The 120666-nt window shown below is 49.0% G+C and overlaps 6 protein-coding genes across 25 annotated transcripts in view; 5 read left to right on the top strand and 1 right to left on the bottom strand.

Moving 5' to 3' along the window:
* Window positions 1-283: 283 nt before the first annotated feature.
* Cops7a (COP9 signalosome subunit 7A) lies at window positions 284-8406 on the bottom strand. The gene is made up of 7 exons (XM_045139629.1): window positions 8198-8406; window positions 4747-4822; window positions 4471-4559; window positions 2880-3082; window positions 1492-1597; window positions 1201-1352; window positions 284-1086 (listed from the first exon to the last, which is right to left on the bottom strand). Exons 1-7 carry the CDS (start codon window positions 8357-8359, stop codon window positions 1047-1049), a joined length of 828 nt encoding a protein of 275 aa, XP_044995564.1. The 5' UTR covers window positions 8360-8406; the 3' UTR covers window positions 284-1046.
* A 26435-nt stretch (window positions 8407-34841) lies between these two features.
* LOC101604308 (PILR alpha associated neural protein) lies at window positions 34842-42050 on the top strand. Of its 5 annotated transcripts, XM_045139614.1 has the most exons (7): window positions 34848-34907; window positions 36327-36463; window positions 36804-36863; window positions 37116-37627; window positions 38300-38381; window positions 40251-40472; window positions 40787-42050. In XM_045139614.1, the coding sequence occupies exons 3-7, from the start codon at window positions 36847-36849 to the stop codon at window positions 40806-40808; spliced, it is 855 nt and encodes a 284-aa protein (XP_044995549.1). In that variant the 5' UTR covers window positions 34848-34907; window positions 36327-36463; window positions 36804-36846; the 3' UTR covers window positions 40809-42050. The 5 variants fall into 5 exon arrangements, with proteins under 5 accessions (XP_044995548.1, XP_044995549.1, XP_044995547.1 ...); XM_045139613.1 differs by lacking the exon at window positions 36327-36463 and having other exon boundaries at window positions 34842-34907; XM_045139612.1 differs by lacking the exon at window positions 34848-34907 and having other exon boundaries at window positions 36100-36463.
* A 6777-nt stretch (window positions 42051-48827) lies between these two features.
* Window positions 48828-81218, top strand: Znf384 (zinc finger protein 384). Of its 12 annotated transcripts, none has more exons than XM_045139665.1 (13): window positions 49164-49367; window positions 49870-49929; window positions 50690-50794; window positions 61652-61722; window positions 62484-62721; window positions 62956-63003; window positions 63197-63533; window positions 64327-64419; window positions 74327-74551; window positions 75248-75430; window positions 76793-76871; window positions 78831-78989; window positions 79894-81218. In XM_045139665.1, exons 4-13 carry the CDS (start codon window positions 61657-61659, stop codon window positions 80227-80229), a joined length of 1764 nt encoding a protein of 587 aa, XP_044995600.1. In that variant the 5' UTR covers window positions 49164-49367; window positions 49870-49929; window positions 50690-50794; window positions 61652-61656; the 3' UTR covers window positions 80230-81218. The 12 variants fall into 12 exon arrangements, with proteins under 12 accessions (XP_044995598.1, XP_044995606.1, XP_044995601.1 ...); XM_045139672.1 differs by having other exon boundaries at window positions 49201-49278; XM_045139663.1 differs by lacking the exons at window positions 49164-49367; window positions 50690-50794 and adding an exon at window positions 48828-48861.
* Window positions 81219-83892: 2674 nt separating this feature from the next.
* On the top strand, window positions 83893-101365 carry Ing4 (inhibitor of growth family member 4). Of its 5 annotated transcripts, none has more exons than XM_045139761.1 (8): window positions 83893-84020; window positions 95047-95118; window positions 98917-99083; window positions 99230-99335; window positions 99502-99607; window positions 99822-99969; window positions 100211-100272; window positions 100376-101365. In XM_045139761.1, the coding sequence occupies exons 1-8, from the start codon at window positions 83984-83986 to the stop codon at window positions 100413-100415; spliced, it is 738 nt and encodes a 245-aa protein (XP_044995696.1). In that variant the 5' UTR covers window positions 83893-83983; the 3' UTR covers window positions 100416-101365. The 5 variants fall into 5 exon arrangements, with proteins under 5 accessions (XP_044995696.1, XP_044995695.1, XP_044995694.1 ...); XM_045139760.1 differs by having other exon boundaries at window positions 99499-99607; XM_045139759.1 differs by having other exon boundaries at window positions 99230-99344.
* A 1194-nt stretch (window positions 101366-102559) lies between these two features.
* Window positions 102560-111240, top strand: LOC101605748 (acrosin binding protein). Its single transcript, XM_004668678.2, has 10 exons — window positions 102560-102618; window positions 103292-103510; window positions 103712-103806; window positions 104079-104196; window positions 105438-105888; window positions 106418-106550; window positions 108497-108676; window positions 108761-108928; window positions 110315-110398; window positions 110893-111240. The coding sequence occupies exons 1-10, from the start codon at window positions 102570-102572 to the stop codon at window positions 111013-111015; spliced, it is 1620 nt and encodes a 539-aa protein (XP_004668735.2). The 5' UTR covers window positions 102560-102569; the 3' UTR covers window positions 111016-111240.
* A 7700-nt stretch (window positions 111241-118940) lies between these two features.
* Lpar5 (lysophosphatidic acid receptor 5) overlaps window positions 118941-120666 on the top strand; it is a 9311-nt gene continuing 7585 nt past the window's right edge. The window contains exon 1 of the mRNA XM_045139803.1: window positions 118941-119086. The gene's annotated coding sequence lies outside the window, so the exon portion shown is untranslated. The remainder of the gene's footprint in view (window positions 119087-120666) is intronic.

Genomic DNA, 120666 nt, shown 5'->3' with positions numbered 1-120666 from the left:
GTCCGTGCCCATTCTCTCTCTCTCTCTCTGCCTCTTTCTCTCTTTGTTGCTCTCAAATAAATAAAAGTAAGCAAAAAATTTTTTTTCTTAAATTTGGAAAAAAAAAAATCTGGGGCTGGAAAGATGGCTTAGCAGTTAAAGTGCTTGCCTGCAAAGTGTAAGGATGCAAGTTCAATTCCCCAGTACCACAGAAGCACTTTGTAGAGTGGACTGAGAATGAGTAATGTCTTCACCCTGTTCACAAACATCAAAGACAGAAGAGGCCCAGTTCTGGGCGTTGTTGTACAGAGATTTCTTATAGATTTATTTGTGTGTCATGTTATATAGAGATCTATTCATATATACCTTTTTTAATACAATCTATATTCCTTTCCCCTCCCCACCAAATCACAACAGGAGATACACATCCGCCCAGGACTGGCACTCGGCCGGAGCCGTGACGGAGCCGCTTCTAAAGCAGCAGCTGCTCTTGGGCTCCTCCGTCACTGGGCGGGCAGCACTCGTCCCGGAACCGAGGGGAGACAGCCGCAGTGGGATGGGATGAAAGCGTCCCGCAGTTCCCAGGACGGCAGATGCCCCAGAACTCTCAGGCTGGGAATGAAGTGGGGACCCCCCCATGGCTCTTCAGATGCCGCCTAGGAGGTGTGGACGGGAGGGGGAATGGGGGACCAGGCATGCAGGGGTGAGGGTGGCGGTGAAGGGATCCCTGCGAGTTGTGCTGGAGACAGAGCACCCCCCCACCAGAACTTTCCAGACAGAAGTAACGGGCAGGAGCAGAGCTGAGCGCTCAAGAAAGAAGACAGCAAGCGGGGGTGGGGGGAGCAGTTGAACACTTGGGAAAAAGCCCCACAGACAAAAAGTGCCAACAGAGCGTGCCCTGAACTGGCCTCCTTCACACAGGTGTGGCCTAGGCTGGGGTGGAGGAGTCAAACGCCAGGAGCTAGGGTTATCAGTTGACCAGGGGCACAGGAGGGCTCTCTGAGGACAGTGAGGGGCAGCCGGGCAGGCACCTGGGGCCCCACATGCCCAGGGAAAAACGAGGCCTTTCAGTTCGACTTGGACCAGATCTTGGCGCTCCCTCGGAGCCTGGAGAGAGAGAGGATGCAAGGTTCCCCGACTCCTGGAGATTTCCCCCACTCCCTACCCCATGCAAATGGGGTTCCTGTCATAAAAGCCAGCAGCTCCCCAACATGGGCTCACCCTTTGCCCTTCGAAGCTTTCTTGCTGGGCTGGCGCTGGTTGGTGCCAGAGGCTGGTTCTCTCAGTTCAGTCAGGTGTTGCTCGGGGTCCTGCGACGTGGCTGCAGCCGCCGCCGCCGTGGTAACTTTAATGGTTTTCTTAAGGTTAGCAACCTACCAGGACAAAGAACCAGCGGATGGCAGGAGAGCTTCCAGGGCCTGGCAGGTCCAGCTCCCGTCCGCCGTGCGCCTCGGGCCCACCTCCAGCCTGCGCCCAGGCTGGGAAGCTCCACCTAGCCTGCCCCGGCCTCACCTCACTCTCGATCTGCTGCTTCAGGCCCAGCTGTTGCTCCTTGTGCTGGTTGGCGCGGCTCACTTGCTCCTCAATGCCCGACAGCACCACCTCACAGCCCACACACCTGCCAGGGCCCGGGGACATGAACAGCGTCAGCAAGGGAGGGCTGTAAGCACAGCCCAAAAAGCAAAGCCGGGCGTGGTGGCGCACACCTTGAATCCCAGCACTTGGGAGGCAGAGGCAGGAGGATCGCCGTGAGTTTGAGGCCACCCTGAGACTCCATAGTGAATTCCAGGTCAGCCTGGGCCAGAGGGAGACCCTACCTCAAAAAAGCAAAAACCCACAAAAAAAAAAAAAGAAAGAAAGAAAGAAAGAAAGAAAGAAAGAAAGAAAGAAAGAAAGAAAAAAGCCACTCTGAAACAACCCTAGGTGGCAGGCGTGGTGGTTCACAAATTTAACCTCAGCACTCAGGAGGCTGAGCTAGGAGGAGGATCGGAGTTCAAGACCATACAGGGCTACAGAGTGAGTTCCAGGTCATCCCAGGCTGCAGTGAAACCAGACCTCAAAAACTAACCGGGCGTGATGGTGCACACCCTTAATCCCAGCACCCGGGAAGCAGAGGTAGGAGGATCGCCGTGAGTTCAAGACCACCCTGAGACTACAGAGTGAACTCCAGGTCAGCCTGGGCCAGAGTGAGACCCTGGCCTGAGAACATCAGTACTACCTCAAGGAGAGCCTGTGGCGAGTCGGGGGGGCCTGGGAGCAGGAATGGAGCTAAAGCAGCTGTGGTGGCAGCCGTGGTGTCTCCCACTCTCCCCTCCTGCTACTCTGGCCCCGCACAGATATTCCCAGATACACCCCACTTCTGTTGCTCGGCACAGCTGGGCCTCCACCAGGGGTCTCCCATGCCTCGCCAGCTGGCCACATTAGCCCTGCAGACTGTTCCTCTAGGGGACGTGCTCCTGTCCTGTCCTGCTTGTCCATGCCCTGGCTCACCCCAACAACTCACCTCTTTTCTTCTCACATCAGCTGACTCGAATTACCTCAGGGAAGCCACTCTTCTCCTTTCCCTCTGCCGCCACCCCCCCCCCCCCCATTTTCCTGTTCAAGACCAGCCACGGCTTCACAGGGAGACCATAGTGGAGTCAGCCACAGATACAGAGTGAAAAAGAGGAAGAGGCCCAGGGCCTGTATTCACCACTGGTGCGTCCAGCCCATGACGGTGACCAGCCTCCGGGCGGAGTCCTACGAGAGCACCAGTCGCACTTTCTTCAGGGACCCTGCCTCTTTCTCTCCCACCTCATGGCTCAACCTGGCAACCCAGCTGCTGGCCTTTCCCACCTGGAAGCAAGGCTCCTGCTGCTGGTGAAGGAAGGGAAGGGTGAGGGATGAGACCCAGCTCTCACCACTCCTGCAGGGTTCGGGAAATGGCACTAAGGTCTTGGCGCTGGATGTCCCGCCCAATGCTGTAGTCAACCTCCAGCCGCTGATTACGCTGGTCCAGGGAGCCTCGGAGCACATCCGCATACACGGCCTCGATGACGAGGTCTTCCAGTTGCCGCACATTACGCAGGGCCAGGGCCTCCAGCAACACTGCATATGGAATGCACTGAGGCCCAGGGAACAGACCAAGATTTGTGAGGTTCAGCAGCAGGGAAGGGATTCACAGAATTGTCCCTCTTTTTCCACCATTGCCCAGGGCCACATGCCCTCCACCTCTATTCCTAAACCACTTCCTCTAAAACACTGGTTCTAAAAAAAACATAGTATTTCCACCTCAAAAACAAAACCATAAAAGGACGATCACTTATTTATTTATTTATTTGCAAGCAGAGAGAGAAAGAAAGAGAAACACAGAGAGAGAGAGACAGAGAGAGAGAGAGAGAGAGAGCGTGCACACGTAAGCTAGGGTCTGGTCATTTTATGAACGAACTCCAGACACATGTGCCACCTTGTGCATCTGGCTTTATGTGGGTACTAGGGAATCAAACCCAGGTTGTTAGGCTTTGTAGGCAAGTGCCTTAGCTTTTGAGACATTCCTTGAACTTACGGTGATCCTCCTACCTCTGCCTCCCGAGTGCTGGGATTCAAGGTGTGCACTACCACACCTGGCTTCAGCCCCCCCGCCCTTTTTAAAGTACTTTTTAATTTATTTACATGCAGAGAAACAAGAGAGAAAAGGCATACCAGGGCCTCTAGCCACTGCAAATAAACTCCAGATGCATGTGTCACTTTGTGCAGCTGGCTTTACATGGGCACTGGGGAATCGAACTCAGGTCTTAAGGTTTTACAGGCAAGCACCTTAACCACTTAGCCACCCTTTTTTTTTTTTTGAGGTAGGTCCCTAGCCCAGGCTGAACTGGAATTCACTACGCAGGCTCAGGATGGCCTCAAACTCAAGACAATTCTCCTACCTCTTAAAGGCACGTGCCACCATGGCTGGCTCCTGCTTTTTTTTTTTTTTTTTCCCCGAGGTAGGGTCTCACTCTAGCCCAGGCTGACCTGGAATTCACTATGTAGGCTCAGGGTGGCCTTGAACTCTCGGTGATCCTCCTACCTCTGCCTCTGGAGTGCTGGGACTAAAGGTGAGCGCCACCATGCCCGGCTCCCTGCTTTTGTTTTCACTGTTTGTTTGTTTGTCCATTTTGGTGTGGGTGTTGGAGGCGGATGCATGAACCCGGTAGAAGCTGAGCAAGGGGCCCCAGCGATCCCCCCCCCACCGTGGGCTGGGGTCACGGGCACTCACAGACATGTGAGCCTTTCACGTGGGTGCTGGGAGTGCGCAGCAAGACTCCCGAACCACTGAACCGTCTCCCCAGGCCCTAGGCATTCCTTTTGAGGTCTCTACAGTCAAAAGCCTGATTCTGGCATGATCACCAGGACTCCACGCTAACAACAGATTGAGGGCACAGGGCGGCATGCGACAGACAACTGAGCTCACGGGGGCGCGAGGAGCTCTGGGTGCTCCGGACTGACGACGGCAGGGCTGTCGCTCACCTTCACCTTGGCAGCCAGAGTGACGACTGAGAGGTGTCGAAGCTTGTTCCTCTGCGCCTCAGTGAGTGGGGGCAGGTCCCCGGCTTCAGCTGGCGGAGAAGAGCAAGCGTCAGTAACCTCGCTTTCAGTTCTATGGGAAGCCCTAACTTTCTGCAAGTTTCTCCATGTCAACAAAGGACTTGACACTGACCATGTTATGCCTATGGCATCCCAAGAACAACGTCCAAGTCTGCAGAAATTCTTTTTTCCATTTCCACAGCTCCAGCCCCTATTTACCTAGGTAGTCAGCATAGGTCCCATAAGCAAACACCGTGAGCAGCCGGAACGTGGAAGCAAAGTCGCTCTCTGCCAGCTGGAAGAATGTAAGGGAAGAAGTGACAGGAAGGACCTCTGTTGGCACTCGGTCTTTTCTCTCTTATTTATTTATTTTTGTATTTTCAGGTAGGGTCTTGCCTCAAATTCACTGGCAATCCTATCTCTGCCTCCCAAGTGCTGGGATGAAAGTTGGGCACCGCCATGCCCAGCTCTTGTCCTATTTTGAACTCAGCTTTCTGGCCCCATCTTTCCAAGATAATGTTTCCTCTCCTGGCTCATCAAGAGACTTTCTCTACCTCTCTAAACATGCTGTATTTAACAACAGACAGTTTTTACCGCCTGCTTCTTATTATGCTAGCCTCCCAATCCACATGCCCTCTTCCTCCATCCAGTTCCTGGTCTCCATCAGAGTTGGAAACATTCAGGGCTCAGAATATAACACACAGACATGTCAGATACTGCAAATTATATTGTTTGTTCTTCAGAATGTATACACTGTTCTTTTTATAAAATGATCCTATTTATTTGTTTGCAAGGAGAGAACGAGAGAGGAAATGGACACACCAGGGCCTCTTAACACAGCAAACGAGCTCCAGATGCAGGCCACGCTTTGTGCACTTGGTCTGAGTGGGCACTGGAGAATCTGGGCCAGCAGACTTTGCTAGCAAGTGCCTTTAATTGCTGAGCCATCTCGTCAGTCCCTGTATATGCCTTTTTATTTTTTTTTTAATTTTTAAAAATTTTTATTTATTCATTCGACAGACAGGAAGAAGAAGAGGGGGAAGAGAGAGAATGAATGAACAAATGAATTGACTCTCCAGGCCTCCAGCCACTGCCAACGAACTCCAGGCACATGTGCCACTTTGAACATCTGGCTAACATGGGTCTTGGGGAATAAAACTTAGGTCCTTTGGCTTTGCAGGCAAATGCCTTCACCACTAAGCCGTCTCTCCTACCCTATACCTTTTTATTTTACTTATTTATTTACTTATTCTTTTGATTTTTCAAGGTAGAGTCTCACTCTAGCCTAGGCTGAACTGGAATTCACTATGTAGTCTCAGGGTGGTTTTGAATTTATGGCGATCCTTCTACCTCTGCCTCCTGAGTGCTGGGATTAAAGGCGTGCGCCACCACAGCTGCCCTGTATAGACTATTTTTAAATTTTTCTGCAGGCATCTGGATTTGAGAGGTCTGTGCTTCAGACCCAACTCAGAGGAAGGCTGTCTTACATCACCCATCAGCATACCCTCTCCTACCGTGGTCCAATGACAATGACACTCAATGCCCCCATGAGGTCTTCACCTAGGAGTCTCCGCAAGGCTTCAGACCTGCTCTTACTCCACAGGGATCTAAGAGCTACAGTTACAGTGACTCTAAAAGACAAGCTAATAAATACGTGACTTCAGCACCTATAGGGCGCTCATCTGATCTTTCCACTGGGACGCAAGCTTTAGCAGGACAGATTCCTGGTACAAACCAGACCACAGGTACAGTACTCGATCAGGAAGTGCTGTTTTGTTTCATCTTGAGTTCTTTATGGCCACTGCAGAGAAACTTAGGGACAGAATATAGCCAGAGGGTGTTTTCTAAGGAGCCTGTGACCCAACAAAGTTTATACCCCTTAATTCAACTAGACTTTCTAAAGCTTGCCTCAGTTTACTCACAACCCAGAGTCACTGTCTCAGGACACAGGCTGGTGTCACAAGTCTTGGCAACCCATTTGCTCTATATTTTAAATGCTTTTTGTAGATTTTTATTAATTTTTTAAAAAAATTTATTTTTATTTATTTATATGAGAGAGAAAGAAGCAGAAAGAGAGGGACAGAATTGGCACTCCAGGTCCTCCAGCCACTGAAAACATAACTCCAGAGGTATGCGCCACCTTGTGCATCTGGCTTACATGGGTCCTGGGGAATCGAACCAGGGTCCTTTGGCTTTGCAAGCAAATGCCTTAACCACTAAGCCATCTCTCCAGCCCTTTAAAAGCATTTAATTCTGCCACGTTTGCATGAATGACTCTCTTTGCTGTGTTTCTAGAAGCTGGACACATGCTTTGGAAAAAGAAACAAAAAACACCACCTGTTCCCTTACTTATACTGACTATGTATAATCAGTATGTGCCACTCTGTGAAGGAATGGGCGTGGCAATTTAACATGCTCATCCCCTCCATTTGTACCAGACTTCCCACAACCTTACTGGATTCCTACAAGAGTGAAGTTTTCAGTTAGTAGTTCTTTTTGTTTTTCTGAGGCAGGGTCTCGCTCTACCCAGGCTGGCCTGGACTCACAGCGCTCCTCCTCCCACCATGGCCTCCAGGGTGCGCCACCGCCCAGGCACACTGCAGTCAAGCTCTTCCACTGAGCTATGTCCCTCCTCCTCTTATTTTATTTTATTTATTTATTTGAGAGCAACAGAGAGAGAGAAAGAGAGAGAGAGAGAGAATGGGCGCACCAGGGCTTCCAGCCACTGCAAACAAACTCAAGATGCAAGCGCCCCCTTGTGCATCTGGCTAATGTGGGTCCTGGGGAACCGACCCTTAAATCGGGGTCCTTAGGCTTCACAGGCAAGTGCTTAACCGCTAAGCCATCTCTCCAGCCCATGTCCCTCCTCAGCACCCAGAAAGTGGAGGTAGGAGGGTTGCTGTGAGTTCAAGGCCATCCTGAGGCTACATAGTGAATTCCAGGTCAGTCTGGACTAGAGTGAAACCCTGCCTCGGAAAAACAAAACAAAACAAACAAACAAAAAAATTGTAAGATGGAGAGGAATTGAGAAAGACACTTGATGTTGACCTGATCTTGACATGCATATACCCCACCCACAAAAATAAAATAGATATATATAAAAATTCTGCACTCAGGAGACAGAGGCAGGAGGATTGCCACAAGGTCAAGGCCAGCCTGCATTGTTACACAGTGAGACAGGCCTGCCAGGGTTACACAGTGAGAACCTGTCTAAAAAGGAATACACACACACATACACACACACACACACACACACACACACACACATATATACATATATATATATACACACACAGACACACATATACACGCTAATCTTTAAGATTATATGTATATATGTTTAATATGATACATATGTATCTTTAAGATACATATCTATATCTATATAAGTATCTATGTATGTATGGGTATGTGTGTATATATATATACACACATACATACATATATGTAAACACACACATACCCATACATACATACATACATACACTAATCTTTAAGATTCCTCATCTGCTAAGGAAATGAAGATGTTTCCCTGACTCCTTACATTGTCAAGCTGACAGCTGACCATCACACCATTCGGGGACAGCAGGGGCCGCCAGTTGCAGCAGGCGCGCACCGTCCCCGGCCTTTCCGACCCCGGGGGTCCCGGGGCTCGCCCCCTGCTACCCACCTCTCTGACATTGGGCATATCCAGCAGCTCCCCGAACACGTAGACGCCGGGGGCCTCCAGCACCTGGTGGATGAGCGTGGCCAGCGCCGCCCCCTTGGCCGACTTGGCCAGCAGCAGGAACTGCTCCTGGTTCTGGCCGGTCAGCTTCACCTCCGCGCTCATGGCTGCGGGGAAGGAGGGCGCGGGGCCGCGGCTCCCGGGCCGGCACGCTCCGGGCCGCCGATGGGCTCTGCGGGGAGAAGTCGGAGAGAACCGTCCGGAACCGGAGCCGGAGCCCGCCGCTCGGCCACGCCCCCGGGCGCCGCGTCCCGGGCCCGCCGCGGGCGCCCCATGCAGCCGCAAGCTTGCGGGGGGACGCGCACCCCAACGACCACCCGCGCCCGGCTCCGACCCCGCGGCGCGCGGATCCCCCACCCCCGCGCGTACCGGGACCGCCGCGCCGCCGCCCCGCTCTCGCCCGCGGGCTGCTGCCCACCTCACTTCCGCTTCCTCCGCCGCCGGGTTCCGGGGGACAGACCCCGCTTCCGCTCCCCCGCCGCTTTTTTTTTTTTTCCTTTTTTAAATAGTGTGTCATGCGAGCTGGAGGGATGGCTCAGCGGTTAAGGCGTTTGCCTGCAAAGCCAAAGGAACCAGGTTCGATTCCCCGGGAAGCACGTTAGCCAGCTGCACAAGGGGGCGCACGCGTCTGCAGTTTGTTTGCAGCGGCTGGAGGCTCTGGTGCGCCCGTTCTCTCTCTCTCTGCCTCTTTCTCTCAAATAAAAATAAAATACTTAAAAAACATTTTAACTTTATTTCTTTGAGAGAGAACTAGGCAGAGGGAGAGAGAGACAAAGAGAATGGGCGTGCCAGGGCCTCCAGCCACTGCAAACGACCTCCAGACGCATGTGCCCCCTTGTGCATCTGGCTTACCTGGGTCCTGGGGAATCGAACCTGGGTCCTTTGGCTTTGCAGGCAAACGCCTTAACCGTTAAGCCATCTCTCCAGCCCTCATTCTACTTTTTGTTTTGTTTTGAATTTTTGCTATTTTGTTTTTTTCGACGTAGGGTCTCGCTGTAACTCACGCTGAACTGGAATTCACTATATAGTGTCAGGGTGGTGTGGAACTCGGAGAGATCCTCCCACCTCTAGCTCCCCAGTACACCACCAGGTCTGACCATTCTACTTCTTGGTTGCTAGTTGAGGGAATAACAAGCACCCATTTTCTGTTTTGTGACGAGCCTTATTGATGAGAGCGGTAGATGCTGTGTGCAGAGGAAACTACGGGTCCCAGGCGGTCCTGGGGGCTTGCTGTGGTGCTAGGAGCCGCTGGGGACATTGACCTGCAGAAGGGGCCGAGGTCTTGGGACTAGACATGCAATGGACAGAGGACCAGAAAAAAACTAGCAGTGGCGGGGCTTGGTGGTGCATGCCTTTACTCCCAGAACTCGGGAGGCTGAGGCAGGAGGATCATTGTGAGTTTGAGACCAGCCTGAGGCGACAGAGTGAATTTCAGGTCAGCCTGGGCTACAGTGAAACCCTACCAAGAAAAATAACAAAACAAAACAACAACAACAAAACCAGAAGGAGCGAAGAGAAGCGAGAAAGGAAAATTAATAGACAGACGTTAATAGCTTCAACTACTCACTTAAAAAAAATAGTAATCCCAGCACTCGCGAAGCAGAGGTAGGAGAATCACCGTGAGTTTGAGGCCACCCTGAGACTATGTGGTGAATTCCAGGTCAGCCTGGGCTAGAGCAAGGCCTTACCTCAAAAAATCAAACAAACAAAAGGATTTAAAAAATAAAGTTATTTATTTCCCACCAGGAATAGATGGTAAGACCCTATTGCTGAAGACTCCACATACTTGGGCTGAAAGGGCAGAGAAATCCTGCTGGAACTGAGCTGAAAACCTCCTCCATGTAGACCAGCTGGCAGAAAGCTGGAAGAAGCCATTCTGCATGTAGTTCAATGGGAGAAAGAAAAATCACCAGTGAAGATACTCAACAGTGGACACTGCAAGCCTTATAATTGGCCAGCCAGGCCAAATGAGCCAACGGGTGCAATAGTGGCCCATCTTTTATGTGGAAAGCCAACTGCCCTCTAATTTGACTGGGGGCCCACTCCATACATCCTGATACTGCAAACCTACAACAGGGGTAGTCATGCGCCCAAGGGGTGTAACGTCTGCTGCTGTCTGGCTAAATGTATATACTGTGCTCATCAAACTGCCCAGTAACCACTTTTCTTAATGTTCATACCCATGTATTAATGCTACTCTCACTTTTGGTTAGAGAACCTTCTCTTATCAGATGGTAGTGACCTTGGAATGACTCAGAAGGCATCATGGTGCTGAGAAGAAGTGACAGAGGAGTGCTCAGCCCTGAAATATCTCTATCACGCCTTCCAAGGCTCAGGGTCCATTGAGAAGAGGTGGCAGAAAGAATGTCAGAGCCAAAGGAAGGGTAGGACTCCACACAACACGCTCCTCCAGACACAAAATGGCCTGGATATCCATGACCTCACAGCACCTGACACTACCTACACAAGACCATCATTATAAGGAGGAAAAGATGATGCCGTGAAGATAAAAGAAAGACTGATTGAGAGGGGGAGGGGCTATGATGGAGAGTGGAGTTTCAAATGGGGAAGGTGGGGGAGGGAGAGGATTGCCATGAGATATTGTTTACAATCATGGAAGTTGTCAATAAAATAATAAAAAATGAAAAAAGAAAAGAAATTAAAAAAAAAAAAGTTGTGTGACGGCCGGCAGCACGAAGGTCGAGAGGGGCCTTGAAAGAGGGAGTGGGGATGAATCTGAGGCAAGAACACAAGGAATGGAGCCAAGACAAGTTCTGGTCAAGGCCCCTGTTTATTCAGGCAGATGCAAGCTTATATACGGAAGATAAAAATTTCTCGATACTGGAGAGATGGCTTAGCGGTTAAGCGCTTGCCTGTGAAGCCTAAGGACCCCGATTGGAGGATCATTTCCCCAGGACTCACGTTAGCCAGATGCACAAGGGGGTGCACGCTTCTGGAGTTTGTTTGCAGAGGCTGGAAGCCCTGGCGCGCCCATTCCCTCTCTATCCGTCTTTCTCTCCCTCTCTCTCTGTCACTTTCAAATAAATAAATAAAAATGAACAACAACAACAAAATCTCAATAATGCCTACGTGCCTCAGGTCAGCTTCACCAGGGCCGTATGTTAATGCCTCTGTGTCTGACACCCACTCCACCTAGGCTGTATGTTAAACAATGCCTTTGTATCAGCCTCCTTATCGCTATGGCCTTGGTGTTAAGAGATTAGAGACCATCCTTGGCTCCCAAGGTCAAAGAGCAGCTGCAGATCCCGACATCTCCTTTGTGTTAAGAGATTAGAGACCATCCTTGGCTCCCAAGGTCAAAGAGCAGCTACAGCTCCCGGCAAAGTTGTTATTTATTTACTTTAGAGACACAGAGAGTTGGCGCACCAGGGCCTCAGCCATTGCAATCAAACTCCAGAGTCTGGTACCACCTAGTGGCCATGTGCAACCTTACACCTAAGTGGGATCTGGAGAGTCGAACATGGGTCCTGGTTGGGATGCAAGGGCCTTAACTGTTAGACCATTTTTCTAGCCCAAGTATATTTTTCTTTTATTTATTTATTTGCATATAGGACACCCCAGGGCCTCTAGCCACAGCTAAGGAATTGTATACACATTCACCACCATGGGAATTTGTGGTGGCACACACTTTTCACTTATTTACAAAAATATATATATATATATTTTTATTTTAGTCTCAGGTTACCCTCAAACTCACAGTGCTCCTCCTACCTCTGCCTCCCAAGTGCGGGGATTAAAGTTGTGCACCACCACACCTGGTCTGATTTTTGTTGTTTGTTTTGTTTTTCAAGGTAGGGTTTCACTCTAACTCAGGCTGACCTGGAATTCACTATGGAGTCTCAGGGTGGCCTCGAATTCATGGTGCTGTTCCTACCTCCGCTTCCCAAGTGCTGGGATTAAAGGTGTGTGCTACCATGCCCTGTTAATTTTTTTTTTTTTTTTAATCAGCATTTAAGAGTTGGGAAGGTGGTTCAACAGTTAAAGGCAGTTGTAGACAAAGCCTGATGCCTGGGTTCAATTCCTGAGTATTCACAAAAAGCCAGATGCACGAAGAGGCACATGTGTCTGGAGCTCACTTGCAAAGGGAGGAGGCCCTGGTTCTCTCATGAACACTGTATACTTTCTCTCTTAAATAAAATATTAAAAAAAAAAAAAACTATGGGTGCACACCTTTAATCCCAGCACTCCAGAGGCAGAGGTAGGAGGATCACCATGAATTCGAGGCCACCCTGAGACTCCATAGTGAATTCCAGGTCAGCCTGGCCTAGAGTGAGACCCTACCTCGAAAAATTGAAAAACCAATAAATAAAGAACAATGGAATAGATCCTTATCTCTCTCCATGCACAAGAATTAAGTCCAAATGGATCAAAGACCTTAATATCAGACCTGAAACTCTGAAACTGCTAGAGGAAAAAGTAGGGGAAACCCTTCAACATATTGGCACAGGTAATGACTTTCTGAATATAACCCCAGTGTCTCAGGAATCAAAACCACTAATCAACCACTGGGACCTCGAAATTACAAAGCTTTTGTACAGCAAAGGACACTCTGAATAGAGAAAAGAGACAACATACAGAATGGGAGAAAATCATGGCCAACTATATATCTGACAGAGGATTAATATCCAGAGTATACAAATAACTCAAGAAACTAAATAATAAGAAACCATGGCCAGGGAGGTCCCTGATGCCCCCAAATATAGGCCATTGCCGAGGCCCTTGGTTTCCCACCAGGAATAGATGGTAAGACCCTATTGCTGAAGACTCCACATACTTGAGCTACAAGGCCACTGAGAAATCCTGCTGGAACTAAGCTGAAAACCTCCTTCCTGTAGACCAGCTGACAGAAAGCTGGAAGAAGCCATTCTGCATGCAGTTGAATGGGGGAAAGAGAAATCACCAGTGAAGATACTCAACAGTGGACACTGTAAGCCTTATATTTGGCCAGCCAGGCCAAATGAGCCAATGGGTGCAATAGTGGCACGTCTGTCATGGTGGAAACCAACTGCCTTCTAATTGGGCTGGAGACCTGCTCCATGGGAGGAAATACATCCCTGATACTGAAAACCTACAACAGGGGTCGTCATGAACCCTAGGGGTGTAACATCTGCTGCTGTCTGGCTAAATGCATATATTATGTTCACCAAACTGCCCAATAAGCACTTCTCTTAATGTTCATATCTATATATTGCTACTCTCACTTTTCTTTGCCTTTTCAGAGGGCAATGACCTTGGGATGACTCAGAAGGCATCATGGTGCTAGAAAGAAGTGACAGGAGTGCTCAGCACTGCAATATCTCTATCACACCTTCCAAGGCTCAGGTGTAAGAGCCAAAGGAAGGGTAGGACTCCTTACAACATGCTCCTCCAGACACAAATGGCCTGGATATCCATGACCTCACAGTGCCTGACACTACCTACACAAGACCATCATAATAGGAGGAAAAGATCATGACATCAAAATAAAAGAAAGGCTGATTGAGAGGGAGGGGATATGATGGAGTTTTAAAGGGGAAAGTTGGGGGGGGAGCATTACCATGGGATAGTGTTGAAAATCATGGAAGTTGTTAATAAAAAATAATTAAAAAAAAGAAATCAAACAACCCAGTTAAAAATGGTCTATGCTGCGTGTGGTGGCACACACCTTCAATCCCTGCACTTGGGAGGTAGAGGTAGGAGGATTGCCATGAGTTTGAGGCCAGTCTGAAACTACATAGTGAATTCCAGGTCAGCCTGGACTAGAGTGAGACCCTACCTGGCAAAACCAAAAATAAAAAATAAAAAATAGGGCTGGAGGGATGGCTTAGTAGTTAAGGCATTTGCCTGTAAAGCCAAAGAACCCAGGTTTGACTCCTCAGGACCCACGTTAGCAAGATGCACAAGGGGGTGCATGCCCTGGTGCTTACATTCTCTCTCCCTCTTTCTCTGTCAAATAAATAAATAAAATAAAAAATATTTAAAATAAAAATCAGTGTTGGAGAGACGGCTTAGCAGTTAAGGCACATGCCTGCAAAACCTAAGAACCCGGGTTTAATTCTCCAGGTCCCGCATAAGCCGGATGCACATGGTGGCACATGCATCTAGAGTTTGTTTGCAGTGGCTAGATGCCCTGGCATGCCCATTCTCACTCTCTCTGTCCCTGTTACAAATAAATAAAAATAAAGTCTTTATTTTTTTTGGTTTTGTTTGTTTTTGACTTTTTGTTTTTTTGAGGTAGGGTCTCACACTAGTCCTGGCTGACCTGGAACTCACTATATAGTCTCAGGGTGGTCTTGAAATCACGGCAATCCACCTACCTCTGCTTCCCATGTGCTGGGATTAAAGGTGTGCGCCACCATGCCTGGCAAAAATAAAATGTTTTAAAAAATAACTAGAAAAATAAGGCTAGAGAGATGGCTTAGTGGTTAAGACACCTGCCTGCAAAGCCAGAGGATCCAGGTTCAACTCCCCAGGACCCATGTAAGCCAGTTGCACAAGGTAGCACATGTGTCTGGAGTTTATTTGCAGCAGCTGGAGGCCCTGGCATGCCCATTCTCTCTCTTTACCTCTTTCTCTCATTCTCAAATAAATAAATAAATAAAAATATTTTTAAAGTTACTCTAAAAATAAAAACTTCCTTTAAAAATAAATAAAGAATATAAATAAATAAAAATGGGCTATGGAACTAAATAGAGAGCTGTCAAAAGAAGAAATACAGATGGCATATAAACATGTAAAAAAATGTTCTACATCGTTAGCAGTCAGGGAAATGCAAATTAAACTACTTAGCCAGGCGTGGTGGCACATGCCTTTAATCCTAGCAATCTGGAAGCAAAAGCAGGTGGATCACTCTAAATTTGAGGCCACCCTGAGAATACATAATGATTTCCGGGTCAGCCTAGGCTAGAGCAAGATCCTACCTCAAAAAACAAAGAACAAAGAACAAAACAAAACAACAAAAATTAAATTAAACTACTTAATCCCAGGACTTGGGAGGCAGAGGCAGGAGGATGTCTGGGAGTTCAAGGCCACCCTGAGAATACATAGTGAATTCCAGGTCAGCCTGGACTAAAGTGAGACTCTACCTTGATACACCAAAAAAGAAAAAAATTAAATTTTGTTTTATTTTTATTTATTTGACACACACACACACAGAGAGAGAGAGAGAGAGAGAGAGAGAGAGAGAGAGAAAGATAGGAAGGAAGGGAGGGAAGGAGAGAATGTTCATGCCAGGGCCTCCAGCTGCTGCAAACGAACTCCAGATGCATGCACCACCTTGTGCATCTGGCTTACATGGGTCCTGGGAACGGAACCTGGGGTCCATGGGCTTGGCAGGCAAGCACCTTAATAGCTGAGCCATCCCTCCAGCCCTCCTTTCTTGTAATTTTTTAGTGGGGGTGTGGAGCATTAGTGCGCCAGGGCCTCCAGCCACTGCAATCAAACTCTAGACGTGTGTGCATGCGGGTCCTCGTACATTTGCGTTACCTTGCATGTCTGGTTTACGTGGGACCTGGAGAGTCGAATAAGGGTCCTTAGGCTTCACAGGCAAGTGCTTAACCACTAAGCAATCTCTCCAGCCCTCAAATATATATATTTTTTAAACCCAGAAGTTAATTTTTTTTTTTTTTTTTTTGTATATAGGAGCTGGAGAAATAGCTCAGCAGTTAAAGGAACTTGTTTGCAACACCTGATGACCTAGGTTCCACTTCCCAGTACCCAGATGCACAAAGTGGTGCTTGTCATGGAGTTGATTAGCAGTGGCGGGAGGCCCTGGCATACCCATACACACTCTTTCTGATAAATAAATAAAAATACTGGGCTGGAGAGATGGGTTAACAGTTAAGGAGCTTGCCTGCTAAGCCAAAGGACCTCAGTTCAATTTCCCAGTACCCATGTAAGCCTGATGCACAAGGAGGTGCATGCATCTGGAGTTTGCTTGCAGTGGCTGGAGGCCCTGGAGTGCCCATTTTCTCTCTCTCTCTCTCTGCCTCTTTCCCTCTCTCAAATAAATAAATAAAAATAAAAATACCTAAAAAAAATATTTAACTGACATAAAAACAAACAAATTGCAGGGCATGGTGGTGCATACCTTTAATCCCAGCACTCAGGGTGGCCTCGAACTCACACCGATCCTCCTACCTCTGCCTCCCGAGTGCTGGGATTACAGGCGTGCGCCACCACGCCCGGCTCACATCGAACTTTTGATCAAACAGACCTACGAGGTCCCCAAAACAAGACACACTCTGTCAAAGCACTTGATTACCCAGCTGAGGTAAAAGGTAGGATTCTATTGGGGAAGGCACCACATGTAACCAACACAGTCCACCGAGAGATCCAGCTGGAACCTAGAAGAAAGCCAGTTCCCAGTTTCCAGCCCGTATAGTGCTGCAAAGTGCTACCTGAGCTGCTGGTAGAAAGTGGCCAACAACGTTGTGCACAAGCAGGGGACACTGCTATACGAAAGCAACCAGCGTGACAGGACACTCACACATGGGCAGTGGTGGCAGCCAGCCTAGGTGGGCAACCAGTGGCTCTCTTTTCGAAGTTGTTGTTATTGAGGTCTCAGGGTGGCCTCTAACCCCAGCACTTGGGAGGCAGAGGTAGGAAGATCGCCATGAGTTTGAGGCCACCCTGAGACTGCATAGTGAGTTCCAGATCAGCTTGGGTTAGAGCGAGACCCTACCTCAATCCCCTCACCCCCCGCCCCCAAAAAAGGCAGGTGCCACTACACCCCGCCACCAATGGCTTCCTGATTGGCTCAGTGGAAATGAACCCATAGCTGGGAGTGGGAATGTCAGAACCCTATGGAGAACAAGATTATGTTTTTTGTTTTTTCTGAGGATAGGTCTCACTCTAGCCCAGGCTGACCTGGAATTCACTCTGTAGCCTCAGGCTGGCTGCGAACTCAAGGTTCTCCTACCTCTGCCTCCTCAGTGCTGGGATTCAAGGTGTGAACCATCATGCCTGGATTTTTTTTTTTTTTTTTTTTTTGAGGTAGGGTCTCACTAGCTCAGGCTGACCTGGAATTCACTATGTAGTCTCAGGCTGGCTGTGAACTCAAGGCTATTCTCTTATCTCTGCCTCCCAAATGCTGGGATTAAAGGCATGCACCACCATGCCCAGCATGAATGATTTTTAGGACACCACCAGGTCAGCCAGGATGAAGTTTTCCAGGACTGTGAGTAGCCTAGCTGGAAGGATGGAATTGGAACTCCAGAGACGTGTTGCTAGTTAGAATTACTGGAGTTGGAGACTTGTCACTGGCTAGAGTTGTTGGACTTGGAGCTACAGAGTTTGATGTTCACCCTGATTAAATCTTGTACTGGTTGAATGTTTCTTTGCTATGCCCAGTGTCGTCTTTTGCAGTGTGACTGTTTATTTTGTCCTATTATGGGTTTTTTTGGGGGGGATTTTTTGGTATTATGGCTGAGTTAAAAGACCTTGGCCTATGGGGATGTTTGAACATCATTAGCATTGATAAAAACTATGGGGACTTTTAAAGTTGAACTGAATGCATTGTATTTCATATCATGTATGGATAACAGTTTATGGGGGCCAGGGGCATAATATTGTGGTTTGATTCAGGTGTCCCCCATAAAATTAGGTGTTCTGAATGCTAGGTTCCCAGCTGATAGAGATTTGGGAAGTAACACCTCCAGGAGGCAGTGTATAGTTTGGGGTGGGCTTATGTGGATTATAGCCAGTTTCCCCATGCCAGTGTTTGGCACACTCTCCTCTTCCTGTTGTCCACTGTATGTGGGCCAGGGGATAATGTCCACCCTCTGCTCATGCCATCGTTTTCCCCTGCCATCATGGCGCTTCCCCTCGAGCCTGTAAGCCAAGATAAACCTCTTTTTCCCACAAGCTGCTTTTGGTTGGGTGATTTCTATCAGCAATGTGATCATGACTGCAATAGGTGCTTACCTGTAAAACCTAGCAATAGGTACTTACCTGCAAAACCTAAGGGGACTGGAGTTTGATTCCTCAGAACCCACATAAAGCCAGATGCATGAGGTAGAGTTCATTCGCAAGGACAGGATGCCCTGTTTTTCAAGGTAAAGTTTCACTACATGTCAGGCCAACTTGGAATTCACTATGTAGTCTCAGGGTGGCCTTGAACTCATGGTGATCCTCCTATCTCTACCTCCCAAGTGCTAGGATTAAAGGTGCGTGCTACCACACCCAGCTTCAGATAAAATATCTTAAAAATATATATGTGTCTGAACATTAAGAAAAGTGCTTACAGGGCAGTTTGGTGAGCATAATATATGCATTTAGCCAAACAAAACACCCCTAGGGTTATGACCTCCCCCACCATAGACATTTTTTGTTGTTGTTGTTGTTTTCAAGGTAGGATCTTAGTCTAGGCCAGGCTGACCTGGAATTCATTATTTATTTTCAGGCTGGCGTCGAACTCACAGCAATCCTCCAACCTCTGTCTTCCAACTGCTGGGATTAAAGGCAAGCGCCATCATACCTGGCGGTCACCATAGGCTTTTGATTCGGTTTTTAGTACCAGGCATGTATTCCCTCCCATGGAGCAGGCCTCCAGTCCAGTCAGAGAGCAGTTGGTTTCCCCCATAACAGACATGCCACTATTGCACCCGTTGGATCATTTGGCCTGGCTGGCCAAACTTACGGCTTCCAGTGTCCACTGTTGTTTATCTCCACTGATGACTTCTCTTTCCCATAGGGCTATGTGCCATGTAGCTTTTCCCAGCTTTCTGTGAGCTGGTCTACACGGAGGAGGTGTTCAGCTCAGCTCCAGTTTAATTTCTCAATGAATCTTCAGCCCAAGCTTATGGACTCTTACCTTCTACTTCTGGTGGGAAGCCAAGAGCCTTGGCAATAGTCTGTATTGTTTTGGGGGCATCAGGGAACTTTCTGGCCAAAAATTCCCTGGAAGGTATTCCATCCCTGGCACTAAAAAAATTTCTAGTGACAATATATGGCTTCTGGGTGTGCCATTATCCAAAAAAAGTAGGTTTCCATATGGCTTATTCATATCTTCAATTTTGATTGACCCTCCCCCACCCTTTCTTTACTCAATCCCTTCCCCTGACCTCACTTAGGCCTTTCCTCCCCCAGTCATGTGTTCTTCTATTTTCAGATATACAATGCTTTCCCCTTAACTCCTCCCTCCCTTACAGCCCCTCTCTAGCTTACTGGCCTCTGCTACTGATTTTTTTTTTAATTTTTTTTGTTCATTTTTTATTTATTTATTTGAGAGTGACAGACACAGAGAGAAAGACAGATAGAGGGAGAGAGAGAGAATGGGCGCGCCAGGGCTGCAGCCTCTGCAAACGAACTCCAGACGCGTGCGCCCCCTTGTGCATCTGGCTAACGTGGGACCTGAGGAACTGAGCCTCGAACCGGGGTCCTTAGGCTTCACAGGCAAGCACTTAACCACTAAGCCATCTCTCCAGCCCTTCTGCTACTGATTTTTACTCCAACTCACATACATGTCTAAACATTTGTTGCTAGGATTCACATATGAGAGAGAATATGTGACGTTTGGCTTTCTGGGCCTGGGTTACCTCACTTAGTATAATCCTTTCCAGATCCATCCATTTCCCTGAAAATTCCATTTTTCTTTACCACTAAATAGGACTCCATTGTATAAATGTATCACATCTGCATTATCCATTCATCAGTTGAGAGACATCGAGGCTGGTTCTGTTTCCTAGCTATAGTGAATAGATCAGGAATAAGCATGGATGTTCAAGTATCTCTAAGGTAGTGAGACGAGTCCTTGGGATATATGCCAAGAAGTGCTATACCTGGGTCATATGGAAGATCTACTTTTAGCTGTCTCAGGAACCTCCACACTGATTTCCACAATGACTGGACCAGTTTACATTCCCACCAACGGTACAGAAGCATTCCTGTTTTTCCAGATCCTCAAGCATTTGTTTTCTTTCTTTATTTTCTTTCTTTTTAATGTGAGGTAGGGTCTCACTCTAGCACAGGCTGATCTAGAATTCACTATGTAGTTTCAGGGTGGCCTTGAACTCATGGCAATCCTCCTACCTCTGTCGATCGAGGGCTGGGATTAAAGGAGTGCGCCACCACGCCCGACTCATTTGTTTTCTTGATGATCATCATTCTGACAGGAGTGAGATGGAATCTCAAAGCAGTTTTAATTTACATTTCTCTGATTGCTAAGGATGAAGAACCTTTTTTAAAAAATATTTTATTTGACTTCCAGTTAAGATGGCAGCGTAGGATCCATGCCAAAGCAGCCTAGGGGAGAAAAAGCCAAAGATAAACTCAGCAAAATACACTCTTCTACTAAAAAGTGAGGAGTATAACAGAGATCCAGAGTCTAGAGCCCACATAGGCAGGCAGAAGCGGCCCCAGCAGCCCTGACACAGGCACAAGGTCCGCGTGGCCACAGCCACCAGGCTCGGCCTGAGCCGCAGGGAAAGCCAGGTGAGAGGACTCTCCACTCACACTGACCTCCAGGCGAACTCAAGCAAAGTGAAGGGAGGATGGCAGGGGAGAACGGAGGAGTGGTTCCTGAGGAAGAGGACCAGGGGGAGAACTTCAGCCACCATCCACAGCCTACCCCCACCCCCACTGCCAGTGCAAGCGCCAGCAAGCACCAGAGACCTGGGGAAGGGAGCTCACCTACAGAGCACCCAGCACACAGGTGATCAGAGCAGCGATCCAGCGACCCAGCCAGCCAACCTGAGCCCACAGCACAGCAAAGAGGGACCCAAGCAGGAGCGCAGAACAACTGAGACCACAATCATCCCAAAAGGTAACTGGATTACACCAGGTCAGCACCCGCCAAATAAACCTGGTATATAGGCTTGAATCAGGAGCGCTAATTGCACCTTCCATGTCACGATGAATTATATGTTAAATCTGATGGATGGTTGGATTCACCATTCTTAAATAAGCTATATTTTGGGCTTGTCATTTGGTGGTTCCTGATTTATAGCTCCTTTGTTTCTTCTTCTGTCATCCGTTAGGGAAGGGTCTCACTTGGTCACAAGCTGACTTGGAACCCTCAAGAAACAAGAAATCTTAGCCTCTTAGCTGACAGGATTAAGGGTGTGGGGTAACACACATGCTAAGGGACTGTGACTTTGTTAGAGGATCTGGTTGTCATAATACCTACTCTTGCATAAATACTCTGTGCTGTCTTTCTGTTTATTTTTATTTATTTATTTGGGAGTGACAGACAGAGAGAAGGAGGGCGAGAAAAAGAAGAGAGAGAGAGAGGGAGGGAGAGAATGGGTGCGCCAGGGCTTCCAGCCACTGCAAACGAACTCCAGGCACCTGCGCCCCCTGTGTATCTGGCTAATGTGGGTCCTAGGGAATCGAGCCTCAAACCGGGGTCCTTAGGCTTCACAGGCAAGCAGTTAACCACTAAGCCATCTCTCCAGCCCCTTTGTGCTGTTCTTCACTGAATGTGTACGTTGTTAGTTAAATTTTAGAATCTGCCTGTATTTTGTTCCACTCAGTCTACTTGAATAGCAGGCAAACCCAATATCTAGAGTCATTTTTGTAGATAGTCTGAGAGTCTTTTTAAAATATATATATATTTTTTAGGGCTGGAGAGATGGCTTAGAGGTTAAGTGCTTGCCTGTGAAGCCTAAGGACCCCGGTTCGAGGCTCAATTCCCCAGGACCCACGTTAGCCAGATGCACAAGGGGGCACATGCGTCTGGAGTTCATTTGCAGTGGCTGGAGGCCCTGGAGCGCCTACTCTCTCTTTCTTTCTCTCTCTCTCTCTCTCTCTCTCTCTTTCTCTCTCTCTCTCTGCCTCTTTCTTGCTCTGTCTGTTGCTCTCAAATAAATAAATAAATAAATATTTTTAAATTTACAACTTCTATAATTGTAAACAATATCCCATGGTAACTCCCTCCCCCCACTTTCCCCTATGAAATTCCATTCTCCATCATATTCCCTCCTCCTCTCAATCAGTCTCTCTTTTATTTTGATGTCATGATCTCTTCTTTGTATTGTGATGGTCTTGTGTAGGTAGTGTCAGGCACTGTGAGGTCATGGATATCCAGACCATTTTGTGTCTGGAGGAGTACATTGTAAGGAGTCCTACCCTTCCTTTGTCTCTTACATTCTTTCTGCCACTTCTTCTGCAATAGACCCTGAGCCTTGGAAGGTGTGGTAGAGATACTGCAGTGCTGAGCATGCCTGTCATTTCTTTCTAGGACCGTGGTGCCTTCTGAGTCATCCCAAGGTCACTGCCATCTGAATAGAGAAGATTCTCTAGCCAAAAGTGAGAGTAGCATTAATATATGGGTAGGAATGTTAAGAGAAGTGCTTACTGGGCAGTTTGGTGAACATAGTATATACATTTAGCCAGACAGCAGCAGACATTACACCCCTAGGGTTCATGACAACTCCGTCATAGGTTTTCAGTATCAGGGATGTATTCCCTTCCCATGGAGCAGGTCTCCAGTCAAATTAGAGGGTGGTTGGTTTCCCCCATAACAGACATGCCATTGTTGCACCTGTTGGCTCATTTGGCCTGATGGCTAGATAGAAGGCTTGCAGTGTCCACTGTTGAGTATCTTCACTGGTGATTTCTCTCTTTCTCCCATTGAACTGCATGCAGTGTGGCTTTTTCCAGCTTTCTGTCAGCTGGTCTACTCTGAGGAGGTTTTCAGCTCGGTTCCAGCAGGATTTCTCAGTGGCCTTGCAGCCCAAGTATGTGGAGTCTTCAGCAATAGGGTCTTACCGTCTATTCCTGGTGGGGAACCAAGGGTCTTGGCAGTGGCCTGTAATGTTTTGGGGCATCCAGGACCTCCCTGGCCAACAACTCACTGGAAGGTATCCCATCCCTGGCACTGAAAAATTTCTAGTAATAATCTATGGCTGCTATGTGTTCCATTGTCCAAAAAAAGTAGGTTTCTGTATGACTTATCTATATCCTCTTAGGTTTTGGTTAGCTCTCCCTCTACCTTGCCTTACTTAGTCTCTTCCCCTGACCTCAGTTAGGCCTTTTCACCCTGTGTTTGGTGCAGATATGTTTAGGATTGTAATGTCCTCCTGTTGGAGTATGCCTTTAATCAATATAATGTGACTTTCCTTATCATTCCTAACTAGTTTCTAAAACACTGTTTTCCAACCTTTCACCCTAAGATAGTGTCCATCCTTTGTAGAAAGGTGAGTTTCTTTTTGGGAACAAACTGAAGGATCCTGCTGTTAAACCCAGTCTGCAAACCTATGTCTTTTGGTTGGGGCATTGCAGCCATTGATATTGAAAGGTATGCATTTATTTTTGCCGTTTTTCTTGTTTTGTAGTTCTTCTGGTTTTTCCTTTATTTCTTGTATTAACTAGTATTTGAGTATGGTTTGTTTTTTTCCAGGTCCCTTATATGTGTGCTTTTCTTTCTCTTCCACATGGAGGATCCTTTCAAGTATTTTCTTTAGAACTGGTTTTGGTCTTCAAATATTCCTTTAGCCTGCTTTTGTTGTGGAATGTCCTTATTTGTCTGTTAGAATGGATAGCTTTGTAGGATAAAGTAACCTTGGTTGACAGTTGTTATTTTTCAGTCTTCTGTCTTTTAAAGTTTGTGTTGAGTAATCTGTTGTGATCCTGATGGGCTTGCCTTTGTATGTGACTTGATTTTTCTAATTGCTTCCAATATATATATAAAGCATCTAGCCTCACGGGCTGAGAACCTACCATGGTCTCATCCTCTGTTGCCTGCAGACGACCATTAGTGGACTGCCTGGCCCATGCCCTGCTGGCCAGACAAATAAACCCCGTGTGTAATGTCTATTCTGCTCCATCCGTTCTGTTTCTCTAGAGAACTCTAAGTACTACAGGTGTCCTCTTGAACTGCTTTCCATCATTTTCCCATAAACTTACTTATTACTGAGCTCATTAATGACACAGAGTTCTTATACTGCCAAACCATGCCTGAGAATCCAGAGAAGTGGACAGACAGCCTTGTCCACCCATCATGAAGTATATTAAAACTTGATTCATGTGCATTTTGATAATTTCACAATCATTTCATCAAAATTATAATGAGTTGGAGCTTAAATCTGCTGCAAACCTTCAGATTTCCAGCACACCATTAAACAAATATCTTCACGTGTGTCTCCATTCTCTTCCTAGTAACAACCCCAAAGTTTGGGAGGGGGTTACTCCTGCTTTTCAAGACAAGTGTATGGCTCAGGTCTGGTTATTTATTAAGGTTTTGGTGTCCAGAACAGTCTTTGGTCTAATCAAGAATCTCTTATTTCTACCCACTCAAGCTCGCCCTGGTTGGCTCATAATAATGCAATTACGGTTCAGAGGTGGCTTGAGGTCCTGTCAGGAGACACTGTGGCCTCCTCCAGCACTCAGGAGGCAGAGGTAGAGGATTGCCGTGAGTTCAAGGTCACCCTGAGACTACAGAGTGAATTCCAGGTCAGCCTGGACTAGAGTGAAACCCTACAGAAATTTTATTTATGAGCTGGAGAGTTTTGGTTTAGCAGTTAAGATATTTGCCTGCAAAGACAAAGGACCTTGGTTCGATTCCCCAGAACACATGTAAGCCAGATGCATAAGGTGGCATATGTGACTGGAGTTCGTTTGCAGTGGCTGGAGGCCCTGACATACCCATTCTCTCCCTCTCATATACACACACACATACACACAGACAAATAAATAAATAATATTTTTGTTATATCCAGATCACGGAGTCCCCAAAGACCACCAAGAGTCTGACCTGTATGCAACGGCAAAGAACTTTATTTCGGGCTTAAGCTTGGACTCTCGACTTCACCAAGGCAGTGGATCCGTACAAGAGCCCTGAGCATCAGGGGGGCAGGGTTTTGATAGGGATTTAAACAAAGAAGTAGGGGAATGGTTACATGATTGGTTGATTTAAGCAGCAACTTGTATTTGCACTTGTATTTTTCTGATAGGATGCTGGTGGGCAAAGCTTGTGGTCAGGGGGCTAGGGGGATTCCAAGCAGATTAGGTAACCTTTATTGTGATTGGCTATGTATATTTGAGGAACTTTAAGCAGACTTATCTATGACCACAGGAACACATGGTGCAAACAGTCTATCCCCCCTTATCAGGAAACTGACCTTGCTAGGAAGCAGAAACTTAGGCCTATTGATGATTCTGAGGCTTATTATGGCTTCCTGAGTCCTTCAATTTTAAAAATACTTATTTAGTTATTTGAGAGAGAGGGTGAGAATGGGTGCATTAGGGCCTCTAACCACTACAAACTCCAGACACATGATTCACTTTGTGCATCTGGCTTTACATGGGTACTGGGGAATTGAACCTGGGTCCTTTGGCTTTGTGGGTAAGCCATCACTTCAGGGGGAGAGAGCGAGAGCGAGAGTAAGAGAGAATGGGCACACCAGGACTTTCAGCCACTGCAAATGAACTCTAGATGCATGTGCCACCTTGTGCAGCTGGCTTACATGGATCCTAGGGAGTCGAACTGAGGTCCTTTGGCTTCACAGGTGAACGCCGTAACTGCTAAGCCATCTCGCCAGCATCCCCCCTTTTTAATGTGTCTCTCTATCTGCCTAGTGGTTTATTTCACTGTATTCTATGCATATGTACACATATGAAAATGATTATGTCAAGATACACAGAATATAAAATTTAGCATCTTAACCAACTTTAAGTGTACAGTTTGAAACCAGCCTGTATTACATAACAAATTTCAGGCCAGCCAGGACTACATAGTAAGACTTTGTCTCAAACAACAATGAACTCGTGACTTAACTCTTGAGATTTGGGTTGGAGAGAGAGAAAGAATGGGAGAAGTGGAGCAGCTGGAGAGGAGGGACCATCTGAGGAGCCCTCCTGTGATGGGCAGCAGAAAAGAGCACATGAGGGATGGGAACATAAGAAGAATTTATTTTAAGCTTTGAGAAATTACAACATGCCTGCATGCTGCCAAGCACGGAAGGTGACAGTGATGTTCAGGAAATGTAGGGACAGTAGTGGGAGTGATGACTTTGGGTGGGTGACCTGATCTGGGTCCATCAAAGGAAGAGCATAGGACTGGAGAGATGGCTTAGCAGTTAAATGCTTGTCTGAGAAGCCTAAGGACCCCGGTTCGAGGCTCGATTCCCCAGGACCCATATTAGCCAGATGCACAAGGGGGTGCTCGCATCTGGAGTTCGTTTGCAGTGACTGGAGGCCCTGGTGCATCCATTATCTCTTTCTCTGCCTCTTTCTCTGTCTGTCTGTCGCTCTCAAATAAATAAAAATAAAAAATATTTTTTTTCTTTTTTAAAAAATTATTTATTTATTTATTTGAGAGCGACAGACACAGAGAGAAAGACAGATAGAGGGAGAGAGAGAGAATGGGCACGCCAGGGCTTCCAGCCTCTGCAAATGAACTCCAGACGCATGCGCCCCCTTGTGCATCTGGCTAACGTGGGACCTGGGGAACCGAGCCTCGAACTGGGGTCCTTAGGCTTCACAGGCAAGCGCTTAACCGCTAAGCCATCTCTCCAGCCCTAAAAAATATTTTTTAAAAAAGAGCACGGCCGGGCTTGGTGGCGCACGCCTTTAATCACAGCACTCGGGAGGCAGAGATTGGAGGATTGCTGTGAGTTTGAGGCCAGCCTGAGACTACACAGTGAGTTCCAGGTCAGCCTGGGCTAGAGCGAGACCCTACCTCAGAAAATGATAATTAATAAAGGAGGAGCAGTGGGGGGCAGAGAAGTGGAGGAGGTAGAATGATTTCCTTTACTTGCTTCTATTTTCTCAGCAAAGCAAGAGCATCAACTCAGAGAGAAACATACACTGAACCTTCTGTTCGTGGCTTTTTTGTTTTGTTTTTTCAAGGTAGGGTCTCGACCTAGCTTATGCTGAGCTGGAATTCACTTTGTAGTCTCAGGGTGGCCTCGAACTCATGGTGATCCTCCTACCTCTGCCTCCCGAGTGCTGAAACAAAAGGTGTGCACCACCACACCCCACCTTTTTTTTTCAAGGTAGAATCTCACACTAGGTCAGGTAAAACTTGAACTGACTTTAGTTTCAGGCTGGCCTTGAACCCATAGCAATTCTCTAACTTCTCCCAAGTGCTGGGATCAAAGGCATGTGCCTACCAAGCCCAGTTATGGACATTGGAGGAAAGAAAATAAGTAAATTTGCTGGGTCTATAACACCATTAGTTAGGAAGCTGGGGCAGGGCTGGAGAGATGGCTGAGCACTTAAGTTACTTGCTTGCAAAGCCTAAGGACCCAGGTTCAATTCCCCAGTACCCATGTAAGCCAAATGCACAAGGTGCCGCCTGCACGTAGAGTTCATTTGCAGTGGATGGAGACCCTAGTGCACCCGTTCTCTCCCTCCCTCCCCCTCCTTCTCTGCCTCTCTCTCTAATAAAAATAAATAAAATATATTTTTTAATGGCATTAGGAAGCTGGGGCAAAAGAATTGTAAATTCTCTAGATTAGGGAGATGGAGAGTGAGACCCTACCTTGAAAAACCAAAAATAAATAAATAAATAAAAATAAAAAGTCGAAAGGAGGGGCTGGAGAGACGGCTTAGTGGTACAGGTACTTGCTTGCAAAGCCAGAGAAGCCAGGTTCCATTCCCCAGGACCCACATAAGCCAGATGCACAAAGTGGCACAAGCGTCTGGGGTTCGTTTGCACTGATCGGAGGTCCTGGTGTGCCCATTCTCACTCTATCTGCCTCCCTCCCTCTCTCTCACAAATAAATAAATACTAATAGATTATTTTTTTAAAATCAAAAGAGAAATAGGAGCTAATGGCTCAGTGGATTAGGTGCTCCACATGTGAGCCACGACACATGCGCGTCCACATAAACTATATACACCCACCTGAGAAAGAAAAAGGCAGAAACTCACCTTGACACATACTAGGAACGCTGCCCACACGCAGGAACAGTAATCATGACACCAGAACCAGAACCAGGGGTGTTAGGAGGGAACCCAAGGCCTGGTGCATGCTAAGCATGTGCTCTATCACACAGTCACAACCCCAGCCTGTCTCTCTTACCAGATCGTAAATTCCATAAAGTCAGTGGTGACTTTGTTCCTGACCTTCAAGGTAGAGAAACCTACCCAGATTGTACGAAATGTTCAAAAATATTTATTTATTTGACAGAGAGAAAGAGAGAGAGAAAATGGGTATGCCAGGACCTCTTGCCACTGCAAACAGACTCCAGACGAAGGTAGCCCTTTGTGCAACTGGCCTCTCATGGACACTGGAGACTCAAACTTGAGTCCTTAGGCTTTGCAGGCAAGCGCTTTAACCACTGAACCACATCTCCAGTCCAAATCAATTATTATTATTATTATTATTATTTTTATTTTTTTTGGTTTTTCGAGGTAGGGTCTCACTGTAGCCCAGGCTGACCTGGAATTCACTATGGAGTCTCAGGGTGGCCTCGGACTCAAGGCAATCCTCCTACCTCTGCTTCCCGAGTGCTGGGATCAAAGGCATGCACCACCACGCCTGGCTTCATATTTTACTTATTTATTTCGAGAGAGAGAGAGAATGGGCACACCCAGGCCTCTAACCACCACAAATGAACTCCAGACGCACGCACCACCTTGTGCATCGAGCTTATGTGGGTACTGGGTATTGGACCTTTCTGTCTATCTACCTCTTTCTCTCACTCTCTCAGATAAGTTTAAAATAAATATTTTTACAGTGAAAAAAAAAGTGTACTTAGAATTAACCAGCTGGACCCAGTTGATCCCAATTCTGTTGGCCACATCCAAAGCTGGGTAATCGGGAGCCAGCTAGCCAAGTACACGTCTTCTCTCCCCCAGGCCTGGTCAGGGCAGTGCCCATGGCCACATCAGCCTGCTGACCTGGTGCTTGCTGGCCTTGACGCCCCCGGTGAGCGCAGGGTGGTGTTGTCGGTCTTCCTCCTGGCCGGCTGGGTGGAGGGGACCTGGGTGATGGCTCTGTGCTGGCGTCTGTTTCTCTGCAGGCAGGTGGGTGCTCTCTCGGGCATTCAAGCTGCCTCCCAAGGTTGGATCTTGGGTCTCTGGAAGGGGTGACGTGTGGATCTTTTTTTGCGGCTGTGGATGCCTTTCAGCATAGCTTTCTTAACCTTTGCTTTAGCTTCCCTTTTCCATCTTGGTGAAAAGTAAATTTTTTTTTTTTTTTGAGGTAGGGTCTCAGTCTAGCCCAGCCTACCTGGAACTCACTCTGTAGTCCCAATTTTGCCTGAAACTCAAAGTGGTTCTCCTACCTTTGCCTCCTGTTAAAGGCATGTGCCAGCATGCCTGGCTCAAAATATGTTTTAAAATAATTGATTATGGCCTGGAGAGATGGCTTAGCGGTTAAGTGCTTGCCTGTGAAGCCTAAGGACCCCGGTTCGAGGCTCGATTCCCCAGGACCCCCGTTAATCAGATGCACAAGGAGGTGCACACATCTGGAGTACGTTTGCAGCGGCTGGAGGCCCTGGAGCTCCCATTCTCTCTCTCTCTCTCCCTATGTGCCTCTTTCTCTCTCTGTCTGTTGCTCTCAAATAAATAAATAAAAATAAACAAAATAATTGTTGATTATAACACAAAGCCCTCCATACACAATCACTTACACTGAGTGCACATTTATTTGATAATGGTGAACTACATCAGGTGGCAAGGAGGCCATTAGTGTAAACTCATTAACTGCGCTCCCAGGGGGCCCAGAAGGTGGCAGAAATTGTGAGTTTTCTTTCATTCTACATGAGTCCTGTGCACGGCTGATTCGCATTGTCCTTCCCTTGCCACTGGGAGGCTGCTTAATCACTGCTGTGCTGACTGGGAATGAAAGGCCGTCCTCCAGGCCAGGAGGTGGGCGGCCACTGCAGATGCTGGCCCCAACAGCAGGCTTCCTTCTCGGAGGTGGGAATGCCAGGCTAATGACATTAAAAATGCCAGTTTCAATTCCCCAGGACCCATGTAAGCCAGAAGCACAAGGTGGCACCTGCATCTGGAGTTTGTATGCAGTTGCTGGAGGCCCTGGCATGCCCATTCTCTCTGTCTGCCTCTCTCTCTCTTATAGCTCCCTCTCTTTGTCAAATACATGAATAAATAAATAAAAATAAAAATAATTGATGGGGCTGGGCGCATTGGCATATACTTTAATCCCAGTACTCCAGAGGCAGAGGTAGGAGGATTGCTGTGAGTTCAAGTCCAGCCTGGGTCTACAGAGTGAATTCCAGGTCAGCCTGCACTAGAGTGAGACCCTATCTTTTTAATTTTTTTAAAACTTTTGTTATTTATTTATTTCAGAGAAAAAGAGGCATACAGAGAGAGTGAATGGGCACACTAGGGTCTCTAGCTGCTGCAAACGAATTCCAGACGCATGTGCCACCTTGTACATCTGGTATACGTGGGTCCTGGGGATTGAACCTGGGTCCTTTGGCTTTGCAGGTAAGCACATTAACTGCTATGTCATCTCTCCAGCGATCCAAACCCCCACCACCACCACCTTTTTTTTGTGTTCCAAGGTAGGATCTCACTCTTGCCCAGGCTCCAAGCTGACCTGGAATTCACTATGTAGTTTCAGGCTGGCCTTGAACTCATAGGGAGCAGACCTCCTACCTTGGCCTCCTGAATGCTAGGACTAAAGATGTGTGCCATCATGCCTGCCTTTTATATATGTATATATTTATTATTTTTTTATTGCTTATATGTGTTTTGTTTTGTTTGTTTGTTTGTTTTTGGTTTTTCGAGGTAAGTTTTTTTTTTTTTTTTTTTTTTTTTTTTGAGATAAGGTTTTTGAAGTAAGGTCTAGCTCTAGCCCAGGCTGGTTTGATATTCATTGATGGCCTCTGACTTCTGCCTCCCAAGTGCTGGGATTAAAAGCATGTGCCACTACCACCCAGCCTTGCTTACCTGTTTTTTGCTGCAAAGCCCTGTTACATTACTTAAACTGGTGTCCCTCAGTTCAAAGACCCTGTGTTTTATTCTGTCTGAAGAATAAGTTTTCATTTTTCATTCAAGGTATGTTCTCACTCTAGCCCAAGGTGCCTTGGAATCCACGCTGCAGTGAGTCTCAGGGTGGCCTTGAACTCCCAGTGATCCTCCTACCTCTGCCTCCCAAGTGCTGGGATTAAAGGTGTGCGCCACCATGCCCGGACCATTCCCCAACTTTTAAAATATGTTTATTAAAATTTTTAAATTTATTTTTATTTTCAGAGAGAGAAAGAATGGGCATGTCAGGACCTCCAGCAGCTGACTCCAGACACATGTGCCACTTTGTGCATTTGGTTTATGTGGGCCCTGAGGAATCGAACCTTGGTCCTTTGGCTTTGCAGGCAAGGGCTCTAACCACTAAGCAATCTCTCCAGCCCTCAAGCAGCTTTTTGTTTGTTTCAGGCAAGGTCTCATTTTGTAACCCAGGCTGGCCTCAAACTCACAGCAATCCTCCTAACTTAGCCTCCCAAGTGCTGAGAGCAGCCGCTGGAGGCCCTGGTGCACCCATTCTTTCTCTCTCTCTCTGCCTCTTTCAAATAAATAAATAAAAATAAAACTTTTTTTTAAAAAGCTACTTGAATATTTTATTTTTAAAAATATTTCTATTTATTTGCAAGCAGAGAGACAGAGAGAGAATGAGTGTGCCACAGCCCTAGCCACTGCATGTGCCCCATTTGTGCCCCTGGCTTTATGTGGGTACTGGGGAATTGAACTTAGGTGGTTAGGTTTTGCAGGCAAGTGCCATAACTGCTGAGCTATCTCTTCAGCCCTATACATTTTTATTGTGTGTGGGGGGTTAAGGTAGGGTTTCATTCTAGTCCAGGAATTTACTATGGAGTCTCAGGGTGGCCTTGAACTCATGGTGATACTCTTGCCTCGGCTTCCCGTGCTGGGATTAAAAAGTGTGTGCCAACGTGGCTGGTTTTTTTTTTTTTTTTTAGTCAGACCTATATATTTTTTTAAATTTTATACAATATATTTTATATTTAATTTATTGATTTTCAAGGAGAGAGAGAGAGAAGCATCCCAGGACTTCAAGCCATTGTGAACAAACTCCAGAGGCCACCTTGTGCATCTGGTTTTATGTAGGTACCGGGGAATGGAACCTGGGTCATTGGGCTTTGCAGGCAAGCACCTTAACTGCTAGAACATCTCTCCAGCCCCTGTTTTATTTTATTTTTATATAAATATTTTATTTTTCTTTATTTATTTGACAGAGAGGGAGAGAGAAATAGGCAGGGAGAGAGAGAGAAAGAATGGGCTAACCAGGGCCTCCAGCCACTGCAAACGAACTCCAGACGCATGCGTCCCCTTGTGCATCTGGCTAACGTGGGTCCTGGGGAATCAAACCTGGGTCTTTTGGCTTTGCAGGCAAGTGCCTTAACCACTAAGCCATGTGTCCATTCCCTATTTTATTTTTTTAGATACCAATAATTTATTTCAAAATATCATAGCACCTAAACAGAAAACTTGCTTGAGTGGGGTGTGGTGACACACGCCTTTAATCCTGGCACTTAGGAGGTCAAGGTAGGAGGCTTGCCTTGAGTTTGAGGTCACTCGGAGAGTACATAGTGAATTCCAGGTCAGTCTGGGCTAGAGGGAAACTACCTGAAAAACAAAACAACAAAAAGAGGAGTTCGGGGAGGATGGATTCAAGGCAAATGTTTTGCGGAAAGCCCACAGCACTTGCTGTGGTGGGTCAGATACAGGGACAGAATCAGGGAAAGGAGTTTTCTGAATAGTTTTACAAGTCCCAGGATGAGGAGGACTGGAGAAAAATGGACTGGGGGTGGGGCACTTCAAGACATCTATTTTAGTCATGTTAGCTTTGCATGGCTAATGTGTTATCAAGTAGGCTGCTGTGGATAAATGAGTCTGGTGCTCTGGAAATAAATTTAGGAGTCATTGACATTTACATAGTATTTAAGCCCTGAGACTGGATGAGATCACCGGGCAGAGAATGTCCAGAGCAGAGAAGATCCAGGACTAAGCCACAGGAGGCTCCAGCACCCAGAGGTCAGAACTCAGAAAGACAGTCAGGGAGATTGGAGGAGAGCTAGGAGATCGTGGTTCCCAGAAATTCAGGGAGAAAAACGAGAGTGTAGGAGGGGGTGAAGGGTGTAATTGGGTGGAAGCAGGGCCAGGGGAGTTTTCGGGGATTAGGGAAGGCCTCCTAGAAGACTTGTTTGTTTTTGAGGTAACGTCTTGTAGACCAGGCTGACCTGGAATTCACTATGTGGTCTCAGGGTGGCCTCGAACTCAATGGCGATCCTCCTACCTCTGCCTTCCCAGTGCTGGGATTAAAGGCGTGCGCCACCACGCCCGGCTTTTTTAAAAAAGACCTTTGTATTTATTTTTACTTATTTATTTTTATTAACAACTTCCATGATTGTAAACAATATCCCATGGTAATGCCCTCCTTCCCTCCACTTTCCCCTTTGAAACTTCATTCTCCAAGACCTTTTTATTTTTAATATTCTTATTTATTTATCGGAGGGAGGGAAGGAGGAGAGAGAGTATTGTGTGGGTGTTCCAGGGCCTCAGTATATCTTGGCTTTATACAAGGGTACTGGGGAATTGAACCATGCGCCAGTAAATCTTGCAAGCAAGCGCCTTTAGCTGCGGAGCCACCTCCCCAGCCCAAGACGAGTGGCACCGAAAGGGTGTCAACTGTGAAAACGCCAAGGAAAAGCATTCCGGAGGGAACAGCAGATGCAAAGCTGGGGGGCAGCCTCAACGGGTCTAAGAACGTAGATCGGGGCACTGTGGTTGAGGCAGAGACCTTCAGGAAAGGTCTCATGGAGTCTTATGAATCCCACTGTGGAGTCTGAATACTCCGCCTGACCCTTGCTCCCTTGAAACAGTGTTGAAGATGCTTATGGGGGGAGGGGGGATCCTGCAGAGGGTCGGTGTGTGAAGCAGGGGATCAAGCTGTTGGTATGTTGCAATAACAATATGGGGTGCTTCTCCCATCCCTGGGAGCCGCTCCCACCCATGTCCTTGAGCCCTCTCCCCACCGGGGGGGGGGCAGACAAAGTTGGACCCTCAAATGCATATTGTGTGACTCCAGATCTCGGAACGGCTTGGGGCAATCGTGGGTGTCCATGGGGCAGGGGGTCCCCTTCCCGCCGCCTCGCTCAACCTTCCATCTGGGACCAAGCTGGGCTCGGTCCCTGCTGCGCCGCGGCAGCCGCAGGGTTAAACGGTGCGCGGTCAACCGACGCTCGGGGGCGAGGCGGAGACACGGTGGTCCAGCGGCGCGCCGAGCCGAGCCGCGCCGAGCCGAGCCGAGCCGAGCCGAGCCGAGCCGAGCCGAGCCGAGCCGCGCCGCGCCGAGCCGAGCCGAGCCGCGCCGAGCCGAGCCGCGCCGAGCCGAGCCGCGCCGAGCCGAGCCGAGCCGAGCCGCGCCGAGCCGAGCCGAGCCGAGCCGAGCCGAGCCGAGCCGAGCCGAGCCGAGCCGCGCCGCGCCGAGCCGCGCCGCGCCGCGCCGCGCCGAGCCGAGCCGAGCCGAGCCGAGCCGAGCCGAGCCGAGCCGAGCCGAGCCGAGCCGCGCCGCGCCGAGCCGAAGCCAGCATCTCCCGCCGCCGCCGCCGCCCCGCGCCCCGGGCGCCCGCCCCCCTCCGGCTCCGGCTCCGGCTCCGGCTCGGGCGCCGCGCTCCAGCCCAGCCTCCCGACCATGCCCCGCGCCCCACCCGCGCCCGCGATCCCCCAGCCCCGCGCGGCCCCCAGCGCCTGCAGTCGTCGCGCCCCGGCGCCGGGCGTGCAGGTGAGCCACGGGGACCCCCGGTCCCTGCGCCCCGCGGCCGCGCGCCCTTCGCCCGCTCCGGCTGCAGCCGCCCGGCGCTCCTCTCCTCTCCTCTCCTCTCTGCTCGCCCCTCGTCCGCCTCGCCGCGGTCCCGATCGCATCCTGCCCTCCCGGTGCGGCAGCCCGCGGTTCCGGGCATCCTCCTGCCTCGGGGCCCCTTTTCGTCTCTGGACGCTCCCTCCTCCCTGCGAGCCCCACGGGCCGGCCTCTCCCCGATTTCTCCCTTTCGCGCCGCTCTCCAGCCCTGTCCGCGGAGCACGGGCCGGCGGGGTCGACGGGTTTGGGGGCTGCGGGAGGATGGGGCCCGGCTCCCTAGCCCCAAGGCTCTCGCCCTACCCCCAGCTTGTCTCCTGCGCACAACAGGTCGGTGTGGAGCCGGGAGGGGGAGGGGGTGACGCGCCAGCCTGGGGACTGCAGGCCTTCTGAAGGCGGCTGGCTAAAGGGGTTCGGGGTGCAAGGGGCTAGAGTTGACGTTGGTGTTGGGGGATGCACCAGGCGGGTCCCGGACTCTGATGCCCATGTGAGCCCTTCTACGCTCCATTGGTTCGCTCTACCGTTTCCTCCCTCCCTCCTCTGGCCTCCTCCCCACATGTCCCCAGCCCTCTCTCTTTCCTTCTCCATCTCTTGTCACCTGGCCTCCAGCGCTGTCTCCATACCCCTTTAAATTTCAAGAAAGAATTCCCAACTCCTCCATCTTTGCTGTTCCCGTTCTCTCTGTCACCTTCCTCCCCTCATTCTGTCTTCAGTGGCACGTCCCCTCCTCTCTCGGTTCCTCTCTCCCATCTTTGGTCTTCTCTACTCCCCTTTTCCCTTTCACCGCCCTGCCTGGAGCCTTCCATCCTCCTGTCTGTTCACCCCTCACAGGCATCTCCCAGGCTCTCTTCCTCTCACCTTTCCCTCCCTTCAGCACTCTCTGCAATTCTTCTTTTCTCCTTCCCCACCTCTTCCTTTTCAGTGGCTGCCAGCGTCCCCCTCACCCTGCACCGTGGGCAGCTCAGCCTTCACCCCTTTCCTGTCTCTCACTTCTGCCTACCCCTCCCCATTATTCCCTTGCCAATCCCTGAGAGTGTTCAGTGTGCAAATACACACTCTAAATCCAAAGGACGCAGGACGTCGTCATCTCATTCCCTGGGGGGGGGGGGGTCCTAGACCCTTGGGGTCCACTACACTGCTCAAAGCCAACCGTCCAGACTCAGGACTTTACCCAGTAGAGTCACATGGGACTGGATGTCTTCATCAGAGCTGGTCTTCTGAGGGCACCCGTGCATTTGGATGCTTGGACATTGAGAGCAGAAAAACCATATTCCGTGGCTTTCCTCCCACCTACCTCTTTCTCTCTGTCCTCCCATTCCTGCACCTCCTTCCCCCATTCTTCTGAAGATGGCAGACTCCTGGGTCCCATCACAAGAGAAATGGCTCTACAAGTCTGGGGGAGCTCTCTAGCCCCGCCCCCTGCTCTGCACACTCGCTCAGATTGGCTTCCCTCCTCCCCCGACGCTCAGTCTCCCTCCCTAGCGGTAGGTGCTCAAGGAATCACAAGGTTCTTGGCTCTAAATTAAGATCCAAGAAGCCTGGAGCTGTGGGCAGAGGAAGTGAGCAGGAAGCCGGAGAGGCAGGAGTAGACCGACCCTGGGGCTCGGAGGTAACGGGGACCAACCCGGAATGGGGTGGGTGCAACCAGGAGTTAGTTTAGTTTTCCCCTGCAAAGATGCTAAGGAGCAGTGGATTCTGGGAGGCAGCATCACGGCTGGCGCCTGGGCAGCCGTGGAGGGGGCACGGGTGGCAGAACTAGTGGATGAGTGAGCTGGGGAAGTACCCATGGCAGGTTGGGATGTGACGCCCCCATTTCTCCCTCAGTAAAGGCTGAAAATCTGGGTCACAGCTGTGGAAGACCTCAGATATGGAGTGCAGGATGTGGTGAGTTTGGCCCAGCAGGGGGAGCTTGAAGACCACTTTCCCTTGTGGAGGGTTGGCCCTTTCCTACCTGGGCCCACTCGGAGCATCCCGTCCATCGGAGGGCTAGACTCTGGGAAGAGAGGGAAGGGAGTCAGGGGCTTGCCATGACCCACCTGCTCGGACCTGCAGGGAGGCACCCAAGATTTCTGGCGTCCGCCTGCCCTGCCCACCCTGGGCCTGCGTCTCATCAGCTGTCTCCCTCGCTTCTTGCAGGCCTGCGCTGCTGCTGTCCCACCTGCTCCCTCTGTGGCCCCTGCTGTTGCTGCCCCTCCTACCGCCGGTCCAGAGCTCCTCTTCCTCCCCCCGAGCCCCCCCAGCCCCTGCCCGGCCCCCTTGTGCCCGAGGGGGCCCCTCAGCCCCACGCCACGTGTGTGTGTGGGAGCGAGCTCCTCCACCAAGCCGACCCCCACGGGTCCCAAGATCTCGACGGCAAATTCTGCCAGGCACAGCACCCCCTGCCACCCCATCAGGCTTTGAGGAGGGGCCGCCGTCATCCCAGTACCCCTGGGCTATTGTGTGGGGACCTACAGTGTCTCGAGAGGATGGAGGAGACCCCAACTCTGTCAACCCTGGATTTCTGCCCCTGGACTATGGTTTTGCAGCCCCCCATGGGCTGGCTACGCCACACCCTAACTCGGACTCTATGAGGGATGATGGAGATGGGCTCATCCTTGGAGAAACGCCTGCCACCCTGAGGCCTTTCCTGTTTGGGGGCCGTGGAGAAGGTGAGAGGAAGCCTGGTAGTTATGTCAGAGGAGGGGAGGGTGGTTGGACCCTTAGTCTGCAGACAGGGAGAACCTTGGTTAGATGTGCCAGGCTCAGGGCCTGCAGGGATGCAACCAGCGAGATGCTGCGTGAGCCCTCACGGAGCTCAGGTTTGCTGGGGAAGACAGGTGTGTAAACACTCAGGGTTGAGCCAACATAATAAATGCTCTAATAGAGGCATGGTTTAGGAAAACCGAGAAGCGAGAGGCTATTTCTGCCTGAGGGTCCAGATAGCTCAGAGAGTAGACATCTGAGCTGGACCTTGGAAAGCAGAGTTGGAGTACTCCAGGCAGAGGAACACCATGGACACAGGACTGTCAGGCAATGTCTTGGCTTAGCCATTGCAAATGGAGGGGTCAGGGTCAGGGTCAGTGCTTGGACACCTCCACCCCACCCAGTTTTATACAGGGGATGAATTCTCTCTGACCTTGGAGCCTCACCCTCACCACTGTACATGCGAGGTTTGGTGAGACGTTTGGGAAGTGGAAGAGCTGGGCAGACAGGGAAAGCTGGGGGATAATAAATAGGGAGATTTCAGAAAAGGACAGACAGGCAGGCACATGGCTACACTCAGACACACCCCACTTGGCCCACCTTAGGCCTCCTGACAACTTTCTGTGCTCCCTCATCAGGTGTGGACCCTCAGCTTTACGTTACAATCACCATTTCCATCATCATTGTGCTTGTGGCGACGGGTATCATCTTCAAGTTCTGGTAAGCTGGGGAGATGTCTGGGCAGGGGCTGAATGCTTGCAGAGTGAGGCCGACTGCGTGCAGGCAGGAGCAAGGGCAGACATCTTGCCGGGCTGGAGTAGGAAATAATGAAGGCAAGACTTTGGGAACAGGGGATTTGAGGTGGGTGGTGGGCAGAGAGAAATCAGAACAGATTCTTCCAGAAAAATCATACAAGGGTAGTAGGAGTGAAGGGGAATTATATATACTGGAGACTTAGATGGGCAACCCTCCAGTACACAGAAAATTCACCTGGGGGGCTTCAAAGCCTCTTCTTCATTCATTCATTCTTACATACATATATATAAACACACACATATGTTACATACATATACACACACATATTTTTTTGTGTGTATTATTTTTTTTTTCCGAGGTAGGGTCTTGCTCTGACCTGGAATTCACTATGTAGTCTCAGGCTGGTCTTGAACTCTTACCTCTTCCTCCCAAGTGCTGGAATTAAAGGTGTGTGCCACCACACAGAGTTCATTATTAATAATTTTTTTGTGTTTTGTTTTTTTGTTCAAGATAGGGTCTCACTCTAGCCCAGGCTGACCTGGCACTCATTCTGTAGTCCCAGGCTGGCCTCAACTCACAGCAATCCATCTATCTCAACCTCCTGGGTGTTGGGATTAGAGGCATGTGCCACCACACCCATCTTATTTTTTATTTTGATGAGTGTGTAGTATTCGGTGTGTGCAGATGCACACCCTCTGTGCGCCCATGTTCAGAGTCCATAGGAAGACATTATCTTTCTCGGTAGTTCTTCAGCCTCATTTCCTTAAGACAGTCTCTTACTGAACCTAGAGCTCTGCATTTTTTAATGAGATTGGCTGACAAGGGAGCTCCAGCAATCCATCCGTCTCTGCTCCCCTCAGCACTGGTGTTGCAGGAATATACAATCTTCCATGGCTTGCTTGCTTATTTATTTATTTAAGAGAGGCATATAGTGAGAGAATGGGCACACTGGGGTCTCCGGCCACTGCAGATGAACTCTAGATGCGTGTGCCACCTTGTGCATCTGGCTTTTATGTGGGTTCTGGGGAATCGAACCTAGGTCCTTAGGCTTCGCAGGCAAGTGTCTTACGCACTAAGCAGTCTCTCCAGCCCCCTCCATGGCTTCTTATGTGGATGATAAGGACTGGACTCAGGTCCTCGTGCTTGCACGGCAAGTGCTCTTACCTGCTGAGGCATCTTGCCAGTCCCTGGAGAGTCTTCCTTTAGGGCTACCATCCAGGAGGCAGAAAATCTAGAGCTTTCTTACACACATTTAATAATGGGTCACATAGTCCTTCACACTTTACTGCAAGAATCATTAGATCTAGGTGTCCACATCATTAGCTGACTTTGGGCTAGAACTAAATCTGCCAGGTGCCTGCTGAGGAGAGAAGTGGTGTGCCCGGATGAAGGGGCATAAAGGGGTTCTGCGCTGTGGGGCTGTGCATGCCTTTGACCCCAGCCCTTGGGAGGCTGAGGTGCTCACCTTGAGTTCAAGGCTAGCCCAGGGCTACAGAGGAGATCCAGGTCAACCTGTACCAGTGTGAAACTCTGCTTCAGATAAAGAACATTGAAAAGTGTGTGTGGGGGGGTTGGTGTTGGTGGGAAGGGAGGGTGTACTGATCCTGTGGCTGGCTGGTGGCATGGCTTAGAGGCCGGCCGGGTGGCTTTAAGGCCTCACAGCCACCAAGATGCAGGATAGGGACCCATCAGAGGCCAGTTGTCTTTGCTGCGGGATGTTGGGAAGTGGCAGGTGGCAGGGAGAGGGAGGAAAACTTGGGTGACCAGTGCTACCTGGTCCAAGTTAGGGCCTACTTGAGTGTCTGAGAGGACTTCTCCTTCCTGGTGCACAAGCTGGGACCGCAGCCAGAAGCGGCGCAGACCCTCGGGGCAGCAAGGTGCCATGAGGCAGGAGGAGAGCCAGCAGCCCCTGACAGACTTGTCTCCTGCTGGAGTCACTGTGCTGGGGGCCTTCGGGGACTCGCCTACTCCTACCCCTGACCACGAAGAGCCCCGAGGGGGACCCCGGCCTGGGATGCCCCAGCCCAAGGGGGCTCCTGCCTTCCAGTTGAACCGGTGAGGGCTGGGGCCAATAGGACGGGGGGGGGGGGGGAGGAGGGAAGGCAACTCAGGTATCCAGGTTCTGGTGGTCCGTGGGTCCGAGGTCTGTCTCCCCACAGCCCTTCACTCCTTTTTGGCCTGGTCCCAGGACTTCCCGAGGGGCTGAGCAGCTTCCCCTCCTCCTTCCATTCTCAGGCTCGGTCCTGTTCTGCTAAACTTTAATTCCAGCTCTGCCCTCTTAATCCCAAGTCCCCTCCTTAGTCCTCAACTTCCCCTTCAGCTTCGGCCTACGACAGGTTCCTGACTATACCCTTCCCTCTTCCTCTCAGGATTCCTCTGGTGAATCTGTGATGCTCCTCATGTTGGGGTGCTGCCAAGCAGGAGGCCAAGGGGCCGACAAAGCCACCACCCACTGAGGGTGGGGCCACTTTGGGGAACTGAGGCCATGGAGGGGGCTTCCAGCTCCTGCCCTCACATACCACCCTGGAACACGCATCAGCCCCACGGATGAGTCCACCTGCTTGCCCTCTTGTAGCTGGGGGCTTCCCACACTTGTGATTTGGGGTCCCTCATTCCCACCCTTGCACAGTCACATGAAAGCCTTGCACACTCACCTCCACCCTCAGAGGCCATGGCACACACGCATGTTCAAGCTGCTTTCTGTGCCCTGCCTCCACCAACATCTGTCCGCTCAGCGGGTCACCAGCACTGTCCCTCTTGTTGTACATTTTCTGCCTCCTTTGCACACCCCACGCCCAGCTCAGTTGCTGGGCGCAGTGTTCCGTGCATACCTCATCTCTTGCGTGCATTTCCAGCCCACCGTGGCACAGTGTGCCCACTCTGCCTCGTGTGTACCCTCTGGTCTAGTTTCTGCGGCCCCTGCATGCTGCCCCAGAGGTGGGTGGGAGGGGAGCTGGGGGTTCCCGTGCCCTCATCTGTCATGGCCTCACATCGCATTCCATGCTGGGTGTTTCACTCTCCCCCGCCCCCCCCCCCCCCAGTCCAAGGGCGCTGGCGATCCTCTGAGGGCTTCCCCACAGGAAGTGAGGCCCCATTGCTAAACTGTTGACTGCGAGATGGGGTTTGGGCGTTACCTGCTGCACTACATGAGAAAGGGACTCTCGTTTGTCCTCTCTTCCCTCCCACGTTCCTTTTGTCTTGTCTGTCCTGGCTGTCTGTGTGTGTGAGAGTGTCTCTCTCTCTCTCTCTCTCTCTCTCTCTCTCTGGAATTCAGAGCCCCTGAGCCAGTTCTACATTTCCCAGTCTCCCTAATGGCCTCCTTAACTGCACCGAGGCTGCCAGGGGTCGGAGCCAGCTAGTTCAAGGCCATCAGGAGCACCGCCTCATATTCACCCCTCTTCCTGGGTTCCCTCGAGTCCTTTCTTCCCGCTTTCTGTCTTCCTTCTAGCTCTTTTCCTCTCCTCAGGTTCTTCCGTTTTTCATTGTCTCCCCCACCCTCTCCCTTCCCCTGTTACCTAGCTCCTATGCTGTGATATATATTTTTGTATTATCTCTCTCTCTTCTTGTGGTGATAATCTTGAATTCTTGTGGGATGTAAGTTTCAAAATTTTCAAATAAAGCCTTTGCAAGATACTGGAGTCCTCTGCTTCTGCCCTATGTCCTTGGTAGACAGGAGGAGGGAGGCAAAAAGGAAGGGGGCAGGAAGGAGAAAAGGAAAGAGGACACGGTAAATTTCTCCAGGCTAGACATCACTTGGCCTGCCCTACCTGAAGCTAGGGACTGATGAATGTCTTAGCCTGGGGAAGAAGGGAAGATGGGAGGAGGAGGAACTGAGAGCAGGCTCCTAATGCGGACCGCTTCTGTAAAAGAGGAACTGGAATCAGAGGAGTGGAAGGATGAGAGACCCCGAGACAGACGCATGAAGGGAGAAAATTCTGTAAGACAGCAATGGAGCAAGCCAAAAGGGCAGTTTTTTTTTTCTTTGCTTGTTTTTTAATTTTTATCTTTATTTTTCCTTACTTATTTGCGAGCGTCACACAGAGAGAAAGGCAGAGAGAGAAAGAGAGAGAGAATGGGGCGGCAGGGCCTCCAGCAGCTACAAACTCCAGATGCGTGCGCCCCCTTGTGCATCTGGCTAACATGGGTCCTGGGGAATGGAGCCTGGAACCGGGGTCCTTAGGTGTCACAGGCAAGCGCTTGACTGCTAAGCCATCTCTCCAGCCCTCTTTGCTTGGGTTTTGTTGTTGTTGTTGAGACAAGGTTTTTCACTCTAGCCCAGGCTAGCCTGGCACTCATTCCATAGCCCAAACCCAGGTCATAGTGATCCTCCTGCCTCAGCCTCCTGAATGCTGTGACTACAGGCGTAAGTCACCACACCTGCCAAGAGGAGATGGAGGATAAATGGTGAAAGGAAAAGAGACGGAGCAGCGGGGCGTGGTGGCACATGCCTTTCATCCCAGCACTTGGGAGGCAGAGGTAGGAGGATCGTCGTGAGTTCGAGGCCACCCTGAGACTCCATAGTGAATTCCAGGTCAGCCTGGGCTAGAGTGAGACCCTACCTCGAGGGGGTAAAAAAAAAAGATGGAGCAAATGAGAAGGGGTAAGTGAGCCCTCAGAAAAGAGGCTGCGCTGCTCTTCATCTTTGCGCCTCACCCATAGGTGTCCCCAGACTGCAGCATTAGCCTTCCCTACTCTGCTGAGAAAGAGGCTCTGCTGGGGTGTGGAGGTGGAATCAGGCGTGTTTCTGGGGAGGGAACACGGGCTGCCCAGCAGGGATCAGTAACCTCTGAGGTCCCGACTCCAGGTTTAGCTTTGCCGCGGCCCTAGGAAAGCCCACACATCGGCTCCATCGCTGTTGCTAGGCTCTGTTGCTGTGGTAACCGCCCAGGTCCTATTCTCACCACGCCCATGCTCCCTGGAAAGGGGGTAGCCCCAGGAGGAAAGGAGACGGTGCAGTAAACAAATAACCTGTGGGCTGCCTGCAAGCCACCTGCCTTCAAGTTGACCCGTGGTGCCCGGACAGGCCTGGCAGGTGCGCAGGAGGCGCTGGGGAGAGGCTCTCCGTGCTGGGCGCGTCGGGGAAGGACTGCTTCTCGGGCCTGGCTAGCAGACGCCCTCTGAGGCCATGAAATAATGAACCCAACAGCAGACAGAGGTAAAAGGCAGCCAAGGCCTTCGGAGGAGGGCTCTGTGAACCTAGTGGTCCCAAAGAGATCCCAGAGATCGCTGGGGAAGAGGACTGGATAGGACCTTGCAAGGTGCTAATGGGCTGCAGTTGGGGCGGTGCGCAGGGCTGCGTGCAGGGTGGGCGAGGGAGCCCCTCGACCCTTCCAGCTTTGTCCGAGGGGAGGTGAGGAGGGAGGGGAGCACTTCAGTGCCCGGAGAGCTCCCTGGGCTCTTGCCCTCAGGTACACTCCTCAGAGGGACAGTGTGACCCTGTGGCTCATCCATAAGCAGAAGGCACACATGAAGGCTCCTAATGAAGAGCGAATTAATTACCAGCTGATTAGACTGCGGTTTCCCCAAATTTAAATAAATTAAAATACACCAGCAAGACACTGGAAATCATCACTTGCTCACGCGCCCTAAATGCCCTCTTCCCCGTGGAAAGGCAGATGGGTAGAGAGACGGAAGAGAAAGGGGACAGCTCTGGACTTCTAGGTTGCCCTAGGGGAATTAATGCCAGACTAAGTGACAGTGTCATGCTAACCATGAAAAGGCACGAGGCTCTGGGGATCAGACCCTAAGTTTTCTCTCTATGAAGTTGAAACAGAGACGGTGGGCATTACGAGGTCCTCAGAAGGCTAAACGTAAGTCATGAAGGAGAAACAAAACAATGGCCATACTGTGGAACTGTGAGGTTCTTGGAGACCACGCATCACCGGCCCCACTGCAAGCATGTCTCATTACCAGGCTTTCTTCATCAAGGCGGTGCATCAAATGACGGCTAGGGTTCTCCTAAGCATGTTTCTGAAATGCTTCTCATTGTAGCAGAGAGCAAACCAGAGGAAGCCCCCCAGGAGGCGGAGCCTCCAGGCTGAGCTGCTCAGGGTGTGGAGGTGATTTAAGAGGGAAACTGTGCCAGCTGGAGAACCCCAGGATGAAATTAACCTTCCTCCTTAAGCCCCGCATTTATTGTTTGAAAACTTTGCTCTAAGGAGTTCAACGCACTTAAGTTTGCTTCTTATTGCAAAGACACTAGGAAGCCTGACAGAGGCTCAGAAAGTAGTCAGTTAATGCGCGCAGGAGAGAAGTCTGGAGAACTAGGACTCTGGGTGAGTACTGCTATTTTGTCCTCACATTTCAGTTCTTCTTCCTCGTTACTACATAGCTCAGGCTACTTGACTGCAAGTCTTTTTTTTTTTTTTTTCCCCTTGGGGGAGGGTAAGGTCTTGCTATAGTCCAGGCTGACCTGGAATTCACTATGTAGTCAGTCTCAGGGAGGCCTCAAACTCATGACCATCCTCCTACCTCTGCCCCCTGAGTGGTGGGATTAAAGGCGTGTGCCACCTTGCATGGCTTATCCTGCCAATTTTTGCCACTCAGTCAACACCTACTGAGTGTAGGACCCAAACATGTGACAAGAGGAGGAGATTCTGTGTGGCAGCTCATGCTTGTAATCTCATCATTTGGGTGGCAGAGACCAGATGACCAGAAATTCCAAGCTTGGCTACGTACTTTGAGGCTATCCTGGGCTCCAGAGACACTGTGTCAACACACACACACACACAAAAAAAAAAAAAAAACAAAAAAAAAACACCCCCAAACAAACCAGGGGCTGGAGAGATGGCTTAAGGGTTAAGGCGTTTGCCTGCAAAGCCAAAGGACCTCGGTTCAATTCCCCAGGACCCACATAAGCCAGATGTACAGAGGAGCTCATGCATCTGGAGTTCGTTTGCAATGGCTTGAGGCCCTAAAGAGCCCATTCTCTCTCTCTCTGCCTTTCTCTCTGTTTCTCACAAATAAATAAAATATATTTAAAAATACAGGGTCATTATATCAGCTACACAGCAAGTTTGAGGCCATAATGAGTTACATGTGGCTCTGTTTCAAAAAAAGAAAACAGGGCTGGAGAAAATAAAAAGAAAAAAGAAAGAAGTAAAGAAAACAGGGAGGTGGAGAGATGGTTCAGTGGTTAAGGCGCTTGCCTGCAAAGCTTAAGGACCCTGGTTTGATCCTCCAATATCCATGTAAATCCAGATGTACAAAGTGGTGCACGCATATGGAGTTCATTTGCAGTGGCAAAAGGCCCTGGCATGCTCATTCTCTCTCTCTTTGCAAATAAATAAGTAAAAAGAAAACAAAAACAAAGCTTCATTTTTTTTTAAATTTTTATTAACATTTTCCATGATTATAAAATATATCCCATGGTAATTCCCTCCCTCCCCACCCCTACACTTTCCCATTTGAAATTCCATTCTCCATCATATTACCTCCCCATTACAATCATTGTAATTACATATATACAATATCAACCTATTAAGTATCCTCCTCCCTTCCTTTCTCTTCCCTTTATGTCTCCTTTTTAACTTACTGGCCTCTGCTACTAAGTATTTTCCTTCTCACGCAGAAGCCCAATCATCTGTAGCTAGGATCCACATCAAAGCTGCATTTAATCATAGTATGTTGTCTATATTTGTGGAAGTTGTCAATGAATAGTTTAAAAAGAAAGAAACTTGCATTTACAGACCAAAGATATATATATATCAAGTACTTCAACATTGCTGGGTATGGTGGATCACACCTGTAGTCCCATCACTTGGAGTCACAGATCAGGAGCTCAAGGCCATCATCAGCTACACAGTGACGTTGAGGCTGCCCCGGGCTATGAGAGACCCTTCCTAAAGATAAATAAATAAATAAATAAAAACATATTTTTTTGCTTATGTGTATGTATGCCATGTGGTATGTGTGGTATACATACCTGTGACCTTATAGCGCCCTGTGCATTCACCTGCAGGGGGCGGTACTTGGCCAAAGCAGAACATCACGTGTTCCACTCCATCACCCTTCTGCCTATTCTTTTTTGATTTTTTTCCTATTTATTTATTTGATAGAGGAGTGGGGCGGGGGGGGGGGGGCTACAGAATGGGTGTGCCAGGGCCTCTAACCACTGCAAAGTCCAAACACATGCACCACCTTGTGCTTATGCAGGTCCTGAGGAATCGAACCTGGTCCTTTGGCTTTGCAGGCAAACGCTTCAACCGCTAAACCATCTTTCCAGCCCTGCCTATTCTTTTTCTGGTTGTTGTTGTTGAGAAAATTGATTTGTAAGCAGAGAGAAAGAGAAGAGAGAGATCCCGGGCATGCCAGGACCTCCAGCCGCCACACACGAACTCCAGATGCATGTGCCTTTGTGTGCATCTGGCTTTATGTGGGTCCTGGAGAATGAAACCTCAACCTGGGTCGTAGCAGGCAGGTGCCCTAACGGCTGAGCCATTAATCCAGCCCCAGCTTACTGCCTTTCTAGAACCAGGGCTATTCCCTGTCCTCTACTCCTTGAGGACCAGGGTTAGAGGTGCGAGTGGCCAGGTCCAGCTGTTTACCTAGGTTCTGGAGATTTCAACTTGGGTGGTTTTGGGACTCCGTTGGCCCTTATGCTTGCACAGGAAACGCACTTAACCGCTGAGCCATCCCTCCAGCCTTTTAAAATAATCCAGGGGCTGGAGCGATGGCATAGCAGTTAAGGCATTTGCCTGCAAAGCCAAAAGGCCCAGGTTCAGTTCCTCACTACCCACATACAGCAGCGGCTGGAGGCCCTGGCACTCTCTTTCTGTCTCTCTTCTCTCTCTTCTTTTGCAAATAAATATGTTAATTAAAAAATATTTCAAAGGGTTGGTTACTGGTAATTACAAAATGATTTTGTAGAGTTTATACTTGTGCATTTCTTTTTACAGAAAATAAATGAAGTGTGGTGGCATATGCCTTTAATCCCAGCACTCAAGGAAGCAGTGGTAGGAGGATCACCATGAGTTCCAGGCCACCCTGAGACTACATAGTGAATTCCAGGTTAGCCTGGGATAGAGTGAGACCTTACCTCAAAAAAAAAAAAAAAATTAATCCAGTTTTCTTCGTTTTCCCCTCTACTCCTATAAGCTGCTGCATTGTCCCTTTCTGGCCTTTAGTTATTCCTTTATAAAGCCAAGTGGTTGTATTATACCACCTCCTCCCAAGAGCGTTTCTGGTGCTAACGTTTTCTAACACCTCAACTACTGGCAGGGGCCATCACAGGTCGTCATTTAGGCAATATATGTCCCTAAATTCCCAAAGACAGTACCATCCAGTGCAAATGATATTAAAACTAATCTGCTGTACTTATAATGAAAAAGAAAATTCAATGGCTAAGCTTGGTGACATATGCCCTTAATCCCAGCACTCAGGAGGTCGAAGTAGGGTTGCTATGAGTTCAAGACCGGCCTAAGTTCCAGAGTGAGTTCCAGGTCAGTCTGGGCTAGAGTGAGACTCTACCTCGAAATAAAAAATTAGAAATTAAATTTAAAAAGTAAAATAAAACTGGGACTGGAGAGGTAGCTCAACGGTTACAGGTTTTTGCTTGCAAACCCTGATGGCCCTGGTTCGATTCCCCAGTACCCCACGTAAAGCCAGCTGCAGAAAGTGAAGCAAGCATGTGTAGTCCGTTTGCGGTAGCTGGAAGCTCTGGTGCACCCATTCTCGGTCTGTCTCCCCCGTCTCTCTGCTTGCAAATGAGTAAATAAAAACACGTTTTTAATTTAAAAAAAAAAATAGGGCGTGCTCGTGCACACTAATGCCAGCACTCTGGAAGCAGAGGTAGGAGGATCGCTGTGAGCTCACGGCCACCCTGAGGCTGCACGGTGAATTCCAGGTCAGTCTGGGCCAGAGCAAAACCTACCTCCAAAACCCAAGGGGAAAAAAAACAAAAACAAAAGCAAAAGCGACTCAACTTGGGTATATTCCACGCCGCGGGAAAAGAAAAGCGACTCCCGCGCTGGAAGAACGCAGCGCCTCGCACCCCCGTACGCACACCTAACTCACGAACCTGCCACCTTCCCACCGCCCCAAGTCCCTCCCGGAAGCCGGGGACCTCCGTCCGAGTGCGCAGCCTCCGCCCGCCACAGGCCCCGCCCCCGCCGGGCGTCCCGGCCATCCGGGCTTCCGCCGGCGCCTGGGCAGAAGCCACTTCCGCCTGCGCTCGTCGCAACTTCCGCCCGGACTACCGCGGAGCGCCAACGGCGCCGGAAGTGCCCTGGCCGCTCCCGGAAGTGACTAGGCCTGGGCCGCCCCCCCCCCCACACACACACACACTCCGCTCCCGTCCCTCCTCCCTTGTCGTTTCCGGCGCTCCCGCCTTCCCTCCGTAGCGACTCCTCAGCGAGCCCGTGGGGGGGCGGGTGGGCGGGAGGGAGGGCGGCCGGGGCGGGGGGTGGCGTGGAGGCCTCGGGATTCCCGCGAGCACCACTTCCGGGTGAGTGTCGGCCGCCCGCGGCGTGTCGCGCGCGTCCCGTGCGTGTGCGGTGTGTGGCGCCCGCGCGCTCCGCTCCTCGCCCCGCGCCGTCCCTCCCGCTCGGCTCGGGCGCCGCCGCCGCCGGGTGAGCCCCGCGCCCCTCCCCCGCCGCCGGCCCCTCTTCCGGGCGGGCGGCGGGGGGCGCCGCGAGGGGGGTCCGCGGAGCGGCTCCGCGAGCCCGTCCCGGAACCGGAAGTGGCTGTGGAGGAGCGGGCGGCGGGGGGTGGGGGGGCGCGGGGGGCGGGAGCCTGTCTGCTGGGTGGCAGAGTTCAGCTCCCTGGAGGGGCGCCGGAGGGACGGCCCGCGGGAGGGTGCTCGAGGAGGGAGTGCTGGTTGACACCTGGAGGAAGGAGCCCCCCCCGCCGGGGGCTGTGTCAGGGGAGCCGAGGTTTTGGGGGGACAGCTGGGGTGGCTGGTAGGCAGACCCCTGAAGGCTGGAGGAGGTACTTCTTGGCACCAGGCCTTGGGTAGGCTGGGGGCGAAGTTCTCGCAGAAGTGGTGGTGGGGGGGAGGCCAGAGGAAGTGACTGGGCCTGAACTTGGCGCTGGGCCTGACCCGAGGGCTTGTGGCATCCCCCCTGCCCTCAGCTTGGCGGGCCCAAGCCCCTTCCAAGAGTAGGGGCCCTCCTCCTCGTCCATCTCGTGGGCCCTCCCATCCCCGGTTACCTGTAGCGCCCAGGCACGGAGAAAAGTCAGTCTCTGAGCCCAGGAGGAGTGGAGCCCAAGCACGGGCCATATAGAGTTCATCCCCTAGTTCCTGGGAACTAGTTTTATTTCCCTCCTGTCCACGCATGGGGTGGCACCAAACTCCGCCACTCTGCCCTTATGTCTCCCAGTTATTGGTTAGGGATCTGGGATCTGCCTACCTTCTAGACTGCTGCTTGACAGTCAGAAAATTCCTAAGGTTCTTCACAGTTCCCTGGTGGCTGCACCCTTACTGGCTCCTGTAACCTAGACAATTTGTTCACAGAAAGTTCAGGAGCCCTGGAAAGGAGGAGGAGTAAGACAGCAGGAGGAAGAGAGAGAGAGGGTAAGACAATTTTGGGTCAGTGGTTTTTCTGGTTTGGAAGGGAGGTGGGATATTAGTTGGTTGGTTGGTTGGTTGTTTCCTTCTTGACAAGTATTCTTTTTTATCTGACAATTATTCAAGTAATAACAATGGTAATATGGGTGTTTGTTATGGGAGAAAAATAAGCCTTTTCCTATGTTTTTCTTGAAGGGTACTCAGTTTTTTTTGTGTGTGTAAAAAGTTAGTGTACCTCTGTCACCTTCCATCACCTCATCAGAATTGAAATGCGAAGTGCTCAAGTAAAACCACTGAACAGGGTTGAATTGGTTCAGCGGAGAAATTTACTGTGCTGTGAGGACACAATCGCCCCAATTATAAATACAGTCCTTATGGCCTAACTTATGGAGTTATTTTCCTATGTTGGAAACAGAGCTGAGTTTAGAGTGGGTGTGGTGAGCATGCCTTTAATCCCAGACTTTGGGAGGCTGGGATAGGAGGATCACTGTGAGTTTGAGGTCAGTCTGAGACTACAGAGTTCCAGGTCAGCCTGGGCTAGAGTGAGACCCTAACTTCAAAAAAAGGGCGGTGAGAGAATCTGTGACATGGAGTTATTTGAATTTGATGTAACACAAAGTTTTTCAGGGGTGGAGGGACTGTTTCTTGCCTGATATGAAGTAAAGCAGATAAAATTGTATGGACTAGACCACTCCAGAAATAAGTTCTGGGAAAACTCAAATGTGAGGTCTGATGGTGATAAGAGACTTTCTTTTTTGTTTTTGAGATTCATGTTATGTAGCTTTGTCTGGCCCAGAATTCATTATATACACGGCTGTCTTAAACTGGAGATGGTCTTTCTGCTTCTGCTTCCTAAACGCTGGGATTACAGGTATGCCTCACCAGGTGTAGCAATAGTGAGAATTTAGGTAAACTGACAATGTAATGTATGAACCTAAAAGACATGAAGCTCAGAGCTTATAACCCTACAAGTCCACATCTTTTATCTCCTCAACCTCAGCCTCCAGAGTATTGACTTTTTTGTTTGTTTGTTTTTGTTTTTCGAGGTAGGGTCTCTCTCTAGCCCAGGCTGACCTGGAATTCACTATATAGTCTCAGGGTAGCCTTGAACTCACAGCGATCCTCTTACCTCTGCCTCCTGAGTGCTGGGATTAAAGGCGTGTGCCACCATGCTGGGCTCTGGGATTTATTTTTTCTTCTTGCTCTTGTGTGTTTACATTGTGTGGTCTGTTCGGGTGCATAGGCACATTTGTGCAGGGGGTCTTCCTGGGTTGCTGTCTGCGTTGAGACAAGCTTTCTGAATCCACAGCTCACCAATTTTGTGTATAAGCTAACCTGCCAGCCCCGGGGAACATCCTGCTTTCACTGAACTTCCCAGCAGTGAGATTGTAGACATGCACTACTACACCGTCATGCCTAGAGACAAGTAGATGCCTTTTAAAAATAACTCGGTGCATGTGAGTGCACACGTGTGGAGGACGCCCGCCTCACTTGAGGCAAGGTTTCCTGCTCTGGATTCTTGCTTTGCTGCGTTTGCAACGAGCTTCAGGGAAATTCTCTTGTCTGTCTCCCATCTTGATGGTGGCGTCTGTGTGCTGGGATGACAGAAGCCCGCCACTGCTTCCTGGGGTTTATATGGGGGTCTAGGACTCAAACTCTGGTACTCCATCCAGCTCAGCAAGCGCTTTTTCCACTGAGCATCTTCCTAGCCCACGAGATAACGTTTAAGAAGTTGAGTCAGGAGAGTCTTGTTCAAGGCCAGCTACATAGTAAAATTCTGTCTCAGAAGAGAAAAAAGAACTACCACAAACCAATTCCAGGCTGTTGAATATGAAGTTTATTCTCAGTAGATTTTGGGGATTTTTTTTTCCTGGTAGGGTCTAGTCTAGTCTTGCCTGATCCTGGAACTCAACTCTCTCTGTCCAAGGCTGGCCTTGAATTCATGGGTGCTGGGATTAAAAACATGAGCCACCATGCCCCGCCATCCTAGTAGGTTTTAGAGTTGAGTTAATGTTAAATATTGCATACATATTTCTCCTTCAGACTTCTATCTGCTGTGTGTGTGTGTGTGAATGCTGCAGATCAAACCCACACAATTGTACATGCTAAATGTATATCCTTTTTTTCCCTCATTTTTCTTTTTTAAATATTTTATTTTTATTTATTTATTTATTTGACAGAGAGACAGAGAGAGAATGGGTTCACCAGGGCCTCCAGCCATTGCAGACGAACTCCAGACGCATGCACCCATGTGCATCTGGCTAACGTGGGTCCTGGTGACTCGAACCTGGGTCCTTTGCCTTAGCAGGCAAATGCTTTAACTGCTAAGCCATCCCTCCACCCCTTTTTCTCATTTTTCGAAGTAGAGTCTCGCTCTAGCCCAGGCCGACCTGGAACTCACCATGCGGTTTCAGGATGACCTCGGACTCCCCGTGCTGCTCTATCTCTGCCACCCAAGCACTGGGGTTAAAGGCATGTGCCACCATGCCAGGCTGCCAAGTACATAGTCTGTGCTTCTGCTTTCTCAGACTTCCCAGATTCATCAGTTAGAAATAGGTAGAACAAGGAGAGTCCCAATGCTGCCCCCCGGGGTTTTAGTGATCTGTTGGTGCCAAGATAGAAGTTAGTGGTCCGCATTGCCAGTTGTGTGGTAGTAGGCCTTTTTTTCCCCCCCTTGGTAGGGGGATTCGAAGTAGGATCTAACTCTGGCTGACCAGGAATTCACTATGTAGTCTTAGGGTGGACTCCAACTCATAGCATTCCTCCTACCTCTGTCTCCTGGTGCTAGAATCAAAAGTGTGTGCCATCATGCCGTAAAACATTCTTCTTTCTTAGCACATTTTTGTTGCCACTGTTTTTTGTTTGTTTGTCTTTGGTTTTTCAAGGTAGGGTCTCACTTTAGCCCAGGCTGACCTGGATGGAACTCACGATGTAGTCTCAGGGTAGCCTCGAACTCATGGCAATCCTCCTACCTCTGCCTCCCAAGTGCTGGGATTAAAGGCACATTCCACCATGCCCAGCTTCAGTACATTTAAAAAAAATATTTATTGAACTGGAGAGATGGCTTAGTAGTTAAAGCATTTGCCTGCAAAGCCAAAGGACCCAGGTTAGATTTCCCAGGATCCACATAAGCCAGATGCACAAGGGGGTGCATGCATCTGCAGTTCGTTTGCAGTGGCTGGAGTCCATGGCATACCCATTCTCTGTATCTGCCTCTTTCTGCTTCTTTCTTTCCCTCTCAACTTAATAAATAAAAAAAAAATTATTTATTTTTTTGAAAGCAGGGGCAGAGAATGGGAGCTTCAGGGCCTCCAGCTGCTGCAGACAAACTTCAGATGCGTGTGCAATTTTGTGCATCTGCCTGTATGTGGTTAGTGCGTAATCAAACCCATGTTGTTAGGCTTTACAGCAAAGTGCCTTAACCACTGAGCCATCTCACCAGCTCTTGTAGTACATTTTTCTTTCTTTCTAAGTCTTGAATTTAGAATCTTTCTGTTCCGGCTTCCTGAGTGCTAGGATTACAGGTATGTACCATCACACTTGGCACTTTTTTTTTAATTTTTGGGGGGGGCTTTTTATTTTAAACATTATTTATTAGAGAGAAAGAAGCTCGGGAGGACAGGGCCTCCATCCATTTCAGACAAACTCCAGATGCATGTGCCACCTTGTGCATCTTGTGCTTATGTATGTCCTAGGCTCTTTGACTTTGCTCGCAAGTACTGTAGCCATTGAGCAATCTCTTCAACCCTTTTTTGTCTTTAAGAAAATTTTTTTTTTTTTTAGGGCTGGAGAGATTGCTTAGTGGTTAAGGCATTTGCTTGCAAAGACAAAGGACCCAGGTATTTCCCCAGGATCCATGTAAGCCTTATGCACAAGGTGGTTTATGCATCTAGAATTCGTTTGCATAGAGCCGGGCGTGGTGGCACACACCTTTAATCCCAGCACTCAGGAGGCAGAGGTAGGAGGATCACCTTGAGTTCAAGGCCACCTTGAGACTACAGAGTGAATTCCAGGTCAGCCTGGGCTAGAGTGAGACCCTACCTCAAAAAAAAAAAAAAAAACACCTTGGGTTTTTGAAAATGTTGATAGCTTTCTGAAAATATAGTTCATTCCTAGAAAGGTTTTAGATTTTAGTTCCTAGATGGGGCCACACCATCATGGTGTGGCTCACTTATATGTTGTACGGTTTTATTCCCTTATAGAAGCCATGCCCCCCCCACTTTTTTTTTGGCTTTTTTCCTTTCTTCCTCCCTCCTTCCCTTTCTTTTTTGAGGTAGGGTTTTACTCTAGTCCAGGCTGACCTGGAATTTACTGTGCAGTCTCAGGGTGGCCTTGAATTTAAGACAGGCCATCTTCCTGCCTCTGCTTCCTGAGTGGTGGGATTAAAGGTGTGCACCACCATACCAGGCTTATTTATTTATTATTTTAAATTTTTTAATGATTTTTTAAAATATTTTATTTTGGGCTAGAGAGATGGCACTTGCCTGTGAAGCCTAAGGCCCTGTGTTCAAGGTTTGATTCCCCAGGACTCATGTAAGCCAGATGCATAAGGTGGCACATGCATATGGAGTTCGTTTGCAGTGGCTGGAGGCCCTGGCGTCCCCATATTCTCTGTCTCTCTCTCTCTCTCTCTGTCACTCTCAAATAAATAAATAAAAATAAAAAATATTTTTTTTGAATTTTTAAATTTTTATTAACATTTTCCAAGATTATAAAATAATATCCCATGGTAATTCCCTCCCTCCCCCCTGACACTTTCCCCTTTGAGATTCCATTCTCCATCATATTACCTCCCCATCCCAATCATTGTACTTACATATTTTATTTTTATTTGTGAGGGAGAGAGGGGGGCCAGATAGAGAGAATGGGCACACCAGGGCCTCCAGCCATTACAAATGAACTCCAGATGCTTGCGTCCCCTTGTGCATCTGGGTTACGTGGGTCTTAGGGAATCGAACCTGGGTCCCTTGGCTTTGCAGGAAAGTGCCTTAGCCACTATACCATCTCTCCAGCCAGATACTTTTATTTTTGAAAGAAAGAGAATGGGTGTGCCAGGACCTTCACCCTGCTGTGAATGAACTCCAGATGTGTGCACCCCCTTGGACTCATGTGCAACATTGCACACTTGTGTCATTGCATTTGGCTATGTGGGACCTGGAGATTTGAACATGAATTCTTAGGCTTCACAGGCAAGCGTCTTAAATGCTAAGCCATCTCTCCAGACCCCTCCATTTTATTTTATCTTAATTTTTTTTTTTTTTTTTTTTTTTGAGGTAGGGTCTCTCTCTAGCTCAGGCTGACCCAGAATTCACTATGTATTCTCAGAGTGGCCTTGAACTCATGCGATCCTCCTACCTCTGCCTCCTGAGTGCTGGGAGCACCACCATGCCCAGATCCCCCCCCTCTTTTTTTGTAAGGTAAGAGTTTCATTGTAGCCCAGGCTGACCTGGAATTTACTATATAGTCTCAGGCTGGCCTTGAACTTCGGGCAGTCTGACTACCTCTGCCTCCTGAGTGCTGGTATTAAAGGTGTGTGTCACCATGCCCTGTCTCTTACTTATTTTTTACACTGGGATTATAGACACGCATGGCCACATCCTGCTGTGTATGTGGGTGCTAGAGAATCTAACTCGGGCAATCTCAGACTCTTATTCTTGCATAGCAAGTGTTTTTTACCTGCTGATCCATCTCCCCAGCCCCTCCTTGTGGGCGGTGCATGTGGAGGCCAGAGAATAACCTTAGTGAATGTTAGTCACCTTAAAAAAGTCCACCCCACCCCACCTTTTTGTTTGAGATAAGATCTCTTGTCACTGAGGATGACCTTGAACTCCAGATCCTCCTTTCTCTCCAAGTGTTGGAATAAGAGGTGTGCATTGCTGAGCCTGGCAGAGTCACTTTCCTTCTGTTCCTGGGTTCAGATTCCTGATCTGCTATTTACAGTCCAGAGTCTGTGTCTCCACTTTATAATCCCAGCATTTAGGCAAAGGTGGGAGAATCAAAGAGTTCAAGGTCCTCCTCAGCCATAGGAGCAAGGTCAGCCTGAATATTTGGACTGTCTCCAAACAAAATCCTACCATCTGTGCTGATGGAACTTTAGGGATTAAATGGTTAAGATTTGTAGGGTACCTGAAATACTCCCTCTTTTGTTTTTCAAGGTAGGGTTTTACTCTAGCCCAGGCTGACCTGGAAATCACTATGTAATCTCAGGGTGACCTTGAACTCCTCCTACCTCTGCCTCCCTAGCGCTGGGATTAAAGGCATGTACCACCACTATCTTAAAAAAAAAAAAAAAAAAAAAAACTTTGTTTTTTTTGAGGACAGGCCAACCTGGAGTTCAGTATGTAGTGTCCGGCTGGCCTCAAACTCATAGGGATCCTTAAACCTCTGCCTCCTGAGTGCTGGGATTAAAAGCATGCACCACCCTACTAGGTTCATTAATTTTTATTTATTTGCAAGGAGAGAGAATGAATGAATGAATATGGGTAGGTACACCAGGACCTATAGCTGCTGCAGTGGGACCGGATGGAGCACCCTTTTGTGTGTCTGGCTTTGCATTAGTGCTGGCTAATTGAACCCAGCAGGAGGCCCTAGCGCATGCGCATATATATTCCCTCTCCTCACCTTTCCCATACTGTCAAAATAGGGCTGGAAATATGGATCGGCAATATTGTTTTGTTTTTTTTTCTTGAGGTAGGGTCTCACTCTGGTCCAGGCCGACCTGGAATTCACTGTGGAGTCTCAGGGTGGCCGCAAACTCACAGCAGTCCCCCTGACTCTGCCTCTTGAGTGCTGTGATTAAAGGCGTGTACCACCACGCCTGGCGGCAGTGTTTTTTTGCTGGCGAAATCTAAGGACCCAGGTTTGATTCCCCGGTACCCAGTTAAAGCCATATGGACAAGCTAAAGGCTCTGGCACACTCATTTTCTCTATCTGCCCCTCTCTCTAGTAAGTAAATAAATATTGTTTAAAAACAAAACAGGTGACTTTTGAGAAACTTTCACCTGAGGCTTCTGTAGAACAAGATGAGTGCACTTAGTCTTTGTGATCTTGTTTTCAGGGATCCTGTATGGGAGCCTTGTTATTTTATGTTTTCACATCTGCTGCTTTTGTTACTTAGGAGGGAGCTATAAACTGGACTCTTTCATTCTGAGGCTTCATTCTCTACTTCATTCTCTTCCCTCCGTCACCACTCCTGTCTTTTGTCTGCTTTATTTTTCTAAGTTCAGAGATGAGAAAGATTCGCTATGGATTGAGAATTGAGCTTCTAGCATCATTTTCAAAATTTATACATACAGAGCTCACTGGTGCTCAAATCAGTAAGTGTATAATTGCATTTTGGGTGATGAACCCTCTTTCAGGGACAGCTGGAAGGTACCAATGTATAATGTAGAATACGGGATCAGGGCATCCCCCCAAAATTGGCAAGTTGGAGTCCCTTAAACTATTAGATTGTTTCTTTTCTTTTTAATTATTTATTTGATTTTTCTTTTTCTTTTTTCTAATTTTTAAATTTTTATTAACATTTTCCATGATTATAAAAAAAATCCCATGGTAATTCCCTCCCTCCTCCCTGACACTTTCCCTTTGAAATTCCATTCTCCATCATATTACCTCCCCATCTCAATCATTGTACTTACATATATACAATATCAACCTATTAAGTACCCTCCTCCCTTCCTTTCATGTCTCCTTTTTAACTTACTGGCCTTTGCTACTAAGTATTTTCCTTCTCACGCAGATTGTTTCTTTTTTATTTTTCACCTATTTACTTATTTATTCATTTGTAAGCAGAGAGAAAGAAAGAGAAAGTACATGTGCAGGCTAGGGCCTCCAGCTAATGTAAATGGACTTCAGATGCATGTGCCAGTTTGTGCATCTGGATTTATGTGGGTACTGTGGAATCGAACCTGGGTCATTCGGCTTTTCAGGCAATTACTTTAGCCACTGACCCATCTTTTTAGCCCTATATTGCTTCTTGATTTTATTGCCAGAGGAGGTTAGAGCTGGATAGTCTAGAACTTTATGAAAGACTGGTGTCTTTCTTATTGTCCAGCTGGCCCTCCCCCAGGGGTCAGCCACAAATGTTACTGGTGTACAGTGTCATTAGACCTGCAATGGCTGTCTCTGCTGAGCATGCACGTTTTTTCTTGTCACTATTCCCTAAATAGTACAGTATAACAACTATGTAGCATCTACACTGTATTAGGTGTTAGGCGGATAAGCATAGGTAATACACAAATGAGTCATTTTCTAAAAGGGACTTGAATGTGTACTTTTGGTATTCATTTTATGGAGACCTTGTAACTAGAGCCCTTGGGATGCTTAAGATAAGTCAGGGAACTGAATTTTCCAGAAGTTGTGTAGTCATTTAGTGCTAACCCTGATTTGTGAAGTTGTTGTAGCCACTGATTGGGTGCATTCTGTTTTGCTACATTTTAGAAAACATGGGTTAAAGGGCTAGAGAGGTGGGTCAGCGGTTAAGGTGTTTGCCTGCAAAGCCAAAGGATCCAGGTTTGATTCCCCAGGACCCACGTAAGTCAGATGCACAAGGGGTTGTACGCACCTGGAGTTCATTTGCAGTGGCTGGAGGCCCTGGCATGCCTGTTCTCTCTCTCCCTCTCTCTCTCTTTTTTTTTTTTAATTTATTTATTTGAGAGCGACAGACACAGAGAGAAAGACAGATAGAGGGAGAGAGAATGGGCGCGCCAGGGCTTCCAGCCTCTGCAAACGAACTCCAGACGCGTGCGCCCCCTTGTGCATCTGGCTAACGTGGGACCTGGGGAACCGAGCCTTGCTTGAACCAGGGTCCTTAGGCTTCACAGGCAAGTGCTTAACCACTAAGCCATCTCTCCAGCCCTCTCCCTCTCTCTTTCTCAAATAAATAAATATAAAGTGAAGAAAAGAAAAAGTGGGTTAAGTCAAGTTCATTTTTTTGTAAGGTTTTTTTCTTTCTTTTTTTTTTTTTACTTATTTGAAAGAGAGAATTGGCACACTAGGGCCTCTCACCACTGCAAATGAACTCCAGATGTATGCTCCACCTTCTGCATCAGGCTTAGGTGGGTACTGGGGAATCAAGTCTGGGTCCTTAGGTTTCCCAGGCAAGTACCTTAACTGCTGAGCCATCTCTCTAGCCCCTTCTTCTGTAATTTTATGAAAATTGAGTATGCTAATTGTTGTGGACAGTTCCATGTGACTGGGATGAGCATCCAAAGCACACACAGTTGAGGGAAGACGGGATTTATTGCAGGCCCACAGGTCCAGGGGAAGTCCCAGCAGTGGCAGAAGAAGCAGAGAGAAAGCTGCAGCAAGCAAAACACCAGCCACCAGCTCCACACAACCCACCAGCGCACAGACTGCTCTCTGACACATCCACCAGTGACAGCGCCCTCGCAGCAGGAGTTGGCCTGCTAGGGTCTGAAGCTGCAGACTCAATTACAGAATGTAAGCCAGGTGTGGTGGCACATGCCTTTAATCCCAACATTTGAGGGGCAGAGGTAGGAGGATTGCTGTGGATTCAAGGCCAGCCTGAAACTGCATAGTGAATTCCAGGACAGCCTGGGGTAGAGCGAGACCCTCCCTCAAAAGAGCGAACAAACAAACAAAAACCCAAAATTGTAATGTTTTACTTATTTATTTGAGAGGGAGACAGAAAGATGTAGAGGGCCTCCAGAGTCATGCACCACATCGTGTGTACCAGGGAATCGAACCTGGGTCTTTAGGCTTTACAGGAAAATCTCTTAACTGCTAAGCCATCTCTCTAGCGCACAAATTCATTGTTTTTTGGTTTCTTTTTCAAGGTAGGGTTTCACTATAGTCCAAGCTGATCTGGAATGCACTATGTAGTCTCAGGGTGGCTTCCTACTCACGGTGATCCTCCTACCGCTGCCTCCCGAGTGCTGGGATTAAAGGCGTGTGCTACCATTTATTTGCAAGCAGAGAGAGACAGGGAGAGAGAATGGGCATACCAGGGTCTCCAGCAACTGCAAATGAACTTTAGATCTATGTGTCACTTTGTACATCTGGCTTTATGTGTGTAATGGGGAATTGAACCCAGATCATTAAGCTTTGAAGGGAATTAAGTGCCTTGACTGCTGAGCCATCTCTCCAACCCTGGTTTTCCCTTTTTTGTATGCATGTGTTTCCCTCCTTGGTGTTAGGTATCAAACCCAGGAAGTCCCACATGCCAACATGCCAGACAGGTGATGAGCTCCTTACCTACGTTGCCTGAAATTAGGAAAATAAATTTAAAGAATTTGGGGAAGGGTCTCTGACCATCTCCAGGGTAGACACTGATTGTTCTCTGATACAAAGTGGTTTATTTGGGCGTCCTTGTTCACTTCCATCTCATTTCTCTTGTCACCAAATGAAAGGTGACAACAGCTTTGTGTTCTGTTTCCCCCCGCCCCTTTTTTTTTTGAGGCACTGTAGCGCAGGCTGACCTGGAACTCACTGCGCTAGGTCTCCTGCCTCAGTGCAGGGGTATAAGGTGCTAGCCCAGGCTGACCTAGAATTCACTCTGTAGTCCCAGGCTGTCCTCAAACTTAGTGATCCTTCTAACCTTTGCCTTCAAGTGTTGGGATTAAAAGTATGCACTACCACTCCTGGGTCAATTCTGTTTCTTTGGAATGTGGCAGACATTCTGTAGCTCAGTGAGACATATGACTATATGTTGTCTGTGAGAGGCTAAGGGGATGCCTTAGTTGATAGCATTTGCTGTTCAACTCTGAGCCCCCAGTTCAGACCCCAGAGCACCCCAAGTTTTAGACCCCCTACGGTACACCAGTTCAGGCCCCAGAGCACTCCAGTTCAGACCCCAGAGCCCACATAAAAGCCAGAAGCGTGCTGGGCTTACCCCTGTGGCCAGAAGGAAGGCAGACATGGAGATTTGCGCACACTCACCGAGTGGAGCAGTGGCTGATACGAGACCCTGCCTGGCATGAGGTGGACAGTGAGGGCTGGCACCTAAGCTGTCATCTGACACCCACAGCAGCACCATGGCATGCATGTCTGCACTCATACACAAACATGATACACACCAAATAGGTAAATTTAATGTAAAAGGGGGTGTGTTAGGTGTTCGTTTTTATTTTTGCTTGTATGTGGTGTACGTCTGGAATATGCATCTGCCCATGCAGCTCCCCGTGCATTTACCTGCGTTGGGGTGTGCTTGCCTGCTGTGGCTAGAGAAGAGCTTCAAATGCTCTTTTCCATTGTTTCTCTGCTCCCCTATAAGATTGGGGTTACAGGCACATGTGGCTATGCCTAGCTGTTATGTGAGTCCAGGAGGTGGAAGCTTCTGAGCAGTGTTTTAGGCTTTCATCCATGCACAGGAAGTACATCTGAACCATCATTGCTGAGCCATCTCTCTAGCCCCCCCCTTTTTTTTTCTAATGTAGTCCAGGGTAGGTTCAAACTTACCATCAGTCATCAGTCCTGTAGATGGCACAGGGACCACTGTGATATTCTGGGTCACAGATGCCTGGCTGTGTGGGGTCAGCTGTTCTGACTTGGACTCTGTGTCCATGCTGATACCGGAGGACAGGGACACTGAGGCAGGCACTGTCAGCAAAGTGGGGTAGTGAGGTGGCCTCAGTCCAAGGATTACAGGCCTCTACTGCCATTCCTGGTCCAGGTACTAAGGTCTTCACTGCTGATTCTCAGCTCTACTCCATTGCTAGCCTGCTGCAGTTGTTCTTGGGTGTGACATCGTCTTTCATTGTTTCTTCAGGTAGAATGGAAGAATCTCACTTCAATTCTAACCCATACTTCTGGCCTTCTATCCCCACAGTCTCAGGACAGGTAAGTGGTATTTGATTTTTTTTTAAACTCTGAGTATTAAGTTCATTTTGTCATTGTTTTGAGGTATGGTCTCACTATATATAGCTCAGGCTGACCTGGAACTCACTCTGTAGTCCCAGACTGGCCTCAAACTCTAACATCAGTCTGTCTATCTCTGCCTCCCAAGTGCTGGGATTAAAGGCATGTGTCACCATGTCCGGCAAAGTTAATGCCTTTTTTTTTTTTTTCTTGGTGTTTGTGCACACCAGTTTTTACACGGGATCTAGGGATTCAAAATCAGGTATGTGTGGGGCTGGAGAGATGGCTTAGCAGTTAAGCGCTTGCCTGTGAAGCCCAAGGACCCCAGTTTGAGACTCGATTCCCCAGGACCCATGTAAGCCAGATGCACAGGGGGCACACGTGTCTGGAGTTTGTTTGCAGGGGCTGGAGGCCCTAGCGCGCCCATTCTCTTTCTTGTCCCTCTGTCACTCTCAGATACGTTGTGTGGCTGGTGCTTTACCCACTGACACCTCTTCCCAGCTCAAGTACTCAAGTAACAAATTCTTTATGGAGTTAGTTTTATTACTGTGGAGGCTGAATCACGATAAACCATGTGTTATTTTACTGAAAATTACATAGTATTTTGGCCTAGCTTCTGTCTAGAAGCAGATTTCAACTACTTATTCCTTGATCTTCAAGAAAGAGAACACGGATTAGAGAGTAGGCAGAATCATACACTCTCAGCCTAAAGCGAGTACTTCCCTGCCCTCCTTTTATTTTAGATTGAGAATACAATGTTCATCAACAAGATGAAGGATCAGCTGTTGCCGGAGAAGGGCTGTGGACTGGCGCCACCTCACTACCCCACTTTGCTGACAGTGCCTGCCTCAGTGTCCCTGCCCTCTGGCATCAGCATGGACACAGAGTCCAAGTCAGAACAGCTGACCCCACACAGCCAGGCATCTGTGACCCAGAATATCACAGTGGTCCCTGTGCCATCTACAGGACTGATGACTGCGGGTGAGCACCTCTGCTCTCTCCAATCTGAGGTGTTGATCCCCCACGATCAGCGCCCCAGGCTGGAGGGCTCTGAGGACATGGGGAGTGGGGTATGTGTTTAATTCCTCAATCAGATTTTTATTAAGTGCCTACTGTGTGCCTAGCAATGTGCTAGGCATGGTGGGGGATACAAAGAAGTAGAAGATGCGGTCCCTGCCTTTGAGGAGGTGACATTCTTTCCTTCTCTGAATCAAGGAGTCTCCTGTTCTCAGAGGTGGAGAAGAGAAGGGAGTCAATCAAGGGGTAAATCTCACTGCTACCAGGGGGTGGGGGGCAGGGCTAGGAGACTGATTTTCCTACAGGGCTTGGGGTTTCCTGTGCTGCGGGTCGGAGGGTGGTGGTGAGGGTTAGCTAGACAAGTCTGTGGGAAGTGAGATGCAGCAGACTGAGGGTCAGGAGTGAGCGTGACCTCGTCTCCTTTTTCTCCCAATCCTAGGTCCTGGTTTGGTAATCACATCCCCCTCAGGCTCTCTTGTGACCACAGCCTCAGCAGCTCAGACCTTCCCCATTTCGGCTCCCATGATTGTCTCAGCTCTTCCCCCCGGCTCACAAGCCCTGCAGGTGGTCCCTGACCTCTCTAAGAAGGTAGCATCAGCCCTAACCGAGGAAGGAGGTGGTGGTGGTGGTGGTGGAGGTGGCAGTGTGGCTCCTAAGCCTCCACGGGGCCGCAAGAAGAAACGGATGCTGGAATCAGGGCTGCCTGAGATGAACGATCCTTACGTTCTTGCCCCTGAGGATGAGGATGACCATCAGAAAGACGGCAAGACCTATAGGTAGGAATCAGAACCAGGGACAGGATGGGTTGAGGATCATTGTCTCAGCTTCCCTACCCTCTGGGTCCTGTCCTGGTCAGGCTCTGTTGTCTCAACAGCTTTCTACCTCAGCCACTTGCATGTCAGGCATCCCATTTTTAGCGTAGGAAGGCGGAGCTGCTGGCACTTCTCTGGTGGTCCTTCCCCCAGGATGCATCCCTTTCAGACCTTTTTAACCCAGCTTTAGTCATCTTCAGCCCTAACTGACTTTGGAGTGACCGGAGTCTCTGTAATAAGGCTTCAGGCTGGGCTCCACACTCTGTCGTGTAGCTCATTTTTGCTTCTGTATTTCCTATTTTCCTAAGAAACATTTCTGGTGAGCACCTAACCTAATCTATGTGCCACCTACCAGCTTTGGGGCTGTGTTTGAGGATTGAGCCCCTTAGCCCCTGCGTGGTTGGGGTGGGAGGATTTACATCTATACAGTAACTGTTTCCTCACTTTCCAGTTCATGGAAGTCATTTTGATCCTCCACTTTCTCCAAGGTCTCCATGCGTAAAAGCATTATGTGCATATCTGCATGTGGTGCTGCATGAACACTGCTACGTTAAAGAGTTCTTGCCTTTTGAAAATAGAAGAAGGAAGTCTCCTTTAGTACTGTCCGTATCCCCAGTGGGTGTTGGGAATTTGGTCCGGTGTGCAGAGTGGGTTAGCCATTCTCATGGCGTTGACGTAGACAGGGGCAGGTGTGCATGGCTGGGAGACTGCTTCTGTCCGTAGTGTACCGAGATGGGCAATGTTGTTCCCATTTTAGGAGCGAAGGGAACTGCGGCACAGGAAATGGACAGAGCCTTGGGCTCATGGATTCAGTTCCCGGCTCCACCACGAACTTGCTGTGTGACCCTGGGCAAGTCCTTTTCCCCTCTCTGCGCCTCAGTTTCCTCATCTGTAAAATGGGGAGAATTCTGTGTGTGCCTCCCATTTGTGGGAGAATATAACAGATAAACTTTAGGATGTTGGGAACTTCAGTAGAAAGATAAGAAATAATCGTTATTTAGCACTGATTTTTATTTGCATTGTTCAGTTTTACTATGGACAGTAGCCACAAATACACTATGTCAATACCTCCTTATACATGAAAAAGAGGGCAGTGTTGCTATGCAGAAAATACTGAGCACTGCAGAATTCCAGCTATAATCCAGAAGTTCATTGCAGCTTTATTATTACAGGTGTATCCCACTTTACACAATAAGTGTTCCTGGAAAATGTTTACATCATACCATATTATAAAGGTACCTGACAAGTTTGATTCATTTAAAGGCATTCTTTTATATATCCGTTCATGAAGTGAAAATCCCCTATAACTTTATTGTGAAGATAACTGGATTTTTACATATTTGTTCCAAGTGAGGCCATTGTGACATGGAGATACATTTATATAAAGAATGTTTTGGGCGCCTGGATGTGGTGGCGCACGCCTTTAATCCCAGCACTTGGTAGTGAGAGGTAGGAGGATCACCATGAGTTCAAGGCCACTCTGAGACTACATAGTGAATTCCAGGTCAGCCTGAGCTAGAGTGAGACCCTACCTCAAAAAAAAAAAAACAAAAAAAAAAACTGGGGACTGGAGAGGTGGCTTAGTGGTTAAAGCACTTCCTGTGAAGCCTAAGGGTCCATCCCGTGTTCAACTCTCTAGGTCCCAAATAAGCCAGACCTAAAAGAGTGCTGCGAGTGTGTGAGGTCCCACGTGTGCATTAGGTGGGGCTTGCATCTGGAGTTGGGATGCAGTGGCTAGAGGCCGTGGTGTGCAATTCTCTCTCTCTCTCACACACACACACACACACACTTTTACGCTCCTGCTCTTGCATTAAAAAAGAAAGAAAGAAAAAGGCTAGTCTGTTGAGCTTGTCTCAAAAAAAAATATGTTTTGGGAGGATGGAGAGGATTCTCTTACACCCTGTGGAGTCTTTCTTGCCAACCAGGGCCCTGATTCTGTCAAGTTAATTTGGGTTTTGGACGTGATGAAGCTATCTCTGGACTTCACATTGTGTGTCTGTCTGTCTGTACAGGAATGTGTATGTGTATCTATATAAAGAATTGTGAATTGTGAATATACCTTTGGAAGGAAACCTGTTAGTACTGTCCACCTGGTCATTGTTTGTGCAGTTCTTGAAAGACCCCCACACCCAAGTTACTTAGAGAAGTCTGAAACTAGAAGGTGACTAATTGTGTTCTAGATGTAAAGAATTTCTTCAGAAACAGGACTGCGACATCCCAAAGACTATTGGTTTTGTTACTTAGTGTACATCTGAACTGAAAGTCAGAGAGGAAAAAACAAAAGAAAGAAAGATAGAAAATGACTTGATACGTGTGTATGTGCCAACTGCCTCCATTCATTCTGGTGGTAACATTTTGTTGGTGTTGGAGGCATTTGACTTTTATTCTGATCAACTCCACTTTTCTTTAACTCTTTGTTCCCGTGTATGAAATGAGACCATCAGTCACATCCTCATTTATTGTGTGGAAATATTTTGAGAGGAAATACAGGTGTGTGAAATTGTTCTGAGCATCCTAGGAAAAAACTAGGACGATGTTTGAAAGTGGTTATTGTAACTAAGGCTATTGCATTACTTGCCTCCAAGGATACCACTCTTTTAAAAATATTTTTAGGAGCTGGGTGTGGTGGCACATGCCTTTAATCCCAGCACTCGGGAGGCAGAGGTAGGAGGGTTGTCATGAGTTCAAGGCCACCCTAGCCTCCATAGTGAATTCCAGGTCAGCCTGGGCTAAAGTGAGACCCTACCTCGAAAAACCAAAAAAAAAAAAAAATATATATATATATATATATATATATATATATATATATGTTTATCTATCTATCTATCTGTTTATTTATTTTAGGGCTGGAGTTATGGTTTAGCAGTTAAGCACTTGCCCATGAAGCCTAAGGATCCCAGCTTGAGGCTTGATTCCCAGGACCCACTTTAGCCAGATGCACAACGGGGCGCATGCATGTGGAGTTTGTTTGCAGTGGCTGGAGGCCCTGGCATGCCCATTCTCTCTCTCTCTGCTCTTTTTGTCTGTTGCTCTCAAATAAGTTATATGTATTTTTATTCATTTATTTGAGAGAGAGAGGAAGAAAGGGAGAGAATGGGTGTGCTAGGGCCTCCGGCCACAGCAAACGGACTTCAGACACATGAGCCACCTTGTGCATGTGGCTTATGTGAGTCCTGGGGAACTGAACCTGGGTCCCTTGGCTTTGCAGTCAACTGCCTTAACCACTAAGCAATATCTCCAGCCTAAGGATATTATTCTTATTGTAGTTCATATGAATGGTCTCCAGAACAGTAATGGTCTGCATGATGTGGGATGTTAGCTTTTCTTCCCTTACCAAGTGCCCACTGCCAAAGTTCTCCTAGCTCAACCAACCAACATCCTGCATTAGAGGGCTCTCTCTCATTTGGTTTTGTAGAACGTCAAAGTTGCTAGAAATACAGGTTGAGTGTTCCATATCTGAAATACTTGGGACCAAAAGTGAGTTTGATGTCATGCACCAGTAATCCCAGCATTTGAAGGAGCATCGAGTTTATTCCAGCCTGGGCCACATAGCTTCTTTTTTTTTTTTTTTTTCCTTCCCTCTACCCTTACCCAACCCCCATATAGCTTCTTAAAAAAGGCGCGATAGCATACTCCTTTAATCCCAGCACTCAGGAGGCAGAGGTAGGAGGATTATCACAAGCTCAAGGCCACCCTGAGACTACATAGTGAATTCCAGGTCAGCCTGGGCTAGAGTAAGATCCTACCTTAAAAAAAAAAAAAAAAACGGGTGTGGTGGCGCACGTAGGAGGCTCACCATGAGTTCCAGGCCATCCTGAGAATAAACAGTGAATTCCAGCTCAGCCTGAGCTACAGTGAGACCCTTCGTTGAAAAAACAAAAAAAGGGGGGCGGGGGCTGGAGAAGTGGCTTAGCAGTTAAGGCGCTTGCCTGCAAAGCCTAAGGACCCAGGTTCAATTCTCCAGAACCCATGTAGACCAGGTGCATAAGGTGGTGCATGTGTCTGGGGTTTGTTTGCAGCAGTTGGAGGCCCTGGCATGCCCACTTACTATCTACCTCTTTCTCTTCCTCTTCCCCTCTCCCCACTAAATAAATAAGTTAAATATCTGGCCAGGCGTGGTGGCGCACACCTTTAATCCAGCACTCGGGAGGCACAGGTAGGAGGACTCTGCGAATTCAAGCCCCCCAAGTCTGCATAAGTGAATTCCAGGTCAGCCTGAGCTAGAGTGAGACCCTGCCTTGAAAAAAGAATTTACAGGACATGATTAGTTACTGTTTGTGAAAGAAATTGAACACAGACACCAGTTCTTAGATGTATCTGAAAGGATGTAACTTTGTTATAAATCCAGATTTACTGAATATTGTGACTGTACAGACTGCGCAAAGCACACCCCTCAGGTCTCCATCTGAAGAAGAGGTAAACCATGGCCTGCAGTTTGAAACTTGAAATACTCTGTGTTTTGTGTGAACTCTTTTTAGTTAAATTTAAAAAAAAAAAAGAAAGAAATTAATTTTTAAGCCAGATATGGTGGCACAGACTTTAATCTCAACATTTGGGAGGCAGAGATAGAGGATCACTGTGCATTTGAGGTCAGCCTGGGCTACAGTTAGACCTTACTTACCTCTTGGGGGGAAAAAGGAAATTCATGTTTATTTTATATATACCCTATATATACAGCCAAAAGGTAATTTTATACAGTAGTTTTAGTGAGCCTAGTTTTTTTTTTTTCCTTATTTACTTTTTTATTTGAGAGGGAGAAAGAGGCAGATAGAGAAAGACTGGGCGCACCAGGGCCTCCAGCCATTGCAAACAAACTCCAGACACATGCGCCACCTTGTGCATCTGGCTTACATGGGTAGTGGAGAATCGAACCTGTATCCTTAGACTTCTCAGGTAAGTGCCCTGACCGCTATGCCATCTCTCCAGCCCACGCCTGTATTTGAGACAAAGAGAGGAGAATGAGAATGGGTGTTGCAAGTGAATTTAGGTGTATGCGCCTTTTCTTGTGTCTGGCTTTCATGGGTGCTAGGGAGGTTAGATATGAAATTTCCACTTGTGTTATCATGTCAATGCTCAGGTTTTTTGTTTTGTTTTGTTTTGTTTAATTCATTTATTTGCAAATAGAGAGACACAGGGGAGGGAGGGAGGGAGGGAGAGAATGGGCGTGCCAGGAGACTCTAGCCACTGTAATGAATTCCATTTGGCTTTTCAGGCAAGCACCTTAACCACTGAGCCATCTCTCCAGCCCAAAATTCTGGATTTTTGTATTAGGATGCTCAACCTGTACTTGAATTACCATGCGGGGCACTCCCTTCACCTAGCAGACGATTGTCCAGCAGCCTCTGCCTGAACACTGGTAGTGCCCGGACTGGGGTATTGGGCTAGCCTTGTGGCTCTGTAATGAGTAGCTGTCCGTCAGCAATCACTTGCTCTCAGGGCCTTTGTGTTCCTTCCTGTGAAACAGGGTAGTAATGCTTGCTGGGTGGTTGTCAGTAGAAACAAATGTGCTTAAAGTACTAACTGGTTCAGTCTCTAACAACATTAGGCACAGCAAGTGGCAGTTGCTGTCATCGTAACCCACACGTGGTACTTTGTGGTGTCACTCTGTTGCTCCTCCTTTCCCCACCCAGGTAGGGTCTCACTCGAAGCCAGACTGACCTAGAATTCACTATGGAGTCTCAAGCTGGCCTTGAACTCACAGCGATCCTTCTACCCCTGCTTCCCAAGGACTGGGATTAAAGGCATGTGCCACCAAGCCCAACTGATTTACCTTTTTTTGTTTTGTTTTGTTTCGTTTTACTTTTTTGAGACAGGGTCTTACGCAGTCCAGGCTGTCCTTGATCTTGTTAAGTAACTGGGGGTGAGAACCGTGATTCCTCCAGACTGGGATTACAGGCTTGTGCTGCACACTGGGCTTGCCAGTATGTTTTCCATTAAGATTTACAAATTGTTTGCTAATTAAAAACTTTATTGAGCCGGGCATGGTGACACACACCTTTAATCCCAGCATTTGGGAGGCAGAGTTGAAGGATGGTTGTGAGTTCAAGGCCACCCTGAGACTACATAGTGGATTCCAGGTCAGCCTGGGCTGAATGAGACCCTACCTCAAAAAAATCAAAACAAATAAACAAAAATCTTTATTGAGGGGCTGGAGAGATACTTTAGCATTTAAGACCCTTGCTTATAAAGCCAAGGGACACAGGTTCAGTTCCCCAGTTCCCACATAAAGCCAGATGCACAAGGTGGCACATGCGTCTAGAGTTCATTTGCAATGGCTAGAGACCCTAGTGTGCTCTCTGTCTGCCTTTCTGTCCTCTCTCTCAAATAAATAAAATAGAAAAATATATATTGAAGAGGGTTCTTTTCTTGGGTTTGGGTGTTTGGTTTTCGAGTTAGGTCTTACTCTAGCTCAGGCTGACCTGGAAATTCACCATGTAGTCTCAGGGTGGTCTTGAACTCATGGCATTCCTCCTACCTCTGCCTTCTGAGTGTTGCAATTAAAAGTGTGCACCACCATGCCTGGCTTGTTTTGTTTTGAGACAGTCTCCCACTATACTGTCTAGGCTGGCCTCAAACTTGTAGCTATTCTCCTGCTTCAGTCTCCCAAAATTACTTTCTTTTTATAATTAACTTTCACTCTATGAGACAATTATATGTAGAACACCTTAATACACAAAGCAATGAGGTTTTATTTATTTATTAATTATTATCATTTTTTAGTTAAAATGAACATGTTGGTCTAGGGCGATAGCTCAGTGGTGAGTATGTGCCTGGTATTTGACAGGCCTTGGGTTCAAGCCATAGCACCTTTTTATTTTAAAGGTGTGCACTGTGGTGGCGCACACCTTTAATCCCAGTACACAGGAGGCAGAGGTAAGAGGATTGCTGTGAATTCGAGACCACCCTGAGATTACATAGTGAATTCAAATTTATTTGAGAGAGAGAATGGGTGCACTGGGGCCTCTGGCCACTGTTAAAGAAACTCCAGACACATGTGCCACCTTGTGCATCTGACTTTCCATGGGTACTGGGCACTCAAATTTAGGTCCTTAGGCTTTGCAGTCAAGTGCCTTAACCACTGAGCTACCTCTCCAGCGTTCATAGCACCTTTTAAAATGAACATATTGAGATTTGAGAGTTATCTTAGTCTTTAAAGTTAACTACTTGAGGACTGGTTCAGATCTCCAGCACCCATGTAAATGGTGGGTGGGTGTGACAGCCCACCTGTAATCCCAGTGCTTTGGAAGCAAGAAATGGCTAATCCTCCAGCAAGCTGACTAGACTAAATCCATGAGCTCTGTGTTCAATTGAGAGAGCCTGCCTCATTAAATAAAAGGGGGAATAATCAGGAAAGACACCCACATTTACCTCTGGTCTCCACATACATGCATTTGCTCTCAAACATACATGTATACCGGTGATATGCAATAAATTTTTTAAAAAAACTTTTTAGGATGTTTATTTAATAAGGAGAGAGAAAGGCAAATAAAGAAAGGACCTCCAGCCACTGCAAAAAATTTCCAGACACTTGTGCAACCTTGTGCGTCAGGCTTTTATGTGGGTACTGGGGAATTGAATCTAGGTCCTTAGGCTTTGCAGGCAAACCTGCTGAACTATCTCTCTAGCCCTCCACCCTTATTTATTAGAGAGAGAGAGAGAGAAGCAGATGAAGAGAGAGAATGGGTGTGCCAGGGCTTTTAGTCACTGCAGACAAACTGTAGATGCATGTGCTATCTTGTGCATCTGGCTTATGTGGATACTGGAAATTGAACCTGGGTCCTTAGGCTTTGCAGTCAAGTGCCTTAACCACTAAGCCATCTCTCCAGCCCAGGTAAATTCTTGTTGTTGTTGTTGTGTTGTTGTTTTTTTTGACGTAGGGTTTCACTCTACCCCAGGCTGACCTGGAATTCACTATTGTAGTCTCATCATGACCTTGAACTCATGGCAGTCCTCCTAACCTCTGCCTCCCTGAGTGCTGGGATTAAATTACTTTTTGTAGAAGATAGACAAGGCCTGAGGAAAATCACCCAAGGTTGTCTTCTAGCCTCCATGCACATGCACACATGCTCACACATACACATATAGTGAATATTTTGCTGTATCTAGACTGAAATTTTAGCCAGAGAGCCTGTTTTGAAACTAGGACAGTTGTCTTCCAAGCAGTGTTGCACCTAGTTGCTGGCTCAGCACTAGTGAAGTACTTACAGCGTGAGCTCACCCACCAGCACAACACTGCGAACACTAATCATCTGGGTCAAAGCTGGGTCTCGCTCTGGCCCACACTGACTTGGAATTCACTATGTAGTCCCAGGCTGGCCTCAAATTCACAGTGATCCTCTTACATCTGCCTCCCGAGTGCTGGGAATAAAGGTATAGAGCACTACCTCTAGCTATTGCTATTTCTTTTTTTTAACCAGAGAAAATTTAGCTACTGGACAATGTTCTGGGTGTTTTCTGGCCTTTCTAAAGGGCAAAAGGCACTTGCCTGTAAAGCCAAAGGACTCAGGTTTGATTGCCTAGAACCCATGTAAGCCAGATGCACGAGGTGGCGTATGTGTCTGGAGTTGGTTTGCAGCAGCTGAAGGCTTACCTTCTCTTCTCTCTCTCTCCCTCTTCTCTCTCAAAAAAAAAGTTTACAAAAAAAATGATCTCCATCTTACAGACCATAAAATTGCAGTCTAGGATAATAGACAAACCTGTAACTGAATAGAGGCTAGGTGTCTCCATTCTGCCATCTTTCTGCGGTGTTGTAGCGTCTCAGACAATAGCCACTAAAGTGAACAGAGAAATACAAATTTTTGTCAACAATTCGGGTTTTAATAGAAGCATCAGTAGGGATGCCATTCCTCAACGGACAGTGACACCTTTTCTCTGGAAACTTGAGTTCTTTCTAGTTCTAATCTCAGATATTCTGTATTTTCTAACGAGTTACTGGTAAATGGGGGGGGGGGGGCCTGCAGAAGTCACCCCTGCAGTGTTCCACGCCTCTCTTACAAAGCTAGGTGGTGAGAAGAGGGCCTGCCCTAGATCTATGGCCTCCAGGTCACTGCCCTTTCTGCTTCCTCATCCTGTGCACCAGTGAGCTGCTTACAGGACTGATACTGTTCTAACTCACATACGAATTGCTTTACTTAATAAAGTCTGAGTAGTTATGGCTTATCTTAAGGCAGAAACCTTATTCAGTATTGTTGGGGTAGGGTCAGAGCAGGCTGGATCATTGGTTCAGGTGACTAGTTAAAAGCATATTACAAGTGTGTTGATGTCACCTCAGAGTGATGGCATTAGTTTCATGTACTAGGTTTAGCATGGAACATTGTTTTGCAACCCTTCTAAAGACTTGAGGGTTTAACCTATTCCTGAGCTCATTTTAAAATTTTCTCATTTGATTGGCTTGAGGTGTGGGGATGGAAGAAAAAGGTGGATGATTGATGGAACATCAGCTGTACAGTAGAGACCAGACACCTGAGACTTAGAAAAGCCCCTTCAAATAGTTATTTAGAAGACAGGAGATGGGTTGGAGAGATGGCTTAGCTGTTAAGGCACTGCCGGCAAAGCCAAAGGACCCAGGTTCGATTTCCCAGGACCCACCTAAGCTGCAAGCACAAAGTGGCACACATGCCTGGAGTTTCTTTGCAGTGGCTAGAGGCCCTGGTGCACCCATTCTCTGCCTCTTTCTCTCTCTCAAATAGATAGACAAAAATAAAACATTTAGAAGCCAGGCGTGGTAGCACATGCCTTTAATCCCAGCACTCGGGAGGCAGAGGTAGGAGGATCACTGTGAGTTCAAGGCCACCCTGAGACTACAGAGTGAATTGCAGGTCAGCCTGGGCTAGAGTGAGACCCTACCTTGAAAAACAAAAATATAAAATAAAATAAAACATTTAAAGAAGACAGTAGAGAATCTAGTCAATTCTTCATTCTCACACATGGGGCTTAGGACTACCAGGGGACAGACTTTGTGGGGAAACTTAGGGAAGGAACTCATTGAGAGTTTGAAAACAGGGCTGGAGAGAAGGCTTAGTGGTTAAGGTGCTTACCTACAAAGCCAAAGGACCCTGGTTCGATTCCCTAGGACCCACGTAAGCCATGTGTACAAGTTGGTGTGCACATGTGGAGTTTGTTTGCAGTGGCTGGAAACCCTGGCACACCCATTCTCTCTCTCCCCCTGCCTATTTCGCTTGAAGAGAGTTTGGAAACAGCCGGGTGTGGTGGCACACGCCTTTAATCCCAGCACTCGGGAGGGGCAGAGGTAGGAGAATCACTGTGAGTTCAAGGTCACCCTGAGACTACATTGTGAGTTCCAGGTCAGCCTGGGCTAGAGTGGGACCTTACCTTGAAGAAAGAAAAAAAAAAAGATAGTTTACAAGCAAGGTGACTGACAGTCTTGACCTAACATAGTCCTGTAATAACTTTTTGCCTTACTAGGGTAGGATTCTTGCTTTTGCACATTTAGGAAGGGCATCCAGTCATTCAACAAGCATGCATCGAGTAATTTATGTTCTTGGCAACATGTTAAAAGCAAAAACAGAAGAGATAGGGTAGAATGGCAGGGGATCCAGGAGTTCAAGGCCATTCTCTGCGAGGTAGCAGTTTGAGGCCAGCATGACCTGCATGTGGCTCTGACTCAGGAAAAAAGAAACGAGCTCCTAGTCTTGTAGGCCTCATGAGGCCACCGTTAGGTGGGCTTCTCTTGGCAGGGTGGCGGGCTCAGCAGCGCCTCCTGCGGGGAGGCTCTGACACTGCGCTTGCTTGGCTAGGTGCCGGATGTGCTCCCTGACCTTCTACTCGAAGTCGGAGATGCAGATCCACTCCAAGTCGCACACCGAGACCAAGCCCCACAAGTGCCCGCACTGCTCCAAGACCTTCGCCAACAGCTCCTACCTGGCCCAGCACATCCGAATCCACTCGGGGGCCAAGCCCTACAGCTGTAACTTCTGTGAGAAGGCCTTCCGCCAGCTCTCCCACCTCCAGCAGCACACCCGGTAAGGCGCTCTTGGCTTGGGCCAGTGCTGGGCCGTGACCCTCCCTGAGGCCATGTCAGTCACCTGTGTCAGCTCTTCCCTGCACTTGGTTTTTTGCTTCTTTTTTTTTTTTTTTTGGTCCTTTTACTTTTGCCATTTGGGCTTATTACTTCTCTTATTGTTGTCTGAAAAATAAACTATTCTAGCTGTTTGGGGGTCCCTTGAAAATTGTGATTTCCAGTCCTAAAATCCGGAACGGTTTTTGTGGTTTCTCTCTCATGTCTGTGTTTGGAAATCTTCTGCAGAGCAGGCCCTGCTTTTACTATATGCTTCAGTTCAGAGCCAAGGTGTGTGCATTCAACGTCAGGTCCATGGGGAACTGGTCTTTGTTCAAATTGCTATTTGGAAACAGGGTACTGTGGTGAGTGTGTAACCTTAGGAAAAAGCCGAGGGTTGACGAGGCTAAGAGCCTTAAGCTTACCAGGAGACATGGGTTGCAGCTCTTCATCATCTCACTGCCATCCTAGCCACCGACTTACAATCAGCAGCAATCTAGATGTGGGTGTCCTCTTCATTAGCCTCTCCAGGCTGGAACTTGTTTGGGAGGAGGGAGGAGGGTGCTCTCATCCGTCAAGCAACTTCATTTCACCCAGAGAGAGCTGAACCCGTGGTGTCGAACTGCTTCCTCCTCCCCTCCCCTCCTCTCCTCCCCGGCAGGATCCACTCCAAGATGCACACGGAGACCGTCAAGCCCCACAAGTGCCCGCACTGCTCCAAGACCTTCGCCAACACCTCCTACCTGGCCCAGCACCTCCGAATCCACTCGGGGGCCAAGCCCTACAACTGCTCCTACTGCCAGAAGGCCTTCCGCCAGCTCTCCCACCTCCAGCAGCACACACGGTAAGGGAGAGGGGCGGGCTACTGACCCCGCCCCGCTGGCATGCCCTCCCCACCCCCGCCCCGGACTCATACAACAACCCGCATGCGGGGGGCGGGGGAGAGGCCTGGCTGGAGGAGAGTATGGCCGGCAGCTGAGAAGGAAGACCAAGATGGCAGCGGAGATCAAGTGGATGCTCCGAGAGCAAGAGCTAGTCCTGGGCAGTGCAGTGCTGTGCACTCTTTCCTCATGACGGGATGCAGAGAAAGCCAGGCCAGAAGCATTGACAGCTTGCCTTTCCCTCCAGAAAATACCAAGCACACATCTTAAAAGATTTCTCTCATGTTAAAGCAGAGACATTTGATTTTAGAAGACCAAACTCCTGGCCCTTGGCGCAATTACGAGCAGGCGACATCATCAGACGTTAGCTGACACCAGCCTGGTGGCACGGACGAGCAACAAGCAAGGCTTCAAACAGCGATGCCAGGAAGAGGAGAGAACAAAACAAAGCTGTTCCGGAAAATTGGCAAATAGAAGATGAAAAGGCTTCTACTTTGTAAGATGCTCACTGTCCACTGCATCAATCTGGAGTTACTAAACAGGAGGAAATCCGCCAAGTAGCAATGCCGCTGGTCTTCTCTGGTGGTGTCTCAGGCTCCGCTGTGGTCGGGTGATCCCACCTGGAAGTAGTCAGACGCTGCTCTGAGAAGAGGACACGGCAGCGTCGAGGTGTTCTTGAGGCTTGGGAAAACACTGGTCAGACATGGTTCACCTTCTCTGACGAAGAGCGAGTGGCTGTGCCTCCATGTCCTCTGTTCATCTTCGGAGAGGGCCCTGTGCTGTTGGGAGAAGAGGACACACTGGTACTGACCTCATCATGTCCTGCCACTAGGAGGCTGGACTGGGGGAAACGCCTCGCAGTTTCTGTGTATTTCCCTTGATATTACTGTGCTTTCTGCAATCAGCATAACTCTTGCTTTTTTTCTTTTTTAATACCAGAACTTAATCTAGAAGTAATGAGCAAGGTTGAGGCTACAGGATGGGAGTCAAGGGAGTGTTACACCTTCCTTTTTCCTTGCAGTTGTGTTTGCCTTGTGTTTTTGCACATTCACTGGGACTTGTAATGCCACGTGGTGGACTGCCTGTGTCCCAGATCTCAAGGCCTCAGTCCATCTCTCCCTGGAGAGAGAGGCTCACTTTGAGCTGAGTGCTACAGGCAGGTGACCTGCTGTGGGTCGGAGAGGGCTAAGGCTAATGCCTCCTGCAGGTCCACCTGATGAGCTTCCTTAGGAGGGAGCCTGTGAGCCTGGAAAAGGTCTGTTAGAGCCAGTCCCTAGTGACCTTGCTAAGAGCCATTCTCTTTCTTTTTTTCTCGCCCTGTGCAGAATCCACACTGGTGATAGACCTTACAAATGTGCACACCCGGGCTGTGAGAAGGCCTTCACTCAACTGTCCAATCTGCAGGTGAGTGTTCCACGTAAGACTGAGTAGTACTGTGGTTGTCAAAGGTTTTCAGGCCAGCTATCTACCCTCTTAAAATGCACCGAGGTTAAAAAGAAAAGGGGAGGGCTGGAGAGATGGCGTACCACTTAAGGCACTTGCCTACGAAGCCCAAGGACCCAGGTTTCATTCCCAGGACCCACATAAGCCAGTTACACAAGGTGGTACATGATCTGGAGTTCTGCAGACAGTGAAGGCCCTAGTGCGCCCATTGTCTCCCTCTTTCTCTCATGTAAATAAATAAAAATTTAAGCCGGGCATGGTGGTGTACACCTTTAATCCCAGCACTCGGGAGGCAGAGGTAGGAGGATCACCAAGAGTTCAAGGCCACCCTGAGACTACAGAGTGAATTCCAGGTCAACCTGAGCCAGAGTGAGACCGTACCTTGAAAAACCAAAAAATATAAAAAGTGGGGAGGTGGCTCCATGGGTAATGCTCTTGCTTGCACAAGTGAAAGGGTCAGAATTTGGAGATGCTAGGTGGGCATGGGGAACCACCTGTAATCCCTGTGCATGGGAGGTGAAATTGGGGTCCCCCCAGCAAGCTGGCAGGCTGGCTGGACTGGTTGAATCAGCAAGCTGCGTTCAGATGACCCTGCCTCAGTTAAGACTGAGAACAGGTGGAGAAGCTGCCCTACACAACCCTCTAGTCCCACTCACGGTGCGCCCCACACACGTGAACAAGCCCACTACTCACATCCCACCCCCCAAAAAGTCACTCAGCGGAGCGAGACCTGGTGGCACAGGTCTGTAATCTCAGCTACTGGGAAAATTAAGGCAAGAAGATTGAATAAAAAGGGAGGGGATGAAGAGATGCCTTAGTTGTTGAGGCACTTGCCTGTGAGGCCTAAGTACCCATGTAAGCCAAATGCGCAAGGTGTCACTGCATCTGGAGTTTGTTTACAGTGGCTAGATATCCTGGCACACCCATGTCTCTCTCTCAAACAAATAAATATTTTTTTTAAAGGGGAAGGGGAACTAGGGGTGTAACTCCGTGATAGAGTACTTGCTGAGCACACACCAGGTCCTAGGTTTAATCTCCAGCAGTTCGCGCGCTGACACAGTTCCTGAGGCGGTTGGGTGTGATGTCACATACGCAAACAGGCCTGTGGACATAGTGAGACCATCTCAGCAAATGAAAATACGCATTCGCTGTCTCTCAAACAAATAAATAAAACACAAAAACAGGGTTGCAGTGATGGCTCTGTGGTTAAGGTACTTGCCTGCAAAGCCAAAGGAGCTCAGCTCCACTCCCCAGGTCCCACGTAAGCCAGGTGCACTAGGGGCGCATGCGTCTACTTCATTTGCAGTGCTGGAGCCCTGGGGGCGCCCTTTCTCTCTCTCTCTCTTTCTCAAATAAGTAAAAGAAAAAGGAAAGCAAAAATCAGGCTAGAGAGAAGGTTTAGCACTTAAAGGGCTTACTTGCAAAGCCCGGTGGCCTGGGTTCGATTCCCCAGTATCCTTGTAAATCCAGACACACAAGGTGGCACATGTCTGGAGTTCCTTTATGGTAGCTGGCAGCCCTGGTGCATCCATTCTGTATCTGCCTCCCTCTCTTTTTCTCCCATTCTCTCTCAAATAAATAAGAAAATATTTTTTAAATAGGGGCTTTCTCCCCTTCCTGCCTTCATAATCTTTTTTTTTCATAATCTCTCATCTCATAAATTATTTAACTGAGAGACGGAGAAAGAGGCAGAGAGAGAGAGACTGAGTATGGGTGCGCCAGGGTCTCCTACAAGGCCTTTAACCACCAAGCCTTCCCTCCAGCCCTCTTCTCTTAATCTAACAAAGTCTCTTCAAACTTGAAAAAAAGTTTTATTTAGTTACTAGCAAGGGCTTCTGGGAAGCCTGACAGCCTGCCTTAGCCTCCCCATACAGGCCAAAAAGAACGAGTGCTCATTCTGATTCCTCCTGATTTTTCCAGTCCCACAGACGGCAGCACAACAAAGATAAACCCTTCAAGTGCCACAATTGTCATCGGGCGTACACAGATGCAGCCTCGCTGGAGGTGCACTTGTCCACGCACACGGTGAAGCACGCCAAGGTGTACACCTGCACGATCTGCAGCCGGGCGTACACGTCGGTGAGTGCTGCCTGCCCTCGCCCTCCCCCCCTCCCCCTCCTCCCCCCTCCTCCCCCTCCTCCTCCTCCGTGAGAGCGGCCTGTTGTGTCCCTTCAGTCCAGCAAATGGCCTGCTGCAGCCCTGCCGTTTTCCTAGCTGCTGCTGAGGAGGACCAGTGTTCCGAGATAATTAGACCTATACCTAAGGAATCTTTGGGTGCTGTGCCCCTAAGCCTGTAGTGATCAGCAGTGATTCTTCATTTTTAACATAAAGCAAGGTAAAACCATTGAACACTTTTGAGTCAGAAGGACTAGGTATTCTTTACGCGATTCCAGAGGGCGTGGTGTCCTCACTCAGAGACCGTAGGACGGCAGAGCTTGCAGTCAGGTGTGATGGAGCACACTGCTGCTGCTGCTGCTGTTGTTGTGCTTTGCTTTTTGAGGTAGGGTCTCAGTGTAGCCCAGGCTGACCTGGAACTCACTCTCTGGGTGGCCTTGAATTCATGGCAATCCTCCTACATCTGCCTCTTGAGTGCTGGGATTAAAAATGTGCACCACCACACCCAGCTATGATGTACACTTTTAATCCCACACTCAAGAGGCAGAAGTAGGAGGATTGCTGTGAGTTCAAGGCCACCCAGAGACTAGATAGTGAATTCCAGGTAAGCCTAGGCTAGAGCGAGACCCTACCTCAAAACAACAACAACAAAAACATAGCAGCCTTTCCCTTGCCCATCATAGGAATGCCCACGGTAACTTCTACAAGTTCCCTTCCTGTCTGTCGACATTGAGCACTGAAAGTTCTCCTTGATTTCTGCCTACCCCTGGACTCCAGAATGTGTATCCCAGCTCGCTGACCAGTACAGAGGGCGAGCCCGGGTGCTAGTCACAAGTCATCTTTTTCCTTCTTTCCACTGTCTCCCCAGGAAACGTACCTTATGAAACACATGCGTAAACACAACCCTCCCGACCTCCAGCAGCAAGTGCAGGCGGCGGCGGCGGCGGCAGCGGTGGCGCAGGCCCAGGCGCAGGCCTCCCAGGCATCGCAGCAGCAGCAGCAGCAGCAGCAGCAGCCACCGCCACCCCACTTCCAGTCCCCTGGGGCAGCACCCCAGGGTGGGGGTGGTGGAGACAGCAACCCCAACCCTCCGCCCCAGTGTTCCTTTGACCTGACCCCCTATAAGACGGCGGAGCATCATAAGGACATCTGCCTCACTGTCACCACCAGCACTATCCAGGTGGAGCACCTGGCCAGCTCTTAGAGATCCGTGCTGCACCCACTGGGAAGAGGAGAAAGAAGTCTGGTCCCTTTCTTCAACTCTTGGTGGGAAAGTTCTCTTCTTCCTTTACAAACAAGCCTCGTCTCCGTGTCCTTGGGCCTCAGGCATGGCTTTCCTTCACAAGTTACCTTCCTTATTCTCACCCACTCTTCAAAAGGAACGTCAGCCTTCCTGATTGGCAAAGGGATCCGGAGCTGTTGGTGTCATCCAGCAGCCCCCTTCCAAGCAAAGCTGTTAAATATTAGGGGTTGGTGCTTAAGGGAAGGATCTACTATGACCTCACAGGACTTGTCCAGTGTAGGCACTTACTCCCTCCTATCCCTCATCCAAGTTGAGGCTGATAGAAGACTAGAGGCTGGCCCTCTCAATAACAGAAGGGAGCCCTAAGATCAACCAGCTTCCCATTCTTTGCTTGCCTGCAAAAAAACAAAAAACAAAAAAACACACACAGGTTTTGCATGTGTCCCAACCCCTGGGAGCCATTTTCTTCCCCTCCATGTCTCACTTCACTTCCTAGCTGCTGCTGGTAGGAGGAATTGGGTGGCGGTTCTACCCCTATTGGTAGGGGCAGTGGCTGAGGTGTGCTCCCAAGGGGCCTGAAATTCCCCAGGTGGCTAAGGGTTGCTTGGAAGTAGGTTACGATTCTCCTCAGAGCCTCCCTCCTCTGCCATCCAAGGCCCTGTACTCTCAAGTCTTCCCCACTCCGACCTGAGGAGCTGTGGGAGCGTGTTCTCTCGAAGCCCGAGGACACGGGTGCTACAGAGGGAAGAATCAGGGCACGCCCGAGGACTGGACTTAGCTCCCTAGGTGCCACGGTCAGATGCTGGACATGGATTTATATATAAATATATAAATATATATATATATATATATATATATATACAAGTATATATATATATATTCCTGCTCATCACGGCCATCTTTGTTGTAACCATTTCTGTGTTTATAAATGCATTATCTCAGAATTTTCATATTTGATGTTTTGTTTATTTTTGTCTTTTTTTCCTCACCTTGTCCTCTGGCCATGGCATTTTTGTTTTCTTTTGCCTTTTTATTTTTTTAATAGAAAGTTTCAGACAAAAGAAAATTTTAAAAATCAGGAAAACACTTGTTATAAACAATTTAAAAATGAAGGAAAAAAAACATGTACAAAGTAAGGGGTGTTTTTAGAGCATTGTATAGAAATAAATTCATGTAAAAGGACCAGAGGCAGTGGGGCTGCTGATGTAAGCCAGCACGGGAGAAGCTACCTGGTTGAGAAGTTAAGGGCAGTGCTAAGCATTGACACCAGCACGAATGAAGAATGGGTGTTGTGTGATGAGGCTTCACGTGTGTAATTCCCCAGCCATGGAATGGTAGTTTCATTCTCAAGTGAAACCTGTTTAGGAAAATTTCTATGTACAAGTTATGTCATGGTATTGCATTGCTTAAACACGAGAGACCAGTTTCGGCTAAGAAAACAGTTATGGTCCATACTCTCCCCCTCCCCCCCCCCAAAAAAATGTCAGTCTGGTCTTGAAAGGACCTGTAACGTTTGCATCTCTCGCGTTCTGATGCCAGTTCTGTCCTGGCTCTTCCATCACTGGCATTGGCCAGGCTGCTTCACCTGGCAGGATCAAGGAGGGTGCAGGTAAGGCCTCATGCTAGTCCAAGCTGGTACACCTCAGCCTTCCAAGTGTTACCAGTGCTGGGCTCTGCCAGGCGGGTTGGCACACACCTGTAGTCCCAGGACTTGGGAGGTAGAGCTAGGTGGAACGTTGTGAGTTCGAGGCCAGCCTGAGACTACGTAGTGAATTCCAGGTCAGCCTGGGCTAGAGCAAAAGCCTACCAGGAAAAAGCCTCACCCCACACCCCAAAAAAGTGCTGGGATTCTAGTTGTACAGTGAAATTCTACAGCAGGGCTATTTCACCACAAGTAAGGCCAGATTCGCTAGAAAACTCCTATTTCCATTCCATTCCTTGTTGCAAAAACGCTATTCTGTAGAGAAATTCTGTAGAGAAAGGAGCTAGGACAGTAAGTTAAAAAAATGTGCCTGGGTTTTTTTTTTTTTTTGGTTTTTTGTTTGTTTGGTTTTTCGAGGTGGACTCTCACTCTGGTCCAGGCTGACCTGGAATTAACTATAGTCCCAAGGGGACCTTGAACTCACGGTCACAGCCTCCTACCTCTGCCTCCCAAGTGCTGGGATCAAAGGCTTGCGCCACCATGCCCGGTGCAGTGTGCTGCCACTTTTAAGCGAGCCCAGATTCTGCTGTATCTTAGCACCTGCCCACGTTTTGCCCCTTTTTATATATTTGGACTGTTACATAAGCTAAAATTCTCCTCAAGCTGGGTGTGGTGACACACGTCCTTAGTCCCATCACTCAGGAGGATCACCACCATTCCCGAGTTCAAAGCCAGTCTGAGACTACATAGTGAGCTCTCTTAAAAGCCTGCGCTGTGACATTAGTAATTACTGTAAAGGAGGTATGAATTAGGTTTGATACCCACCTCCAAGAGACACTACTAAGTTTTAGGCTTTTTGAGTTTTTTCCCTTAAGGTAGGGGCATCTTATGCTCATGTTTTCCCTTGTAACATAGAGCACAGTGTTCATTATACAGTAGCTGATCAAGGTGATGGTGGGTGACTTCGACTCAGCCGGTGTGATGGCATCTTTGCCTGTCCTTCCCCTCCCCGGGCCTTTCTGAGTCATCTTGACATGTACAGAGGATAAAAACGAAAGGGAAACAATGTAAGATCCCTTCCTTGAGAGCAAACTTAACTTTGTGTGCGAAAGCCGGAGTGTGTAAAGGACAAGGTCCCGGCCTCCTGTGTGCAGTTGTGTAGTTTTCCAATTTGTGAGTAGAAAACAGATAAATCTTTCTCTATTTAGCTGGGCTCATGCCTTTAATCCCAGCACTTGGGAGGCAGAGGTAGGAGGATTGCCTTGAGTTCGAGACTAGTGAATTCCAGGTCAGTCTGGACTACAGCAAAACCCTACCTTGAAAAAACAACAAAAAAATTGTCTATTTAGAAAAAAAAAAAAAAGTACTGGTCCAGCAGGGAGTAGTGGTCCACACCTTTCATCCCAGCATTTGGGAGGCCGAGGTAGGAGGGTGGCCGTGAGTTCGAGACCGGCCTGAGACGACAGAGTGAATTCCAGGGTCAGCCTGGGCTAGAGCGAGAAACCAAACGCAAGTTAATAAAAATGTGTGCGTGATCCACATCGTGCGCTGGCGGAGCGTGCCTGAAGCCCCGGGTTCCAGCGCCCGCGGCCCTGTAAGCTCGGTCGTGCAGCGGGAGCGGAGGGTCCTCCCCAGCACGGTAGACGCTCTGCAGGGCAGACCCCGCCGGGCAGGGGTGGGCACCAGACCCAGCAGCGATCTGCAAAAGCCGGGTGCCCGGCACTGCCCGGAAGGGACATGCGCGCCGCGCAGCCCCGGGAAAGCACACTCCCTGCCATCACGAGCTCGCGTCTCGGGTCCGGGAGGTTTGCTGGCAATGCGAAATGGCGCCGCGGCGTGACGTCACGACGCCCCCTCCTCCCCGCCCCTTCCCCAACCCCCGCCCCCCCCCCCGGTCCCGCGGGCACGGCGGCGGACGCCCACGCCGGGCACGGCGCCTGCCCGGCGGCCCCGCGCGCTGCGGGCGGAAGTCCTCCCCGGCGACGGCGGGGCGCCCGGGCCGGGCTGGCACCGGTGCCCGCCGTCGGCGGCCACTTCCGGGGCGGATCGGAAGTGGCTTTGTTTTGCTGCAAGATGGCTGCTGGGATGTATTTGGAACATTATCTGGACAGTAAGCGCAGGCCGGGGGAGGGGGTCAGGGGTCACGGGGCGGCGGCGAGGGGCGCCCGAGGCCCCGGGGCGTGCGGCTGGCGGGGGTCCCGGCGGCGGGGCGGGAGGGGGGCGGCCGGGCTCGGGGCAAGCAGGGCGGTGGGCACCCGGCTCTGCCAGGGCGCCCCGGGTGGATCCCCCCCCACCCCCCGCCCCGGGTCCCGCTGCCATTTGGAGCAGCGGCAAAGGCGTCTTTCTGCAAACTGGCCGCTGGTTGGACTTGGGTGGATGGGCTGGAGTGACCGCGATCGTGCTCCTGTGGCCGAGGCAGCGTCCACTCCGCACCCCGGAAACCGAGCGCGATGCTCGCGGCATTGGAGCAGCCTCCTCCTCCACCGAGCCCTGCGCGCTTTAAGTTGGCCTCGGTGTTCAAGAGTCATTCGACTGTGTGTTAAGGGATGGCTAACAGGTCAAAGGCTATGGAGGGCATTGTGTAAACTTAAAAATTGTGATAAGAAGAAGACAGGCCCTAGAAGTGATCTTCAACACTGGCATAATACAGTGAGATAGGGCTGGGGAGATTGCCTGCGGACACACAAGAACCTAAGTTCAATTCCCCCAGTACCTCGGCCAGATGCACAAAAAGTGCCCCACGTCTGAAGTTTGTTTACAGTGCCTAGAGGCCATGGTGCACCTATTCTCTCTGCCTTTAATCCCAGCACTCGGGAGGCTCGCCATGAGTTCAAGGCCACACTGAGACTACATAGTGAATTCCAGGGCAGCCTGGACTAGAATGAGACTCTACCTTGACAAAACACACACAACAAAAGAAAAATCTCTCTAAATAAACAATTTTTTAAAAATAGCAGTGAAGGGGCATGCTGGCTCATACTTGAATCCTGGCACTTGAGAGGCAGAGGTAGGAGTATCACAGTGAGTTCAAGGCCACCCTGAGACTATGTAGTGAAATCCAGGTCACCCAGAGCCACAGTGAGACCCTACCTCAAAAACAAAAAAAGTGACCCCAGAATCCATTCATATATATTTGGTACCACTGAAGAGGCTGAGTGTTTCCAGATGAGGTTTACAGAGGAGGTGATTTTGGATCGAATCTTGAAAGTTGTTTGTTTTTAGTTTTGGGGAAATAAAGGGGATTTCTCCTCAGGGCAAGTCGCACAAGCATTGATATGTGTTTGTACAAGATTAGCACACACCTTTAATCCCAGCCCTTGGGGGACTCAGGTAGGAGGATTGCTCTGAGTTTGAGGCCAGCCTGAAAAGACAGAGTGAATATCACCAGATGAGCCAGGCCTAGCACAAGACCAAAACAAAAGAAAACAAAAAAACTGGTCTTGTCTGTTTCACTTTTAGAAATTGGAAAGAGCTGGGCATGGTGGTGCCCACCTTTAATTCCAGCACTTCAGGGTGGCGCAAACATCTGAAGTTGGTTTGCAGTGGCTGGAGGCCCTGGCAGGCCCATTCTCTGTATTTCTTCTCTCTCTCGCTCGCTCTCACTCACTCTCTCTCTCTCTCTCTCTCTCTCTCTCTCTCTCTCTCGGCTTACAAATAAATAATAAAAATAATAAAAAGGACTGGATGTTGTGACACATGCCTTTAATTCCAGGAGAGGTAGGAGGATTGCCTTGAGTTCGAGGCCACCCTGAGACTACATAGTGAATTCCAGGTCAGCCTGAGCTAGAGTGGGACCCTACCTCGGAAAACCAAAAAATCAAAAATAAAATAAAATAAATATGCTGGGCGCGGTGACACATGCCTTTAATCCCAACATTCAGGAGGCAGGGGTAGGAGGATTGCCATGAGTTCAAGGCCACCCTGAGATTACATAGTGACTTCCAGGTCAGCTTGTACTAGAGTGAAACCCTACCTTGATAAACCAAAAATAATTGATAAATACATTGGAAAGTGAGATTAGAAAAAAAGGCTGGAGCTAGATTGGGCAAGGTTTTGGGTGGTGTTGTGAGTGTTTATCAAGGTAGGGTCTCTGTGTAAACCAGGCTGACCTGGAACTCATTATGTGGTATCAGACTGGCCTCAAACTGACAGTTATCCTCCTACCTCTGCCTGAGATTAAAAGCATATGCCATGTGCCTGGCTGGACAAGGGTTTTTTTGTTTGTTTGTGAGAGAGAACGAGGTTTGTTTTTTAAGTTGTTTTTTTTTTAATTTTTTTTTATTTATTTGAGAGCCACAGAGAGAAAGAGATAGAGAGAATGGGTGCGCCAGGGCTTCCAGCCACTGCAAACGAACTCCAGATGCCTGCGCCCCCTTGTGCATCTGGCTAATGTGGGTCCTGGGGAATCCAGCCTCGAACTGGGGTCCTTAGGTTTCACAGGCAAGTGCTTAACCGCTAAGCCATCTCTCCAGCCCTGTTTTTTAAGTTTTTAAGTTGTCTTTTATTTTCACTCATGACCCTTACGTGTACATTACTTTTTTAATTTATTTATTTTTATTGACAACTTCCATGATTGTAAACAATATCCCATGGTAATGCCCTCTGTCCCCCCACTTTTCCCTTTGAAACTCCACTGTCCATCATATCCCCTCCCCCTCTCAAACAGACTCTTTTATTTTGATGTCATCATCTTTTCCTCCTGTTATACTGGTCTTGTGTAGGTAGTGTCAGGCACTGTGAGGTCATGGGTATCCAGGCCATTTTGTGTCTGGAGGAGCACGTTGTAAGGAGTCCTACCCTTCCTTTGGCTCTTACATTCTTTCCGCCACCTCTTCCTCAATGGACCCTGAGCCTTGGAAGGTGTGATAGAGATATTGCGGTGCTGAGCACTCCTGTCACTTCTTCCAAGCACCATGCATGATGCCTTCTGAGTCATCCCAAGGTCACTACCCTCTGAAAAGAGAAGGTTCTCTACCCAAAAGTGAGAGTAGCATTAATATAAGGGTATGAACATTAAGAGAAGCGCTTACTAGGCAGTTTGATAAGCATAGTATATGCATTTATTTATTTAAAATTTTGTTTATTTATATATTTGAGAGTGACAGACAGAGGGAGAATGAGGCAGAGAGAGACAGAGAGAATGGGCACGCCAAAGCCTCCAGCCACTGCAAATGAACTCTAGATGTGTGCGCCCCCTTGTGCATCTGGCTAATGTGAGTCCTGGGTAATGGAGCCTCTAACTGGGGTCCTTAGGCTTCACAGGCAAACACTTAACTGCTAAGCCATCTCTCCAGCCCAGTATATGCATTTAGCCAGACAGCAGCAGGTGTTACACCCTAGGGCTAATGACTACCCCTCTTTTAAGTTTTCAGTATCAGGGATGTATTCCCTTCCATGGAGCGGGCCTTCAGTCCTATTAGAGGGCAGTTGGTTTCCACCATGACAGATGTGTCACTATTACATCCGTTGGCTCATTTGGCCTGGCTGGCAAAATATAAGGCTTGCAGTGTCCACTGTTGAGTATCTTCACTGGTGGTATCTCTTTCTCCCATTGAACTGCATGCAGAATGGCTTCTTCCAGCTTTGTGTCAGCTGGTCTACATGAAGGAAGTTATCAGCTCAGTTCCAGCAGGATTTTTATTGTTTTGTTTTTTTTTCGAGGTAGGGTCTCACTCTAGTTCAGGTTGACCCGGAATTCACTATGTAGTCTCAGGGTGGCCTTGAACTCATGGTGATCCTCCTACCTCTGCCTCCCAAGTGCTGGGATTCTGGCTCTAAATTTCTTATTTGCAAGCAAAGAGAGATAAGAGAGGAGAGAGAATCAGTGAACCAAGAGCCTCTAGCCACTGCAAATGAACTCCAAAGCTGTGTGCCACCTTGTGCATCCAGCCCTACCTGGGTACTAGGTGATTGAACCCAGGCGATTAAAATTTATAGGCACATGCCTTAACCACTGAGACATCTCTCCAGCCCTTAATGTGTAATTCTGAAAAAATGGTTTATTTATTTATTCATTTGAAAGTGGGAGAGAGAGAGATAGAGTGGCCACACCAGGGGCTCTAACTACTGCAAACTCCAGACGCATGCGCCCCCTTGTGCATCTGGCTAACATGGCTCCTTGGGCAATCGAAGCAGAGTCCTTAGGTGTCATAGGCAAATGCCTTAACTGCTGAGCCATTTCCCAGCCCTGATTTATTTATTTATTTATTTTTTTTGGTTTATCAAGTTATCAAGGTAGGGTCTTACTCCAGCCCTGGCTGACCTGGAATTCACTATGTAATCTCAGGATAGCCTCGAACTCATGGCAATCCTCCTACCTCTGCCTCCCAAGTGCTGGGATTAAAGGCATGCGCTACCACGCCTGGCTTCTTTTTCTTTATTTTTATTGACAGCTTCCATGATTATAAACAATATTCCAGGGTAGTGCTCTCCCTCCCCCCACTTTCCCCTTTGAAACTCCATTCTCCATCATATCCCCTCCTCCTCTAAATCAGCCTCTCTTTTATTTTGATGTCAACATCTTTTCCTCCTATTATGATGGTCTTGTGTAGGTAGTGTCAGGCATTGTGAGATCATTTTGTGTCTGAAGGCACAGGTAAGGAGTCCTACCCTTCCTTTGGCTCTTACATTCTTTCTGCCACCTCTTCCGCAGTGGACCCTGAGCCTTGGAAGGTGTAATAGAAATATTGCAGTGCTGAGCACTCCTGTCACTTCTTTCCAGCACCATGGTGCCTTCTGAGTCATCCCAAGGTCATTGCCATCTGAAAAGAGAAGGTTCTCAACCAAAAGTGAAAGTAGCATTATTATATAGGTATGAACATTAAGAGAAGTGTTTACTGGGCAGTTTGATGAGCATAGTATACATTTAGCCAGACAGCAGCAGATGTTACACCCCTAGGGCTCATGACTACCCTTGTTTTAGGTGTTCAGTGTCCAGTATCAGAAATGTGTTTCCCTCCCATGGAGCGGGCCTCCAGTCCAATTGGAGGGCAGTTTGTTTCCACCATGATACATGTGCCACTATTACACCCGTTGGCCCCATTTGGCCTGGCTGGCCAATTATAAGGCTTGCAGTGTGTCCACTGATGAATATCTTCACTGGCGATTTCTCTTTCTTCCATTGAACTGCATGCAGAATGGCTTCTTCTAGCTTTCTGTCAGCTGGTCTACATGGAGGAGGTTATCAGCTCAGTTCCAGCAGCATTTCTTAGTGGCCTTGCAGCCCAAGTGTGTGGAGTCTTTGGCAATAGGGGCTGACAATCTATTGTTGGTGGGAAACCAAGGGCCTCGGCAATGGCCTCTAATGTTTTGGGGGCATCAATGACCTCCATAGCCAACAACTCACTGGAAGGTATCCCATCCCTGGCACTGAAATTTTTCTAGTAACAATATATTGCTCCTGAGTGTTCCATTGCCCAAAAACGTAGGCTTCCATATGATTTATTTATATCCTCTTTGATTGTGATTAGCCCTCCCTCCACCTTTCCTTTTAATCTCTTCCCCTGACCTCACTTGGGTCTTTTCACCCCATGATTTTGTTTGTTTGTTTGTTTGTTTGTTTGTTTTTAGGTAGGGTCTCACTCTAGCCCAGCCTGACCTGGAATTCACTATGTAGTCTCAGGGTAGCCTGGAACTCATGGCAATCCTCCTACCTCTGCCTCCCAAGTGCTGGGATTAAAGGCATGTGCCACCACACCTGGCCCCATGATTTTTTAAAAATTTTTATTAGCATTTTACATGATTATAAAAAAATAGCCCATAGAAATTCCCTCCTTCCCCCCCCCACACTTTCCCCTTTGAAATTCCATTCTCCGTCATATTACCTCCCCATCTCAATCATTGTGATTTTTTTTAAATAAAAGAAATTAAGTGACAAAAATGGTGGCTGGAGAGATGGGTTAGCAGTTATGGCATTTGCCTGTGAGACCTGAGGACCCAGGTTCGATTTCCCAGTACCCACGTAAGCCAGATGCGCAAGGGGGCATATGCATCTGGAGCTTGTTTGCACTGGCTAAAGGCCTTAGCAGCCCATTTTCTCTCTTTCTTTTTTTCTCTCTTTCTCTCACTCTCAAATAAATAAATAAAATATATTTTTTAAAAGGAATTGATAGGGCTGGAGAGATGGCTTAGCGGTTAAACGCTTGCCTATGAAGCCTAAGGACCCTGGTTCAAGGCTCGATTCTCCAGGACCCACGTTAGCCAGATGCACAAGGGGGCGCATACATCTGGAGTTCGTTTGCAGTGGCTGGAGGCCCTGGTGCGCTCATTCTCTCTCTCGCTCTCTATCTACCTCTTTCTCTGTCACTTTCAAATAAATAAATAAAAATCTTTAAAAAAATAAAAATAAAATAAAATAATAAAAGGAATTGATAGCTGGGTGTGGTGGTGGATGCCTTTAATCCCAGCACTCAGGAGACAGAGGTAGGAGGATCGCCGTGAGTTCGAGGCCACCCTGAGACTACACAGTTAATTCCAGGTCAGCCTGGACCAGAGTGAGACCCTACCTTGAAACACCCCCTACCCCCACCCAAAAAAAAGTGACGAAAATGTTTCAAAGTTTAACATGCCAAGGCTAAGTAAATGACTCGTTATAAAAATATTTTTTAAAAAAGAAACAGTTGGGGCTGGAGAGATGGCATAGCAGTTAAGGCAATTTGCCTGCAAAGCCAAAGGACGAAGGTTTGATTCCCCAGTACTCTATAAGCCACATGCACAAAGGAACATTTGTATCTGGAGTTTGTTTGCACTGGCTAGAGGCCTTGGTGTTCCCATTCTCTCTGTATCTCCTTTCTCTGTCTCTCTGCTTGCAAATAAATAAATAAATAAAATTTTTAAATCTTTCAAAAAAGAAGTGGCTGGAGAAATGGCTCAGCAATTAAGGTGCTTGCCTGCAAAGCCTAACAAGTTGAGTTTGATTTGCCCGTTCCCACAAAGTGGCACATACATCTGGAGTCCATTTGCAGTGGCTGGAGGCTCTGGGATGTCCATTCTCTATTTCTTTCCTATCTCTATCTGCTTTCAAATAAATAAATAAAAATATGAAATGAGGGGAAGCCAAGCATGGTGGCACACACCTTTAATCCCAGCACTCAAGAGGCAGAGGTAGGATTGCTGTGAGTTTGAGGCCACCTGAGCATACATAGTGAATTCCAGGTCAGCCAGAGCTAGAGTGAGACCCTACCTTGAAAAACAAAAAAGAAAAGAAGGGGGGTGTCCTGGAAGGATGGCTTAGCAGTTAAGGCGTTTGCCTGAAAATCCAAAGGACCCAGGTTCGATTCCCCAAGACCCACGTTAGCCAGATGCACAAGAGGGTACACGTGTCTGGAGTTCATTTGCAGTTGCTGGAGGCCTTGCCATGCCCATTCTCTCGGTCACTCCCTCTCCATCAAATAAATAAATAAATAAAAGTAAAATGTTTTTAAAATTTTTTTTTTTTTTAAAGTAAGACCCTACCTTGAAAAAGGAAAAAGAGAGGGGGATGACTCAACTGTTAAAGGTGCTTACTTGGAAAGCCTACCAGCTTGGCTTTGATTCCCTAGCATCCATATAAAGCCAGATATGCAAAACAACACGTGTCTGGAGTTTATTTGTCCAGCAGAGAGGGAGAGAGAATGGGTACATCAGGACCTCTAGCTGCTGCAAAATAACTCCAGATCCATGATTTTTTTTTTTAAGATAGATGCAAAATGGCCTGGATATCCATGACCTCACAGTGCCTGACACTGCCTACATAAGACCATCATAATAGGAGGAAAATATCATGATATCAAAATAAAAGAAAAACTAATTGATAGGGTATATGATGGAGAGTGGAGTTTCAAAGGGGAAAGTGGAGGGAGGAGGGAATTACCATAGGATATTGTTTACAATTATGGAAGTTGTCAATAAAAGAGAGAGCAAGATATAGGGCTAGCCAGACATGGTGGTGCACACCTTTAATCACCAGCACTTGGGAGGCAGAGGTAGGAGGATTGCCGTGAGTTCAAGGCCACCCTGAGACTACATAGTGAACTTCAGGTCAGCCTGGGCTAGAATGAGACCCTACCTCAAAAAACAAAAACAAAAGAAAATGATAAAGCTAGGCATGGTGGCACACACCTTTAATCCTGGTACTCTGGAAGCTGAGGTAGGGGGATTACTGTGAGAGTGAGGTCAGCCTGAGACTATAAAATGAATTATAGGTCAGCCTGGGCTAGAGCGACACCCTACCTCAGAAAACCAAAAACGAGCCAGATGTGGTGGTGCACGCCTTTAATCCCAGCACTCGGGAGGCAGAGGTAGGAGGAACACCATGAGTTCGAAGCCACCCTGAGACTACACAGTGAATTCCAGGTCAGCCTGGGCTAGAGTAAGACACTAATTTGAAAAAAGAGAGAGAGAGAGGTCAAGGAGATGGAGGCAAGTGTTGCATGACAGAGACTGTAAACAGCAGTTAACTTGGGTTGGGGAGATGGCTTAGCCCTCAAAGCCAGAGGACTCAGCTTCTATTCTAGTACCCACATAAATCCAGATGCACAGGTGATGAAAGTGCCTGACATCCCTATGCATTCTCTCTCTTTTTTCAAATTAGCGTCTCACTCTAGCCCAGGCTGGCCTGCAATTCACCGTGTAGTCTCAGGGTGGTCTCAAACTCATGGAGATCTTCCTACCTCTACCTCCCGAGTGCTAGGATTAAAGACATGCGCCACTACAACAGGCTTAAATAAAATATTTTTATGAAAAGAACAGTTAACATTTCGCTTGGAAACTAAGAATTAAAAAGAAAAAAAAAGCTAAGTGTAGAGTTACTATATGAACCAGTCAGTAATCCTACTCCTAGGCTTACAACCAGGAGGACTGAAAGCATATGTTCATACAAAGACATGCCCATCTCTTTGTCAACTAACTAAATGAATATTCTTTTTAAATATAGGAGGGCTTGCCAGGCATGGTGATGCACACCTTTAATCCCAGCACTTGGGAGGCAGAGATGGGGGGGATCGCCATGAGTTCGAGGCCAGCCTAAAACTGCAGTGTATTACAGGTTAGTCTGAGATAGAGTGAGATTCTACTCAAAAAAAAAAAAAAAATGTATATATAGATCTGGAGAGATGGCTTAGCACTTAAGGCACTTGCTGGCAATGCCAAAGGACCAGGTTTGATTGCCCAGTACCACCCTCATAAAACCAGACGCACAATGTGGCACATGTGTTTAGAGTTCATTTGCAAGTGGCTAGAGGCCATTCTCTATCTGCCTTTCTGTCTCTTTCTCAAATAAATAAATAAAAATGGTGAAAATATATATATATATATACACATATACACACGCACACTAAAGAGATGTCTTAGCAGTTAAGGGCACTTGTTTGCAAAGCAGCCCAGGTGCAGCTCCCCAGTACCTGTATAAGCCAGATGTACACAGTGGTGGACGTGTCTGGAATTTGTCTGCAGCAGCAAGAGGCTCTGATGTGCTCATCGCTGTCTCTGTCTCTATCAAACAAGTAAAAATATATTGGTTTTAAACAAGGGAGTTGTAGCCGGGCGTGGTGGCGCACACCTTTCATCTCTGCACTCAGGAGGCCGAAGAAGGAGGATCTCTGTGAGTTCAAGGCCAGCCTAAGAGTACGTAGTGAATTCCAGGTCAGCCTGTGCTACAGAAAGACCCTACTTAAGAAAAAAAGGAAGGGGCTGGAGAGATGGCTTAGCGGTTAAGCGCTTGCCTGTGAAGCCTAAGGACCCCGGTTCGAGGCTCGGTTCCCCAGGTCCCACGTTAGCCAGGTGCACAAGGGGGCGCACGCGTCTGGAGTTCGTTTGCAGAGGCTGGAAGCCCTGGCGTGCCCATTCTCTCTCTCTCCCTCTATCTGTCTTTCTCTCTGTGTCTATTGCTCTCAAATAAATAAATAATTTTTAAAAAAAAAGGAAGGAAGGGGGCTGGAAGGATGGCTTAGTGGTAAGGCATTTGCCTGCAAAGCCAAAGGACCAAGGTTCGATTCCCCAAGACGCATGTTAGCCAGATGCACATGGGGGCACATGCATCTGGAGTTCATTTGCAGTGGCTGGAGGCCCTGGAATGCCCATTTTTCTCTCTCTCTTTCTCTATGTCCCTCCCTCCCTCCCTCTTTCTCTGTCAAATAAATAAAAATTAAAATGCTTAATAAAAAAAGAAAGAAAAAACAAAACAAAAAGGAAGTGAGGGAGGAAAGAAATTGTACAGCCAGGCACACTCTTTTAATCCCAGCACTTGTGAGGCAGAGGTAGAAGGATCATCATGAGTTCAAGGCCAGCCAGAAACTACATATTGAATTCCAGGTCAGTCTGGGCCAGAGTGGGACCCTGCCTCAGAAAAATTAAAAACAAAATGGGTGGAGGAGGAATTATTGGGTCAGCGATACAGCTCAGGGTAGACTATTGCCTAACACCCACAAAACCCTGGAGTCCTTCCCTAGCACACTAAAAGTAATAAAAATAAAACGTGGGGCCAGAGAAATGGCTTAGCAGTTGAGGTGTTTGCTTGTTAAGTCAAAGGACCCAGTTTTGATTCCCCAGGACCCACATAAGGCAGATACACAAAGGGCACATGCATCTGGAATTTGTTTGCAGTGGCTAGAGGCCCTGACATGCCCATTCTCTGTTTCTCTTCCCTTTCCCTTCCCTTCTCTCTCTCTCTTGCTCTCGGCTTACAAATAAATAAAAATTTTAAAATATGTTTTTAAAAAAATGGGGGCTATCAGGTGTGGTGAATCACCCCTATAATCCTAGCACTCAAGAGGCTGTGATCGCTGTGAGTTCCAAGCCAGTTTGGGCTATGGTGAAGTCTTGCCTCAAAAAAACAAACAACAGGGGCTAGAGGGATGGCTTAGTGGTTAAGGCATTTGCCTGTAAAGACTAAGGACCCAGGTTCAGTTCCCCAGTACCCATGTAAGCCAAATGCACAAGATGGCCCGTGTGTCTAGAGTTCATTTGCAGTGGCTGGAGGTCCTGGTGCGCCCATTCTCTCACCCCCCACCCCCACCCCTCTCTTTTCCTGTTTCTCTCTCTTTCAAATAAATAAAATAAAAATAATTGTTAAAAAGAAAAGTGATAGCTGCTGGGTTGGGCTCATTGGCAAAGCACTTGCCAAGACCTGTGTGTATTCCAGTTACTGTTTCTCTTCCCAGGTATTGAGAACCTCCCATTTGAATTGCAGAGAAACTTTCAGCTCATGAGGGACCTAGACCAAAGAACAGAGGGTAAGTACGGAGCGATCAGTTCTTACGTACGGTCATGTGTTTCTGTTTGCTACCCATGTAGATTCTGGGTGAGTGCAGTTCTCCCTCCAGCCCACCCTACTGCACTGATGTGCTGAGCGTCCTGGGTGAACGCTCTACCACTGAGCTGCTCCTTGCAATCCCGGAAAGCTCTGTTTTATTCTCTTGGAATTCTGAAAAGAGATTATCGAGGATCCTTGTTTCTATATTTGTTCCTCTATATCAAATGGAGTAGTGAGACAGTGCTTCAAAGAACCAGCCGGGGGTGGCGGCGCACGCCTTTAATCCCAGCACTCGGGAGGCAGAGGTAGGAGGATTGCCGTGAGTTCGAGGCCACCCTGAGGCTCCATAGTGAATTCCAGGTCAGCCTGGGCTAGAGTGAGAAAACCTACCTCGAAAACCCAAATAAAAGGAAAAAACAGAACTAGTGCTGGGGAAATGGCTTAGTGGTTAAGACATTTATCTGTGAAGCCTAAGGACCTTGGTTCAATTCTCTAGGACCCACATAAGCCAGATGCACAAGGGGGCGCATGCGTCTGGAATTCGTTTGCAGTGGCTGAAGGCCCTGGCACACCCATTCTCTCTCTCTGCCTCTTCCTATCTCTCTTTCTCTCTCTCAAATAAATAACTTAAAAATTCAGAGCTAGCTGTGCCTGGTGGTACACACCTTTAATCCCAGCACTCAAGAGGCAGAAGTAGGAGGATCACCATGAGTTTGAGGTCATCCTGAGACTACATGGTGAATTCCAGGTCAGCCTGGGCTAGAATGAGCCCTACCTTGAAAAATAAAAAAATAAATCTGAGATACTGTATCTTCATACTTTTCAAGAAGAATTCTAGACACCCACTCTGGAGTCACATCCACTGTCCTTGTTGGTTATATTTTTATTTTTTTAATTGAAAATTTCTATAATCATTATTATTTTTTGGTATTTTGTGGTAGGTTCTCACTCTGGCCCAGGCTGACCTGGAATTCGCTATGTAGTCTCAGGCTGGCCTCGAACTCACAGCGATCCTCCTACCTCTGCCTCCTGAGTGCTGGGACTAAAGGCGTGTGCCACCACGCCCGGCTTCTACACTGTGTTCTTTAACTTCAAAGGAACATTAGATCCTATCTCTGACCCTGGACATGGAGCAGATTTTGGCTACATTGAAACATCCACAGGGAGCCTGAGGGAGGCCACACCACAGTGGTCAGGTTGGTCGGCTGGAGACCCGTGGTCATGTTGGAGCTGGCCCCACACTCACTGAAGGATAGACATGCAGGTCTTCTGTCCTCTGTAGCCATGGTCAAGGACGTAACAAGTGGGTGGTAGGATTTTAACACCCTATTTCACATTACTTTGGCCATATTTATTTATGAGAAAATGAAGATCCCCCAAAGTCCTGGACGTCCTCACCTGAGATTCGCCTGCTGGAAAGTGAGAAGCAGCGGACGTCCACGTCATAAAATTCTGGTTCTGGAGTGTCACCAAGGCCAGCTGGACCCTAGGTGCTCCCTGCTTCTGAGGCCCAAGCGCAGGGGGGTTAAACATGGCTCCCAGGTGCTCTCCGCTGTCTGCTGCTGCGCTCTGTGTGCTTTCTTTCAGTGGACTTTTGTTTGTTTGTTTGTTTTTATTTATTTGAGAGCGACAGAGAAAGAGGCAGATAGAGAATGGGAGCACCAGGGCCTCCAGCCAGTGCAAACGAACTCCAGACAGACACGTGCGCCCCCTTGTATATCTGGCTCATGTGGGTCCTGGGGAATCGAGCCTTGAACTGGGGCTCACAGGCAAGCGCTTAAACACTAAGCCATCTCTCCAGCCCTCAATGGACATTTTTATGATCCTACCAAATGTTAGGCATAAACATCTTCATTCAATGTTCTGATAGTATTAAGATATTTGGAGCAGTATCCAAGAAGTATCTAAGTATCTAAGAAGTAATTGAGAAGCCAGGCGTGGTGGCACGCACCTTTAATCCCAGCACTCAGGAGGCAGAGGTAGCAGGATCACTGAGTTCGAACCTGGACTACATAGTGAATTCCACATCAGCCTGGGCTAGGGTGAGACTCTACCTTGAAACTAACAGACAGACAAAAAGAAAATTTCAGGCCGGGCATGTTGGTGCACACCTGTAATCTCAGCACTTGGAAGACAGAGGCAGCAAGACTGCCCTGAGTTCAAGGCCACCCTGAGACAACATAGTGAATTCCAGGTCAGCCTGGGCTACAGTGAGACCCTGCCTCAAATAAATAAATAAATAAATAATTCAGACCCAGAGGCTGGGGAGATGGCTCAGTGGTTAAGGTGACAGGATCTTGCTTGCAAAGCCTGCTGGCCCAGGTTCAGTTCACCAGTACCCATGTAAAGCTCGATGCACAATATGGCGCAGACACCCTCAGTTTGTTGGCACTGGCAAGAGGCCTTGTCACCGCCATACTCTCACACACTCTTTCTCTCTTTTCATTCTCTTTCAAATAAATAAACAAAACAAAAATACTTTTTAAAAAAATAAAGAATGAATAATTTCAAAGCAGGGCGTGGTGGCACATGCCTTTAATCCCAGCATTTGGGAAGTAGAGGTCGGAGGAGCGCTGAGTTTGAGGCCAGCCTGGCACTACATAGTGAATCCCAGGTCAGTCTGGGCTAGAGCGAGACCCTACCTAGAAAAAGTAAATAAATAAATAAAATAGAATAATGATAAAATTGGCCAGTTTTGGTGGCGCACACCTTTAATCCCAGCACTCGGGAGGCAGAGGTAGGAGGATTGCAATGAGTTCACGGCCACCCTGAGGCTCCATAGTGAATTCCAAGTCAGCCTGGGCTAGAGTGAGACCGTACCTCGAAAAATCAAAAAAAAAAAAAAAAAAAAAGTCTCCAAATGAGCCGGGCATGGTGCACCTTTAATCACAGCACTTGGGAGGCACAGGTAGAAGGATCGCTTTGAGTTCAAGGCTACCCTGTGACTACATAGTGAATTCCAGGTCAGCCTGGACTACACTGAGACCCTACCTCAAAAAAAACCAAAAACTGGGGGTTGGAGAGATGGCTTAGTGGTTAAGGTGTTTGCCTGCAAAGCCAAAGGATCCCAGTTCGACTCTCTAGGACCCACGTAAGCCAGATGCATAAGGGGACACACGCATCTGGAGTTCCGTTTGCAGTGGCTGGAGGCCCTGGCTCGCCCATTCTCTCTCTCTCTCTGCCTCTTTCTCTCTGTCAAATAAATAAAGTATATTTAAAAAAATAAAAATTAAAAAAAAAAAACAAAGCCGGGCATGGTGTTGCATGCCTTTAATCCCAGCACTAGGCAGGCAGAGGTAGGAGGATTACCGTGAGTTCAAGACCACCTGAGACTACATAGTGAATTCCAGGTCAGCCTGGGCTAGAGTGAGACCCTACCTCATCTCAGAGTGGCCTCGAACTCACAGCCATCCTCCTACCTCAGCCTCCCAAGTGCTGGGATTAAAGGCGTGTGCCACCATGTCCTGCACAAGGTTGTTTTTTGTTTTTTCTGACTTATTTATTAGAGAGACTGAGAATGGGCATGCCAGGGCCTCTAGCCACAGCAAACAAACTCCAGACACTTGTGCCACCATGTGCATCTGGCTTACATGGGACCTTAAGAATCAAACCTGGCTCCTTAGGCTTTCCAGGGCAGCGCCTTGACCACTAAGCCATCTCTCCAGCCCAGCCGGAAGGTTTCGATGGTCCCTGGAAAAGGTCCAAAGAAAAGAGAAAGAGGTATGCTTCATCCAGCCAGGCCCAGGCCATCGTGACCAGGGCTCTGTCTCTGTTGTAGACCTGAAGGCTGAAATTGACAAGCTGGCCACTGAATACATGAGCAGTGCCCGCAGCCTGAGCCCCGAGGAAAAACTGGCCCTTCTCAGGCAGATCCAGGAGGCCTATGGCAAGTGCAAGGAGTTTGGGGACGACAAGGTGCAGCTGGCCATGCAGACCTATGAGATGGTACGGCCGTGTCTGTGGCTCGCCACCCACCTCCGCCCAGTCCCCACGGGTCTCACGCCTCTGCGTCCTCAAGGCGCCGCCTTGGCCCGTGTTCTTGCTCTGGAGCCAGCCTCGTAGCTCGGCCCCCCTTCTCCCTTTCCCCGCAGGTGGACAAACACATTAGGCGGCTAGACACAGACTTGGCTCGTTTTGAGGCTGATCTGAAGGAGAAGCAGATGGAGTCGAGTGACTATGACAGCTCTTCCAGCAAAGGCAAAAAGAGTGAGGAGGAGGGTGGGCTGTGTGAGGCGGCTGAGGGCCCCGGGAGGAGAGGCCAGCTCTCCACTGGCCATGAGGGAGCAGCGGAGCTTGGGAATGGAACGAAGAGGACTTAACGCGTCTCTGTCTCTGCCCTCTGGCTGCCCCTTCCCCCTAGAAGGCAGGACTCAGAAGGAGAAGAAAGCTGCCCGGGCCCGCTCCAAAGGGAAGAACTCCGACGAAGAGGCCCCTAAGGCCACCCAGAAGAAGCTAAAACTCGTGCGCACGTGAGTGTGTCCGAGCACACGCCGCCCTCACCCGGCGCGGCCGCACGCCACTCGCGTGTCGCGTGTGCTGGCAACGTTGCCAACGGCCGGATCTGCTAGAGAGGAGACGCCACAAGTCCTCTGCCCCGCCAGGATGTCCTCTTGCCAGCTCCGAGGGCTCAGCCTGTAGCTTTCCTTCCTGCCCATGACACTTTCTCTTCCTCTTGGCATGCAGAAGTCCTGAGTATGGAATGCCCTCAGTGACCTTTGGCAGTGTCCACCCCTCTGATGTGTTGGATATGCCTGTGGATCCCAACGAACCCACATATTGCCTTTGTCACCAGGTCTCCTACGGAGAGATGATTGGCTGTGACAATCCAGATGTGAGAGCCCTTTTGCCTCAGGATGGGGAGAGGCTCTGAGGGACTTAGGGGGAGGGCTCAAGAGGGAGGCAGTGTGTAGGTGAAGAGAGGGACTTCAGAACAGAGGGTGCTTGGAGCTGGGTGACTTTGCCTTTTCCAAAGGGATGGAAGAAAGGGACAGTCCTCAGGAGTCCTGTAGAGGGACTTCCTGTGCCCGCCCAGGCTCCTGAGTGCTTCGTTTTCTATCTTCTTCCTCCTCCAGTGTTCCATCGAGTGGTTCCATTTTGCTTGTGTGGGGCTGACAACGAAACCCCGAGGGAAATGGTGAGTGACGACGGTGGTGGGAGCCGGACGGTCCTGAGGGTGGGCGTCAAAGGACACTCTCCCGTCTCACTTTCTCCCCGCCCTGCTCTTTCCTGTTTTCTAGGTTTTGCCCACGCTGCTCCCAAGAACGAAAGAAGAAATAGATGGGGGCCTTGTATTCCATCACAGATTCGCCCACATCCCCTGAGCTGGGCTGGTGGGCAGAGAAAGGCCTGTGCTGGGGCGTGGGGGTGCAGGGAGATGTGGATGGTGTAGTACGGTCACCCCTTCTCCCGCCCCTCGCTCCCGGTGCTGAGGTTGCACCCACACCTTGGTGGGGAGGGTGCTGCCTGCTGCCACTGCTGGCGTGACCTCTCATTCCTCTCTCTCCTCCACAGGGACATGATCTTGCCCACTGTCCTTGTGCCTCCATGCTGAGGTTGGTGCTGTCTGAGAGGGAGTTCGCTCCATCCCCTTGCTTTGTATTTAAGGACTGAGGCAGTAGACTAGGCTGTTTCTCCAGCCTCCTTCATCCTCCCTCCTCCCTCCGCCTAGTGGAGGGTGACACGGATGAACCTTCTTCCACATTCTCTGTTTCCTCATGGCGAGGTATCTCCTAGATCACTTGGGCTCTAGCCGAGCTAAAGGAGCACCCCACCTTCTATGCCAAGGGGATTCATCCTGGCCTTGAATGGGAGAGGGGATCAGGTGAAACAGCTTACTCACATGTAAAAGGAGCTTGGGTAGGCAAATAAAACTGTACATGTTGGCCTGCTGTGTTTATTGTAGAGGCGCTGTTTTGGGACACGGTTCTAAGCATTCCTTTTGTATCCTCTGGCTCTTATGAGAGGAGGGAGAGATGGCTTGCCAGAAGTAGAACAAGACATGAAACCCAAAGTGGTACCTGTGCGTTGACATCCCAACCTTCTCCAGCTGCAGGGGTGCCTCAGACCGAGGGTCATGGAACTTTGTAAATGATGCGTATGTTACCCATGAAACACACCTTTTGCTTAATTTCTGATAAATCATGTATTTGTGTTATTTTTGTGTGCTATGACACTATTAGCTTGATTTTTTTTTTATTTGAGAATAAATACTTTCTTCCCAAACTTTACTGGGTTGTGTGGCTTGTCTCACTCTTGGAAATAACTTCCTCAAATCACAGAGTCATCCTTATACCCGAGTGCACCCTGGACAACCCTGCTTTCAGTTTTTCTTTTTTTAATTATTTTTTTATTCACAGCTTCCATAATTATAGACAATAACCCATGGTAATTCCCTCCCTCCCCCCTTTCCCCTTTGAAACTGCATTTTCCATCATATCCCGTCCCCCTCTCAATCAGTCTCTCTTTTGTTTTGATGTCATAAGGAAGGGAGGAGGGTACTTAATAGGTTGATATTGTTTTGATGTCATGATCTTTTCTCTAATTATGATGGTCTCATGTAGGTAGTGTCAGGCACTGTGAGGTCATGGATATCCAGGCCATTTTGTGTCTAGAGGAGCACATTGTAAGGAAGTCTACCCTTCCTTTGGCTCTCACATTCTTTCTGCCACCTCTTCCACAATGGACCCTGAGTCAAGAGAATTGCTTACTGGGCAGTTTGATGAGTACAGTATATACATTTAGCCAGACAGCAGCAGGCATTATATCCCTAGGGCTCATAATTACCCCTGTTTTAAGTTTCCAGTATCAGGGATGTATTCCCTCCAATGGGGCAGGCCTCCAGTCCAATTAGAGGGCAGTTGGTTTCCCCCATTACAGATGTGCCACTATTGCACCCATTGGCTCATTTGGCTGTGGTTGGCCAAATTTAAGGCTTGCAGTGTCCACTGTTGAGTATCTTCACTGGTTATTTCTCTGTCTCCCATTGAACTACATGAAGAATGGCTTTTTCCTGCTTTCTGCCAGCTGGTCTACATGGAGGAGGTTTTCAGCTCACTTCCGGCAGGATTTCTCAGTGGCCTTGCAAGCCCAAGTGTGTGGAGTCTTCAGCAATAGGGTCTAACCATCTCTTCCTGGTGGGAAACCAAGGGCTTTGGCAATGGCCTGTAATGCTTTGGGGAGCATGAGGGACCTCCCTGGCCAACAACTCACTGGAAGGTAGCCCAGCCCTGGCACTGAAAAATTTCTAATAACGGTGGCTTCTGGGTCCTGCTCCCATTTTCCGCCTAGGCCTGTTCCTTACCTGGACCTGCAGATCTCCTCAAGGCCCCGCCCCTCCTCGAGGCCCCGCCCCCGCGCCCCGCCCCTCTGTGACGTAGGCCACATCTCCGTTGGAGACTGCTGAGGCTGGTCGGTGCGGGTCTTGCAGAGACCATGAAGACTGCAGCTGCTTTCTCGGGCTTCCTTCTCCTCGTCCTAAAGGGTGAGAAGGCCCACCCGGCCCAGGAGCCCCCCCTAGCTCAGGCCGCGGCTCCCTCCCCCGAGCTCCTTTTCGGGGTTCAGAGATCGTTCTCCCGGTGCTCCCCTTTGGGGTGCGCCCCAGCTTCTGAGAAGCTGGGCATTATTAGCCTCTACCCAGAACCCTAAATTATTTATTTCGAGGTAGGGTCTCACTCTAGCCCAGGCTGACCTGGAATTCACTATGCAGTCTCAGGGTGGCCTCGAACTTACGGCGATCCTCCCACCTGTACCTCCCGAGTTTTTTTTGAGGGTTTTTTTTGGGGGGGGGGTGGAGTGGGGTTGGTCCCTCTTAATTTTTGTTTTATTTATTTGCGAGAGAGAGAAAGAGGCAGAGAGAAATGGACGTGCCAGGGCCTTGAGCCACTGCAAACGAACTCCATATGGAAGTGCTTAACGTGGGTCCTGGGGAATCCAACCTGGGTCTTTTGACTTCGCAGGCAAGCGCCTTAACCGCTAAGCCATCCCTCCCAGCTCCCCACCTCCCCCAGAACCCTCTTAACTGACCATCAGGCACTCTCCGAACCCCCTGGTCGTAGCTCATGTGGAGCTCCCCTTGGCAGTCTAAGTCTGCCCACTGGGCCGGAGCATTTTGGGGACCCATGCATCCGTCTGTCTGTCTGTCGCTCGCCCCGCAGTGCTCCTCCTGCCGCTGATGGGGGCCCCAGCTGAAGACTCGACTTCGGCCTCCACTCCGGGCAGCCCCCTCTCCCCCACCGAGTACGAGCGCTTTTTCGCTCTGCTGACCCCAACCTGGAAGGCAGAGACCACCTGCCGGCTCCGAGCGACCCACGGCTGCAGGAACCCCACGCTCGTCCAGCTAGACCAATATGAAAACCACGGCTTGGTTCCAGATGGTAAGGGCCAGACCGGTGGAAAAGCTGAGGCACCTGAGGCTCCAGGCTCCGGGGTAGAAGAGCCCAGTACTCATCTGAGCATGGGGGAAGGCTGTGGCTGTGGCTGAGGCCTCACTCAGAGCCTGTCCCCCCCCCGACCGATCACCCTTGATCACCCTGGCCTGCCCGTGTCCACCTTCTCCATGGGCCTTCCCTTTTCAGGTGCTGTCTGCTCTGACCTTCCTTATGCTTCCTGGTTTGAATCCTTCTGTCAGTTTGCCCAGTACCGCTGCTCCAACCACGTGTACTATGCCAAGGTGAGGCCTGGAGGAAAAGACTGGATCTGGCCCCCTTCCATTTCTTCCGATAGGTCAGTGACTTTATTGGAATAGGTCAGTGATTTTACAGAAATCGGATGTGAGAGAGTAAAGACAGGAATGCAGACCAAGCACACACACCCTTTCTCGGTACTAGAGGGTCCCTGCCCTGGAAAGATGAGAGTCACAGAACGCGGGGAAAGGGCCTGAGGAGCCCGAGAGGCCTGCCTGCCCTCCGGAACGGCATTTCCTTTCTCCCTCTTTCCCCGCAGAGAGTGCGGTGTTCCCAGCCGGTGTCTATTCTGTCACCGAACACTCTCAAGGACACGGACACTACAGCAGAGGCCCTGTCCACTACCATGTCCTCCTCCACTGCATCGCATGTCACAGGTGAGACCACCTATCATGGGGAGACCCAGTTCCCAGAGCCCAGGTTGTAGGGGAGGCCTTCCGAAGAGGAAAGGAGAAGATGATGAGGTGGAAAGAAACGTGCTGCCTGTGGACCTGAGTCAGGGCTCCCCTCCCCTGCCCCGGTCTCTCCTGACACTGCTTGGGATCTTTGCCTGAATACGTTTTTTTTTACTAGTTTCAAAGGCATTTCAACCTCGAAAGCCATCTGTGCTTTCTTTTTTTTCTTTTTCAGAGAAAGAGGCGGGGGGGGGGGGGAGAATGAGCACGCCAGGGCTTCCAGCCACTGCAAACAAACTACAGACGCTTGCTTGTGTGTCCTTGTGCATCTGGCTAACGTGGGTTCTGGGCAATTGAACCTGGGTCCTTTGGCTTTGCAGGCGAATGCCTTAACTGCTAAGCCAGCCCTCCAGCCCGGCCTTCTGGGCTTTCTGTAAGTTAATGTCTTCATTTGCTAGCTACTCAGGAAACATTGTACTCTCCAGGTAAAAGGACAAAAAGTAACTTTTGATCTGGAAATTAGGGTCTTGGGAGGCAGGTGGGAAAGTGATTCATTCCAACACATTTGTCGTTGTAATATCCTTCCATTTTGTTTTGTTTCGTTTTTTAATTTTTATTTATTTATTTGAGAGAAAAAAGCAAATAAAGAGAGAAGAGGAAGAGAATGGCTATGCCAATACAAACTCCAGACACATGCGCCACCATGTGCATCTATCTGGCTTTACGTGGGTATTGGGGAATTGAATACTGGGTCCTTTGGCTTTACAGGCAAGTGCCTTAACCTGTAAGCCATCTCTCCAGCCCGCTTTCTTAAAAAAATAAAAATAAAAAACCCAGGCACGGTGGCGCACACCTTATCATTGAGAGTTCAAGGCCACCCTGAGACTACAGAGTGAATTCCAGGTCAGCCTGAGCTAGAGCAAGACCCTACCTCAAAAAAAAAAAAAAAAAGCCTTTGTTCATTTATTTATTTGAGAGAGAGTCTGAGAAAGAGTTGGGGCGGGGGAGAGAAGGGGCACACCAGGGCCTTTAGCCATTGCAAACGAATTCCATCCGCGTGCGCCATTTTGTGCATCTGGCTTTACATGGGAACGGGGGGGGGGGGCAGAGGGGAGGGGGGATGGAACTCAGGTCCTTAGGCTTTGCAGGCAAGCGCCTTAACCACGAAGCCATCTCTGCAGCCTCTCCTTCTCTTTCTTCATCCTTCCTAACGCTCACTGCAGCCACCGAACGACAGGCCTTCCAGCCATGGCCTGAGCGGCTAAACAACAACATGGAGGAGCTGCTTCAATCGTCCTTGTCCCTGGCTGGCCAGGAGCAAACCAGTCACAAGTTGGGACAGGATCAGGGGTCAAAGGAGCAGAGCAAACAGCACAGGCAGGAGGAGGGGCAGGAGCAAGAGGAGCAGGAGGAGGAGCAGGAGGAGGGGCAGGGGACGGAGGAGACCCTGGAGTCTATGTCCAGCCTGCAGACCGACGCGGAGCGCAGGTTCCTGTCGGAATCTCTGTCCTCAAGCCCTCCCTCCTTCACTCCCCGGGTCCGCGAAGCGGACTCCCCTCCGATGATGATGATGGAGAATATCCAGGACCTCATTCGCTCCGCCCAGGAAATGGATGAGATGAACGGGCTGTACAATGAGTACTCCTCCTGGAGAACCCAGAACACGGCTGGCAGGTACGCACAGCTGTGACTTCCCTCACAGGCCCTGGCGTCCCGATGGCCTGCTTTGGAACTTTCGGAGAAGCCCGCTTTTCTAGCCTCAGCCTCCGTTCCCACCCAGACTTGTTTGGGCTCCGGGCACAGATGGAAATGGCGGCCTTGCCTTTTCTCTGCCCATTATTGGGTTCAGTCTTGTCTTTATTTGCTTGTTTTTTGTTTTGTTTTGTTTTTCAAGGTAGGGCCTCACTCTAGCCCAGGCTGACCTGGAATTCTATATGTAGTCTCAGGGTGGCCTCGAACTACAATCCTCCTACCTCCGCCTCCCGAGTGTTGGTTTTAAAGGTCTGTGCCACCATGCCCGCCTTTCATTTCCTCATCTGTGAAGGGAGGCAGTTAGTCAAAAGGTTTCTTGGGCTCCACACTGAAGGCCTTCTGCTAAACATGTTGAATGTGTGTGACTGAGTGCAGCTTCTCAGCAGAGGGTAGAGAGTGGAATGCCCCTGTGCCCTGGCCCACCCTCACCAGCAGTCCTGTCTCCTTGCAGCCTCCTGCAGTTGCCCCACAAGGAGACCCTGCTGGTGCTGTGTTACTCCATTCTGGAGAACACCTGCCCCATAACCCCTACAGCCAAAGCCTGGAGCTACATGGAGGAAGAGATGCTTGGTTTCGGCAAATCGGTACGAAATTCACCATGAAACATGACGGATACATGCCCATGGGCATCTCCTGGGTTTGGCTCTGTGTGAGCTATGGGTGGCAGGCTTGGATAAGGAAAGCAAGAGAAGAGATTCATTGGAAGAACATCTTCAGCTCATCTCAGAGGAAAGCTCAAAACCTAGTCTGGGGCTGCAGAGATGGCTCAGCCTTAAGGCGCTTGCTTACAAAGCCTTGTGGCTGGGGTTCAGTTCTCCAGGACCCAAGTAAAGCCAGCTGCACAAAATGGTACATGCATCTGGACTTTGCTAACAGTGGCAAGAGGCCCTGGTGCATCAATTCTCTCCCTCCCTCCTTCCCTCCCTCCCTCTCTCTCTCTCTCTCTCTCTCTCTGCATGCAAATAAATAAATAAAATACTTTTAGCTAGGCGTGGTGGTGGTGGCACTCACCTTTAATCCCAGCACTCCAGAGCCATAGGCAAGAGGATCTTTGTGAGTTCAAGGCCACCCTGAGACTGCATATTGAATTCTAGGTTAGCCTGGACTAGAGTGACACGCTACCTCAATAAAGAAGAAGAAGGAGAAAAGTATTTTTAAAAAACTAGTCTTTGCCGGGCGTGGTGGTGCATGCCTTTAATCCCAGCACTTGGGAGGCAGGGGTAGGTGGATCGCCACAAGTTCGAGGCCAGCCTGAGAATCCAGAGTGAATTCCAGGTTAGCTAGAGCAACACCCTACCTTGGGGATAAAAACAAAAACAAAAACACCCAGTCTGGACTCCAGTCTACTCTTGCGTGCATCCTTTATCCCTGGAATCCCATTCAGCACCATCGGTGCCTAGCTGAGCCTTGGCTGCAGTGCTTTTTTTTTTTTCCCAGAAGGCTCAAAGAACCCATTCCAGATGAGTTTGCTGCTATAGGCCCATAGTTCTAGCTATTTGGGAGGCTGAAGTAGGAGAGTCACAAGTTTACCAGTGTGGGCTACAGAGTGAGTTAAAGGCAACCAGGCAATTTGGTGAGATCCTGTCTCAAAAATGAAAAGGCAGAAAGAGGGCTGGGCACGTACCTTAGTGTGGAGCACTTGCCTAGCATGTAGAAGGGGCTATTTTCAATCTCCAGAACCATAGAGACAAACGAAAGACAGCCCATTCCAGAGCATCTGGAGACTCCAGTGTCAGGGTGTCCTCCACACCTAGGAAGCCTCTCCGAGGAGTTTGTCCTTAGGTGTTCTTTTGTTGTCTTCCTTACTGACAGGAGCTCTCCCGTACCCAAGATGGTCTGAAATTGCTCTGATACCTTCCAAGTGCTGGGATTACAGGCATGAAGCACCACACCTGGCTGTTTTGAATTATTGTTGTCTTTTTTTTTTTTTTTTTTTTTCCGAGTGAGGGTCTTGCTCTAGCCTAGGGTGACCTAAAATTCACTATGTAGTCTCTCAGGTTGGCCTTGAACTCGTAGTGATCCTCCTACCTCTGTCTCCTGAGTGCTGGGATGAAAGGCACACACCCGGCTAATTGTTGCTTTTCTTAGACAGTGTTTGGCAGGCTGGTCCCAAATTTATGATCTGCCTGCAAAAATTAGTATTCTCATTAGCAGCATAGAGGGCATGTGTCCTCTTCAGATAGTAAGTGGGGTGATTGATTACAGGTCACCCAGTAATAGATGCCCATCTGCCCCTTGGCAAGAAGGATTTGGAGCTTTGGGGGGAGAAACCAGAGCTGGTGATAAAAGATGTGCCCGTCGCCTATGGGCAGATGAAGGTCGCCTAGGAGCAGAGAACCCACCCAGGGAGAGAGAGAAGAAAGAACTGGGGCAAGGTCCCTACGGGATAGGCAGGAAAGAGCACAGGCAGAAAGGTCAGGAGCCTGGCAAAGGGGCCTCGAGACCAGAACATTCTGCGGACAGCTGTAGCGGGCTGATGCAAGGGCGAAGGCCGGCGGCCACGTCTCAGCCTCTCCCACTCGCTCCCCAGGTCTGCGACAGCCTGGGGCGGCGACACACCCCGACCTGCCCCCTGTGTGCCTTCTGCTCCCTGAAGCTGGAGCAGTGCCACTCGGAGAATAACCTGCAGCGGCAGCAGTGCGACACGTCCCACCGGATACCCTTCATCAGCCCCTTGCTTTCAGCCCAGAGCATGTCCGTTGGTACCCAGGTACGCAGATGAGCTGCCCGCGGTGGGGGAGGCCGAAGGCGCCAGGGAAGGGGGGCACACACCTCACCTGCCTCCTGTGCACAGGTAGGGCTCCGGGAAAGGGGCCGCTTCTACGGGCTAGAAATGTACGGTGGGCTCCGCATGGACTTCTGGTGTGCCAGACTGGCCACAAAGGGCTGCGAAGATATCCGAGTCTCCAGCTGGCTGAAGACTGAGTTTCTTAGTTTCCAGGACGGAGACTTTCCAACCAAGGTCAGACTTCCCCCTCCCCTCCCCCGTCTCTCCACAAGGTCCTTCTGGGTACATGTTCTAGGTAGCCCTAGGGCGAGAAAGGAGCTTGGGCCCTGGCTTTGAGACCAGTCTTTAGGGGACTTCCTGCCATTCTCCAAAAGACCGCCCACATACTCCTCCCCAAGTAGAGCAGGATCACATTTGACAAAGCAATAGGAGCCCTGCTAGGTGAGAAAGTTCCAGAATGGGAGTCAGGAGATGGAGATGGAGTTTCTGGTCCCAGCTCTGCTCATCAATTTACTGAGTAGCTTTGGTCAAGTTGCTGCCCACCCTAGGTCAAAGTTACACTCAGCACTGCAATGAAAGACTAGGTGAAAAAAAACGAAGAAAAAAACTAGGAGCACGGGCTGGAGAGGTGGCTTAGTGGTTAAGGTGCTTGCCTGTGAAGCCTAAAGACCCAGGTTCGATTCCTTGTACCCATGTGAGCTAGAGGCCCTGGATCACCCATTCTCTCTCTTTCTCTTTCTGTATATATATATAAATCTTCCTCTCTCAAATAAGTAAATAAAAATTTTTAAGCCAGGCGTGGTGGCGCACGCCTTTAATCCCAGCACTCGGGAGGCAGAGGTAGGAGGATCACCGTGAGTTCAAAGCCACCCTAAGACTCCATAGTGAATTCCAGGTCAGCCTGGGCTACAGCGAGACCCTACCTCAAAAAAAAAAAAAGATTTAAAGAAGACTAGATGCTGCCCAGCCCTATGACAGATGCTTCCCTGCCTCAGCCTGACAGCCTTCTTCCTCCCAGTGCTTTTATTTATTCACTTATTCATTTATTTGAGAGAGAGAAAGAGGCAGAGAGAGAGAATGGGCACGCCAGGGCCTCCAGCCACTGCAAACGAACTCCAGATGCATGCGCCCCCTTGTGCATCTGGCTTACGTGGGTCCTGGAGAGTCAAACCAGGATCCTTTGGCTTTGCAGGCAAACGCCTTAACCGCTAAGCCATCTTTCCAGTCCCCCCCACCACTATTTTTTTAATGGTGCTAGAGGTCTCTGTACTAGGTGGCAAGATCTTAGCCACTGAACTGCACATGCACCCCATGTTCTGGACCCTTAATCCCCCTCCGTTCCCATGCCTTACTTTTCCCAGCAAGCTGACCAACAGGGAAGGTGCTTCTAATTCTGCCTACCTCCTGGATGCTTCCCAGGGACGCCTGGCTAAGGGTGGGAGAGAGAGGACCGAGGCAACAGGGGCCTGTTCCTCACAGAGGACGGACAGTGAGGAGCACCCCAGGCGTACAAAGTCCGGCTGTCTTAGGGTCCTGTCCTGCCCTGGCATGCCATTGCCCACACAGTAGGGCTTGGCATCCTGTCACGATTCTGATACCCTGTCCTGGCTTCTGGTGCAGGTTTGTGACACAGACTATGTCCAGTACCCAAACTTCTGCTCTTTCAAAAGTCAACAGTGTCTGATGAAAAACAGGAACAGGAAGGTGAGCCCTTGCCCTGCCTGCCTCCCTCTCCCTACCAGCCCCTGAGCCACCGTGGACTGATCGGCCTAAGCCCCTTTCTTCTGGAAGCCAGGCTAGGGGGCGAGCAGTTCCCTGCTTGAGCAACCTCCTCCACTCTCCGGCCCTGGAGTGACCCAGGCCTCCTTAGGCGTGAGCAGGCCCGGCAACCTTTGGCAGATAAGGGGCACGGGCCCCCAAGTAGTACACGTCCAGGAGAAGCCTCTGCTGGCCTGGGAACTGAACGCTGACTCTCCATCTGGCCTCTTGGTCTTGTTCTTACTCGCTGGGCAGCCTAGGATAAGTCACTTCCCCTCAGTCTCAGCCTGGTCACTTCCTAAACCTCCTCCCCCCGCCCCGCCCCAGCTTCCTCCTCCTCTTTCCTGTGCACCCCTGATTGTCTTGGGGTTCTGATGTCCTAGCATGCTCTGGTGTCGCGTCTCTGACGCAGACCTCACGCGCACCCTCTGTATCTGTAGGTGTCCCGCATGCGATGTCTGAAGAACGAGACCTACACCGTGTTGACCCCGGCTAAAAGCGAGGACATTGTACTCCGTTGGAGCCAGGAGTTCAATGCCTTGACTATGGGCCATTTAGGATGAGCCTGGGGATCTGGGCTGTCCCCATCCCGGCCCGACCTTTCTTTCCACCTCCATCAATTGCTCCTGGACCTCACCTGTCAGTTGGGCTTCCCAGGTGCCCCTCATGGGTCTCTTACCAGACCCCAACTCACATTTTTCTGGGGTTAGGGTGGCACTCCCAGAGAGGTCTGTAATGGAAGCGCCATCCGCCTAGAAGATTATATTTACATAAAATATTTCCTTTCAGTCTGGGTGGTCTATTTTGGTTTGATCCCCATCCTCCAATACCGCCACCTGGCTCCCAGGAAATCTACCCTCAGCCCGTGAATTGTAGGGACCCATGTGCAATGAGAGAAACTCTGGGAGCAGCACCCAGGGACAAAACCACCTGCCAGCGGAAGCAGCCAGACCCCAGCAGTCAGGGAGTTGGAGGGAAGAGGACCGTGGCTGGGGCCTCGGGTTGTGTGGGCCGTGGAGGGCCTGCGGACCTGTGCTTCTGACTCAGTAACAGATCTGAGTGTGGGATTCTCGTGAAGGGGATGCAGTTCTGCTTTTTTTTTTTTTTAATTAATTTATTTTTTGGTTTTTCAAGATAGGGTTTCACTCTAGTCCAGGCTGACATGGAACTCACTCTGTGTTCTTAGGGTGGCCTCGAACTCACGGCGACCCTCCTACCTTTGCCTCCCGAGTTCTGGGATCCGCGCCCGGCCTCAGATCTGCACTTCGGAATCTCTCAGTAAGCAGAGATCTGAGAGTGGGATTGTGGAGGCCAGAGCCTGAGACTGTGTTCAGGGGTTCAACTCCAGAAAGTAGGACATAGCTTGCACTTGACTGTCAGGAGGGAGGGAACTGAACTAGTCTAGAGCTCAGAAGCCCTTGACAATTTATAGATTTGCTAGACACCTTGAAAGACAGCGGTGGTACCTTGACAACACACACAGAGATGTCACCTTAGCCGGAGGTGGTGGCGCACGCTTTTAATCCCAGCACCCGGGAGGCAGAGGTAAGAGGGTCGCCGTGAGTTCCAGGCCACCCTGAGACTACAGAGTGAATTCCAGGTCAGCCTGGGCTAGAGTGAGACCCCACCTCAAATAAACAAAAAACAAACAAACACGGCCTGGAGTTTGGGAAGGCAGCGTAGTTGGTAGAATGCCCGCTGAGCGCATACGAAGGCCTGGGCTTCACCCCAGTTACGTCGTAATACCAGGACCCCACACCTGTAATCAGAAACTCCAGGTCATTCATCTGATACATGGTGAGTTGGAGGCCATCCTGGGATACACGAGATCCTGTCTCAAAAGTTTAATTCTGGGGCTGCCACACTACCTACACAAGACCATCATAAGAGGAGGAAAAGATGACGACATCAAAACAAAAAAGAGACTGATTGAGATGGGGAGGGGATATGATGGAGAGTGGAGTTTCAAAGAAGTAAATGGGGGGGAGGGATGGTATTACCATGGGGTATTTTTTATAATCATGGAAGTTGTTAAAAATTTGAAGAAAAAAAATTTCTGGGGCTGGAGAGATGGCTTCGGGGCTAAGGCACTTGCCTGCAAGGCCAAAGGACCTGCGTTCGATTCTCCAGGACCCAAGTAAGGCAAATGCACAAGGTGGCGCATGCGTCTGAAGTTTGTTTAAAGTGGCTGGAGAGGCCCTGGCATGCCCATATTCATATTCTCTCTCCAATAAATAAAAATTCTGGAAAAGTCCAAGCATGAACAAAATAGTGATAAGAATACTTAACATACGTGAGATCCTAGGTGAAATCCCCAGCATCACGAAGAAAATGTAATGGAGCCAGGCGTGGTGGCACACGCCTTTAATCCCAGCACCCTGGAAGCAGAAGTAGGAGGATCGCTGTGAGTTCGAGGCCACCCTCACAATACAGAGTGAATTCCAGGTCAGCCTGAGGTACGGTGAGACCCTACCTCGGGAAGCCAAAAAAACAAAAAAACTGCATGGTAGAGAAGCGTGTTTAACCTCATTAACCTAATGTTTGCCAAACATGCAATCACCATACCTTTCCACTACCTAAAAACCTAGCTATTTCTTGTTTTTGTTTATTACTATTTCCTGAGGGCTGTGTTCAGCCCAAGGATGCAAAGACAAGGTCCACCACGGGCTCGCTGCCTCCAGGAGCTCCCCAGAGGAGAAACAGCCCAGTGCAGAGGAGCCCTGCAACTGCCTCGATGCAAGGGCAGGGTTGTGAGCTGGCACGCTGGCAGGCAGCGGGAAGAACCACTGGCAGGCTGACAGGCCCCAGGCAGGGAAGGCGCCACCACGTGTGGCCTGGATTAAGCCACCTGGAGGACTCAGAGAAAGAGAAGCCGGCAGTGGTGGGTTAGTCATCCGACATAGGTACCCGGGTGTGCCACTGAGCATTCCCGGAAGCTAGGCCGTCGGGGCGGGGGTTAGGCGACCAGAGCTGGGTCTAGAGTGCCAGCAGATGCCCAGGCTTACTTAGCTCCCTAGGTTACATGTGGAGGCCTCAGTGTCCTCCCTCTCTCTCTCCCTCTTTCAGTCTGTGGGGTTCTTTCCCTCTCACTCCGTCTGTGGGTTCTCTCTCTCTCTCTGTCTCTGATCTGGGGTTGGCTGAATGCTAGCAGGGATGTGCAGGGATCTGCTCAGGTGGGTGTGGCAGGCCTGCCCAGAATCAAGTCGAGCCAGCCCGAGCCAGCCCAGCCCAGCCCAGCACAGAGCGGCAGCGGAAGCCACAGGGAGCACAGGTATGGGGACCCGGGGAGTGACAAGTGGGGTTGAGCCACCTAGGGGGTACAAAGCATAGAAGCTGGGGTCACGGTGGGGAGGAAGATGAGGGTGGGCCCTGGGGGAACCCTTTTTAAGAAAGTGGAAAGCTAAAGGCTGTGGTATGTGGACAGATCTCAGGAACCTGATGAGGCAGTCCACACTCACGCGCATCGCAGGAGCTTGAGGCCTCACTGCAGGCCCATCTCCCCTCCTCCACTTAACCTGACCTCCCAGGGGGGCCCCTCTTGGATCTGCCCCAGCCCTCCCCTCTCCCCACACCCGTCTCCCCACACCCGCTCACCCTCCAGAGCCAGGCTTTGATAGAGGTGACGCCAAGCTGATCTAATCAAACTGTGCTGGGAAATTGGTGGGTTTTCTGAGAAACACGTGCTCTATTTGGTTATTTGGTGCTGGGATGGAGCCCAGGGCCTTGGGTTAGCTAAGCTCTTGCCCTCCCCCACTTTTTTTTTTTTTTTTTTTTTTAATTTTTATTGAGGTAAGGTTTCACTGTAGCCCAGGCTGACATGGAATTTACTATATAGTCTCCAGGTAGCCATGAACTCGTTGGTGATCCTACCTCTGCCTCCCAAGTGCTAGAATTAAAGACGTGTGCCACCACGCCTGGCCCTCCCCCACTAAAAAAATATATATATTTTATTTATTTACTTGAGAGAGACAGACAGAGGAAGAGGCAGAGAGAGAGAAAATGGTTGCTTCAGGGCCTCTGGCCACTGTAAACGAATTCCAGACGCATTCGCCCCCTTGTGCATCTGGCCACCGTGGGTCCTGGGGAATCGAATCAGGGCCCTTAGGCTTTGTAGGCAAACGCCTTAACCATTAAGCCATCTCCCCAGCTTCCTCCCCGACTTTTTGAGGCAAGGTTTCAGTCTAGCCTAGACTGACCTGAAATTCACTCTGCAGCCCCAGCTGGCCTTGAATTCAGAGACCCTCCTGCTCCATCCCCTTAAGGGTGGGGGCCCTCTGTGACTCGCTTGGTTGTGGTTTTCTTCCAGAGGCAGGGTCTCACCGCAGCCCAGCTCACCTGGAATCCACTGTGTAGTCTCAGGCCGGCCTCAAGTGCCGAGAAGAAAGTCATGTGCCGCCACACCGGGCTAATTTAGTTATTCTTTAAAACTTGTTTACTAGAGAGAAAGAGAATGGGTATGGATATTCAGGTCCCCTGACACTGTATCTGGCTTTTCATGGGTACTGGGGAATCAAAGCCAGGCTGTCCGGCTTTACAAGCACACACCTTTAACAACTGGGCCAACAAGCAAGCCCTAATTTAGTTATTTTTTGTGGTTCTGGGGATGAGATAGCACTGCCAATGCTGGACAAGTTTTTTTTTTTTTTTTATTAAGTTATACCTCCAGCCCTTCAAGATTTTATATATATATGTAGAGATAGATAGATAGATAGATATAGATAGATAGATAGATAGATAGATAGATATAGATATAGATATAGATATAGATATAGATATAGATATTTAATTTATTATTTGCAAGCAGAGAGACTTCATAATGAATCCCAGTTCAACCAAAAAAAAAAAAGAAAAGAAAGAAAAATCGAAAGAGGGCTGGAGTGATGTACTTAGCGGTTTAAGGCACTTGCCTGCAAATCCAAAGGACCCAGGTTCAATTCCCCAGGACTCACGTAAACCCAGATGCACAAGGTGGCACATGCATCTGGAGTTTATTTGCAGTGGCTAGAGGCCCTATGTGCCCATTCTATCTCTCCTCCTTCTCCCTTTCTTTCTCTCTTGCAAATAAATAAATAAACGTAAAATATATATATTTTTAAATTTTTTGTTCATTTTTATTTATTTATTTGAAAGTGACAGAGAGAGAGAGAATGGGCGTGCCAGGGCTTCCAGCCACTGCAAACGAACTCCAGACACGTGCACCCTCTGTGCATCTGGCTAACATGGGTCCTGGGGAATCGAGCCTCGAACCGGGATCCTTAGGCCTCACAGGCAAGCACTTAACCGCTAAGCCATCTCTCCAGCCCCATAAAGTATATTTTTAAATAATCAAAAGAAATCTGGATGTGGTGGCGCACGCCTTTAATCCCAGCATTCGGGAGGTAGGAGGATCGCTGTGAGTTCGAGGCCACCCTGAGACTACACAGTGAATTCCAGGTCAGCCTGGGCTAGAGTGAGATCCTACCTTGAAAGATCAAAAAACAAAAGTCGAGGAGGTAGCAAAGGAGAAGGCTGAGGGGCATAAGAGGGAACCCCAGTGCAGAGCACTTGCCTGGTGTGCGCAAGGCCCTGAATTTATCCCTGCTGTCCAGCATCAAAGAAACAGAAAGGGTGAAGGCTGAGGAACGTTCAGAGTGAGGTCACTGAGGCTGGAAGGCTCCAGCTCCAGAGGACTGTTCAGAGGAGGCAGGGCCCCTCGGGCCTGAGGCCATGGGTCCAGGTCAGCGAGGGCTGACCCTCTGGAAGTGACCTCTCCTGGTTGAGACTTCAATTCCTGTTTTTGCAGCTCCTGAAGGCAGGGTGGAGGGAAAGGTGACAAAGTGACACCCACACATCAAGGAAACTAGGTGCTGAGCTTCAGGCCACTAGGATTTCTCTTTGATGTCGACCTGGGCAGACCAGGTATGCTGTCACACACTTGTCTTCCTGGCACTCTGGAGGCTGAAGCAGGGGATTGCTGTGAGGTCCAGATCAGACAAAGCTATGGAGTGAGGGCTGGAGGGATGGCTTAGCGGTTAAGGTGTTTGCTTGCAAAGTCAAAGGATCCTGGTTCGATTCCTCAGGACCCACGTTAGCCAGATGCACAAGGGGGCACATGCATCTGGAGTTAGTTTGCAGTGGCTGGAGGCCCTGGTGCACTCACTTGCACTCTCTCTCTCTCTCTCTCTCTCTCTCTCTCTCTCTCTCTCTCTTCCTCTCTCCCTTTCTCTATCCCAAATAAATAAACTAAATATTTTAAAAAAAAAAAGATAAAAAAAGATATGTAGTGAGACCCTACGAGGGAGCAAGAGGCAGAAAGGAGGGAAGAACTAAAACTAGAGGGAACTAAAGAGTTAATAACTATACGTAAAGTTAGCAGGCAATAGGGAAGCCACAGAGCTATTCGGCCTCATTAAGTTCAACACCTTCCCTGATTGATGCACTCCCCTTAATTCTGATGGCTTTGAAGGACCAGAGACCATCTGGCTGTCCTCCCTTAGACAATCTTGGCTGCAGAAGCCTGTTCTGAACAAGGACACACACAGCTACAATTTTCTTATCAGCTGCACCTGGTGCAATCTGCTGTTCTTAGGATCCTCCTTGGACGTCTGAACCCCAGCCTGGCTCAGTGCTTCAGCCGCCCCTCTGGATGAAGGCTGCCCCCCCCCCCCCCCCCCCGCTGTTTCTGTAGAGATCAAGCCAGTGTTCTCTTTCGCTGTTCTCTTACACTTTCCTCCCAGGAAAGAAAGAGGAAGGGAAGAGAAAGCGAGAGGCAGGCATGGTGGCCCAGTACCCATAATCCAAACACTCAATGTGTGCATCACTGTGCGTGAGTTCAAGGCTAGCCTGGACTACAGAGTGAGATTCTGCCTCAAAAAATAAATGATGGATGGAGTCAGCAGTACCCCAGAGAGGGGTGATGAGGCTAGGGGTGGTGTTGGAAAGGCAGAGACTGGGCCACAGAGAAAGGCAGAAATAAAAATGTCAGCTAAGGAGATGAGGCAGGCCTGGACAGGGAAGAGGGAGGACTCGGTGGTGACAAAGGACCCCTTCTCTTCAGCTCCTGAGACATAGGAGGGCTTCTCCTGATGAGCACAGACTGTTTCCATGCCACAGACCATCCGGGTTCCTTCCTGTTCCTCAGGCCCTGGAGAAGCTGATGACATAGGGATGATTTGTTTTGTTTTGTTCTTTTTTTTTTTTTTTTTTTTTAGGTAGGGTCTCACTCTAGTTCAGGCTGACCTGGAATTTACTATGTAATTTCACGGAGATCCTCCTACCTCTGCCTCCCAAGTGCTGGGATTAAAGACATGCACCACCATGCCCAGCTTTGTTTTGTTTTGTTTTTTAAAAATTGTTTTTTTAATTTTTATTTGAAAGAGAGAAGAGGGAGAGAGAGAGAATGGGTGTGCCAGGGCCTCCAGCCACTGCAAATGAACTCCAGACGCATGCGCCACCCTGTGCATCTGGCTTACTTGGGTCCTGGGGAATTGAACCTGGGTTCTTTGGCTTTGCAGGCAAGTGCCTTGACTGCTAAGCCATTTCTCTAGCCCTCATTTGTTCTTTTTATTTTTTGGGTTTTTATATATATATATATATTTTACTTATTTGCAAGAGACACAGAAATAGGCAGGTAGAGAGACAGACAGAGAGAGAATGGGTGCACCAGGGCCTCTAGCCACTGAAAACGATCCCCAGATGCATGTGCACCCTTGTGCATCTGGTTTACATGGGTCCTGGGCTTTGCAGGCAAGTGCCTTAACTGCTAAGCCATCTCTCCAGCCCCCTTATTTGTTTTATTTGTACCCCAGATGGCTGTTTGGTTGGTTGGGTTTTTTGTTGTTGTTGTTTGTTTGTTTGTTTGTTTGTTTTGTTTTGTTTTGAAATAGGGTCTTTCTATGTAGCTCTGGATGGCCTCCAGTTTGTGATGATCCTCCTGCCTTCTGCCTCCCAAGTGCTGGGATTACCAATGTAATCCCACACCTGGCCTGGGACAGACGTTTTTACACAGGTTTGAGGCTGAGTGAAGCTTCTGCTGGGGACCAGGTGCATCTGAGGACTGGGTGAGGGCATGAAGGCGCCCTTCTACCCAATCCTGGAGCTGCATCCCCCCAGCATGGCCTGAACACAGAGGAAGTAAGAGGTATTTCCTGTGTCAGGGCTGAGACACTGGCCACAAGAAGTCTAAAATGAGTTTAGCGCCATCTCAGAGCTGTTCACGGAGTCCTTTCCGAACGTCGCGCTCCAGAGAAGGTAGGATTATGTGAATTAGTAGAAGGGGGAAGCAGAGGTAGCAGGCGGATGATGGGGAGAGAAGCGCAGTCTTCTTTCCTAGGCTGTCATTGTCTCAGGCCCTGGGTGGCTTGCTTGCACTGTTGGCTAGCTGCCAGGGAGGGAGGCTACGAAGGGCAAGGTGTGCACAGAAGCGTGCAGGCGTGAGCTAGCCTCCTGCCCACTGCACTCCTGGTTCTTACTTCCTGTCTGTGACAGAAAGTAGCCCTGCCCCGTGGCTTATCTTAGCCAAGAGCAGCACCCAGCCCATCGGGGCGATGGGACAGGTTCCAGAGGTCCTAAGGAGGTACGGAAACTGGTCCCAGATGTGTGCTCTTGGGAGCTGAAGGACGGAGAAGCTGGAGCAAGCAGTCCCCCCTCTGAAATGTGAGTGGGGGGGGGGTTGAACAAGCCCGTCCCCGGGGGTCGCTGGGGCCTCCAGGTAGAGCTTGGTTTCTTTGTCCCTCTGCGCTCTGGGGTTGAGATCTGTCTAAGCACACCTGCATGGAGTTCCCTGGTTCTGCGCCCGTGTCCATCTAGGTAAAAGGAGATCTTCCTTAGGCTGGGGCTGGGCTCCCTTCCTCCTCTGACTCACACGTCTGTGCACAGGCTGGTTTGCTACCACGGGCACGCAGGTCCTGGTCGGTGTGTCGGCGGGGATCTGCATGTACACACACCTCTGTGTGTCCGCATACATAAGGTGTGCTGTTACGCGCGTACGTCCATGTTAGTGAGCGTGTGTGGGTTTTCTGCGGGTCTCCACGGCTCTCCTCTCCACTGGTGAACGAAAAGCCCAGTGTTCCTTCTTCTCTGAGGCAGCTGCTGTTTCTGTCTTTTATTTTTTTATTTATTTATTTTTTAATTTTTTTCATCTGCCTTACTACCTGGCCTCTTCCTTAAGGCAGGAAAGGGGTCTGTGCTGCCCCTCCCCCACACATACACCCCCTCCTGCCGTATTTCCTCTCTGCCTCCTTTTTGGCTGTTTCCCCCACATCTGCCATCTGGCCTGGCACAGTGCCCATGCAGCGCCACAGACAGGAGTCCAGGGCTCAGCGAAGCAGGGAATGGCTTGGGGACCAGGCAGGGTCTGGTAAATTGGCCTTGCTGCGTGACTGTCAGAAGGAAGTAGCTTTTTTTGTTTGTTTGTTTGTTTTTCTGTTTTTCAAGGTAGGGTCTCACTCTAGCCCAGGCTGACCCGGAATTCACTATGTAATCTCAGGGTGGCCTCAAATTCAGGGCAATCCACCCACCTACTTCTGCCTCCTGAGTCCTGTGATTAAAGGTCTGTGCCCACCATGCTGAGCAGAACTAGCTTTTTCAAAAATAGGCGCCACCATAAAAAAAAGAAAGCCAAGAACTTCTCTTCTTTAGGCTAGGGTAATCATGCCTGGGGTGGGGGTGCATACCTTGAATGCCAGGTAGGAGGACCGTTGTGAGTTTGAGGCCAGCCTGGCCTACAGAGTGAGTTTCAGGTCAGCCTGGACTAGAGTAAGACCCTGCCTAAAAAAAATAAAAGCAACAATAGCCAAAAAAGGGTAATGACTCCATAGCCATCTCCTTTACTAAGGGATTCCTCATCTCAACTTTGAGGAGTAGCTCAAGGAATCCATTATGGTCTACTTAAACATTATAACTAGAATCGATTCCTTCACTCAGTGCCCCGTATGTCCTTCCTAGTTGTAAGGAGCTACTGATTCTGCAAGGAGTGGTTAAGAATGATAGGGTAAACGGGCGTGGTAGAGCACTCCTTCAATCTCAGCACTTGGGAAGCGGAGGTAGGAGGATCGCCATGAGTTTGAGGCCACTCTGAGAGTACATAGTGAATTCTACGTCAGCCTGGTCTGGAGCAAGGCCCTACCTTGGGGGAAAAAAAATGTGGGGGTTGGAGGGATGGCTTAGTGGTTAAGGCACTTGCCTGTAAAGCCAAAGGGCCCAAGGGTTAAAGGTGTGTACCACTACACCTGGTT

The sequence above is a fragment of the Jaculus jaculus genome, chromosome 23 (assembly GCF_020740685.1).
Source record: "Jaculus jaculus isolate mJacJac1 chromosome 23, mJacJac1.mat.Y.cur, whole genome shotgun sequence".
In the NCBI taxonomy this organism is placed as follows: domain Eukaryota; kingdom Metazoa; phylum Chordata; class Mammalia; order Rodentia; family Dipodidae; genus Jaculus; species Jaculus jaculus.
Note: the sequence above shows the minus strand (reverse complement) of the source record. Positions and strands in the feature narration are given on the sequence as shown.

What these genes read in the sequence shown, in the direction of transcription:
- Cops7a (XM_045139629.1), bottom strand. Translation starts at nt 8,359, where the DNA reads ATGAGCGCGGAGGTGAAGCTGACCGGCCAGAACCAGGAGCAGTTCCTG. An exon ending in ATATGCCCAATGTCAGAGAG is followed by an intron (nt 4,823 to 8,197) that starts GTGGGTAGCAGG and finishes ACATTCTTCCAG; the next exon opens with CTGGCAGAGAGCGACTTTGC. An exon ending in TCCCGAACCCTGCAGGAGTG is followed by an intron (nt 1,598 to 2,879) that starts GTGAGAGCTGGG and finishes GGGCCCTGGCAG; the next exon opens with GTGTGTGGGCTGTGAGGTGG.
- LOC101604308 (XM_045139613.1), top strand. An exon ending in GGTATCATCTTCAAGTTCTG is followed by an intron (nt 38,382 to 40,250) that starts GTAAGCTGGGGA and finishes CTGGTGCACAAG; the next exon opens with CTGGGACCGCAGCCAGAAGC. An exon ending in CCTGCCTTCCAGTTGAACCG is followed by an intron (nt 40,473 to 40,786) that starts GTGAGGGCTGGG and finishes TCTTCCTCTCAG; the next exon opens with GATTCCTCTGGTGAATCTGT.
- Znf384 (XM_045139663.1), top strand. Translation starts at nt 61,657, where the DNA reads ATGGAAGAATCTCACTTCAATTCTAACCCATACTTCTGGCCTTCTATC. An exon ending in AGAAGGGAGTCAATCAAGGG is followed by an intron (nt 63,004 to 63,196) that starts GTAAATCTCACT and finishes TCCCAATCCTAG; the next exon opens with GTCCTGGTTTGGTAATCACA. An exon ending in CACCTCCAGCAGCACACCCG is followed by an intron (nt 74,552 to 75,247) that starts GTAAGGCGCTCT and finishes CCTCCCCGGCAG; the next exon opens with GATCCACTCCAAGATGCACA.
- Ing4 (XM_045139758.1), top strand. Translation starts at nt 83,984, where the DNA reads ATGGCTGCTGGGATGTATTTGGAACATTATCTGGACA. An exon ending in CCATGCAGACCTATGAGATG is followed by an intron (nt 99,084 to 99,229) that starts GTACGGCCGTGT and finishes CTTTCCCCGCAG; the next exon opens with GTGGACAAACACATTAGGCG. An exon ending in TTGGCTGTGACAATCCAGAT is followed by an intron (nt 99,970 to 100,210) that starts GTGAGAGCCCTT and finishes TTCCTCCTCCAG; the next exon opens with TGTTCCATCGAGTGGTTCCA.
- LOC101605748 (XM_004668678.2), top strand. Translation starts at nt 102,570, where the DNA reads ATGAAGACTGCAGCTGCTTTCTCGGGCTTCCTTCTCCTCGTCCTAAAG. An exon ending in CCTTCTCCTCGTCCTAAAGG is followed by an intron (nt 102,619 to 103,291) that starts GTGAGAAGGCCC and finishes CTCGCCCCGCAG; the next exon opens with TGCTCCTCCTGCCGCTGATG. An exon ending in GCATGTCCGTTGGTACCCAG is followed by an intron (nt 108,677 to 108,760) that starts GTACGCAGATGA and finishes TCCTGTGCACAG; the next exon opens with GTAGGGCTCCGGGAAAGGGG.